Source organism: Perissodus microlepis, chromosome 2, assembly GCF_051167445.1.
Source record: "Perissodus microlepis isolate ML-2025 ecotype Zambia chromosome 2, ASM5116744v1, whole genome shotgun sequence".
Lineage (NCBI taxonomy): Eukaryota > Metazoa > Chordata > Actinopteri > Cichliformes > Cichlidae > Perissodus > Perissodus microlepis.
Genome location: NC_140462.1, coordinates 6,428,118 through 6,571,998, shown reverse-complemented (window position 1 = coordinate 6,571,998; position 143,881 = coordinate 6,428,118). Strand labels below are relative to the sequence as shown.

The following is a 143,881-nucleotide window of genomic DNA, read 5'->3' as shown; positions in this document are numbered from 1 at the left end:
TTTATTATTATTATTATTATTATTATTATTATTATTATTATAAAATAAAATACTATATACAATAGAATAAAATAGAATACAAATGCTATATACAACTGAGTATAATACAACGATTTCAGAAAGAGTATTTCCTGCACTTAGTGTTATTGCTATTGCACATGTGTGGATATGTGTGTTTGGTCAGTTGCAAAGTCTTTGTTGTGGAGTCTGACAGCAGTGGTGGTGCCTTTCTGTATATTTTCTAATCAATAAAATGTTGTATGGTGTCTGTATCTGTGGCATTTGTTACTTATCACTAATTAATATAAATGTGTGTTGGCTGCAGCCTGCTAACTAAGCACTCTACCCTTAGCTGATAACTTAGCACTGCAGCCTGTCATTCATATATGGTAACTAACATGGTGATGACCAAAACACTAACATCGATGCTTCCAAAAGTAATGGATGACATTACAGAGGCTATGTCAGTGTTTATTATGGTCTAAAGAAAAAACACAGCTCAGAAAAATGTTAGCATATTGACTACTCATGCGCAACACTTATCTATATCTCCTTATTCATAAATATACATCCAGAACACATTACCATCCCATTTGAGTTATATTTATGTTTCTGCAATTTACTGACCTAAAATCTCTGGGGATAGGTTCATAAATAATGTCACATACAAAAAAACCCACCTATAGCCTATAATCAGACATTTGTTATGAAAGAATGTGTGGTAAATTATTTTTAAAGCACACTAATCATAATAAGATGAAGAGGTCATGAAAACAATGACACAAAACAAAGTTTTTTTACATAAATGTAGTAATATGGCTTCTTATTAATGTTTCTGTATTATTGTTAGCACTTGTGTGTGTGGTATAAATAGGTATTGCCATGCCCAGATTTCCAGCTTTTTTGCCTCTTGTTTGTAGATTTTTATTTACCCCTGTCAAGGTCTTTTCCTCTGACTTTCACAGTTGATTGCTTTTGTTCTTCCCCCTCCCCAAAACTGAGACCAACAAACACATATTTCCTTTTCTCCAATTCTACAGAGAGTATCTTGGTTTGTGGAAATATAGCTTCTGCTGTTGTCTAAACTGTCAAATAATAGCGGAATTTAATATGCAAATGACTTAATAAGGAAGACTCTGTCCATTCATGGATAGGAGTGGAAACACGGCTCTGCATAAAACTTCACTCTGAGTAAGACTTACAAACACAAACCCTGCATATGCATGGTTTTATAAATCTGCCAAAAATAATGTGTGAGTATGTATGCATGCAAACAGTTTTATGTGCAAACTTTCATGCATTGCTCAATAACTTGTGAAAAAAATGTATTATTATTCATGACTTCAGCTGGCCACACGCTTGACTTTTAGTACCGGCCGCTTTTTGTTTTATCTCTTTGCCCTTTTGTGCCGAACACGTAACAGCTTTAGTGAGAAAACAGCTGATTGATTATTTTATATGACGAGGCTAATATGACTCAATCGTCCTGTTTATGTGGAGGTCAGAGAACCAACACAAGGAGCTTAAAACTGAGAGAACTTCACGGTCACAACAAATGGATTTAGGGCAGAATAATTTAGACATGACGTGCTGTAATTCTGAGCTGCTACTATTTGGGTTAAACTAAATATTTGAATAAGAATTTAAAAACTCTCCCAGCGCACCCTTTACAGCTGGCCTGTTTTGAATTCATGGCCATCAATAGGATGCTCCTTAATTTACATATCAGACTGTACCATATTAATTAACATCACCAAGTGTGCACACTTCATGGTGACAGAGACACATCGCCTGCTGGCTCCGTTATTGGGATCCAAGCCCTCTTCTTTTTTTTTTCCTCGCACCCAGCAATCAATATTAAAGCAACTTAAAGATTTGCTTAGACTCTGCCAATGTGTCATCGTGCCACAGTCACACTGGGGAAAACAGTGGTTGGAATTTGGTGATTAAACTAAATTATTCCTTTAGAAATGGCCGTTTCAAAAGTTGGACCAAGCACACTCAGTTGGCATCTTCAAAGCAACTTCATTGCATGATGACAGCAATAAAAAGACAATAAGATGAAGTCAGTCTGCTATCAGTATGTAATTGAATAGGGTCAGGTTGGCAATTACAGGTAATCGGTTTGTGATGACATAGTAATTACAGTAAATGTGATAAATTGGTGAGAGACTCAAATCTGTTGCTGTCTGCAAAGACGGAAATTCTAATAAACAGAAATTCAGATTAACTACTTTTACATTTAGACTCCAGCCAGAATTACAGACCTGAAATTAAAAATTCCTTCACAAATAGTGACATTGCTGCAGAATGGCAATTTAACCACAATGTAGGCACTTGGTAACCTTGCTTTTATATAGGAATGTAACCAGGTGCCTACCAGCTGAGTTAAGTCCCCTTTTACAAAGACAGATGTCGCAAATGAGTTACGCACATCATCACAGACCGACTCAGATTGATTGAACACATTGGTAGTCACTTATGAATTAGACAGCAGTTATTTGCAAATCTTTGCCACTCTGCCTGAGAACGATGACACTGTGATTGTTTGAAGACACGTTGCGTCCGACCAAGCAGCCTGTGCAATCACCTGTGATCAAAAGTAGTTGGATGCCAGTTGGCTGCAATCAGTTACCAAATGCAAAAATAAATAAAAATAAAAAATCAATACAATAACAGGCAACGACTGAATTTTCCCAGTTGCAAGGATGTTGCTCTGGAATGGCTGCAGTGTGACTGAGAGAGCAGGTCATCTACTAAGTAGAAGGTTGGTGGTTTGAGCCTTGGCTGCTCTAGTGAGCATGCCAAAGTATCCTTGGGCAAGATAGTGAAACCCAGGTTGCACTCTGGTGCATACATCAGAGTATGAATGTTAGATAGAGCGCTTAGACATAGAAAAAAGTGCTTGTATGAATGGGTGAATGAGGCATATTGTAAAAACCACATAGAGTGCTAAAGTGCAGTAGAAAAGCGCTATATAAAAACCAGTCCATTTACTAGTCACACAAATATTTTTCAGTAGTTTTCACACAAAGCCTTCCCACTATCACAAAGTCCTTGTTCTTTGGGGGCATTATAGTATTACTGGGTCTGATGCCTAAAATATAAATGGCCTTGAGGTAACAGTTGTTATAAACTGATATATATTGATTGGTATATAAATTGAATTGAACTGGATTGAATTAAACTAAAAATATGTTATCAGAAAAACATGAGACACAGAACATGTGGAAAGGTGCAGTACATAGACTAGCTTTTAAAATCATGTTCTGTATTGTGTCTTACCAGCCTTATTAAGGTTCATAAGTAAAATAAAATTAAATGATATGTCATGTGCATTAAACCGAAAGCAGTGCATTTTCATACAACTCATTTGCAAGAACTGCTACTCCAAACATTTTTATCGTTGATGAAGATAAGGGATAAATGAGGGACAGCATTCTAGGCCAGAGGGTGTATTTTGTAGAAGCTCTTATCACTGTGGCTCACAGGGCTGGAAGATACCTGTGATATCTATGTGTGAAGATGATGAAGAGAGGCAGGCAAGCATTTATATGGTTACAAAGGGGGAATGTGCCCACGCCTGAATTTCCCCAATAAGTAATAATACTGTTATACACACAGCCTTATGCATAATGTACACAAAAACTAGTGTTTTTAAGTATGCCATGTACTTAATGTTGTTTTTGAACGTGACCCCAGTCAAAAGAGACATTTCTGGATTATATATTAATACCTTGAATCCTCTGTGAAAATGGCTAATATCCACCAGCGTGCCAAAAGCCATCTTACAGTTTTACAAGATTCTCACTTTCAAAACCGTGACTTTATTTATAAAGCGTTAAAGGAAATGTAACTCACATAACAAAGGAGATGTTTGTTTATAAAGCATCCTTTGTTGGAGATAAATTTCCCTAACTTGTTACAGTCTGTAGCACTAAAAGGACCACTGGCTGCTCATCTACTCATCTATACACCATCTGTTGATTCTGGGGACACAGCTAGCAGGTTATCGCTCTCTTTTGGGCCGGGGCATTTGTGGATCTTTACTGACTGTAGGTTTTGACAGTTTGTATAGCTTTATGGTTTGTGTATTCATTTTTGGTGAGTGAAGAGATACATGTTAGCTCACACTAGCGGCAAGCTGTAGCTTGTTTGCAGAGATCAGTGTCAACACACAGCCACATTCATACTGTACATATATACACACAGCCTCAAGTCTAGTAGCAGATTATGTGATCCTACTCAGTGCATAAGCCCCCAAGTGGCACCTTGTATTAAAAGCATTCCTGGCACTGCCAGTGAGCATTATCAGATGTTCCATAAACTGGAAAAGTTAATGTTCCCCAAAGACACATCAGAACAGCTTCACGAGGTAACAGAAAACCGCTTTCCTGGGATCTTAACAGTGTGAATAGAAGCAGGATATGAAGTATGGAGATGGTACCTTTTATCTCCATCGGCAGGAGCAGAGTTATTAGGTAAAATGATGAGCATGGTGAAACAAAATTGCTGGTCACAGTGCATACGCTGTGCACTCTCTGTTCACTTCAAAAGGGCCATTGAACCTTAACAAACATGGACAGTGGATGTTGGCTCAAAACCTCTCCCCACCACAAAATCCCTTAAGCATATACTGTTTGCAGTGTGTGTGTGTGTGTGTGTGTGTGTGTGTGTGTGTGTGTGTGTGTGTGTGTGTGTGTGTGTCTGTCTCTACAGTGGGCTCAGATGTTGAACTATAAGTGCGCACAGATTTTCCAGCGACCCCAAACAAATCCCAGTACTAAACAAAAATCATACCAGGCCTGCTGCCCTATCTTCTATTCATGGTCTTTAAACATCAGATTGAAATGTTGTCACTAGTCAGACTAAAAGAAGCCCGTGTTCTTGTATAATCACCTCATCAGCAAGAATTTCACAAACATTGCGATAGAAAGTAGCAAAAGCTGGAGGCAGTGTACTGTTTCCAGATCCATGTCTCTACTCCTTTTAGCTCGCCTCCACAGGGAGTGGAAGTGTGACAACATTGTGTTTGTTGTTCCTCCCCACCTTACAGCCTACACAAGCTTCCTATGTTACTTTTGGGAGGTTCGCTAGGCTCTTTTAACTTTACCAGACTTTATTTTACTTTAATTGTCCTGTCCCTGAGCACAGAAAATGTTCCCTTTCTTCTCCCAGATGCAATCTCAGTTGGTTTTATAGTTTTCATTGTGCAGGCTACAGTGGCTTCCACTCCAGAGGATGATTAAAGAAAACACTGTCTTTAATAACGTTTGAAACTACTTCTGACACAGCATCTTTTTGAGGAGAGCAGCCAAATATCAGTAATTTAAGCTGCCTCGCTAATATATAGAACGTTGGAAATATACACAGAGGGAACAAAACGTCTAAAACGAAAAGTTTTATTAACCTTTTGTGTGTTTTAATTTAACACTTACAAGATGTACTAGTCTTAAACCGGAGTCCCTCTAATGGGATGGAGTTTCTACAGTCCAATCATGAAATCTTTGCATGATTACATACTTTAGTACGCCCAGGAAATAAAACTGATAGTCGTTTACCCGTTTACGGTCTGCCTCCTATACATCCTGAGAGCTTGAATTGCACAGGTAAAATGCCAATTGTCTCTTTCCGCCTCCTGCCTCAGAACACAGTTAAAGTTTAGCCATCTGTTTCCACACATGACCTTTCTTTTTAATTGGCTAAATTAGAGGAGAATGAGGAAGACTGGCTGGATGCTCGCTCCTGTCCAATTCTAATATTGAAGAAACAAATGTTATTTACAGTGACAAATAGCACTGGGGAGCTATGTCTGTGTCAGCTGCTTTCCACCTGGCCATGTTGAACACCTGCCCAGAACCAGTTTGGTTCACTGCAGATGGCTAAGGTGAGCGTCCCACCTTCAACAACCTTTCCTGCAGGCAGGATTAATTCCTGCTCTCTGATAATAACTTCCTGGAATAATCAGATATGAGTATCTTCAGAGTTTAAAGAGAAACAGAGTTGATGACGATAAACAGAGAACATTAGATTCATCAGCAACACTCTTATGTGCTTGCATGGCTAAAACACAGGATTTGTTGCCTGATGTTGCTTATTTGTTGTTTCAAATAATAGCTTATTTCTTGCAGTAATAATAAAAACAAACACATGGTCTGTATGGAACCTATATAATCCTACTTCATTCAGGCTTCTGTGCTGTTTCCACAGAGGTGCTGTGCTTGCTGTGGCAGCTAATCATGCGGCTTTGTATTCACTGCTAAATCACTCTGGAGTTGTCAATGCGACTTTTGTGATTTAAAAAGAATCAAGGATAATGCTCTCACACTGAAACTCATTTGGTGTCTTTCAGTCCTCTAATTAAGGCACTGTTAGGGTAGCATTAATGCACAAACAGATAGGCAGTTATTTATTATAAACTATTCATCTGATAAGCTTGTTACTGTACACAGGAGATTACATCACAGCGATCATGCTTTGTAACCAAAAATGTGTGTTTAAATGGTTCTCAGCAAAACACAGACACATTTACAAAATGCAGCAATTACATATCATGGGAATTGGTCCTATTATTGACCCCCCACAAAAAGAAAAAAAACAGCATGGGCTTAAAAATTAAAGGTTGCTGTCTGTGGTTGACCTACTGATTAATCCATTTGTATGTAATATATGTAATCGTCTATTACAGTAAATTATCTATTTTTATATTAAATTAGTTAATCGCAGGTCAAAAATTCTCAAAGCAAACCTGGTTAGAAAAGTTTGTAAGCATTTATAACCTCAGACTTCACTCCATATGGCTTGCCATTTATAGTTTAAATTCTGATGTATTTTCATCATGTTTGAAGGAAGAGAAATCCGGGGAAATGCCAGGAGCCACTGTTCTTTTGATAACCAGACAGCAACAAAGCTAAGACAAACTCGGTAACAAAGCAGAGCATCTCCTGTGTGCCTTCTTGTTGTTCTCCTTTCACTGGAAACAAGCTGAACCTTATGAAAAAACATGGGGCTTGTAAAATAACTGTGACACCTTCGAGTAAGCTTCATGAAATACTCAAAGACAAAAAGCTGGTGCCAAAATCCGATCTCATTATTTTATTGCCAACAACTGTACTTGGCTCAGAAGAGGTTGTACCGTTGTTATGACTGTGCTCGGGACTTAGCTACTATGTGTTGCTAGTGGGCAGAGGTTTCAGGGTCACGCATGGACATGCCTCAAGGAAGGTGCGCACTGAAGCATTAGACACAGCTGGTGCTTGCCAGGGCACGCCTCAAGTTACAAGCAGGAATGAGAGGTCATTTTTGGACTAAAACTGTTGGAGATTAAATGTGTTTTCCGGTGCTTTGGAGGAGGTGCGTGCGCTAGCGACTGGTAAGTATACTGTAGATTAACCTTGGTTAAGACTAAGAAAGGATGACAAATGACTTTGAAAGACTGCTCTTGACCACCAAACCCTCTGTCAATGTATCCCCTCAGAGCACCAACGAGAAATACAGTGGAAAGCACGGCAAAGCAGATCTCATCAAGTAATGTATAGCAGCAATACAATGAACGATGAAGGGTAGCCCAGGGGTAATCGATAATTTGAGCCACCAATCTGTTCCAGGTGCTTTATGATGTGACTGAGGTAATTATCACCAGATCAATGAAAGAGTTTGTTGTACACACGAGCTGGAGAGGAAGGCATAATTGCTTTCTGCTACTGAACTGATTTTATTTATGTATTTTTCCAACCTGGGGAAAGGGGTTAAAAATGATTCTCTCTAGAAGCAGGAAGATAGTGTTTGCCCCTTGCTATTTGTTCCCTCAGGGTTCAGGAGCAATATTCTGCGATATCTATGGTTTTATTTGCATTTGCATGCATCATTAAGCACTCACAAAGTGGCCTTTGGTGATTCTTGGAGCAAAGAAAAATGCCCACAGTAAAAAAGCGAAGGAAAAAGAGAAAAGGGAGTGAAAGGAGAGGATGTCCGAAGAATAGGCAGTTCATTTGAGAGAGGGAGAGTGAAGCTCGTTCTTTCAACTTGTATGTCTTTAAAAGAAAGAAACATTTCCAGCCAAACTATACAGGGTTTAAGAAAATGAACAATTTGTGAATTGTGAAAAAAAAACACAATGTAGAGAGACTGGATCAGCTAAGGGATTGTTTTATTGTGACTGACTGTTTCTCTGTAAGGCAACTGATGACTCTGGGCATTTGAAAAGGTCATGCAGCAGCTTAATGGGTCAGTTGTGAACTTGCTGTTTGTTGTTTAGCAGGCTGGGGATCAGTAAATCCCAATCAAGGGGTCCAAGAACCAACACAGGAGCTCCTTTTGCATATGCCAGAGGGAACGTGAAAAGATTAGCTCAACTGGAAAAAAAAAAAAAAAAGAAGAAGAACAGAAGAACAGAAAAACGGAAAAACGGAAATTTTCAGTGAACTTTCAGCAGAAAGGTTAATTAGGGGTAATGGATAACTAGCAGAAACAGACAGCCTGAAGATATGCATAAATGATTAAAATAGATAAGCTGAATGTGGTCCAGAAATGGTTAAATAGCAGTTTAGAAGGTGGCTAGAAGTAATTTAATGGACATTTTTAAACCTACGTTAACAAATAAATAGCTCAGCTCAATGCAGCCTAAACAATTCAAGGAGTTAGGGGTTTTAGCGATGTCTGCTTTTATAGAGGAAAGCGTTAAATAGGGACTATTTTAGTTCAAAAGAACATTAGAGTTGGTGTTAATGGAGGGCCCATCTGACAGGCCTGTGGGAGCACATAAAAATGAAAAAGGTTTGGTGCCACTGTGTTAGACGGTTGGGTGAGCAATTTCAGATGCTCCTAATAACTTAATAACGAATCATAGTAAACAGTCTTTCAGCCCAGCCAATCTTGTGCTCATCACGCAACAAGCTGTAAACACAATACTGACATAAAATCACCTCAGTGACACTGCTGATTAAGTGAAAGTGTTAGCAAAAAAAAAATACAGAGTTTGTCTATGACGCCCACATCCTGGAGAAATATCTGGCTCATGAGTAGTTAAATGTTCCATTATGTTCATCATCTAGTGACAAACTGTCCGTGCAGATTGTGATTTTTTTCTACTTTTTTCTCTCTCCTTCTCTATTTTTTTTTTAACCTTTTTTAAACAGCTCCCTGTTGTGGAAGGAAATTAGGTTAATGAGAGCAGTGAGAGTGAACCAAATCATCCCATTCAAAACAATGAGGTGAAAAAAGTAAAATGGTTCATATAGCTGAGAGGAACTCTAGTCTTTCATGTGGTCCAGTCTCCACAAAAGACCTGTTTCATGTCGTATTGACACTGAATCAGTTGTTTATGTAAAATACAGATTACTGCAGCATTGAAGCACTGAAACTCTCGACTTCACTGGAGAAATTAAAGTTGGCTACTGTGTGGACTTAATTTAAGGTTATGTGCAGGCTAGATATTTAAAAAAAAAAATTTCTGAAAGGAAGGATGAAAGATGACAGGAGCCATGATGAGCTCAGAAGGCGTTGACTTAGAGGTGAGAGATTGGTAATAGAGGTATTTGGGTGGTGGATGACCCTGAATGGGTGAAAACATCTGAGTTTTTTTTCTGTCAGACTTCCTCTAGATCAGGGTTTTCATCAGGTAAAAACATTCACTTTGATGTGCATTTCTAATGCTGACTGGCCTTTTATACCTTTACCTAATAATGTTCTGTGACACCACAGCTCCCCAGCATCATACTGCTTTGTTGCAGATGATTCTCTCTGCAACTTACCCTCCTGTCTGTCCTCAACACTAATTCTTCTGTTGTTAATATTGATAAGAGCTTTAATGTCTTGCCTGAGCCAGAGTTCTCTAATATATATCATTCATTATTGGGTCCTGCCAGTGCTCACATTAATATTTAAATAAGCTTATTATACACCAGGTGGCATCTAAAGTATGCTTATGATGTAACCTATGGAACACATCTGCTTACCTGAGCAGAGCCATGTGAAGGTGAGTGACCATATATATATATATACATATATATAATTTAACCTGTTAATATCCAGCAGGTCAGTGGGAGTGTAGGGTTTGCTTTATGCCAAGCACTAAATAGGTAAATTTTCAGAAACTGGAAGATGTTACTTTTCAAATGATGTTTTAAATGTTCCTTTTGATCTTGAAGTTTTTATTTTTTTTTATTTGCAAAATAGCAAACACTCTGTAATTATAGGATCGTTAACCTCAAAGGTCAGCAGTTGCCTGGTAGATGTTAACAGGTTAAAGCACTTAACCTAACTCAAATCCATAAAACCTAAAAAGACGTTAAACAATATCCTGGTGGGCCAATATTACTGGGCCCTATTACCTTTTCGCCCATTAATCCGTATCTGCATTTATAACAGCCAGTAGGGGAGGACTCTGCAACCTCCCTTTTTGCAGCACACCTGTATGCCACAAAAAAAGGTGTCTATTTAAAGTGCATTGTTATATTAGTGAGGACTCAAAAATAACTACACCTAACAAATGTATCTAACAGAAAAAATAGATATTGACCAACATATCTGATTTTGAAATCACCAAACAATTCACACACGTGTCCCAAATGCAAAAAACCTGAGAAATCTTCATATATATGCTTGTTAATTTCAAAGGGTGCAGAAGTCCAAGCATTAACTAGTGCGCATATGTCCCCACAAACCATCAACATCCACATCCCCCAGTGATGGTGACATTGTGTAATTGTTTTGGTGAACATGGAAAAACAGTTTAATAATTTTACTCCAAAATATTTGAGTTTTATGAAGCAAATATGCCAGAATAGAATAACTAATGTTAGCTTAGAGTTTAAGTCATCAACAACAAGATGGAACCACAACACAAACTCCAACAAACCCCATGTAAGCACAGGAAATACAGAAAAGTGTATTTAGTTTAACAGCCACAGGTTGCAGAACAAATCCACTGTGACTATGCGAATTAAATGTGTTTTCATTTCTCACAGTATGGTGTAAGACTTGTAATGTTTATGTAATAGCGCTCTTTTATTTACTTTTTTTGTAGCACATAAGAACACTAACACTGACTGACACTTTTGCAACATATCTGCCCAATCTGATGATTTTCATTTTATTCCTCACATTTTTTTTTAAATATGAAATTGATGAACAGTCCTTATGTTGTTTACCTTAACTGTCCCAAACACAACAATATAATTTCAGTTGTTGTGATGAGTCCATCTCTGTCTGCTCTGTGTGGTAGAAATTTGCAGCAGTCCCTGTAATACATTGTAAATGTGATTGATGCTCACAAAAGCCTTCTAAGACAGTAGTGCAATCAAATATGCTTGATTTATTGTCTTTGAAGTTTCAGTACGCATTGTGTAGCATTTGTAACAACAAAAACTTTCTGTGCAGACTTACATACAGAAACATAATCATTCTTCAGCCATACACCCCCCAACACACACACACACAGTAGAATCAACGCTCCCAAGCTGCACTCATCATATTTCATTACTATAATTCACAATGAAGTCATTCTTTTGAATTAAGTGAGGAAAGGCCGGTTTTTGTCCTAACTTAATTAAAATATTAAATATCTTTCTGGGCAAGGCCTTTTTTTTCTTCCTCCATGACTCAATAATCAACAGAAGTAAATCATCTACAGTCTATTGCATCAGTCGCCAGCAGGCTGGAACAAATGCAAAAAATAAATAGACCTACTCTGGCATGCCCTGAGTTACTGGCAGGAGCTGCAAGGTTACTCTGTGACACATTCAGAGGCACCTTTAGACTACACGGCTAAAATTATCAGAGAGAAAGTCTGTTTAAAGCGCTATGATCTATGGCGGGCTGGTCAGATGTTGATGCTAGCTGGTATATATTATTGTGATGGCAACAGCTGTGGCCAGAGAAATTATGTTTTTGATTTTTCCTTCTGTCAGCTGGTCCCATTCTCCTGATCGTCGTATCACTTTAATGTCTTGTGGGACTTTCTTCTAATCTGGCACTAAAATTCACTTGGACTCAAGGATGAAGTGATTGCATTTTGCTAGTCAAAGGCCAGTATTACCACACATAGCCCCCAAAAATTTGACCATGACTCAAAACCTCGCTCTATAATTATGGCAAATTTTCATATAAATTACTAAAAAAATTATTTGAAAACATCTGAGCTGATGAAAGTGTAATGGAAGTGTGCACATTACAGGTGAGGTAATATGAGAATTATATGCCAAAAATGGCAATTTCATAAAATGAATATGTAATATGTAAAATATACATGAGATCTTAAACTTTGTATCCAGCCGTTATAGCTATTACTCAGTGCTATAACTCAGGAAAACAAGGAGAGACAGACGACATTTCACATTCTTTTGGGTGAATTGCCGACACTAATCTGAGTTACCCATCAATTAAATTGATTCAAAGTCTTCCCCAAACATATTATAGGAGTCTGGACAGACATGAATGTAAATTGCAACTTAATATGTTGGCAAAGGCAAGCAAACATGAGGCAGTATTTGTAGTTTCTTCCTATGTCCTCCTATGATTATATATACAATGTCCTCCGTGCTGCCAGCTACAGTAATTGCTGAAGGTGATTTAATGGAACAATGTGACCATTTCCTCTCCTGTGCAGGTCCCATTCCTACAATGTTGTCCTTGTAAATAAGGTGTGCACCCGAGATTAATGGTTAACAGCAACTATTCCAAGCGAAGCATCATCAGTAAAGCATGTAATTAAATGGTTGTCTCATTTACTTAGCAAACTAATGTAGCTGAAACACAAGCTAACTTCATTAAACCATACGAAATGTCAGCCCCTCTGATTTTACAGAGGTTTTTCACCAATATTCAGATACTAATGTGTGCAGGTGTAAAGTCACATTAATTCCAGATGTGAAAGGTGTTGTTAGGCAATCCAGACTTATTTTACATATAGATATATATTTCCTCTAAAGTAGCACGTACTGTACAGTTTGATGGCAAAACAATCTTGGATATTTTTAGAACCTGTTTTTTCTGAAATAAAAAATAAAAAAAAAACAATCCTCAAATTAATTGCTTCTATCAGCTGGTTCAATTCCTGAGCTGCACTGCAAAAGACAAAGTGCCGAGCCAAACACAGTGCCCTGTTCCATCAATCATCGCTCTGTATTAACTACCCCACCTCCCATTGCAAAGAAAACAATTAAAGTTAAACTTGTTGATTTGTTATGGAAGGCCATAAATCACGCTGGTCTGTGGAACCCACCATCTCCTGGGGCCCCTTTTCAAGTTCCTCGATCAGCGAGCCGAGGTTATAAAGCAACGCTTTGAACTAGTCTGATGGCGTTTGGTTATTTATTTATTTCCTTGTTTGTTTTGAATAAAACTATTGTCGCTTCAGTCACCTTAAAATATGCTGAATTAAAGCTCCTTACGTGAGCTCATAAGTACTGTACGTGCACATATAGATAAAAAGCTTACATTTTGAGGGGGTGGGGGGGCAAAAAAAGACACTTTTCAGAGAGACAGTGAAGTCTTGAAGATTATGGCATCTCTATAGCTTTCTGCTTCTCCTAACTAAAGCACAGTGACAGGGGAGAAATGTCTGTTTGTCTCAGCAGGTTGTCATTTTGAGAAGTATAGTGACACATTGTTTTGAAGAACCAAAACTACTGCGGCTAATGAGCTGTTCTCTTTTCATAATGTTTGATCTTTTCATGGCTGGCTATTGTTGTTTTTTTGCCCCTGTATTTAATCGTTTTTTATGTACAAACACACTGTTCATGTGAGATTTTTCCATCAATTTTGGACATTTATCAATGAGCTATTCTGGTCGTATTGGTGCCTTTGTCTGCCAGGATAAAAGTGGTGAGCACTGTGATAACGTCTGTATATCAGATGCATGACTTGAAGTGAGTCACAATTTCCAGCGCTTTGTCTTGAAAACGTTTACTCTTTGGCTACTACGACTCGCTGCATGCATTATTAAGAAAGGAAATGAGAGGGATCCTTTACCTCTTAGAAAAAGTGGCAGGCTTGAATCACAGAGCCTGTGCCATTCAGTGATCCTGCAGGGAGCAGAGAAACTCTCTGTAATTTTAGAAAAAGAGCAAGAAAAGCCAGTTTGATAATGAGATACAGGACAGAGGTTGTCCGTGGGTACTCAGCTTCGGCTGCACAGGAGACCTTGTTATTGTCCGGGGCAGGCAAGGGGTCAGACAGTCTCTGTTGGAATTTTTTATGGATGGAAATTTGTCTGAATAATATCAAGTGCAGTGAGTCTGCACAAGTAATGAGGCTTTACACGTGTTTTGTCATCTTAAAATACATCAGAATCAAAGTCTGACCTTGTTGAATTGTCAACAAATTAAGTGGATTCAGTAAATTCCAAGACCCCAGTAGCTTTATGAATTACCGTATCATTTTAAAATCAGTCCATGATGCTGTATGCTTCTTCTGGTGTTAAATCTGCTGTCTTATGGAGCTCCTTTTCAACTCTTAATTGAATAAAAACATTAAGCTCATTACTGTTTTGGTCTCCAAAACTAATCTAACACTGACACGTTTAGGACTCTGTGGATAAAAAAACAAATTAAGTCGCTGATGCTGTATATTCATTACAGCCAGCCATTAAAAAAAAAAAAAGTCACTGGTGTGGATTATAATTGTTTTGCTTCTAACTATTAATCGTAAGGTTAACTTTTGAAATAAATTAAGTTCTGTGCAACGAATCTCTTTGCGCTGAGAAGAAACAAGATAGGGAAATCACGTCCATTAAAAAGTCATTCATTCTGCTGTTCCACCTAATTAAGGAAGCACTGCTATTTTCTGTTTACATAACTTTACAGTGGGTACAATCACTACAGAATGAGTGCTGGCAAACTGACCAAAGAGACATGTACTGTATCTAAAAAAAGTTCCCAGTGTTAAGAAAACCAGAGTGAACGAAAGACAGAGAGGTCACAGAGGTGGTCAGAAGTCCTTGCTGTCATCAGTCAAACTGCTGGTTGAGGTACTGACGTGTTGGATACATTAAAAAATAATCTGAACCTGGAAATTATGCCCACAGGAAATGAACACAAATGAGCACAATGTATTTTCGGTTATCCTTTTAAAGTAAATCATTTAGCCTGAAGGAGATTCATCTAGTGGTTGAACACAAACACAGCTTCCACATCTAAGCCAACTACCATGGTGTGAACACACATACTGAATAGCCTGTTGCCAATAAAGTCACTTTAGCTGGTCCTGACTTTGATTTTTGGCATGTTTTCAGAGCTCTTGCTCTGTCTGGCAGAAGCATCTTAGCTAATGAGCTAACCATGAGAAGTGTAAAAGCCTACCTGCTGGCTTCAGAGCCCAGACTTTCAACTAAAAGGCAGAAGAGCTAAGAGCCCCGCTGAAATGCATTTCTTTCAATTAGACTTTGAAGACGCCCCAACTCTCTTTCACTCAGCCTCGCTGTTCATATGGCTCAGTGCGACGTGCATTAATATCAAGAATAAGCCCAGGTTTGTTATTTCGGAGATGACAAATCAAACATGACTAGACTTTTGTTTCAGGACTTTGATTTATTTCGCACCTACTCACTGTTCAGAATGATTAGCAGTTAATCGCATTTGTGTGCCAACATTGCTGTGGTTTTATCAGTTGTACATCAACTGAAGTGCTTTGTTTGCTCCGGATTTTACACAAAGTAAAATCCAAGCGACTAACTTCTGAAAGTTTAAGTGCTCCACAAACAGTTGAGATGAGAAAATTTGTTGATGTAAAGCCATAAAAGCTTTGATTTGTGGTGAGACATTGGCACAATCTTTATGTACTTTTGCCTCATTGATTCACTGTGCTGCAGGGGTCTACAGAGAATGTTGATTATTTGGAGCTGCGCAGCACTCCACAATAATAGGGACTGACTACGAGATTTTGTGCGAGTACTTCTGTTGGTTCTGAGAGTGTATTTGAGATGGCCACATTCAAACAATGTTACCCAGAAGGCTTTTTTGTCTCGGTACAAAAAACAAATAACAGTATAGTATGGCTGCTCCAATTTTAGTAAAGAGATGAGGCGGAGGATGGGGGGGAAGGCTGGTCAGCCTTTTATGGTGGAGCAGTGATTATAGCATCTTATGACAGACATGGGGTGAACTCAAAGAGGGCCATTACACTGCGCGGGGAGAAACATGCCACATAAGTATGATGAGCTTGAAACGTGTGTGTTTTTTTCTTTTTTCTTGCACGATTTTGGGACTGCAGCACAGAAATGTGAAGCCGTGTGCCTCCGTGCAGCACAAATATCTCTACTCTCTCTCTCCTCTCTGTGCTGTAGCTTTCCCTGTTCTATTGGTATTCCACCAGATTCATCACCAGCAGGATGGCATTCTGCCATCTCTTTTCAAAAATAGCTGACAGATAATTCTAAATCACCTCCTGCTTTAGGGACTGCTGGGTGCTGGATTGTTTTAATCACAGATAATTGATTTTATTTTAACAAAGCATATGAGAGAAGAAATCCTAACGCTAATAGATGAAACTGGGAGCGCTGAACAAGAAGACAATTAGTTAAATGTTGTGCTACAGTGTTCTGAAGAATCTACAGTGCTGTGAACATGTGTCGGCTCCCTTCTTGATTTCTTGTGTTTTCTTTTTTTGCATATTTGTCACACTCATATAATTCAGATGATCAAGCTAACCTGAGTATATACAAATGCAATGCAGTTTTTTTAAATGGTGACTTAATTTATTAAGAGAAAAAAAATGAAAAAAGGCCATCTAAACTTACCTGGCCCCACCTGGGAAAAAGTAACTGCCCCCTAAAATCTAAAAACTGTCTGTGCCACCATTGGCAGCACAAACTGCAATCAACCATTTGCAATAACTGGCAATGTGTCTTTCACATCGCTGTGGAGGAATTTTGGCCCGCTCTTCATTGCAGGATTATTTTAATTCAGCCACACTGGAGGCTTTTCACTGGTCTGTTTAAGGTCAATGCCTAACATCTCAATTAAACTTAAGTCCAGACTTTTACTTGGCCATTCGAGAACCTTCATTTTGGGGATTTTTAACCATTCAGAGAAGGTCCTGCTGGTGTCTTATTGTTAAATCATGAACACTGACTTTAACTGAGGCAAGTGAGGCATGCAGTTCTTTAGATGTTGTTCTTGGTTCTTTTGTGATCTCCTGGTTGAGTCATAAATGCACTCATGGAATACTTTTGGTTCTCCAGCCCCTCCTGGGAAGGTTCACCACTGTTCCAGACTTCCACCATATGTGGATAATAGCTCTCAAATAGCTCCCAAAACCTTAGAAATAGTTTTGTAACCCTTTCGAGACTAATAAATGTCAGTGACTTTGTATCTTATCTGTTCTTGAGTTTCTTTAGATCATGACACGATGCTTTGCTAGTTAAGTGATTTCTTGATTTAAGACATTTGGGGTGTGGATAACTCAGCTTTCCAAAACTGCTTAATCAGAGTTATTTCATGGTTTAACAAGGGAGGGGGGCAGTTACTTTTCACAGTGGGCCAGGTCGATTTTTTCCCTTTATAAAAGAAATCATCTTTTAAAAACGTCTACTTACTTGGGTTATCGTTGTCTAATTTTAAAACTTGTTTGATTATCAGAAACACCTACGTCTGACTAATATGTAAAAAACTATGAGGAGGATATCAGGAAGGGGGCAAATACTTTTTATAGCACTGTGTATTCAAAGGCATGTGACTTCCTTTTTCTGTGTATGCTGCCCTTATGCTCTGTGAAGGAATGAAGGATTTTAAAAAGTTAGTGAAGATTAAATCAAAATGAATAGACACATTGAACATGGGCTTAAAAAGACTTGGAAATTCCATTTAAAGTGACAGAAAAACCGTTTCATTACCCTCCATGTGGTTCAATTTATAAGAAAAACGCTTTAAATATCCCCAAGAGGGTTATTTGAACAAATGGCCTCCCAGGAGCTAGGGTCCCCTGCTTTTATCATTCATTTTGTCATTCATTTAATGGGAGGTTCTGCTGACCTTGGTCACCTCAGTAATTTCTACTCCCACTTGAACTGCATATAATTGCCGCAAATGCTACACATGACAAAAAGCTGCGTTTTGCTAAATGTAATGTTTGCTTTGTGGCATGTTGTTTGTACAATATCCTCCTACTCACGAGGCTGGTCTCTGGATAAGCTCCTCAGAGCAGAATGGCTGTGCTACAGATTTACAGAAAAGATTTTCCAGCACCTCTTACCCGTCCGCTCAAAATATGTGTGCATTTGGTGTTTTATATTCTCTTTACAATGCCTGCACATTCAATAACACAAATTCTTATGTGAGTGGATGAAATAAATGCATTTAACTAATTGCTGCATTATTGGGAAAATATTGATAAAGAGCCTGAAATAAAGCAGATTGATAACCTGTCTCTGTGCTTTTGTTAAGCCTTGCACCATGTGGGCACAGGCCTGTGTATTGGCAGGCAGTCCATGCTTTGACAAGATAATCCCTCACTGCATAGCGGACATTATCCACCTCTGATGCTTTCACCAGTTGATCCGTATTCTGGGACTGGGCCATGTTAACCACCATGGAGGATTGCCCCTCTCCCCATTTTTCTAGATCTGCTTTATTCTGCAATTTGAGCATTGCATGTGGTTAATGATCATTTATATATTAGCCTATAAATGATGAATATTCCTTTTCTTTTCTGTTTTTCTTTAGGGAATAGATTGATGATAGATGACTGTGTATCAAATCAGCAGATACAGATTTGTGAAATCTCATTAATTAAATGACAGGCCCATTGTGAGTTTGTCTAAATTAGCAGAGGAGTAAAGTCTCCAAATTACTTATGTTGTCTTGTTCTTAATTGCATGAACTACTGTGTACATTATGAATTATCCTCATAACTAGACCCCAAAGTGCTGATATTACAGAACCGCCTCTGATGAAACTCTAAACTCTAATCCAATATTGGGATTGTCAGTTTATCCTAGCAGATCTTATCTTATAATAATACTGACTAAGGATGCAAATTCAGTGAATTAACTAGTCAGTGATTAAACAGACTGAAGTACTGTTTATCCAATTGTGCTTGAACTAATGTCTGTTACCCCAAATCACCTCAAATTCCAAATACATTAGGTATTTCAGCGATATAATGTATAAAAATCTTGAGAAAATTGAACAAAATTTTGTCGCTATTTGCCAGACAGGTTCAATATTTTAATGTATCTCTGTAGGGCTATTGTTGTTTCATGAAGTCAAAGGGCTTTAGCTATAAATAGCTGCAACAAATCTAAAAAGAATGTAAAAAGAAAAAAAAATATAAATGTATTGTATATGACAGCCACTGGGTAACATTGCTTTTAACCCGACCTGTTGCACTCACGTACTGCTACTACAATGTACTGCCCCAGACCACTCCATTGCCTGCTTAGAAAAGCAAGCTGTTAGAGAACTTTTTTGCTTTCCAGTATAAATGCCACTTTGCAGTTTCTTCCACATGTCAGTTATAACTTCCAGAGAGTTTGGAGGCGATTATACATCAACCTTTGAATGCATTGATTCACCCTGACTACACAGTGGTTTGGTGTTCTTAGCTTCTCTTCCACCATATAACCAACAGCAAGCTGGTTAATTTCCCACTGAGTGACAGCTATCCAAGCTAAAAGAACTCATGCCATAACAGCTTAACTACCCAGGATTTAGTCCTATCCCAGCTTACACTCGGCAAGTGACAGGGTACACTCTGAACAGGCTTTTGCTCCATTACAAGGCTGGTAAATGTCCACTCAGTGTATACAGGCTATTATTACTGGACTGTGTTCATTGGGGGGGGGGGGGGGGGGGGGGGGTTGTATTGTAGTTTAAGGTTAAAACCCTTCCCCTTTGCCATTTCTATGAAGGCAATTCAAAACATCTCCATGTGTCTGTTGCTGCACACTGTGATGGGTTTGTTCAATTCCACCTGGGATTGGATCCTGTCCTGCTGGCCTTATTTAATCAGCATATTTGCCAGATTGTTGATTTTGGTCATCTGGGTGCAGGGTTCTGGGACTGAACCTCCAGAGTCTTAAGAAGTTGCAGAGAGCACATTTTGTCCCACTTAAAACGCTACGTCCAGACGAACAGAATCAAACTTTCTGGGATTTTCTTACTTGTAAGGCTGAGCATTCACCAAGACAAAGGTATATTTATTTGCTGTCCAAAGAGTTTTCACTCTAAAGAAGCTGCTCAGGAATACTAATACTATTAAATCTTGATAGAAAGTGTTTCTTGGCCAAACTATTTCAGCACTATAATGCAAGTGTTCTAGTTTTCTGACTGACATGCAGCTATTAAAAGGTTTTTCCACTGAAGCATGAAGTTTATTATTATATTGCATTATGCCATTTGAAGCTGCTGTTGCTGTATATCATTCATGTAAACACATACATTATAATTACATTTGACAAGCTCATTAAAGAAGTAAATGTGAATGTTTTACTTCGGCTGAATACTGTCATTCAGTGTCATTAAAAACCTGCGTTCCCATGTGTGAACGCAGCCTGAGCACATTCAACACCTAAATAAACCAGACCAGCTGTAAGACAACAACTTAATGATGTTTTCATCATGCTGCTTTATGTTCAAGGTGCCAGTGGAACATACCAGCTGTTACCTAGTTAGTTTGGTTAGCTAGCTCTCAGAACAGCCACTGAAAACACCAAAGTGATTAAATTTAGCTTTAAAATAGGGCCACTCATTTATTTAAAGTGCGCAGCCCCCACAAGTGGTTATAATACAATTACCTACACCTCCATGTCACTAAACGGATAGATGCCACTTTTCAATTTACCATGAATGCCAATGAAGTCATTAACAGCAAATGAATTATCCCTCAAATCCTTAATATTACCTCATCCACAGAGAGTTGTAAGAAAAAAAATCCACTAGTCTATGGATTCAGCTAAAAAAAAGAAATGAATAAACCTAAAAAAGTGGCTGAAAATGTTCTGTGTTCTTGCAGCTTGAAGCCATGAACCATGAATGGACTATAACTCAATCATTAAGAAATGGCTGCTTCATGCACCCTATTTCCTTGGTCTGCCCCTTCACTGGCAATTATCCCTGTCAAGGTCATGGCCATCAGCCTTCAAGCAGCTATCAGTCATTTCCAGACAGAGTTAAAGATATAATAGCTAATCATTGATTATCGTCTCTTGACACTGCTTCTTTTTATTATAATTTGTGACAAAGGAGAAATGGATACTGTTTTAATGGAATACACTGAATTCTCGATGTATGGCTGACAGTCCGTTTGCACTAAGGAGAGACTTTAAAATGGCTCGTTATCCACAGGCAGTGAGGTTCACTATGTTTTGCCCAATCCATCCCATCGTTTTTGCTGTTCTTTCACTTAATCCGCAGGTGCAGATACTGTCAACACGATTGTAACTCCTGGCACGAGCGAATACTCTTGACACTATGACATTTTTTAGATAAATATCTGTCTACTTGAGAAAACACTTTTAAGCCTGAAGCTCCGGCAAGATTAAATGGCCGGGCAATTGTTTGTGAATCTGCAAATGATCTGAAATAAAAGAGCAAAAGATCAAATATTTATATATTTGCCTCTTCCTCGCAAAGAGAGAGGTGGATTTACTCGAGGAAAAGATCGAAACATGGGCTTCTGCTTTAACAAGTCTCAGAACATCTAGCACATTTCATGCCTCTGCCAGTTTGACATACCTGTTCCCTTAATTTGATGGCCAGTTATCTTTCCAATGCAGCCAGATGAATTAACACGTTGAATGAAGGAGAATCTGTGGCGTGACTGATGAGCTGACTATTTCGTGCCAGAAAAAATGAACGTCCCGTGTCATCACACTACTGTCATTATTTCCCCCCCTTTTCCCCATTATCAAGATGCTTTAACAGCATCTTGATAATACTCTTGTATGGCAGGCCATACCAATTAGGCCCAACCTGTTCTCATTTCCAGAGTGTCAAACACTGCCATTTTGTCAAACTGCCGGTGTCTCAAACATGCATTGAGGTGTCTCTTTGGTGTTGGTGACATCATGTGCTGCCATGGCAATACCAGACGCAGAGGAGTAAATCACAACAACATCCCTCAGCAGACTGCAGCTCATGTCATATTAGAGATTATTTTCTTCAAGTTCTTTAACTAAAAAGCTTCAATTTAAAATGATCACCCTGCATATTTGGGAAAAAAACTGACATAAAAGGTAACCTAGTGTGTGATATGCTGTGCACTTATACCCTGCCGCATTTTGTAAGTGCAGAGAAATAGGTGCGACAGAAAGAAGGTCAGCCTGCCTTATGCCTCATTGCCAATGTGCGTACATTTTATTTCATTTGGACGAGACGGAAGAGGAGGGAGTGAAGGATTTGGTATCGATTAAAAAAATCCACAACAAAAAGTGGCAGACGGGCGATAGAAATGAGCATGAGGGATTGGAGAAGAAAGAGGGAGTGAACTAGAGAAAATGGGTGCCCACCAAAAGTGAAAGAGTGGAGCGGGAGGAGGGCGAACTCGAGAGAGGGTGTGTGTGCGTTAGAGGGAGCGAGCAAAGAGGAGAAGCAGTGATGAGAGAGCACATTAGTACAAGAAAGAGAGAGAGGAAGACTGAGGAGTGATAGAGTCGCAGAACAAAAGGAAGACAGAAAATGGGGATGGAGAGCTGGGAAAAAAGTGGAGATGGAGGGAAAGAGAGCGACAGATGATGGGTGAAAGTGCTGGAGTGCCCCCCACAGGCCTGCTGACACAGCAGCAGTGCAGCACCCACTGATCTATGTATCATTGTAATGCATTGCATGTGTAAATTGAAACATTACACAATGATCACCTGAATGGCTGCAGTCATTTCCTAATAAGATAAGTGCAGTGAGTGAAATGAATGCAATTTATTTTTCTGACAGACTTGTTTTCTCATTACATAAACTATTAGAATTCTTCAGAGTCATATGCAGGCAGAGAAAATGAACTAACAAAAATGGCATTTGATGGTCTGTGTTCCCAAACGGCAAGACCGTTTCCTTGCAGACGCCCAGAACCTCTCACCTTGCAGCCAGATTCACGTAGGAAAAGGAAACTCCACACACCCAAGGTCAATCAGCACATCACATTCTGCTAGTGTTACCATGAGAACAAGAGGCCTAGCAGACTCATTTATATTCACAGTCACACAGATGTACATTTGCAATAGCAATTAAATGCCATTTTGCCTTTGTTGGCAGAAAAAAAAAAACAGCGGTGTGATTACAAAAACCACTGCAATGCATCTGCAGCAAATTGTGATTTCATTTTAAGTAACTCTGCTTTTCATAGATTTTTCATGCAACCCTCAGAAAAGCACATTTGAGTTGCTGTGATAATATGCAAGTTTTATTATTGCCATTCATTTACACCGAAAAGTGTAGTCGAATTCAAATTGAAAGTGGGTGTTAAAATGCCAGGAGCACATTTTAAATAATTTTATGAGTGAGCACGAGTTGAATCAAGCTAAAAGCAAAGAAGGCTCTCTTTTGAGTGTGCAGACAGTAAGTGCCCTCCGTCTCTGTCCCCTGTCTGTGAAGTTTGCTCAGCACCGTGGGGTTATTGGTAAACCTGAATATACTGGGGAGTGAGGTCTAAACCTAAGGTTCAGACAAAGGCAGTAATACAAACACATGCCTCAGTGGGTGTTGCAGTTTCCAGTGAACAAGCTCTGCCAGGAGTTGGTGGACCTTCAGGGAGAAAAAAAGGTATTGTTGAACGAGTGAGAATGTTATAAAAAGACTGACAAAGAAAAGGGAAAGGTGAAGGACACTTTTGCCCTCTTAAAATGTACATTTTACTCACCTTATCTGTATGAATTTTACTGGCCTAATGCTGCTGCTGTTTCAGAGATAAGATACCAGCAAATTTTCCATCCTCAACTCAGTAGGCTATGATTTGAAGGGTCAGGTTCTTCATGACTAAACATGCTGGGACTCTTTATAAATAGTGCAGAGCAAATGTTCATAATGGCCTTGGAGAGCTGGGGAAGCATGACTGACATTTAGCATGTCCATATATAACAGAAAATCCCCAGACCTGGCCATAAGTTGGTTGTGCGGCAGGGTACTTATTGATCTGGAATTGCAAACGCTTTTCTCAGCAAATAACGAGCGCAGCATAAACGCCTGTGCATTTATTCATGCCGCTCGTGACCTGGCTCACCCAGAGCGCAGCGAAAACAGGGCTTTTGACCCAGTGATCAGACAGATCTCTGTAATGCATACTAAGCACACCTTGTGCGTTGATCTTGACTTGTGCTAAAACATTTTCTATAATCTAGCTAGCTTCATCTGTAATTGAGCCACACTCTTGCTATTCAGAGTGAATTTTCAAGGAGACTCAACAAACTGCTACCATCTGCAAGGTGAGGGTTACACATCGGCGTGGGTTTGGTTTGAGCACTGGGGGAACACATTAAGCGGGGTTGTTTGGGTCTTCTTTCAGGACATTTTGACACTTTATTTCCTGAATTTTATGGTTGGTTTTATGCATCAGTTTGTGGTAGAAATGGCTTTATTTATGTAAAGGAAACACAAATTCAAACACGCCTGATTAAGAGGCACTGGAATATAATGCAATGAGACAGTCGGACATTCTGTACTGTTTTCCAAATGATTATTTTCAGTTTTTCTTATTCAATACTGAGTCAACACAAATATTGACATTATGTACGCTCCTGTTAGTTTTTGTCTGGGTGAAGACAACTGGAAATTCTGTCTGATATCTACTTTTCTACTGGCTACTTTTGGGTCTTTCGATTGGGGAAGTTGGTACTCTAAAAGCTCAGACTTGTGCTCATATCCTACCACATCGTGTCTAACTGTGTTTTGGGATGATTTTTAGAAATCATATATCTCAGCTGTATTACAGAGGCTAAAAATAATAAAGGCAGGCAACATGTTCTTGAGATTAGTTAGCAAACTAGAGTTCCAAATTTCTTTGAACAAAAGCTATTTCCAGAAACTTCCTTTTCAAGCTTTTAACCAAAAAAAGTTAGATATCAGACTTCAAATCAAAACTACACAAATATTTGGATTAGAGGGTGGAATGCTGTGTTCTTATTTATTGAGGTTTTGCATGTGACATCAGGCTGACGTGGCTTCAAGAGTAGTTTGCCATATTGAACTTGACAGAAACACCAGTCATAAGGAGAAATGATTATTACCTGACTGGTTGGTGAGTATTTCTTGATGGCTGTCACTGGATAAAATGGATTGCAAAGCTTAGTTTGGGGTGGCTGTAACTCAGAAGGTAGAGCTCATCAACTAGTAATCGGAAGGTTGGTGGTTTGATTCCAGTCTGGTTGCCAAATATCCTTGAGCAAGATATTAACCCGAAGTCTGAATATGTGTGAATGTTAGATAGAAAACACTTAAAAACATAGGGAAAAGTGCTTGTATGAATGAGGCATGTTATATACAGGGAGTGCAGAATTATTAGGCAAATGAGTATTTTGTCCACATCATCCTCTTCATGCATGTTGTCTTACTCCAAGCTGTATAGGCTCGAAAGCCTACTACCAATTAAGCATATTAGGTGATGTGCATCTCTGTAATCAGAAGGGGTGTGGTCTAATGACATCAACGCCCTATATCAGGTGTGCATAATTATTAGGCAACTTCCTGTCCTTTGGCAAAATGGGTCAAAAGAAGGACTTGACAGGCTCAGAAAAGTCAAAAATAGTGAGATATCTTGCAGAGGGATGCAGCAGTCTCAAAATTGCAAAGCTTCTGAAGCGTGATCATCGAACAATCAAGCGTTTCATTCATAATAGTCAACAGGGTCGCAAGAAGCGTGTGGAAAAACCAAGGCGCAAAATAACTGCCCATGAACTGAGAAAAGTCAAGCGTGCAGCTGCCAAGATGCCACTTGCCACCAGTTTGGCCATATTTCAGAGCTGCAACATCACTGGAGTGCCCAAAAGCACAAGGTGTGCAATACTCAGAGACATGGCCAAGGTAAGAAAGGCTGAAAGACGACCACCACTGAACAAGACACACAAGCTGAAACGTCAAGACTGGGCCAAGAAATATCTCAAGACTGATTTTTCTAAGGTTTTATGGACTGATGAAATGAGAGTGAGTCTTGATGGGCCAGATGGATGGGCCCGTGGCTGGATTGGTAAAGGGCAGAGAGCTCCAGTCCGACTCAGACGCCAGCAAGGTGGAGGTGGAGTACTGGTTTGGGCTGGTATCATCAAAGATGAGCTTGTGGGGCCTTTTCGGGTTGAGGATGGAGTCAAGCTCAACTCCCAGTCCTACTGCCAGTTTCTGGAAGACACCTTCTTCAAGCAGTGGTACAGGAAGAAGTCTGCATCCTTCAAGAAAAACATGATTTTCATGCAGGACAATGCTCCATCACACGCGTCCAAGTACTCCACAGCGTGGCTGGCAAGAAAGGGTATAAAAGAAGAAAAACTAATGACATGGCCCCCTTGTTCACCTGATCTGAACCCCATTGAGAACCTGTGGTCCATCATCAAATGTGAGATTTACAAGGAGGGAAAACAGTACACCTCTCTGAACAGTGTCTGGGAGGCTGTGGTTGCTGCTGCACGCAATGTTGATGGTGAACAGATCAAAACACTGACAGAATCCATGGATGGCAGGCTTTTGAGTGTCCTTGCAAAGAAAGGTGGCTATATTGGTCGCTGATTTGTTTTTGTTTTGTTTTTGAATGTCAGAAATGTATATTTGTGAATGTGGAGATGTTATATTGGTGTCACTGGTAAAAATAAATAATTGAAATGGGTATATATTTGTTTTTTGTTAAGTTGCCTAATAATTATGCACAGTAATAGTCACCTGCACACACAGATACCCCCCTAAAATAGCTAAAACTGAAAACAAACTAAAAACTACTTCCAAAAACATTCAGCTTTGATATTAATGAGTTTTTTGGGTTCATTGAGAACATGGTTGTTGTTCAATAATAAAATTATTCCTCAAAAATACAACTTGCCTAATAATTCTGCACTCCCTGTAAAGTGCTTTGAGTGCTCTGGGAGAGTAGAAAAGTACTATATAGGAATCAGTCCATATGCCATTTACCAAGAGGGCGCTGCACCAAAATAGGGCTGCCACGATTAGTCGACTAGTCACGATTACGTCGACTATCAGAATCGTCGACGACTGATTTAATAGTCGACGCGTCGTTTGAAGCTTTGTAAGATCACAAAAGACGCAGGACTAAGTAGTAGGATTTAAGAGTGTAATAACGGACTGAAACAGAAGATGGCAGCACTGCATGTACAAGGATGCCAGCTGCCGTTAAACCCCGAAGAAGAAGAAGTAGCTCTGTCCCAGAATTCATAGCGCAGCCCAGCTCAGTTTCCAACAATGGCGGCAGCTAGTTAGTTTTAATATTACTCTTATTATTCTTTCTGGGTCACAAAATAAACGTTTAACATATTTTCAGGCGAGAATGTAGCTGTGTAAACCTCAAATATCTGCTCATTTTATCAAGACACCACATGTTTTCAAAAGCGCTCCGACGTTTTCGGAGACGTCTGTTACCTACTAGCTCGATAGCTAGCCGGGGGCAAGGCTCACTAGAGTCCGGTGAGAACACCGGACTCCCGGCAAATCGTTTTCAAACCCACCGCTGTCTTTCGCTACTCAGGTTAAACATATATAAGTCACTTAGATAACTTAAAAATGTTATCGTTTGGCTTTTTTTTTTAGTATTTTATTTGTTCCTGAGTAAATCGGTTTGGCTGAGATTAAAGTTATAGTTTTTACACAGCTGAATAAGCAGACAGCTGATTATCAGAAGTGTGAGATGCTCGAGAATATACTCCGTTGTCCCGTTATATTTTAGATAGCAAGGAGTTTATTAAATTTCACAGAAACAATGCAGATTTCAGTAAACTTTAATAAACTATCATCTTGTCTTTATTTTTAGTTAGCACATACCTTAAACACTTAAAGCTGTAAGCTAATGATAGTTATATAAGAGCAGATGCTGCTGGTGCAATAAGCTGTACATTACGTCCAATGGATGATGATCTGATTAGTCAACTAATCGCAAAAATAATCGGTGACTAGTCGACTATCAAAATAATCGTTTGTGGCAGCCCTACACCAAAAGTTTCCTTATGATTGCATTTGTATAGAGGATTCTGACATGTCTGCAGACACTCACTAACAATTCTCTAAACTGGAGATGTAGCTGAAGCCAAAATGTTTTAAAAAACATATTTACTTGGACAATAACAGCCCTCAAAATAACTCAGTTAGCAGTTTCTGTTGCTCTTTTCTAGGGCTGCCACAAACGATTATTTTGATAGTCGACTAGTCATCTATTATTTTTGCGATTAGTCGACTAATCAGATCATGCATCCATTGGACGTAAAACGTACAGCTTATTGCACCAGCATGCGTCTGCTCTTATATAACCATCATTAGCTTACAGCTTTAAGTGTTTAAGGTATGTGCTAAAGAAAAATAAAGACAAGATGATAGTTTATTAAATTTTAATGAAATTTGCAGATTGTTTTGGTGGAGTTTAATAAACTCAGTCGTCTGCTCCTTGCTATCTAAAATATAACAGGACACCGGAGTATAGTCTCGAGCATCTCACACTTCTGATAATCAGTTGTCTGCTTGACGTTTATTCAGTTGTGTAAAAACTATAACTTTAATCTCAGCCAAACCGATTTACTCAGTAACAAATAAAATACTGAAAAAATTTCAAGTTATCTAAGTGACTTATATATCATGTTTAACCTGAGTAGCGAAAGACGGCAGTGGGTTTGAAAACGATTTGCCCGGAGTCCGGTGTTCTCACGGGCTCTAGTGAGCGTTGAACCCCGGTTAGCTAACGAGCTAGTGGGTAACAGACGTCTCCGAAAACGTCGGAGCGCTTTTGAAAATATGAGGTGTCACACTGTGCGCGGTCGATCTCACGTACTGCACAATAATGTTTAATATTTAGTATTTACTGTTATATTCCCATATATCATCGTGATGTTGTTTATTGTATTGCTCTCGTTTTCTTCTGCTTGTTTTCTTTTTCAACAGGTGATTGACATATGTATTTTCTTTGTCTGCTTATTTAGTTGTTTTTTTTTTTGTTTTTTTTTTTACCTTTATCCCCGTCCCTCTTCTCCGCTGTTTTTTCCCCCTCTTCCTTTCTCCCTTTTCTTTTCCTCATTCAAGTCTGTCCCGTATCTAGCAAGTGAAAACAAATAAAATAAATAAAATAAACAATAAAAGGTGAATCAAATAGACCATTACGGCAAGGCTGGGATGGTCAATTTGGTAAAGTAAATCCGTTGGGCATCTTTCCTCGCCTTTAGACAATAATTCTGATGGCAAAAGAACCAAACGGGACAGGCAAAAAAAAAAAAAAAAAAAAAAAAAAAAAGAAAGATAAACTTGTCTTGATAAACTGAGCAGATATTTGAGGTTTACACAGCTACATTCTTGCCTGAAAATATGTTAAACGTTTATTTTGTGACCCAGAAAGAATAATAAGAGTAATATTCAAACTAATTTGCCACCGCCATTGTTGGAAACTGAGCAGGGCTGCGCTATGAATTCTGGGACACAGTTTCTTCTTCTTCGGCGTTTAACGGCAGCTGGCATCCTTACACATGCAGTGCTGCCATCTTCTGTTTCAGTCCATTATTACATGCTTAAATCCTACTACTTATTCCTGCTTCTTTTGGGATCTTACAAAGCTTCAAACAACGCGTTGACTATTAAATTAGTCCTCGGCGATTTTGATAGTCGACATAATCGTGACTAGTCGACTAATTGTGGCAGCCCTACTCATTTCACAGTTCCACTTTCGCACAGACAGTAGTTGCCGAGTGTTTGCAGATTTGGAGGTTTTTGCCATCTGGTAAGGGAATACACATCTTCTTTCATTGTGACACATGGTTACAAAACATTATCAAACTGTTTTGTTGCATTGCAGAGACAGATACCTGCTAACAGTGCTAACATATACATTGTAATAGAATTTCACTAAAACTAAAGCACAATTGTCTGAATTCGTAAAGCAGTTTTATTGTATGAAGCCTGACTGGCTGTTTGAGCCAGTCTCAAGTGGCTATTCACGGAACTGCAGTTTTAATTGTAGCACTAGCATTAGCTCTAATGAACTAATAACTACTATTAGCTATGCTATCTAACAACACTACCTGTTGTTTTGAAAGGTTTGCTGTTTTTTAAATTGGAAAAATTAGTAATTTGTAACAGATTCTTAAATATGGCTTTAAAAACATGCGTGAGCAGCAGCATTGTGGCAAGGTGGTTAGCACTGTTGCTGCATAACAAGAAGGTCCTGAGTTCAATTCTGCCATCAGGCTGGGGTCTTTCTGTGTGGAGTTTGCATGCTCTCCCCGTGTTTGCGTGGGTTCTCCGGCTTCCTCCCACAGTCCAAAGACATGCACTTACTGGGGATAGGTTAATTGATCAATCTAAATTGCCCATAGGTGTGAATGTGGGAGTGAATGTGAGAGTGAATGGTTGTGTGTGTCTCTATGTGTAAGCCCTGTGACAGACTGGTGACCTGTCCAGGGTGTACCCCGCCTCTCACCCTATGACAGCTGGGATAGGCTCCAGCACCCCCCACGACCCTGAAAAGGATAAGCGAATTGATGGATGGTTTTAAAAACGTATTAACTTGTGCATTTTAACGTTGTTTATGGTCCCATATTCTATTGTGTAAGTATTTTGAAGGAAGGTTAGCTTTCTAGAATATATGCATTTCTCATGAAGAACCTTCCATATGCAGTTGTTCTTCTACAAACTACAAACAGACAAGGTTAATGTTTCATTATGAAACATATACACACACCAAAAATTCAATACTGTTTGTCACTTAAATGTTACTAATAAGTGTCTACAAGCATTGTTTAATGTAAAGCATTAATGCATTAAAAAGGTGCTGCCACACATCAGTAATAATACGTAGAAAAATAAATCGTTTCAAAGTAGCTGCTGCTTCCACCCAAATGATTAAGTCTGCAAAAATGGCACATCCATGACTCTATATCAGTTGCCCCAGCAAGGACTTGACAACAATAGCCCACCTGGACTCTGCCATTCCAGCTCAATGTAATCAAACGCTGTATGCTCAGAAAATGCAGACATGTTAAAATCTGAAAGGATGACATTAAGGATGAGAGATGAACAGGATGACAGAGGGCTGTGTGAGACAATAAAATCAAGGCCATCCAAGAACCAAGATGGATTGATGAGTCCATTGAGTGAAGATGGCAGTCAGCCAGCTAGCACAGAGGTCAGTGCAGAAGGATATCTCTTGGAAGAAATGATGCATTTAAGAGGGCCAAGGCTGCCAGGGTGGGCTCACTGGTGGGGAGAGAGGAAGGAGATATGAAGTGAGCGATGGATGGGGAGGCGGGCAGAGGAGGTTGGTATGTAGATGAAGTGGGGACGTGAGAAATATTTAAAATGAGAACGAAAAATGATGGAGGGCGAGATCGATTAGAGAGAATACGGAAGCAGTAACTATAGAAGCAGCAGTGAAAGAGAATAATGAGGGGTTAAGTTGAAGACAAAAGGCGAAAGGTGGAGAAAACATCGTGTGGGGAGCCAAGTTAATCTGAATTAAAGCTCTGAGCATTAATGATGAATTTGTCACATTATTCGTAGCGGTGTTAGAGAGCCGGAAAAACACAAAGAATTCATCCAGCACATGAACACATAGTATACCACAGAGGCTCCCCCCTTACTACAGAAACACTCATGTGAGCCAAATACATTATGCCTACGGTGACTGGTTTTATTAATCAAACTGATTATTCAATGAGTCAGGCACTCACAAACAAGGAAAAATAATGGGTTTGAGCCTTAGCCACCAAAAATGAAAAATATCACCCTTCTGCCTATTGTGATTTGCTGCAATGGATCCGACTAAGTGTCTGCTAACACCCCGGCTGGCTAATTGAGTTAGGTTTATAACGGTGAGTTCCGCGATGAAATTTATGCAACCCATCTGCCACATAAATAAACAATGTCGATCGAGATGAAGTGAATCAGTCAGAAGTTAACTGTCTGACTTTTCAAAAGGTCTCAACTCTATTCACTATTTGGCATGCCGTCTCAAGACCCTGCCTTTATTCCTTTCACTCTCTGCTCCTTTCAAAGTCTCCCCCTCCTCGACACCCCCCCCCCTCCTTCTTAGCCTGAGGGCTGCGGAAATCCATGGTGTAATGTGAGCAGCTCTACAGGTTGTCGGCCTTCATCATTTCTCTCCTCACTTTCCTGACACGGAGATAAATGCTTCTCAAGTTATTAGTCGACTATGGCATTTTAGAGTCGCCTCTGTGGAGATCCTGAAATGTTACTCTTTGCTTCCTGTCACAATTCAAGGTTACCAGGCTAATAAACAGCGCTATTTTCATAGTGTTGTCACACATAAAGCTTTCATACGCATGCAATAATAGTGAATAAAAAGACTTGTGTATATTAAACTTGATATTTAAAGGCGCAAGAAAGGGAGTCTCATTTGATGGGGAACAGGAGATCAACATGTGCTACAGTATGAATGGCTTCACTGAAAAGGGTTCAGCTACACTTCAAACCATAGAGGTAAACATAAAGAGCTTAACTCTGCTTTTAGCCCTCCATGATAATGTTTGATGTGTCAGCTCATTGCATTTCTCTCTATTTAGAAATGCAGTCATAGAATAAAATGGATTCCCTTAAGATGTCCCCGAGGGAAGTTCCTCTTTTTTTTTTTCTTCCTCCTCCATCTGTCAAACTCATAATCTCACTCCAATACACAGCCTGCGGAGTATATGAAGCAAGAAGGTTGTCATAATTGTATATCGAGCTTTTTAGAAGAACAGTTGACAACTACCAAGGGCTAAATTGCTCAGCTGAAGCAGAACCTGTTCTCAAGCAGGACGCAACATCCTCATAATCCAGGTCATGGACAGGAACAAATTCTGATCCACGGGGGCCGCAGATACAAATGCATGCATACAATGGAAAAAAGAGAAAAATAAGATTTTGCAAAAGTAATTACTTTCCCTTGCAATCAAGGTATCCTACAGGCATATTGCTAGAAAGAAAAAAGAAATTTACATGGTTAAAACACAAACTGATTACATGTGGACTAATTGCTGACTAATGCAAACATATTTACCACCTACTAATATAAAAAATAGACAAAATTCTATTTTGGTCTGTTTTTGCTGATGTAAGACTTTTCTGTTGTTCAAGTTTTAGCATCATAAGCTTATAATCTCTGTTGAGTTTTTGCACATTTATAAGAAAATCTGAAGACATCACCTTTACTTGTGGGAAGCTATAGCTTTGATACTTATTTTGGAAAACTTTAATGACCAAATGAAAAATAACTAATCATGAAAGTGATTAAATTATACAACTGGGCATTCAGTGCAAGCCTTATTTAAAGATTAAGCTTTTTATTGTGAGCTAAACTGTTGGTGTACTTTGGGAGAGTTACTAGGCCTAGACTTACTAGAGAGAGTTGTTTTTTTTTTTAGCTGACCTTTTGTTTCTCTGCTGTGCTTAGATGTTTGCTGCCAGCCAGCAATGTCATTTTCGATGACTTGCCGGGTAGGCATTGCTAGTAAGTTTTGGCAGGTTGTGTTTTGGTTGTTACTTCAACCTCTCTTCATTGGGTGCACGCTCAATCTGCCTCGTCTATCAGCTTGGCAAATGTCCAACAAACCGTGGGTAAACACTGCTTTCGCTGCCGCTGCATCCATGTGGGAAAGACATACCTACAGCTGTGCTTTGATATTTTCCTTAAAGCACTACATCGACTTTCTTTGGATGTGAAGTATGATAGAGATGATGCACAAAGAGCTAGCTTCCCTTGTAGTAAATGCTGGACAAGGTATACTCACCTCGTTTGACCACACTATCCTCTGTGCAGTCCTCAGCCTCCTTTCACTGTGACAGTCTCATCCCAGTTCAGCTGACAGGCCTGTTTGCATCAGGTTGCGATCTATTCGAGGAGAGAGCTTTAACCTATCTCGCTCAAAGAAACGTCAAACTCCAGCTCTGCCCCCATCTTTCTCACTGAGTTGTAGAGGTGTGAATTCCCTTAAGGTAGCTTGGCCTGCTGCCCCATCCAGGGCGCAGTGCTTTCTTCCTTCCATTGTAGCTCAACTCTTTGTTGAACCCTTCTAAGATCCAACTATTACAGACAAGCAGATTTTACTATTACGCTGAATTCTTCCAATATTCCATGTCCTGATTCAGTCAGGTGTATTGATTAATGATCATATAGTTATCAGCTGAATCTGTCAGCTTTTATAACCCAGGTAAGCTTGTCAACATCAGAGGCCCACATTATTCATACAAACACTGCAACAGCTTAAAAGGATTCCTGCTCACAGCACCATGGAGACAACATCCCTTATTATCACCTGCAGTGGAAGTAGTTTAGATGCCTGTACTCTAATAAAAATATCTAAACACCAATGCAAAATCCTTCACTTTTAATGCTCTTTCCATCAAAACCATAAAAACAGTATAACTAGATTGTTAAACATATAAATACTGATGTATCAGTGTGTAAGCAGCATCCTCCCTATGTTTTGGATCGTGGCTAATTAACTTTTTTTGTTAAATGTTTCATAATTTTACCTCTCTGGCTACACACAGTTTAAATATAAATGTTCTGATGGTGTGAGTTGGATTTATTTACAAGTCTCACAGGACAATATGTACTAAATTAGTCTTTGAACAATGAATTGTGCTTTAGAGAATCTATTTTAAAATGAAATTATGGTCTGTAAAGTGCTGTAACTAGTCACAGATACAATTTATTAGGTTAAGGTACTACAATATTTCCCTCTGTAATGTGGATCAGAGGCAGAGAATAGTAAACATGAGCATGCTGAATCAGTAGGGGAAGGATGCGATTTGTGATATTAGAACCTTTCTGTGAAGTACTGATCAATCACATTTGCACAGGATTTACTGTAGCTGTATGCAGGGACAGTCAGAGAGTAGGAGGGGAGGAAAGACATTAGCCAAAAAGCAATCTTGAAGTCTTCAGTTACTGCCTTACCACAATTTAGCTTTTTATGAGCTTTTTTGTTTCTTTAAAAATTATTTGCCTTTAGAGTCAGATTATGAGCAATGACCAGGACTCTGAGTCTTGGCCTAGATATCTGTCTACTCTCTGGACATCAACTGGCTGAAAGCCTGCAAAACATTAGCCACTGGCCTCAGAGGCTAAGTCATTTGATGATAGCCAATCTTAATTCCCATGCTGACAGTATCTTAAAATAAAAATTTACAAGTGCAATATAGGAACCCAAGTAATTTTCTGCCACAGTATTACATGTGTACTGCACAGAAACACATAGTATGAACATCCATCCATCCATTTTCTTAACAGTCTGTCCAGTTCAGCACCACAGCCAAACTGGGGCCCATTCCAGCTATCATAGCCCATGACCCAACCATAGCTGTCACAGGTTGGGTCAATCATGGAAAACTTGGCAACAATGGTGACAATGGTGAAAGTCCCCCTTTAACAAGAAGAAACCACCAGCAGAACCAGGCTCAGGGAGAGGCAGCCATCTGCTGTGAAAAAATAGCCCACTTTGACATTATGCTACAACAAATCTACAACAAATTTATTATATCTATTCTTAAATTATCTTTGTAATTACTGATTTAAAATAAACTTGAAACTCCACAGTGATTTAACTTGAAATGTCATTAGTAACTTAATATTAGGAAATCAATGATCTAAAAACCATATTATAAAATTAGGTTTCCTAGCCATCTTCACAGTTTAGTTGGCAGCTATCTATGTTTACCTCATCATGTTTTATCGGTGATCCCAGCTGAGTGTCTCCAGACTCTCTGGGGGTCTGTCCTTATTGAGTCACAATATGAACCCCCTTTTGAACCACTGGATGCGGCAGGTCTGCTTGAAGTATCTTAAAAACGCCCTGTTCTTGGCTCTCTGCTTTGCCAAGACAATATTTAACTTTCATGCACTGTCAGTTCATACTTTCTCTACCAGTTCCCAGCTGGGGTATATGTTGTGTTATACCCTAAATTGAGTGTATGAGTGTACTCATAAGGCTCTTAACCTGTCTCTTGCTTTTGATGTAGATGCTTTTTTCTCTCTTGTGTCTTTAAAGAGCCAAGGAAACTGACTGCATGGTGCACGGATTACATGTGAGGCACATATCAAGGCCCTCAACCCATGCAATCAGCTGTTTACTTGCTTTGTAAATCCGGCTCAAGGCAGCACACGGCTGAAACAGTCTTTGTCCCTTTGGATCATGCATACTATTACCCCAGCCTTCAGTGCTAGGAGGGCTGATTGCCTGGCAACTCACACTCACATTTGCTCTTTTGGGAGGAAAACGACATCTCGGAATTATTTAAATGACTTTCATTGAGAGATGCCACTGATAAACTAATAACTGTGTTTCTGTCTAACACATTTATTAGATACTGGCATATGAATGTGAGGGGTCCCATTAACCTCTTTTTTCCCTGCTAAGCTGCTGTCAGCATTTGTCAGGGTATTACTTAATATCCTGCACGCACTCTGTGCTATACTGAACTGACCAAAATGGAGCATGAGCTTATCTGCATAACCCCACTTTGCAGAGGCAAAGAAGTTAAGATACAACAAGTGTTGGCCTTCCACCATCCCAGAGGACTTGTAGCACTGAATTAAATTAAGAAATAGGCCTGAAGTAAGTATGCAGTGCAAAAAGACATTGCTTATGCCAGATGTATTCATCAATTCAGGAAAAATCCCAAAGGATTTAACTTGCAAGTGAGCAGATATTGTATACCGTGTAAATTACTTCATGGTATTTACGGGGTTACAGCAAGAGGATCTTGCACATGAAATAATCTGAGAAGATTAATGTATAGCCTAATGCTAACCCTGTAAAATGAAATTGGTTTAAGTGCGCTTGTCAGGTTGTCCTAGGTTTCAAGGATTATTAAGTGAATTTGCACTGTCGGGGCCATGCTGTACTGAGGCTGTTATAAATGGTGTGTTTCACTCACACCCCAAGTATCCTATCAATCTAACACTATAGACTATCATCAGTACAGCAGACCTTGGTGTGTTCATCAGCGCAAAAGAATTGAGTGTCTTCCCTGCTGTTGGATCATAACGGTGCTTCTTTTCTTAGCCATCCATTCATTATATTTCTTTAGAAGTGCTGTGCTGTTTTGTCATGTGTTTTCCCATCCCAGAATAGCTATTGTTGAATTACTCATGTAATTTTCCACCACGGCAATCCATTGACTAATGTCTTAATGTATAATACGTGATTTCTATGCTGCTGTTCAGAAAGGCGAAATACTTGTGTTTACTGCTGTAGAATCGGTTTAGTGTTGGATCTCAAAATAGATATTTCCTTTGAAATCCAACAGCAGTGCCGTCTGCAACTGTCCTCTGGTGAGGAGGAACACGTAGTGTGTATCCTGAGCTTAAACATGGCCTTGTGAAGATTTACAGTGACGTCAAGGTTGTTTTAATTCGCTGACCACTGCTGCATAAAATGGCCATTTGCATCATTACTGCAAGAATAATGAATTAAATATGCAATAACTTAAACAAATACAAATTACAAATGTAAAACAGGAAAACTGGTCTAAATAGAGGATTCCTGCATGGAATTATCTGACTGAGACATTTGATCTTCCAGCTGAGCTTTGAGCTGGTATCTCTTTGTACAATGACACTTAAGAGCGTATTCGTCTCTAGTGCCAGCACTTCCTGATACTGTTTTTTTTTTTTTTTTGTATTAGCGATGTCCTCTGAGTGTTAATTAGATGAGCTCCTGATCAATTGTGAGTGAATTGTAATAAAATATGTGAGTGGTGAGCGTGCCCACACACTGGCTACCGCACTTTGTATCTCCCTTTAGATTGATTTCTGTTCTGTGCAGCAGCAGCAGAGGCAGCTAAATCTCACTGTAATGATCATAGTGTATGAATGTATGTCTCTTCCCTAACTCCTACTAGACATGTTAATCAATCTACATGAAACTTACCATATAAACTGCCTAGAGTACCAAGATTATCAGCATCTATATAGCTTTTGGGAATTGTTTTTATGACACTCAAATCCTTATAAATTATATGTATTGTGTGTAGTGGCTGATATCAAATCAAAAAGTGATGTTACGTGTATGTTACATGAACTTTGTGACATTACATGTTTTGTACATGTGCGTCGCTGTTCGTAAATACGTTTTGCTCAACAGTTTTTAGTGAAATGTTGTCATGCATGCCTGTAGTGTAGTTATAAGTGCAAATAGTACCTGTAATTGATCATTTTGTCTTGTCACAATAAACATATAGCTTATAAAGTCAAATCATGAAAATCAAAAGAATAACATGTTAAATTAACAAACAAGTCAGTTGTTCAGTGAAGCGAATAAGTGCCGCAGGCCTGATAAAAACCACCAGAACTGTAGATATCTGCACAAGTACGGGAAATCATGAATGGATATGTGATGAGAAGACTGGATTTCAAGCTGTCACTGCAGGACGCGCACATCTGTGCAATCAAGAAATTACCTAAAGAAATTTTAGCCAAAAGTGAAAGACAAAAGGTTAGTAATTACTACAAAGGAGAAGTTAGAGTAATTTTGTACATACTCAGATACAAAGGTGGAACCTTACCGAGAGAACTCTGAGGACAATGGTTGTGTTGCTGACAACACTTTTATCTCATAATGAAACAAAAACACAATCTGTGTTGTACTTGTTAGTGTGTTTCTTTTAATTCCTCTGTGATGTGACATATTAGCACCACAAGGTTTCAGTTCCCATGAGTTCACGATCAGATCGCTGCTGTTCATTAATGATAATTAACTGTTTGAGTTGGTATTCATGACACTTCTATGTGAAGCTGCATTACTGTAGTTGTTGCATGGATGGTAGCACAGCTGTGCGGGGGGGGGGGGATGGCATCAAACTCTATGTCAGTGAAAGAAAGAAAAAAAACTATGGCTTTGCTGCACTATGTGCACATAGTGTGATGTACATAACTTGGCAGTGAAGTGCAGAACTTGGAAAAACGCGGCCCTGCTTTACGACAGACCTTATTGATGCAACGTTATGAATATCGATTTTTTTGACTCCCTAAAGATGCAGTTCTTTGTTACACGCTTGAGAAACATGGAGTCTGTTCCTTAACTGGCAAAGGTCCGAAAGAAAGCTGCAATATCAAAGGCAGACCGAGGCGTTTTGCAAATTCCTCCTCCACACTCAAGTGCTTTCCCTTGTTGCTGAATAGAAATGCTTTTGATCTAAAACTTGAGGCTGCAGTGTTCTCAGATGACAATGAATATTACATGGAAACAGCCTTGAGATGCAATCCGGCTTCCTGTCCTCTACAGTGATGTAGCATTTGTCAACAGGAGCCTAGACCACAAGCAGGTCTGCAAAAAAAAAAAAAAAAAAAAAAAAAAAAAGAGATTGCAAGACACAAGATTAGCACTGCTAATGGTTTAACTAGCCTCAGTGACAGCTGCTGTCATCTAATTGAATTCTGTAATTCATCATTCATTCTTGTTTACTGTTGGCACAACAGGTGACAGGCTGGTGAGACATCTCCAAAGAATTAAATGATAAATGAAACCTGAAAATCTCAGTGTGTGTATAGGCCCCCTGCCTACCAAAAGACAGGATGTCTGTGGAGTCGCTTACATCAAAGTCACACTGGAAGTAACAGGTGAAATTACACAAATCTTTTGAAGCTGCTAAACACCTTATACATCCCTTTCTGCACAGTTCTCCATTAGGTCCCATGCCGACACAAAAAAGGAGTAAGGGGGAAGAAAAAAACCATTGTGAAATGCAATTGCAAGGTGCTCAGGGGTCCAAACACAAACAAATCGCGTAGCATTAGGGTAAATTTTATTTTGCCACGGTAAGTGGTTGCTTATACATATTGCACTAAAGAGATAATATGTCGATACATTTCCTACAGGCTTTGACATCAGTTCACAGCAAGTGATAATGCTCAGAATCATTCATGCACTTGGACTCAGCCAAATCTAACACCAAAGACCTCCGTATGAACTTTCTCATAGTGTCAAAATTTAACTTGGAGTTCAAGTTAAAGATTAAAAAGAAGCATTATACATGAGCAACAGCGCTGCACCATCTACACACTAAACCTATGGGAGCTGCTCAGCCATTGGAAACCCATGCCATGAAGCTAACGGTGCTGATGTTAATGCCAGGAGTTATTTACTCAGCAGACCACAGGCAGTTCTTACACACCAGTGTTAATTTCTTTAACCCATATAGACATCATTTTCGTCAGTGACCTTTTTTTCTGACAAAAACAAAAAGATAATTATATCAAAAATGATGCACAAGGACAAATGTTCATGATCTTATTAAAGTCAGATAATAATATTCTGGAGAGACAAGAGCCAATTAGAAATAATTAAGTATAGAAACAGTAGGGGGTGTAACAGCAGAAGTAGCTTCCATGCTCTCTGAAAACTCAACAAACTGTCAACGCTTGGTATAAAGAGTAGTAGAGGAGATGGGTGCATTTCACTGTTGATGTCAAGGAAAATAATGTAAACTTATGTGTGGATCAACTCTCACAAGTAAAAAGCAACAAGCTTTAACGCTTTACATTTTAGACACTGTCTTGTTGCAATGGTGACATCTTTTAATGAATGTTTGCAAAGGCAAACTGAATAGCTAGGCCAGGAAAAAGGCCTGAAAACACCTGAATTCAAAGAATTCAGTGGGAAGAAGTGGTATTTCCCTATATTTTTGTCTATATAGTATACACAGAGACATGGATTACAAAGTTCACACAGAGATGTACAGAGCAGTGACTGACTGCTCTGTGTCCCAGCTAGCTATAGATGTATATTAATAAATAAAGAGATGTGATATTTGTATAATAGTATATGAAGCATGCTGGCACTTATTTAAATAGCTGCTCAGATTAGCTCACTGTGCTGTAATTCGCCTTTAATGTTGAAATGACTATTTGAAGAGCTTGTAAGGAATGCATTCAGTGCCTGAGCTCCACCTTAAATTCTAAATATAGACTCATTAATAGCACGCCTCCTCTTAGGCTTTATTCGTCTCTCTAAAGCTGTGAAGATACAGTTCCAGCATCTTGAAAGCATCTGCAAATGCAGTGGCACCTGATTACTTTCATCAACTCTTCATTAGTTATGCCTTAATCAGAGATCATAGCAGCTGATGCACCTGGGAGTGGAATGGTTCTAATATGGCTGCTGGCAGAGACGAGCTCTCCAGCTGTTTGCTGCCCTCCAAAGCTGTCAGCCCTCATTTGAGCCAATTGCCCTGTGGAACTCAATAATCAAACCTGTAATAACCTCACACAACCTGAAATGCACTCGTGTGCAGGGCCAGCCAGAGCACATTCCCTTCCCCCCCGCCCTCTTTCTCCCTCTCGCTCGCTCTGTCTCACTTTGTCCAAATGTACGTGTGCATACTGAGCGTGATTAATTTCAGCCTCAGTTATTTGACTTCAAAGTGTGCACACCTGCAACTATAATTTTCAAGTTAGTTCACATGGCAGTTCAATGCAGCAAGGTATATTGCCAAGTCATTAAAAGTAAGCTATTATGTAAAATGGAGTTCATTTGTGTCATTGGAGGCCAAAAGATACCTTTCAGCTTGCCCACTTTGGTGTACAGTAAAGAAACAGTTTTACACAAAAACGTCTTTGTGAAAACCAACACTGTACATAATCTCAGTAAGACACGGGTAACTTTTTATGAACCTGTTTGTGTACCTACCCTGAATAAACATCTGTTGTAAATCATGCACTAAAAGGATTTGTTTATCTCCAGAATGGTTTCCAGTAAAAATTTTATCATCAGCCTCAAAGCAGATGCTATAATGTGTATGAATGTGCTTTTAAGCACTAAATTTGACTGATTTCGCTGTCTGTAACTTTTCAGTGCTTCGGATAGAGAGAGAATTTATTGCTGCGAAGAAATAAAATGTCATAGTGTAAAAGTAAAATCATGCGCAACAACTGCTGTGGGGGAGATAACTTTGAAGATTCCGCATCGTGCTCCTTTTTAAGGAGCGTCTCATTATGGTGATTTTGATGCTTTATGCAGCCATTACAGTATATACGTGTAGGGATGCTGTAATTCACATAGGAATTCTTGTAAAAGTTGAATGAAAAAAAGAATAACGAATAACCAGAGGTGGAAAGAGTACTAAAATATTTTACTCAAGTAAAAGTACTATTACTTTGCTGAAATTTTACTCAAGTACAAGTAAAAATACCTGTCTAAAAATGTACTCAAGTAAAAGTAAAAAGTAGCTCATTTAAAATGTACTCAGAGTAAAAGTTACATAGTTACTTTTCTGTCAGCAGGAGGACAGCCGCTTCTGAGTAGTGCAAAAAAAGACAGTGGGATATAAATCTCAAAGTAGTTCTTTTTTAGTGAAAAGAAAAACTTTACAAATTAAAGTGCAGTGGCAGTTAAACTGCAAGTATATACATGAAAATGGATAATGGTCACCAAACCAATCAACCAAACTGTCAGGTATCACAGTGTTTTAAATACAAAACCATATCATTCTTTCACATGAGAATGTGTTCTAAACTGTCAAATAAGAGAACAAGTACTGAACTGAACGGCATCTGCTTTAAAAATGTTTTTTAATTTTTTAAAACTTGGTCCTGCCCTACTGTACCTCTAGATTAAAGTTACTTTGTATCCATCCTAGAGTGTTACTCTCTGAACTTCCTGTTAATTTTGAGGAGCAGTTGATTTTCAAAGTTAGTAGAGTTCATCCTTGCTCACTTTGCAGTGAACAGTAGTCCAGCACAGCTAAAGAGACGCTCGAAGGCAGCTGAGGCAGGCCAGTGTTAAGTTTGAGAGAAAGTTTTTTGACGTCCCTAATAAGACATCAATGCATTACATAGCTACCGCTGGTAAATTATACCAATATACCTCGTTTTTTTTTTTTTTTTTTAATTGGACAGTAACAGGCTAGTTAACGGGAGGTTGCAAGTGCTAATTAACAAGTAACAGAAGTCAGCTGTCTTTGACTAATCTAAGGTAAGTGAGCGCTCTGTTATTCTTTTGCCTGCAGTGTGAACATATGTGGGTTAAGTAAGAAAGTAGCCGCTTCTGTCTTTAATTTAACAATTTTTTTAAATAAATTATTATTATTAACAAACAGGAAAAACGTAGGTAAACACATTTTCTTTTGGCAATTTACCAACCCAGTAAAAAAAAATGTAAGTTGCGTGGACAACAACGTGCCCGATTACAGCAAGTTGCTAGTACCAACCAAAGTTATCTGTGTTCTTCACAGATGTCTTAACTTAATGTGATTAATTTGAACACAGCCTTTTTGCTACCATAACGGTACGAGTTGTATTTAACTTACCTCTACATGCTTGCGCAGGTTTGATGTGGAATTTTTAAAAGCTGCTAATTCGGTCTCTCTGGGCAAACACAGCTTACACTGCATAATAAAGCTGTTGCCTTTCTTGCACTTGAAGCCGAAATGGTCCCTTAAATACGGCCAGGGGTTCACATCGGTTTCAGGGTCAGCAGAATTCGACGGGGCTTCTTTTTTCGCTGGATCCGTAACACCGACGTCAGACTCCATCTTTAACGTGACCTTAGCGCCAATTTGTTCTACTACCCATCATTCCCTGCAGTATTTCCGAAGCGCAATGTTTTTTTTTTTAATTTTAATTTACTCAGTAACGGGTGTGATTGAAAACGTAGCGAACTACAATACTTTTTAAAAAATATACTTAAGTAAAAGTAAAATTACAGACTTGAAAAATGACTTTAAAAAGTACAAATACACAAAAAAAACTACTCAGTTACAGTAACGCAAGTAAATGTAATTCGTTACTTTCCACCTCTGTGAATAACTTGGTGCTGTTTTCTTTCTCTGTCCATTTCCCGCGTGGCTCCATGACTCGGAGGCTCCCTGCCTTGTCCTGCAGAATTCTTAATGAAAAGAGTTTAAAGCTAAAACTTTTCTGGACAGCTTCCCTTTTCTACTTTGCTTAACAAGCTAGGTATTCCATTTCACCTGGGAGCTTTCAGATACATTTTAGTCTCCGCAGTGTGATGAGGTGCCAAAACTACCAGGGGAAGGTAACTCTGTGGAGAGTCTGTCAGTATGCTGAGGATCAAAGCCATTTGCAAAGAGCACACACACATCAAACACTGCCATGCAACGTGTTACCTAGCAACCCAAACCAGGTGTTGCAGAGAGTAGGAAATATTAAAGCCTACATTCTTCCTGTTTACTGCAAATACAATTTTAAAGGAAATCGATAATGCTGTGAATGTGTACTGCATGCAAGAGGAGTGGGGAGGCTTTCCTTTTTTCTGCTTCTTCTTTTTTTCCCCTGAACTACGGCAGACAACAGGCGCGAGGAGAAGATAAGAGTGTAATATCAAAACCTGAGAGGGTTGGAAAGAAGATATGAAGTAGTGACGCATATCCTCTGATGGATCACACTAATAATGCCCAGTCTGTCCATTTAAGGACATATTCTTCAAGCACACTGAAGTGAATACTGTAAAATTGTGAGAGACACACACCACGCCAAGAAGAGGAAGGTGATACGTGAAGCTAGAAAGGTCTAATTCCACTGAATGGCCATGTCAGAATAGAGTAAGGTAATTATGTGTGATGCAGCATAGCTGAAAAAGGAAAGAGTGCTTTAAACGCTAAGGTAAGACCAGTGGGTCTTCACACACCTAAGCCAGCTCTTTATCATGATTAGAACACATCTGTCATATTAGCAGGGAATTAAGCAGTGCTATAGCCTACTGTACAAGACTGAGCTGAAGGCATCCATGCCTGCTGCTGCTGCTGGCATCGACTTTATGAAACCGCTGGCAGTGTGTGAGGTCACACCCTCCCTCTCCACAGCACAAGTCAACTATAACAACATCATGCTATAATGTTGTTCTGGACCACATCATCGCTGCAGGTGCGGCTGAATTTATGATATAAGGACATTAAAAACAACAGTGTCCTCGTTTACTCGCTCCACTGTCACACCGAGTCAAGTTAGCTTTATTTACCCATAAGAGGCGATGGTCATTGCAGGGTGCTAATGTGAAAAACATCAGGAACAATATGTGTGGGTAGCCCACACAGGAACACTTGAGAGAGAGAGCGCAGAGAGTGATGTGGCACAACAGCCGTCCCAGCTTGCCTGTCTTAGCCAGCAGAAACAGGTGTAAGCTGCGAAAGTGCTTGATGAATGTTCTCTTTAGTGCCGGTGACTGACTGCCCTTATTCAAACGGCAGACAGCTCCTCTGGCTAAGTACTCCGGGAGCAGATACTGTACATGGCTCACACAGGCATATCGTGCAACCGGGCAGATGCACTCACAGATACACGAACACGTGTGCGAACAGACACATAAATACATTTTTGGAGCGCTGCTGTGTCAGGCTGTTTAGGCTGCTTCGATAAGAGAGACGCGTGATCATTAATTGATTTTTGTTTGTTGATGATAAGTGGCAAGAACGACCCACCTGTAGCCCCGTGTGTATGCATGTGTCCTGATAATTATTGCTCTGCAAGGTTGAATACGCCGTGAGAGACTACATGCCCCTTCACATGACAACTTAATAAAGCCTCAGAAGGACAAAAATAGGTTTAAAGAAGGCAAAAGACAAGCGCACAACGTCTCTCTTTTCATGATCTATGAATAGAGTCTGAAACAAAAGGACAGCAGTAGATGGAAGGCTTGGATGATGAAGACAGACTGTTCCCCTCTGGGCTGAAGAGATGACTGACAGAAGCACGGGGTCGCGATCTGACTCCCCCTTGACAAAGGAAATCAAGAATTACATTTAAACAAAGAGCACATCCAAACACGGCTTTCATCTCGTTCACTCTGACTATGAGATGCATGAAAGGAAAACGTGAACACACACTTGCATCCACTCCAAAAGCACAGGCAAACAAGTCAGTAAACACCCTCCTTTAGAGCTGTGCATCCTTTATTATTTTTGCATTATTGCTGGCTTCTGAATCCATCTGCTCCGAACTTTTATCCTGTTTCCTTTTGATCTTTTTGATGCCACACGCAATTATTTCAGATGTAAGAGCTAAAAGTGAACTGGCTGCAAAGTTGCCGCAGCAAAGGAAAGTTTCCGCACGGAGGGCATCTGAAGGCATTGGCTTCTCTCGAGTCACCTGTGGTGATATTGATGAAGTGATCAACATGATGTGAATGGGAGATGATGAGGGCTTCTTAAAAACTGTCACTCGTGTGCTGGTCTGGGGAGTTGCATGTCTGATGGCCGCTTTTAACCTTTCAGTTGACACCCTGCCACATGTCCCAAAGAAACCAATTAGTCCCTTGTCTGAAGCTTCTCCCCAGCTCGATATGCCAACTCTCATCCAAGCACGCTTTGGTCCGAGCCAGTAGTTATTCACTATTAAACTATTTATTTCTGATTTCTCCACTTTATTTCTGACACTTTTTCTGGATTGTACTGTACATAACAAAATGAAGCTTGCTTTCATTTTCCCTTATGTGCTAACAAATATAAAATCTTTCAAGACAAGAAAAAAGACATTAAAAATAATAAGCAAAACACAGAATAACCGTTGAGTGCTTTACAATAAAAATAACTAACTGTGGGACAACTGAAGCACAGATAATCTACTAGCACTGATATATATAACTGGTTCACTTGGCCCAGCAGGACTGACATCGTGCACAACAAACCAGAGACTATGTTGTCATCGTACATATGGTGTATACGTTCAGCATTCTTACGCTATGTGCATCCATGCAGCACTTCAAATAACAGGGTGGTGAGTATGCAGAAGCACAACTACGCACCATTAATCACACTTATGTCAAACTCATTCCTGACACAAAAAAGTGTTTTCCCTGTGGGGTAGCATGAAAAATACTATAACAGTAGTTTTTGCAGCAAATAAAGAGCTGCACATCACAAACAGAACACGATACACTCGCTAAATTTCATTGCAGTCAAACGCTTCTTGAGGCTGCAACACTAAGCCCTTTTTGAGGAAAGAAATCTTCTTGATCTGTCTTCATTCAGTTAGCGTTGCACTGGGGAAAGCTCTGTATGCAAATTTAGCTTCGATTGTCACAGATTTAAGAATTTTCAACCAACTGGCAGCATGCTGTTTGGCAGGATGGTCTCAGTGGGTGTATGTGGGTGACTTTGATTGTAAGCAATCTTTATAACTTAAAGAGGAACTGATACAGGTGGAGCTCAGGAAGCTAGGTATAAAATGAACACAAGCTGAGTGAATATTTGCTGATGTTACTGCTGCAGCTTTGAAGGAAGAGTCAACCGGAGTCCTTTTTTGTTGTTTGGTGTGTGGTTTGTGAACCTATTCAGCTTCTAAAGTAGTAGTAGTTTCAGGAATTCCAGAAAGAAAAAAATGGGAACTACTAATATATATGCATACTTGTATTTTTCATGATGTCATTACATAATTAACACATCATGGACAAAGCAGTAAAACAGTTTTTTGTTTAGTTCTAATGTTTGTTTGTTTTTTATCTAGTAAGTTTGCATATGTGTATGTCTCACTTTAAACCTGTTACAGCAGACCTGGACATCATACTGTCCGCAGGCCACATCCAGCCCATTGGTTTTTACTGATTAGCCTGTGTGTGATCAATACAAAATTAGGATTTGACAATAAATAATTATACATCATTCAGTTTGTCCCATTTCAGTCTTCAGACAAACTCTATCAGAGAATGGCTTAATGGGTTTCTTTGCTGTTTTGTGGGAATTCACAATACAAGATTTTTGCGTTTACTTTGAAGAGGACTGCTATTTTTTGTTAAATGTACAAATGCTCTTGTGTGCACCTGAATGCAGCTTCCCATGCAGTGCAGCCAACATTTTTGAGAAATGTGAGGTTGCTAGACCTGATAGATGTCAGCTCACATTCAAAACAGAAAGACTGATACAGAATGTGGAGTTTCTAGCAGGACATGGTTTTCTATGTATTTATTTGCTGAGGTCAGAGGTAAAGCTGTGTGCTTAGTTTGTGGAGAGCAGTTTGGTGTGTTTGGGGATTACAATTTGAATCCTTTGAATCCTCACCTTTATAAGACTAAACACGCAGAGAAATACAAGAACCTGACTGTTGCAGAGCGGGAGTATCTGAACCTTTGCTAGGAAAGCTTCAAAAGCAGCAGGACTTTTTACCAAGCTTTACACATCCAAGCAGTCAGGACCAGCTTTGTAATTTCCCACAAAATCACAAACAAACAGTAAGCCATTCTCTGATGGGGAGTTTTGGTGGACACTGCTATGCTAATATTCCCGGAGAAGAAAGAAACGTTTGAGAATATGCCCCTCTCTAGGCTAACCATGATGGATCAAGGACATTGTGGGAAATCTGCAACTTAAGTTGAAACAAAGTGGAAATTTTGTATTTTTTTCTTCTTGACTTTCAACAAGAGCTATGATGTCCACAGCACAGCCCCGTTTTGTTTGTATGTGGGATAGCGAAAGAGTTTGAGATGACAGAGGAGCTGGCAGCAATGAAAGGGACTACGACAGGGAGAATTTTGTTCACAAGGGTAACAAACCACTCCCTGTTGCCCCATTTTACCCCCATTTATCCCTATAGGTTGGGCCGAAATGGGGGAAACTGGCAGGTGGTGCAACCGATGGCCATCCAAATCTGCCAGAGAAATATAGGATTTTTCAAGCAGCTGCAAAATAAAGTGACTGAAATGAACCCAGAACTGTAATTGGTATTTTTCCAATGTATCATACACCAAGGGAGTGTGGTGTAAGTCACTTCTAAAAATGAACCCTTTTGTTGTTGCTAAAATGGATAACTTCATCAGGGAAAGAGCACTGAATCACAAACAGTTTGTTGCACTTTTAATTCACTAAGCAGAGCACTTCAAATCAGCTTCACTGCTAGATTTTTATTCTTTTCTCAAAGAGGAGAACTTTCCACTCGTATGAGACATACAGCCTAGATTTCTCCCTGAATAAGAAAAATGAATAAAAAAAACTGCAGATGAGTTACACTACAAGCAATATAGCGACAGCACTTTGTTAAAAGTTAAAAGTCTTTGAAATTTTGCAAATAGTTATACAATATTCAAAATTTTACTTCCCGCTTTAGATTTGCTTGTCTAACTGTAACATCTACTCATACCAGAAAGAGTTTTTAAACTGTATTTGGTATGAGTTTATAGGACAAAATAAGTGAGCCAATATTACACTGTGAAACCAAAATGTTGATATAAAATCAAAAATATATTTCAGGTAAACAGATTTTTGTTTTTTTCTGGGGTTTTTTTACTTGTTGACCTTTCAAACATCACAATTGTTCATTATTTCAGTCTTGCTGAAATCTGTGAGGCTTCAAAAGAAGAACATCACTCCTGTCTGTGCCGTCACAGGAATTGACCTGCACTCCTGGTGTCACAGATTCACTGATTTAATATGAAGCAAACTCTGAAACAAGAAGACTTTGGCTGCATCTGAAACTCATGATCATCCGCCAAACATGTCATATATAGCTGTTTTTTATGGAGGACCAGAAGTCTTTATGTATATTTTATGTACGCTTAATCCAATTACTTTTTTCAAGTATCGAGTAAAGTAAGGGATTACTATTGCAAAAAAGGTCATTAGATTACTGTTATTTTCTCGTAAGCTCACTGGGTTACTGCATTACTAAACCGTGATTTTGTTTGCGAGAGTGTCTCATGACAATGACGCAAGCGTGTGCAACGTTCGTGGTAACAGACGTGTGCAGATCAACAATGGATGATATATCGAGTGTGGGAGAGAGCATCACCGTGCAGCATTTAAAGCATGGAAGTACTGACCTTACTTTGAGTTTGATTCTGTAAAAAGTGACAAAAACATTAGCGTCCCCTGTACACTGCAAGAGATAAAACTTATTTTTACAGTGAAAAAAAACCCTAAACGTCTAAGCGAGTACCTAGCACGCTGTCACGGGAATGTGAAATTCACAGACACCCCCGGATCCCGGACACTGACAGATCAGATCAGATCAGATGAGAAATCTTATCTTTTCCATACCACAGGTGAAAACACCTCAGTAGTGCATACAGGTAGTTAAATGTAAAAAAAAAAAAAAAAAAAAAAAAAAGCATGGTCACACTGACTCCCTATGGATCCATTTTTAGTGCTATAAGTTTTATTGTACATATTCTCATGGGGGCCTGATTTAGAGATGGTAGCTTAGGATCTTATTAGCTGCATATTGTGAAATTGCTTGTCTTCTTCTTTTTTGTGTCTTACCAAAATACTTAATGATAATTTTATGTGTAGAATGACAATAAATTTAATGAAGAAAAAATGTACTCCTTTAATATGAACAGTATTACAAACTGACAGACAAATTCATATCTTCCAACCATAGATTTATATCTTCTACACCAAGGCTGCAGTATAATGTAAAACATAATCTGAACAAAAAAAGCACACTTGACCTCTTAAAAGAAAAATGGCAAGTATTCACCTTGAATTTGGTACTACTCACACTAAATAGACATTTCTGTTGTATGAATAAAGATTTTTGCCAATGCAAGTATTGCATTTCTGCATTTCTGTGTCACTTGGGCAGAAGCACCAGTGCAACAACCCCAAAACAACATTTTTGTCTGTGAGCAGATGCATGCTTCATCACTCCCAAGTGCTGCGCTCTTTTAATCGAATACACTCAAGCCAAATGTCCTATTTGTCACTGAGGAAGTGGATAAAGTATAAGTGTGATGTTTGACCCTCGTGGAATGAATTGTTCCTATATACTGCAAGCAATTTACAATTGATTTAATCAGTAATGTCTCTCATGACTCCTTTGTCATACTCTCTGTTTTCCATGATAAGCTCTCACCAGCATTTGACTCAAAAGCGAACACAGCTTATGCTACAAAAGCACACTGGAAACCAGAGGGATTTTATTTCTTCTGAGTGACCATGTGATTTATTGTCCAACACAGAAGCCAACTGGCAACTTCATTACAAGCTAAGCTTTTCAGCTGGGTGAGACACAAAGCAACAAAATGCAGATGTGCACAATTTTTCGTATTTTATTGTACAAAAGCTTGACTTTTTTCACATTTCTGCAATATCCGAGCCTATAATGTACATTTAACATTACACCTTCATCTCACACTGCAAGGAGAAATGTTTGGTTTTTTTTTTTTTACCTTTTTTTAAATTTATCATGATTTGTACAGGATGTACTATGCCTACAGGCAACGATTTCAGAAACTCTGGTAGCGGAATTATATAGAAGAAGGAAGGATGTTAGAAATCCATGTGCATTAATTTGATATGTATCAGTCACATCTTAAAAGCAGTCATACCTGATGGAGACAAAATCATTCATTGATCAGTTTTAAGTAATGTTACATTATTCAGTTACTCTCCAGAGAAAGTAATTTGCGGCACTATTTGTTTTGTCACTTTTGCATTACTCTATAACATGCCCCCGAAAGACACTGTCATGTAATTACCACTTTACAATATAAGCCTTAGGTTACACACTGACAAATCCCTAATGAAGGTTCTAATGAGGACATGCATACAATCTTTCTAATGTTCAAACAACACAAAGCAAAGTTAAAAAAACAAGCCTATAAAAGCCCACGAAGCAATCACCACCGCAATTCTTTGTAGAAAGACAGGTAGAAACCAGTTATAGATCAGACTGCTGGGATGGGGTCAGCATAGACTCAGCTTTAACATCACCCTGGGCTCTTGGCTAGCTTTGTATTAGCATGCTAGTATATGCACATGCTTATAAAGAGCAGTATAATGCAGTTATTTCAATCCTGGAAGCACTCTGCACTTTACTGTCGCACTGCAATAAAAATAAAGGTGAAAAATAACAAAAATAAAAGTCATTTGTTCAATGCAAATAAAAAAGATGTAGACCACATCACCATTTTCCTCCTTCCTGTACATAAACTGATTGTAGTGCAGGTTTTTCTTTCAGTCCACCCAGCCGGCAGATAACTGAATACAAGTAATTGCATATTTGTAACTGTAACCAAATTTTTACTGAATTACCAATTTTGGCACAATAATATGTTACATAACTGTGTTACAAAAAAATCTAGCGTGACTGCTCTGCATCTTCCTTAGTTTCAACATCATAAGAGGTAAGTCTGTTAACTTTGCTAATACTTCGAAAGAACCGATGCTGTTGGGGCCCGTTTGCGTTTTACCTTCTTGTCCTTTTGTGCGATAAAAAATAAAAAATGTGCAATGTTCATGTCTTCATATCTGCTCAAAAGTTTTAAAACACTTTATATTTTATTAAGTGATGTGATTATAGTACAGGAAAAGGGAACATTTGATGAGATTTTTTTTGCCCATCAGGGAGATAACTGAAGAGCTCATGTAACACAAGGAATGAATCAAACAGTCGTTTGATTAGTAGATTTATGTGTGATTACTGAACTTAGTAGAGTGATGTGTTAGATTGCTGCATTGGAGAAAAACTCACTTTGGAAAGTGTTACACACAATATCAGTCCAGTGAAAACTTTGTATTAAATGTATTTATTTGTAAACAGTAAATCTAATTTTGATGAAACACAAAGATATTGCCATGACAATATTATCAGACCAAATATTCCCATATATTATCATAAATTCCTTTCTTTTCTATTTAAGCAGTTATAGAACTGAAAAAATGTCCAGAAATCGTGGCCAGAAAGTGTTTTTGTGAGGTCACAGTGACCTTTGGCCTCTGATCACCAAAATGTTATCAGCTTTTCATTAGGTCAAAGTCAACATTTAGCCCCAAAACACAAAGCCTTTCACCGTGGTCCTCAAAAGTGGCAGATGTTACTGACCCCCAAAACTAATTGTTGTCAGTCTTCATTGCAACCTTCTCTGAAAATATTGAGGAGGAAATAGGAGCCACTTGCAACTGTAGAGCGGTGAGTGGGCTTCATGTGGCTAGTTGATTAAGAAGGGTATTGTAATCTCTTTTGATGGTGGTTAATTGTGCATCGGTGCTAACTGTAAATAGATGAGCCACTCAGGACACAAAGACACACAATGGACATATGTGTGCCTCCCCAAGCCAAAAAAAAGCCCAGCTTCTTGACACTCGGGCTACACGAAGGAAAATAACCCAAATGGCCACTTGTGACCGTGCAGCGACACCGTACAATGTCAACAATCACGTCTGCATTATGCAAAAAGTGGGTAAACAACAGACTGAGGGACACAAATTGGCTCAGCACCAGCTGTCTAATTATCTTTGTGCTGCTCTTGAAAAGCAAACAAACAGTGAAAGCGGGACGGTCTGAAAGCCAGCCAGGCATCGGTTCTAAGTGCTCTGTTTCCCCCAAATCAGATGGGGCGCTCCAATTCTGCTTGCATAGAGAAAGAAGGAGGTTTCAGATAAGACATACAGATTAGATCATAAGTTAAGTCCCCAGAAGGCCTTCGCACAGTTATTTTGGAAGCACTGTAAAGACTCACAAGAGGCCTAGATAGAATTTACATTTTAATGAATCCTTAGCTGATTGCTGTTATGCAGAGTATCTTGTAAGCGCCTTGTTTAGGCTAACATACATGCATGCACATATACACAAAAAAACCTGCCTGATGCTCTAGCACAGGCCTGCAGATACAGGTTTGTATCCTTGTGCCCACTAATTTCCTGCTGAGAGGCTGATGCAGAAACACACTGTCCTGTACACATAGCAAGGGAGCAGAGGGGACACAGGGGTGCATTACATGACAAAAACACATTCTCACTCATGTGAGAATGTGTTTTTGTGGCTGAAAAATAATACAAAAATTGCAATATTCTTACCTGCTTTAGAAAATGTACAAAGCAGAGGCCTGAAGCATCATGTTTTTCAATGTTGCCTGTTCATTGTGGTGTATTTTCATGAACAGGATATCTACTGAAAGCCTCGAGGGATTTATTTAAATTCGACACAAAAATGTCCAGTTGGACTCGAGAATGAACTGCTTAGATTTTGGTGAAATGGAACAATGATAAATGATCTGCATTTATACTGCTCCTTCTAATTTCTGCTAGGTCCCACAGAGGGCTTTTAAACATTCGACCATTCAGGATTTAGGACTGCGTAATTAGAGGACACCCCACTCGACCACACGAGCCCATCAAGGTCAAAGGTTAAGGTCACAGGAACTTTATGTCTTCACCTCAAATCCACATTCATGTGAACATAAAATCTCTGTAGCACCTTTAGGGAAATTCTTAAAATATGAAGACTTTATTAGATGTTAGTTTCACAGGTCACTGTTATGTGTGACACCTATAAAATTGTTGGCTATGCATAATAGCCTATATGTATGGCATGTGCTGCCTGACTGGTTCATGCAGGTATGTCAGAATGGTACAACATTTTTGTATATTACACAGAACATTAGGTGATACAGTTAACTATATATACGTGGAGCAGGGAATGGGGTCGTCTTTTTATGTTGCAACATCACAGTGACAGGCACAGCACTGAGTAGCAGGAGCACAGTGACAAGTGGCACTGTGATGGGTGTTACTGACGAATTTGGCTCGGTGAAAGACGACATGTATCATGTCAGAATCGTCAGGACTCGTCACTTCACTGTCATTTAGCACCAGCCTGTGTGGGAGTGAAGACAAATCCACATTCCTGCGTCGTTATCAGGCACACTGCAGTCGGAGGCGTGAGTAACGATTAGTCACGTACAGTGGTGGCTGCTATTCACTAGTCAATACTAAAAAAGATGCCAGCAATGGCAGCTCCTGCCGTTAATGACATTTTTGGTGAGTGACATCAAACGCGCTACAAAAGGCTGATCCCGGCTGTGAAAAACAAATCCAGCTTGTGCCGTGGGACCCGGAGTGAAACAGAGTCCTGGCAGTCCTTACACTGCTTTAAAAATGATCAGTTCCCTCCCTTGTAAATGGCAGGGGCTCCTGGCATATCCAGAATAGGAAGCATCTTATCTGCAGCACCCCTCTTATCGCTCAGCCCCAGTGGAAACTATTGCCAGGTAGCGGGTTGTCATATGACACACAGCTCTGTGACAAGCCACAGCTCAACATAGTTTGCCACACCACTGGCAGCACCCATGTGATAAAACACAACACAACAGTACTGCAGGGTCTTGATAGCACTGAGGGGAAATATGAACTCAGTGATGATTTATATCTGTCTTATTAAAGAGCTGACCTTGACCATGGGGAAAACTGGATTAGTTGGATTTATTTTTAACAAAGAGATGGGATGGTGTTATGCAGAGCCTCTTCTTTTTCACGCTCTCTATTATTTGCCTCACTCTTTCCCTGTCTTGTTTTTACTAGCATCCAAAAGCATGTTCATTGTCCTGTTAAACAAAAGGAAAGGCTGATGCAACAGTCCGTGGCCAGGCGTCTCTCCCTGGCACAACATTAACACAGCAGACACTGACTCGGCACTCGCTGTGGGGTAACACTGCTTGAGCAAACAGCACACATAATGCCAGCACGCTGCTTCATAGACACAGCCTGTTGAAAGGATCCTGGAGGTGATTGAAAGGATGAGTGCACGCTCCACCTGCAACTGCAGGTATACATCCTGCTTTTTTCTTTCTTTGACAGAAATGCAAAAGCAGGTCATTTCTTATACTGCTATGCATGGCTTTTATTAGCTGAGACTATAATCATTTAGATGCACCCGAAGAGGCATTTTACAAACATAAAGTAAACTTTAAATGCCACTTGCGACACCTTTTGGTGTTCCTGAGCTCACAGAAACAAGCCCTTGCTAACATTAACCTTGGCGGTGGTGACCGGGTACAGTTAAAATCCATTTGGAACACTAGTAAGTCCGAAATGAGAAATGATAGTCTCTGAGGATGAAGACCAGTTCTTGAATAAATGAACCGCAAGGTATTTACATCGCTGAATTGGCTGGGGGACATTGAACTGACCTTACATTATAAGGTCACTTCTCCCCTCTCACTTTTCCCACACTCAACATTAGTGCTCCTTAATCTCCTCCTTCCTTTTCATTCCCATTTTCTCCTTCGCCGTCTACACAGCTCACTCCTTTTCCCTTACCGTTAGACGTTATCTCAAAGACCAGATCACCATGGCAACAATTAGTCACATCGTCATCGCCCACACTTGCGTTTGATGGCTGTTTTTATTTTTGAGGTTTCGTCGATGCACCCCTACCTCACTGGCAGATCGCCAAGTAACCTGTTCTGGTGAAGAAGGAACAATGTTGCCATCTGTTGGATCCGTGTGTTTGCACACAGTCAGTGACACTGAAAAACACCCAGCATTTCCCGTGATGACTCATGACAGGCAATCACATGCCAATTAAGACCTTCGGCTCCAACCAGGAGCTGTGTGGCTCAACCGTATTTAACAAGTGTGAAACACATCTAGTTCCTCTTCGAAAAGGTCAGCAGACGTTGTAGTATTTTTTTTCTGCCTTAAAAATAAGAGAAAAGAAAAACAAAAGCGCTATCTCTCTGGAGTTCTGTTATATATTCTGCAGGCAGCCACACGTAATGGTGTTATGATACAAGTCTGACTCAGGTAAAAGTAGAGCATGAGTAGCCTGATGATAGCTTGGTTAATTAAACACAGAAGATATTCAGGCTTACGACCAGGACTCATATTTATTTGTCAGGGCCTGCCATATTGTATATCTCTAAAAGAGCGCTCTCCTGCAGCAGGGTACCAGCTAATGTGAGAGATAATGTATTGGCTGAGATTTTGGCTGAGTGTTACCCTTGAAATCTTGGATCTGTTTCTGCTCTCTGGAGGCGCTAATTAAGATTTTTTTTCTTCTTCTTCCTCTTTTTTCCCCGAGTCTCACCGTTAAGTGATGTAATACTTCATAGTCACAAATAATTTTCCATGTGGGACAGATCATTGCTCTTGTTATTTATTCTGCTTTCTCAAATCCTTGCCAGGGAAATCTTTACCTCCATATCACGATTTCTTCAGCAGACAGTGCTAAGGAACACGCTTCTGAGAGCTAAAGAAAGAGGAAAGAGCTGATTGTTCGGGTTGTAGATCACCCAATATTGGAGGTGGCTGAACTTGTGTCTGCTGGGGGCATTTCTACACTCACACAATAGGTGGGGACCCCTGCTGAGACACGAGCCCAGAGCTACATTTTAATTATTATCCAGCAGAGCTATTTGGCAAAAAGATATAATTTGCTGTCTTTGCAGCGAGTTAGAATAGTGTTTGTGCACCAAAGATGAATTTTTGCGTCTCTCTCTGACCAGTCACTGGCACACAAGTCTCTCTGTTTTCAAGTTTGCATCAAGAAAAGACAACAGCTTTCCTGTTCTTGGACCGTAAAGCTCTGATATGGCATGCCAGACTCTAGACGATAAAAGAGACAATTGGTGTGCAGATGCTCAGTGATATTCTGTAAAATGACTCACTATTGTCTTAAGCAGATCTGCTCAGTGAATTTTTAGCAAAGTTGGCAAACAGCTCTACATCCATCAGCCACAACATTAAAACCACCGACAGGTGAAGTGCAGAGCGTTTGTCATCTCGTTACAGTTTTAGTGTTCTGCTGGGAAAGCCTCAGGTCCCGGCATTTATGTGGATGTTACACTGACATGAGCCACCCACAAGAACATTGCTGTAGGCCGAGAACACTCCAACATACTGTTGAACAGTGGCACGAGGAACACAACACAGACCCCAGTGCCTCCAAACGCCCTTAGATTCCAATGCAGTCGTGCAGCCAAAAAAGGTGTGCCGGAACAAACTCGATTGACCCTGCAAGCTATAAGATTCACTTGCCAACCCCCTGCTGCTAGGCCCCCCTGACAAGTTCTGGTGACACAGGGGGCACCTACACAAAATTAGGCAAGTTGTTTTGATGTCGCAGCTTTGAAGTTCAAATTTTTTGAGAATGAATACTCAGAAAATGGATATTGGAAGGACAGATGAAAAAATAAAATGTGTACATTTCCAAAAACCTTTTTACTCGCACTTTAGATTCTGCATCCTTCAACTCAAAGCACACTCAGCTATTCATCTTAGTTTACATTTAGATTCAGCACTGCTCCTTTTAAAATAAAAAGGTTGTAGAATGCTTTCCATTTCATTTAATGTCAAAGTACGCTGCATTTTTAAAGTTTCCAAAGTGCTGCTATTTTTGGCTGCATATTGTAACACCCCGCTGCGAGGATAATGATCCCACCCAAAAACCTTGGCTTAAAAACTGTGTGAAATATTTTCGCATTTTATGCTTTGCAAATTAATGCAAGCACCTCATTTCCTTTCATTATTTATTCATTGGGTGCAAATGTTTTCCTCTGTATCCATGCGGATGCTTTTTTTTCCCCTTCAGAGGGCAAAGATACAGTAACCTAGGTAGCATTTCACAAAATTTAAAAAGAAAAATTCTAAAGAAAGACTTTTTCATGTTTCCTGTCCACATAACCTTCTTTTAAATACCAAACTGAAAGAATTATCTTGACAGAGAGGGATAAAAAATTGTTTCTGACTTGTTTTTCAATTATTGCTGAGTTTTCCATGTGAGGCTTCTTTTTTCTCCAAAGAGATTTGCATAAAGTTTTATGGAGATTACAAGTACAAACACACTTCAGCTGTTGATCTCTTGCCAGCCTTGCCAGATATCTTCAAACATCCTGAATATCACTGTGACATTATATAACTGATAGAAATCCACATCAAGACAGCTTTGAGTTAAACCTTATTTCGGTCCCCGAAGGTTGCAAACATTCATTACTGTGCCTGTTTTTTGGGGGAGGGGGGGTTCAAAGTATTGAACTGAAGCTGATCTGAAGAATGAGTTTCCAAAACAAACATGTAGAAAATGTTTATGTGATTTTAATGAGCTTCCGGTCAAATTTGCATTCTCTGGAATTGCTGTTCTTGCCAATTATCTACAGTAGCTCGTCACACCAGTCACCAGACCTCACACAACTCCATTTAATTAAGTTGTATTCAGATCCTAACATAGCCAGACTGCGCTCATTGTTAAGCCTTTGCCAAACCTTTGAATGTCTGTTGTACTAGACGTCCTCAAGACTGCATTGATCCTCTCGGGTACATTAACCTATCAATGCAGTAGGCACTGTGCATTATGATTAAGCACATGGAAAGGATCCACGTTCCTCACTCAGAGGTCACAGAGAGGCAGGTGCCACAATGTCCTGGCAGCAATATCGATGTGATGGAGTTCATGCTATGCCATATCTATCATGGAGTAAGTATACTGTGATTAACTGTGGCCAGCAGTATCGTGGGGGCTGTTAAACCTATATGGCAAATATGGTAAGTGGGTCTGAGGTATTGATAGGAACACATGGTTATATAAGGGGGGGCGAGAGGACAAGGAAATGGCCATCCATCGAGATGCAGCATAATTAAAGTGCAGGGAGGTGCTTGTGGTTATGACGGGCTCCTTGCCACGTTTCCCACTGACTTTCAACTGGATGAGGAAGGTCAGCACTAAGGTGTTTAGAGCGGTCCCCACAAATTGTTGGACTGAGGCTTGATAATCTCCAAGGCTTTAATGGATTTGAGATCTGTTTACCAAGTGAGTGCACCTTACAAAGTCGTTTGGCAATTGTTTTACCCTCTAACACAATAATAGAACTGGAATTGGCTTCTTGATCAATGACATCAGTGGTTAAGTTGATATATTCAATAAGCGCAACAACCTTGAGCTGCATAGAATCGCCACCCATGTGTGTGTGCGTGCGTGTGCTTGTCTCTGTGTGTGAATGAATCCATCGCGCGCCTGATCTGTGCAGAAGAATTTTGAGGGTGCCTCTCTTCAGTAGATTGACCCGTAGGATATTATATTTGTGAATGAGCATTTATTTGCATTCACAACAAAGTGCATAGTGCTGAGTAACTACTGTGTGTTTATCTAACGCCCCCCCAACAGCTGTTTATTTCATCAAAAAAATCTGAATTTCTGTGGGTGCAGGAGATTCCTGTAGTGAATCTACTGTAAAAAGAGGATATGAAAAATGTTCTGCACTGTTTTTTTTACTACTAAAGCTGGGAAAAGGAAGCGGTTAGCATGAGGAGAAGGAACCCTGGCCTATCTGCCTGAGAGTGGATCTAAGGGCTGTAATGTTTCCTCCGGTCTACTCTTGGGCATTAATGGTTGAATGGATAGGATTGGACATGCCTGAAGACTCAACCAGCCTCTAGTTCCGCTCCCAGTAAATCTCAACAGCCCCCATCTTAAGCTCAGATAAGCACTGTGGTCACTGCCCTCCGTAGACTTTGAACAACTCCCAAGTGTAAAAGCCCTTTCTAATTTGTAGCTCATTTAGAAGATACAGCAGTTATGTGGTTTGCTAAGGCACCAAGAGACCAAAACGTGAGAGGAGGGAGGGAGCGAGGGAGAGTTTTTATGACAATGATTTTGTTACTGATATACGCAATATTAGAGCAAACTAATAACTAATAGTTATAGGTAATTATTGTGTATAAGACTGTATGTTTTCAGGCTCTCTGGCTAACATAAAGTGAGAACAAAGGTGAAATGTCTATATGGTTTTATTAGTCTTTAACAAGAGCTACTTGTCACTTGTTATGCCACATTGCAGCTCAGATGCAGTCGCAAAGTGTCCACTCTTTAGAGCCGTTAAGACATATTCTTTTTTTTGCATGCCATTTCTTTGTCATCTTAATTTCACTGCAGTAATATCCATAATTCACAGAGAATGTCTCCTTGTCTTTCCCATAAGAAATGAAAAAAAAAGTTCAGAGATGGATTCCCCCTAAGTTTCATGAAAAAAGTGTCAGATTCTCAGGCGAACAATGAGAACACTATTACAAGACTTGGCACAGAAAAGCCTCAAAGGCCTTGGCACAAAAGCCTGTACAAATTGAGAAGATAGAAGTGCAAACTCATTAGCTTACCAGGTTTCCAATCACAGCATTTTTTATATGCTGTATGGCTCTGTCTGCAGAGCTCTCATCTGATGAGAGCCACTTTGCATGACTTCAAAGGACACAGTTATGCCTCAGAACTTAAAGGCTGATGTTTCTGTATTGTGTCAGAACATACAGGGCAAGGTATGTTTCACCTTAATGAAAACTTCCATCAACAGACCTTGACATCTTATTTCCATTTATGTGTGGGGTGGAGGGGAGCACAGAAAATGTCTCATTGTCATGTACGAGCACTCCTTGCTTTGAGTCGAGTTTTTTTTCCTTTCTTTCTTTTTTGTGCTTCTGCTACAGTGTGATAAACTTCCTTCACCACACTTTCTTCAAGCACCTATGAGAGGGTGAATCTATCTGCTCCTATTTGATATTTCCCAAATGGAATACAATACAGCGCAGAAACAATACTTGACTTTGTGTTTAGGGGAAGAGACAATCGGAATCTCAGATGAATCAGGCAGGTTGATCTCACTTCTGCATGCACTTACGGTGTGACAATTTTGAAAAGGCCAACTCGGAAATAGTAATGCGCTTCAGTCTTACTTTATATTTGACTACATAATGCTTGTAATACCACAAGCAATACTCCAGCAAAGCAAAGTGTTTGATGACACAGAAGTCGCAGTTGCAACAAAAAAAAAACCTCTTTGTTATGCAAATGAAGCCATTATGGAGATTTTTTTTTGGGGGGGGGGGGGGGGGGGGGGTCATCACGTCTGAGCATATTTGATATTTGCTCTGGTCCTAGTTTGCTTTTGGGTTTACTTTCTGCTCCTGCCGAATCAAGTATTTTATCTGCTGTTTGAATATTTTGCTTGCACTCAGTCAGAGATTCATTTGCGTAAGTGAGCGGATACAAAGCTGCAGCAGCACACACACCCTGTGCTCCACTTTTAACCTTTACATACAGGGAGTGCAGAATTATTAGGCAAGTTGTATTTTTGAGGAATAATTTTATTATTGAACAACAACCATGTTCTCAATGAACCCAAAAAACTCATTAATATCAAAGCTGAATGTTTTTGGAAGTAGTTTTTAGTTTGTTTTTAGTTTTAGCTATTTTAGGGGGATATCTGTGTGTGCAGGTGACTATTACTGTGCATAATTATTAGGCAACTCAACAAAAAACAAACATATACCCATTTCAATTATTTATTTTTACCAGTAAAACCAATATAACATCTCCACATTCACAAATATACATTTCTGACATTCAAAAACAAAACAAAAACAAATCAGCGACCAATATAGCCACCTTTCTTTGCAAGGACACTCAAAAGCCTGCCATCCATGGATTCTGTCAGTGTTTTGATCTGTTCACCATCAACATTGCGTGCAGCAGCAACCACAGCCTCCCAGACACTGTTCAGAGAGGTGTACTGTTTTCCCTCCTTGTAAATCTCACATTTGATGATGGACCACAGGTTCTCAATGGGGTTCAGATCAGGTGAACAAGGGGGCCATGTCATTAGTTTTTCTTCTTTTATACCCTTTCTTGCCAGCCACGCTGTGGAGTACTTGGACGCGTGTGATGGAGCATTGTCCTGCATGAAAATCATGTTTTTCTTGAAGGATGCAGACTTCTTCCTGTACCACTGCTTGAAGAAGGTGTCTTCCAGAAACTGGCAGTAGGACTGGGAGTTGAGCTTGACTCCATCCTCAACCCGAAAAGGCCCCACAAGCTCATCTTTGATGATACCAGCCCAAACCAGTACTCCACCTCCACCTTGCTGGCGTCTGAGTCGGACTGGAGCTCTCTGCCCTTTACCAATCCAGCCACGGGCCCATCCATCTGGCCCATCAAGACTCACTCTCATTTCATCAGTCCATAAAACCTTAGAAAAATCAGTCTTGAGATATTTCTTGGCCCAGTCTTGACGTTTCAGCTTGTGTGTCTTGTTCAGTGGTGGTCGTCTTTCAGCCTTTCTGACCTTGGCCATGTCTCTGAGTATTGCACACCTTGTGCTTTTGGGCACTCCAGTGATGTTGCAGCTCTGAAATATGGCCAAACTGGTGGCAAGTGGCATCTTGGCAACTGCACGCTTGACTTTTCTCAGTTCATGGGCAGTTATTTTGCACCTTGGTTTTTCCACACGCTTCTTGCGACCCTGTTGACTATTTTGAATGAAACGCTTGATTGTTCGATGATCACGCTTCAGAAGCTTTGCAATTTTGAGACTGCTGCATCCCTCTGCAATATATCTCACTATTTTTGACTTTTCTGAGCCTGTCAAGTCCTTCTTTTGACCCATTTTGCTAAAGGAAAGGACGTTGCCTAATAATTATGCACACCTGATATAGGGTGTTGATGTCATTAGACCACACCCCTTCTCATTACAGAGATGCACATCACCTAATATGCTTAATTGGTAGTAGGCTTTCGAGCCTATACAGCTTGGAGTAAGACAACATGCATGAAGAGGATGATGTGGACAAAATACTCATTTGCCTAATAATTCTGCACTCCCTGTACTGTTGACACTAAATTAATTTTTGCCACAAATAAATCTATTATCACCCACTATCATGTCCCATTATGTCTAAGACATGAAAATATATCAGCCACATTGATTTAACTACATTTTATAGAAACTAAAAAAGAAAATCACATTCTGGAACTTCTAGCATCCATTATGTAACCATGTGTAAACACTACAGCTGTTATCAACACTGTGCTCTCTGATGTGTGATTAAAAAAAACCCTTCTCATATCTAACATGTAAAACACAAAACATAAGAATCTGGTTATTGCAAACAAGGCTGTGTGTTCACAGTGCATGCGTGTGTGGGACTTGTGCATGTATTTTTCTCACTCACTGAAAAGGCAGCTTAGGTGGTTTTATAATCTTATGACCCGCACAACCCCTCTTTTGATCTCTGCTTTAATCTCAGTTAGCGCTCAGTGAGTTTAATCTCAATTAGCTTAAAATAAATCTCAGTTACATCAGAATAAATGGATTTGGTTTGTTTGGGGGCGGGTTTTCCATGTCAGATCGACAGGGCTTCAGCTTCCTGATCCACAAAAGCACAGAACCACTACAACTCCTCCTGGGAGTGTTGGTCCATCTTGTAGCTTTTATGGTTGGGCCCAGTCAAGCTCCACTGGCTAAAGCATGGCCACCAGGTGCTGTCCCTTGAGCACCCCACCAAGGCATACCATAAGAGGGAGGCCCTGGTTACCCTGACCAGGGTAACCATGCCCAGTAATCTTCTCTTCTTCATATGTTTTGTGAATACAAGTTAATACAAGCAAGATATGGACATTCAGGAGGATCTCAGAGATGGGACTCCTGCACATTATAAGGAGCTGGTTGAGGTGGTTCAGGCTTTTGACCAGGACACTGGACCCCACCTTGGTTAAGGTTTTCAAATATGTCCTACTGGCAGGAGACACCAGAGCAGACACTGAGCAAGCTGGAGACATTATATATCTTGGCTAGGTTGGGAACAACTCAGTGTCTCCCTCGATGGATGGATGGAAGGATGGATGGATGGAGGGATGGATGGATGGATGGATGGATGAAATTTGTTTATTTTTAGGTTATTTAACGACATTGTCGGTGCTTGTGCTTGCAGGTACAGATGCTGTGTCTGTGTTGAGTCACCTACTGACCTCCGTGTGACCTCTGTTCCTCATGTGCACCATAAATGATCACTCCTGAGCTGTGGTACTGTCTCTTTCGGGATACCCAATGACCCCGCAAAGGCCATTCTCTGCAAACACCTGGACAAACACAGAGGGAACACAAACACTTCTTATGTCAAGGTTCCCCATGACCTCTGCCACCACTGTCTCACAAAAAATGCACACAAACCCATAAAACCACCATTTTCCTTTATTTGACTTCAAACTGGTGGATTTAAAATCCATATCAAAAGATGCAAATGATCAAATTCAGTCCAGAACAGCCTCGGTGTACAAAAATCTGTAGCATCTAGACAAAAGTATACAATCTTTAATTATTTTCATTTTTGTGAAATTTGAGTGACTTTGGGAAAAAGCCAAAAAAAAGAAGAGATTTAAGATATTTTTGCTGCCATCAAATATCAAAACATGTCAAATATGACCTGAACAATATGTAAGGGTTAATCTTCCCCTTGGGTACACCATATGGGAGATACTGAAAGATACGCTGCTGTCACTCGTGAGTCTGTCTATTTTTGTACAAATATGCCATCTTGCAGGGTGTGTGGGTAAGACATGATCCTATTATCCCATTAATGTCCATGCCTCAGAATCTTTAGCATTCATTTGCAGACTGCTCATCTCCCTACACCACTTTCATGCTGTTCTGAGAGCAGCTCCTCCATGATGCTGCACTACCATCTGCTGGGGGAACCTACAGGCAGAGTCGATCGCCGCTCACTGTCCCTCTTCCACATCTCTCTCTCTCTCTTTCTATAACAGAGATTGATTTCTCTGTCTGTCACTGATGACATTGTACGACTGCTGTGTTTAAATTAGCGGCAGTCTGATAAGAGAATGTAAATGAATCAAATCTCCCCGGACTCAAAATCTTACAATTCATTGACATAATATATTGAAGTGCTGTAGGAGTTACAAAAGACCTATTGATATGGTTTGAGACTGACAATGACCTGTGACAGCTTCCATTTATGATCAGACTGTTGTCTGGGACTATATTCAAGGAGAGAGCTTGACTCTATGCACAGCAGAGACAGCCAATAGCCACAGCTGTTCGACTCTTTTTAAAAGGCAGCATAACACATTATGTAATGCAATTATGCATCACAATTAATAGCAGGCAATTGTGCAAGCAACCAGCCAGCTGTGATGGGTTTATATAACTGCCCAAAATTGACAAGTCAAAAAAGGAAAGTGAGCAATGTTTTTCCAGTCAGGAGGAAAATTCACTCCTTACTGGAGGCAGTAAGGCACGCACGAGACACAAGTTCTCCTTTGCCGCTCATGTGGTCAGCCTGGAGACAGTTTAATAAATTGCTATGACATAATATTGCTTCCAGTATGTCACATTGTTAATCTGTATAGCTTGGCTTACGTTCAGGTGCTGTATATGGAGTTCAATCATTGGTGAAAGTGCTCTCACACAGATTCATCGAGCCCGGGCGCATAAAGAAGATGGAGAATTTCTTTGAGCACTTTGTATGTATAATTTGCATAATGCCTTTAATTTTAGCACGCCTGCTATTACACCCAAAGGATCAGAGTCAGAGTCAGAGAACTTTTATTCGCCACATGCAGTAAACTGCAGTGAAATGAATCCGCCCCCCGACCTTACACACACAGCACAGACATCACATGGGGATACAAGTCAGAGAACGGTTGCATTAGAAAAAACACTGAAATGTACACTACAATGGGAAAAGTACAAGAGGAAAAAAAGAGACCTCTACTCATGCTGGGCTACAGGAGGACAGCATGAGAACAGGAAACAAAAAAACTCCTCTGTACAAAAAAGCACATAAATGTCCACAGCACAACATTAGAGCACGTGACCAGCAACAGGGTTGGGTAGGGAAAAGGAGTAATCCCAGGCAACACAGCAGCCATCCTGCCACTGCGCCGACTCGCCAGCGCGGGCTCAGACCCGCCTCGTGTTCCCAGGAGGCAACAAGCATCGAAGGCGTTGGAAAGGGAGGGGGGATGAGTGAGTGCTTATCAGTGTAAGTGTATGTGTGTGCGTGTCCATAGTTCAGCTGAGACAGTGTCCTTCGCCCTATCAGGCTAAGTAAACAGCCGCGAGCCTCCCCATGATGGTATCAAACTTCTGTTCCGTGGTGTTGTCATTCTTTTGATTCTGAGACCTCACAGCTGCAGTGATCCGTTCCGCGATGTTCAATCAGCTGACTATAGGCAGCGTGTGTGTAATGTACATAATGAATGGAGGCTCGTCAATACAAATATATCATGTTACATAAATTAACACACATTATCAAAAGTATGGGTGTATTCTTAAGAGATATGGACAGCTATAGGTGATTACTGGCACAGTTTTTGTATAACAAATACAAACCTGTGTGATAAAAACAAATAGAACATAAACCCTATCCAAGAGCTGTAAACACGCCACAGTGTTACACTATGTGTGATATAAACAAAGCCATTCGAGCCGAAGGATGTGCTTTCCTCCTTCCTTCCATCTTGACTGTGAGGCAAGAGTTTATCTTGTGCCATTTTGGATGTTGACGCTAAACTTGCTGCTCTTACACATGCAGATGTGAGACACAGAGAGCCAAGGCTTTTCAAGGTGATGTCAGCAGCATCCCTGCCACATCTAACAGCTGCGCACCCTGGCTGCCGAGGACGAGTGGCAGATACAAGGAAATATTTAATTCCTTGCAACGGCGCATATACATTAGAATGAATCGATTCATGCATGTCCTGAGCTGATATGCTCCCTGGTTAGTGCCGGGAATAGTAATCACAGCCCTTGAGAAGACAAACAGTCTCTGCTGCCACCTAGAGGTGTTGCCACTCTTCTTCGTGGATTTATTCATCATTCTTAAAAACATCAAGCTTTTTTTTCTCAACTCAGAGACCCACAGCAAACACTCCTACTTTTTTTTTACTGACAGTTTGTGGCAGACTACAAAATATCCAATGCAGTAAATGTACACAGTCATTCACAGCTGCTTCAAAGAAGGAGTAAAACTCAGAATTGAAGACTTTCACATGCAGTCTTTTATTTTCACTCAGCTTGAGAAGGCGGATGCAGCATGTAGGCGCATGCCATAGGGAAATGACTTGCAGTCTAAACAGCTGTAAATTTCAACTGCATGGTGGCCTCAGTCTATGTCAACATTTTATTACTTAGATTGATTAGAATTATATAATGCTTGCTGTGACTGACTGACTCTACTCAATGGCTCTGTAAAAGGAAAAGCATCGTGCAGGAGCCGGGGTCGTAAAGAAGCCGGGTTCACTGGGGGCTGAAAGGCCCGCTGCCCACTGAGGCCGAGAAATCTGACTGTGCTAGCAATTTTGGAGCTGCACACAGAGAACATTTTATGTCACAATTTATTTCCCAGGATATAACGCATGGTGAGTCACCTTTATTTTTGGCCTGCTGGGTCTGTAGAGCTTGCACAGTCTACTTCAAACACGGCCTGCTACTCATTCACATAAACTTGTGGGCACTAAAGCTGTACAAACACAATGTTCTGTGAGCAGTGAGCATGTCTTCTGCAACATTTACAGGCTAAGGAGCAGATATTATTCAATTTCCACAATTCTGAATTCAGATAAACTGCAGCGAAGGATGAGAGCTGTTTTCTTGAAAGTGTCGTGCGAGGTAATGTGGTGTAGTAAAGGGGCATTTGTTAAATGGATTGGAAAAAAACATGTTCGCAAAAGCTGAACACTGGACCCTTATTAGCAACAAACAGCAAGCTCCTCCTATTTAAATAAGGTAAACCTACCGAGAGGAGACGTTACATGCTGCTGTTCATTAAAGTGCTGTTAACTGGAAGGGTTTTCAGAAGTTTTCACTGAGGGGAGCCAATCAGGGGTATATCCAACCGTGATGTGTTTACTGGGATAACTGAGCAAAGCTGGATTAACGAAAAAGCAAAACAGACAGCTTCCCAGGGAACCCAGATCTTCAGGTTTCACTCCAGATCACAGATGTACAACCCCTCATACTCAGTCTTTAATTGGTTCAATTTGCAGAAATCTAATATTAATTAATACATTCGTCATTTAGGAAGTTGCATCAGTTTTGCTATCAAGTAATCAAAACACGGAAAAACTCAGGTAAGGTCCTACGTCGGGTAATTATTTTCTTTTTATATGTTCTATTGTTTTGTCTTGTTTGTTTGTTGTTTGGTTGATTGGGGTTTTCGTGTGTGTGTGTGTGGGAGGGAGGGGGGGGTGCCTTTTCGGGATGAAAATCAGTCCATAACAAAACAAGTAAAAAATGTGGAAGAAAAACATGTAATGTAAAAAAAAAAAAAGTTAATATTTTAATTTAAAAAAAGAAATTAACTGAAATTAACAAGTTCTTAATGTCATTGTGCCTACCTTATTGTGAGCTTAAACGACAGGGGCATCTGTGTCTTTTCCTGTATGGTTGAGTGGCAGGTCTTACATCTCAGCATCCGTTTTAACAGCACGCCTACAGTCATTAGTCACCACGACCACAGATGTGAAATCTGTTCACAGTCCCAGTCTGACTGTATCTGTTAGCATCACAGCTCAAGCGGCACTGATTAGCTTTTGTATTTAAAAATAATTAATTATTGCAACAACAGACCAAATCTGTCAAGTCAGCATGAAATAACAGTTGCTGGATGCTAATACCCATGAACCAAACATGTTAGATTGATGATGAGTCATTTTAGAAGGTATATGAGTGTATATGAATCACTAAATGATCAGTACTGACATACATAGTTAGTAATGATCACCTCCATTGTTATAAGAAACATGTATCAGCCATATGACCTGACTTAAATCCTCTCTGTGCATTTTATTGACTGTGTCAGTTGATTTGGTAACTTTTATAAAGCCTTCGGGGACTTTTAAAAAGGAGCCTTGCCTCAAATCTGCCAACTCCAACAAGGCCGTCTTCTCTTTGAAGAGATGAATCTCAAGTTGTGCTGCTCTCTGTGTTTGGGGCTCAGCTGTGTCCAGTGGCTGTGATGCATGAAGCCAGTCCGATAGAAACAGATGTAACTGCATAAACTGTATTATGAAAACAACATGTTCACTTGTTATAAACACTTAGTGTAAAAAAGAAAAGCCACCTTAATTCTTTGGTTTGATTTACCTGAAAGAACTGGGTTTCTTTCTTTCTTTCTTTCTTTCTTTCTTTCTTTCTTGTTGTGGATATTTGGACATGAACTGCAAAATCTAAGCTTTTATTTTTACACACCACAGAGTGACATCTATTTTACCAGAACATTTTTTTTAAAACTGCCTTCCAGTGATCTGTAACAAAATGTTAATGCTGAATGTAACTTGCTTACATACTTTTATTTTAAGTGTACATGCTAATTATTACTACAGCCTAGATGTTTGCTGCTGAAAATGTCCTTAAGACCACAAGAGGGCAGATGGGGCTTACATTTACAAACAGCCATGTGCTGAAACCAACACGTGAGTTCCTCTGCTCAGCCTCTGAGGCTGAAAGCAAAATGGAGAAAAAGACATCTGGGCTGACTGTATGTAAAAATTATTGAAGTGTGTTTGTGGATGATTGGAAGGGGGTTTATGTCCTCTTTTATGTTGCACCACGTCCTCCGGGGCTGTGTCAATACTGACTGAAGCAGCTCAGCACCATGGACAGAGATTCCCTTCAGCACCACGGACAGCACCATCCCGTGACTCTTGAACATAAGGACAGAATTTTATTTATTTGTTTGTTTTTTTAAAACTGAGGAGTAGATCGCACATTAAATGGTGTAGTTCGTAAGTTGTGGGAGGAGATAACCTTACTGTTTGATTATGCGTTGCGGGCTCTTTATGGGTCACCTTCTCACAGAAGCCACAGCCGAGAACAAACGTGAGAGAGCTGGACGATTCAAAGAGATGCGGCTATGTGGGATTTCCTCAGAATGGGGGTGGGGGGTTCTCGGGATGAAGGAGGGGGGAGGAGGATTTCGCAATCTTTCTCCCATTACAACATGAATCGCGTCAGCGCAAATACGTCAGAAAGGGGGGTAAAAGGGGAGGGGTGGTGTTTAACCCCTTCCCCCCTAAATTGTGCCTGTGAATTGCCTAAATAAAAAGGAAATCCAACGACCACTTATGCAGTTTAGTGCACCATGCTTCATATACTGCTCGAGGAAAATCATGACTCCATCTGAGGTCATCGTGACTCTGATTGGCTGAGGATCTTTTGCTGTAGTCATAAAATCCGAACATCCATGATAAAATAAAAAATAATTGAATTAAATGAAGAAAAAAAAACAGTTATACTAAGACACACGTGATAGTCGTCCTGTTGAGTTACTTTTCACAGTAATTAGTTCCACATTAAAAATGTTTTACTTATGAGAATATAATGAACTTTATTCTTTATGTTTCTGGTAAATAGGGCACGATCTCATTAAGCATCACCATGAATCAGTCCACCCCTACCTCTCGTACGAAGTGGTATCACCCTGACATCACACTCGTGTTGCACATAGCATGCCAATATGCCAAAGAAATGGTTAGATTACAGACAAGAGTCTATTTTATCTATCTGAGATAATCTGAGATTACTGTAAGTGAGCTGAATGCAGAAAACAGTTACAGCTGAAGTTGCAGAAATCCATAAAGCACAATATGTGGTTACATTTGTCACTTAAGGCATTTTAAATGGTTATATGCCAGACTGTGGTGTGCAGTACAGCAAATAAAACACTTCGGGTACATGTTATAGTTTAAACAGTACAAATAAGAGTACAAAGGTATGCAAATTGCATAAAAAATATTTTGACCTATTATATATAAAGCTCATATATTAAAATAGGTCAAACCTGCCATTTTCCGGTAAGATTATGGCAGATTTTTAAATTTGCAGGTTAATTGCATCCAAAATATACAAGCCAATGGTGCCTCTGCTTAACATGTAGAAAAAACAACAGATAAGCAAAGGTTTTATTTTATTTTTTTTACATATAACTAATTTTTAATATTCAAATTGTATTTGATTAGCCGTGTTATTATTTAATCCACTGAAATTTGCATCATATTGTCTTGTTCTTTATGTTAAAGATGTGTAATTTATAGGGAATTAAAAACATATTCTGGCGATTGTTAACTGGGTATTAATACAAGTCAGAATGGCTCTTGGATAAGTGGAAGGTGAGATGTTCCAGCAGTTAAATGAAAAACGGAGACCAGCTATAGAAAAACTGAGTTCTAGCAGTTTTTCATTTAATAAAAGTTCACAAACAGAAAGTGATAGATAGATAGATAGATAGATAGATAGATAGATAGATAGATAGATAGATAGATAGATAGATATGCTCAGCAGAGTATGTAGTATGTCCAGAGAAGAAACGTAGATTTTCATGTATTTATTGTCCTAATGACACATGGTGTAACTATTGCAAAAAAAAAAAAGTGGGCGAGGTGACGTGGAGTGGCCCTTTTTTCCTTGCTGTGACATATGAGGGGATCAATAGGCAATGGTGGAGAGAGGAGGGGGGGGGGGGGGGGGGGGGGGGGCGTGATCGTCTCAGCCGCACTGTGAAGGGGGCCGTCCCTGTTGGTGGAGATCTGCCCGAGGAAGGCCCACCTAGTGATCATTTGAAGATATCTCCCATTTAGACGGTAGTTTGACTCGACTGTGGCGACTGTATCAGAAGGGGACAAGTCGAAGGCTATTTGTAAATAGGTAAGAACACGTTCTTCTACTGCTTAATCCAGTATTATTATTATTCCTGAACATATAGAGGTCACCTCCGTTTGAGAGCCATGTATGTGAGCGTCGTCACTGGAATGTTTGCACCCTGCTTGAAATACTATTAAATGCATTAAAAAAAATAATACTAGTAATGATCGTCATATGTTTTTTTCTGTGTACTGTTTGTTTGTACGTGGAAGATAATGCACGTACAAAAGACACAAAAGCCAGGGGCGGAATGTGAACGTGGGATTCGGTCGACGTGAACTGGTGCATATTTTAATCATGGATGTTGCATCCTTGACCTGCAGCATCCAGGATGGGACTCGGAGGGACGTGTTTAACGCCAGAATGAAGAATGCCAGCTGTTAGTCTGCTTCATCGCGATGTGCCCCCCGCGTGTAATCGGGCAGCCTCGTATCGCTTCCACACCACACAATTCGTCGCTAAAAACGTTATTCGTGCAGAAATCCTAGCTTACACCGCGTTTCCCTTCCCCCAGCAACGCCATGTAGCTCTTGGAAATAGATGCCACCTTCTATCGTAATACGCCGTGCAGTCCTTTAAAAAAAGGGGGCCTGGCGCAGTCATCCTGTCATCTTTCTGCCACTAAGAGTAGCGTTACAGACGAGCAATAATTAATGAGTTGCCTGCTGGGTTAACCATTTCATTGAAATATTTTTACCTCTGAATATTTCATGCATCGAGGAGGGTGTGAGGGGGAGAAAAATGGGGTTGAATGCATGAGTGAACAGAAGGTTTTTACTACAGCCTGATGGCTGGAGTGTGGCTGTCACGATCCACCACAGGAGGCGGTACTGCCTTCTCTTCTCATAATGTATGCTCTATTATTAGACTGGAATATATAAAGGTTCATAAAAAATGGATGGGAATAAAATAATTACCCTCCCGTATTAATAATGAGGCTTTAAATGTATATAAATAAGACAAAGGCTGCACATTGACTGACATCAGCTAATGGTGCTTCTCTCCACAGTAGCTTGGCCAAGATGGATGTGTTTATGAAGGGTTTGTCTAAAGCGAAAGAGGGGATGGCTGTGGCTGCAGAGAAGACCAAGGAAGGAGTTGCAGTTGCTGCTGAAAAGACAAAGGAAGGAGTCATGTTTGTAGGTAAGATGATCACAAATGTATGCTTGCAGATTATTTGCATGCAAATTGTACACACGCCCGTTATCGTCCCGCTACATGCAGGAGCAGCTGTAGAAAAGCTCAAGGAATATTTTATGACTTAGGTTCTGCAGTATACATCCTGAAACAAATGGTTGAATTATACAGTAGCTCTTCTTACTAGCTGTGTAAATCTCTCATACAGGAAACAAACAAGCAGGAGGCTGAACGCATTGTTCGCCTATATATGTTTGTCTTTGTTTGTTCTCAGTTCACAGTTAGGGGACAATATTACAGCTATTCATAGCTCACTGTGTGCAGAAAGTGCATCCAAGTGCCTTCCTTTGATAAATCCAGTGTCGTTCACTTGAGTGGCGGCAGTATCATGAACCAGCCAGCCTCTGAGCTGATCAATATTTTTGTTCTAATGTTGCAAGCCGATTTGGTGTAAAATACCACAGCGTATCAAAAATGAGTAATCCAGCCCTGACTCTCAATTTCAGCAGAATAATAGTAGTGAACTCGGTTTCAAAGTATTTCGTTGTGATGTAGAAGTGTGTGATACAAGGAATCTGGGTGTCCTTGTGTCCTGTCTAGGTTATGGGAAGGAGATGGAAATAGGAGTGGGGGTGGGGCAGCTGATGGTGGGAGCAGCTCCTGCAACATGCCTGTGGATTGGATAGCAGCAGATTGTAAAACAGTGTCAGCAGTCTCCTCCTAGGGACAAACAGACCAAAGGCCTCTGCTTTTTGTGCTTTTCAGTGCTGGCTAACTTGTCATTGACAGCCTGCAACTAACAAGCAAATCTGTCTGCTGATTTAAAGTGTAGTTGTCAGATATGCAGCTTGCATCATTAACCCAATCTATATCACTTGGTTTCGATCATTAATTAAATAGATGTAGCAATGGAGGATGATAATACGGTATTTCTCAACATTTAAACATTTAAATCATTTTCTGTTATGCTGTAAAGGTAGTGCTAATAAATTACTCAAGTAATCAGTGTAATTCATTATGTACTGGTGTCAGTTAAGATTTAATATCCCAGCATTTTTGCTGATTATCTGATGATTTAATGTCTCAAAAAAAATTAATCAAAAGTCACATTTTCAGCTGTTGTTCTTATTTTACTCATTTGAGTTGTACAGTTTCCATGATCTTTTATTCTAAAATTTACATTGGTGTCTTCAGATTGGCTGCTTTCTTTTAATCAACATACCAAAAACCAGAAAGTGTTCTCTGTGTGAATACATAAGATGAGAAGAGCAGCAAATCCTCACGACTGGTAGAGGATGCCACAAGTGACTCGCGCTGTTAATCAAAAGAGTTGCTGATGAGTTTCCATTGATCGACAAACTGATTTATCAGGTGCACTTCAGCAGTCTTCATTTGCAACTTTCCCCGTCTTGTTTGTGATGACAAATAGTTACTTACGTATTAGTCGGGAGATCAGTGTGACTCAGGAGACCTGGAGCAGGCCTGCTTGGAATTTATTTTGTCAGCTGCTGAGTTGTTGTGAGAGGAACCAAATTTCCAGTGACAGGCCTGCTGCTTGTTTTACAGTCACCAGCTTGTATAATTGATTCCGCAACAATATGATGGGTTACAACATCCAGCACAGGTTGTCAAATGTGTTCGCATTTCGGTGGAATCTCATTATCTTACACATTTAGCATAGTGTCCCTGTCACTGATCAGCACCACCAAACGTATCAGACTGTAGTCAAAACATGTGCAGAACCAATTTCATCATGTCCTTGTTAACGCAATGGCAGGAAAGGCTCACTTCTGTGGTGCCTCTGTGGTTCTACATGCTGCTGTTGAATATGGTGGTGCCCTAGAAAGCTGTATGTGATATGCTTGACAGTCCCTCATGGAGGAGGGGTAAGAGTGATCTAATAGGACTGTGGCCCACCTTTTGACAGCTGCTACTGCTGCTGCTGCAGCTGCAAACCACCCAACCACCTGAACTGAGCAGTCAGGCTGAGAAAGGCAAGCAGAGGTGGGAAAGAGAAACCCCTATAGTATAGGATGCTATTCATAAAGCATCTGTTTCCTATTTTTTATGACAAAGGAGTATTTTTTTACAGCATCACATTAAAAACTGTTTTTATTTTGCAGACCCTTGCAGTCACACAGCATCAGTCCAACCATATGGAAATTTAGTTTACACAGTTATCGCTTTTGCTAACATTTGCAGTTCAAAAAAATAGCGTTTATCTGTAATCGGTTTCAATTATATCATTTCGTTAGTGCTAATTTGTTCCGTCCTTCTTTTCTTTTTTTTTACTTAAACACTACAAGAAATCATTATCAACCCTTTTTTTCTGATGATGGAAAATGTTGCAGATGTTTTGTTGAATCCGTAGTCTAAAAATATCCAAAGTCAGTTTGTGAAGAATAATAATTCTAATATCATTTGGCAATCACACCTGCAGCTATCTTCCATTTGTGCTCCATTGCGCAATAGCTGCAATTTACCAAAGCCAAACTTAAATGGAGGCATCACTCAGATGTACTGTATGCTTTGCTTTGAGGCTCGCCTTTTGAAGAGTGGTTTCTGTACTTCATTATTTCTTCTCTTTTTTGTTGGTTTTTAAAGGCCCTCGGGGACCAATAAGTCCACTGACTGTTGCACAATAAAGAGGATGACAGGGCTTGAGTGATCAGAACTGGATGGGGCCTGCAGTAGATTGCCCCAATAGCATGATGGAGTACAGTGTGTAGATGGATGACAACTGCCAAAGAATATGGATCAGAGGACTGAACAGTGGCTTGGTTGTGGTTTAATAAGTCCTTACAATAAACCAAGAAGCCCGACTACTGTATCCACCACTGTTTTCCAGGACCTGAGGCAAACAGTGAAAGATAAACAAAAATGATATTACAGTATTTATGAAAAGTAATTGGTTGGCGGTGATGGTCCAAATGTAATCATGTTAATTCAATTTCAGTTTATCACAAGAGGTTTTCTGGACTCTGGAACTTACTGCAGCTTTTTGTCATGTCGACATATAGCACTGGAACAACAGTATATTAGGAACTGTGCTATCAGGTGGATAATGCTACAGTCACAGTAGGAAAACAGTGGCTGGAGACTGCAGTGTGACCAAATTAGTGCAAGCATGTGCAGTGAACCTGTGATCTCATTGCCTTTGCAACAGTTGCGTCGACGACCAGGGGCGGGTCTGCGACCAGCTGCAGTCAGTTGCTGTCTTCAAAGGGATCTTGGTGCATCAAGATGCAATAAAAAGGGAACAGGATGGAGTCAGTGTGCTGTTAGTTCGCAAATGTGGTCAAGTTAGCAACTGTGTGCAATTTATTTGTTATAATATGACAATTAAATCAAATAAACAATCAAAAATCACACCTCTGTTGCCATGTACAAACGCAGAGACTCAGAATCTTCCACAAATAGTGATGTAATTGCTGTAGAACCATGATTTAATTGCAAAATGATACGAATGATTGCTTCTGTATAGGAATATATACAGAGTACGGTCAGCTGGGTTGAGTGCCCTACTGAAAAGAGATGTGTTGCAGATGAGTTGCACTCATCAGTGCAGACTGATTGCAGCATGTTGCTTATCTGCCTGCTTTTATTAAATAGATAAAAATGATTTGCAAACAATTGCCAATCTGTCTGAGAGTGATTGCAGCCAATCTGAGTCACACCACAACTGTTTGGAGGGAGGTTGTTTACCACCAGCTGATCTGCGCAATCGCTATGTTATCAAAAGTTAAGGGTTTTCACACAACCACAGTTTAACAGTTGGTCACCAGTTTTTTTATTTTGCCAAATGCAAAAAGAAAAAAAAATCAATGCAATCACTGGGCAAACACTGAGCTTACCTAGTTGCAGAGACGTTGCCCTCTTCGTTTTGTTTTTTTTTGTTGTTGTTGTTTTGTTTTGTTTTAACTTTTCAGTAGTAAAGAAAAGTACATCGCTTAAAAATGACAAATTTTAACAAATAATAAGGGCAGCCAGATTCAGACTTGACAATCATTTTGATGATTTCAATTAAAGCCATTTGTTGCATTGCTTTTGTCATTAGCATCAGAGAAGTGTAAAGTTATAGCACTTACACACGCATACGCACACACACATTCACACAAAGAAAACGAATCTCCAAATTTCAAATAGTTAATTATTTGTAAAAGAATCTGTGCCTTTTCTGACTACAGTTTGCTTTTTCTCAATTCAGGTAGCAAGGCCAAAGACAGCGTGGGCACAGGTGAGTTTCCCATCTGCTCGTTACCTCTTTAAATTTCTGTTAACTGGAGTTCGAAGCCTGGTTTCATTACAGTAGTAAAATACTACTGATAACTGGAAAACGGCTAATTTGTCATGTGTAAGTGGTTGTTATGTCCAGTAGTGACATAAGAAGCAATGGAGGACCATGGTCATGCATCTTTTTAATCTATCTGCATTTGTCTCTCTCTCTCTCTCACTATGTGTGTGTGTTTGTGTGTGTGTCTGCAGTGGCTGAAAAGACCACCGGAGCTGTCGGGAACATCGTCGCTGCTACCGGCTTGGTGAAGAAGGACGAGTTCCCAGCTGACATGAACGTATGTGCTGCACGTCCTTACAGTGTCACACGTTGCTTTGTTGCCTGCAGTGAGGCAGAATAGCAGCACTGCATAGTGTTTAGACACACAGGAAATAAATTACCTGTGAACTTGAATTAGGAGTACAGCATTGTTGCCTTATGTGGGATCAGTATTGCATTAAAACGAGTGCTGTAAAAAAAATTTTTAACTATTATATGAATGTCATAAGTCTTTAAATTCTTTTTTTTTTCATTAAAACAAAAAAAAACTTCAGCTTGCATAATTCCTGCAAAATAAAGCATAAAATTTAAAAAAGAAAATAACATTTGCATTTAGAAGGCATCCATTATAAGATTAATAGGACACACTTAAAACATTTATTTATGATATACCTTACTTTTTATGTTATTCTTTATCAAGCTTTATTGCTACAATACAGCAGTGCATTTCTACAATATTGGTGGACTTAAGAGACTTGGACTTAAGTGTCCAAAAGTACGGAAGCCTCAATTTTCCTATGATGCATTCTCTTATCCATGTATGTCTGCCAACTTAACTTTGCTTTGAAAAACTGGCTTTTTATGGAAATTTGACCTTTGAGCACAAGCTGAGATTGGATATCTTTAGAAGGAATTCTGTACAGTTTTTACAGGTTGTTTGGCATTCAATGAGTAAATCAAACTGAACGTGCATTACTAGTGGGGTGTACCCTTAAAGATATTCATATTATGACAAACTACCCAGTGTGCGCTAACAATGCAGCAACTTACTCTTATAAGTGACCGGGCTTTATTTAGGTCTGCACATGTGCCGGAAAACAAGTGGAAAACAAAAATCTGTTCCAAACGTATGCCTCAATTAGAGCTGGCAACTTGCGCCAAGTTGCACTCATAAAAGCCTGGATAGGATCGTGATGACAGCAGAGCCAGATTTAGACAGCAGGGTCAAATCTGATGAATCTGCATGTCACTTCCAAACAGAATTACTAGTGTGCATTTGGACTGTTTCATTCTGCCACTGTCAGCAAAAGCATGCACTGTACTAAATTTATGTTTCCTGTCTGCACGAGTTTGCTCATGTCTTTGGTTTAGAGGAATAGTTTTCCATCTGCTGAGGATGAATACTACACTGGCAATTGCTTTTATACAGTTATTATAAAAGAAAAAATTGGAGATGACTGAAATAGACTTGGGCTTTGTTGCTATATACTCATTTCATTGAAGAGGACTTCTGCAGTCTGCTCTGCACACAGAGCTGCATTCAATGATTATTAAGGATGCAGATCACTGTTCAGGTGTCTTATGACAGAAACAATCTCTCTGTGGGACTATCACCTCTCTTAAAGCAAACACTGCTTTTCCATTAATGCCCTACCCCCACTAACATCACCGAATGCTCTTGCCCATTGACCTCAGTGTCACCCCTTCTATCCCCTGTTTTTATCATTTTTTTAGGCACTCTGATATTATTATGCAGGGAAAGGCACAAAATCAAGCTGACTTGACACAGCAGTGGTGAAACCTGCTTATAGCAAAGTTTGGACATTTGAGTGGCACATGCTGTGTTAAGATGCTTCTTTTCTATTGTTTTCCTTCCCTTTTAATGACCTGGAGATGCGCTGTCAGTATGTTGACATTTTGTCTATCTCTGTCAGACTGTCAGTGACACAGTGAGGTCCTCATCCGGTCCTAAGCCTTCATCACTCAGAGCTGGACCCTCTCCACTGACTCGCTAATCTAGTAAATCTGACAGCCTGCTCTAATAGGCTTCTCGAAGGCGTTATCTGAGTGATAAAGCTCCTCATTTCAGCACCCTCACAACAGACTGCTAAACTGTTGACACTGTGATCAAATGCACACAGCTACTTTTTGAGTTCAGTTTTAGCTCTGTTGGCCTCTAATCACAAAATTTCCCTTGCACAACCCATTCAGGTGTCACATTTTATAACATTTTATAACATTTTATAAAAGCCTTGCCTTGTCTTATCCTTGACTGAATTAAAATTCGTGACCAATCAGAAATACAGATGCAAACAGTCTATTTCATGTTCACTTTTTCTCAGGCAATGATCCATCTGATTAGGGCTGTCCTAGCGATAGTTTTCCCATTGTGCAACCTCGACCATGCTAATCGTGTTGGTGGGCATACAGCAATAACAAGCCTGATACAGCACACAGGATTACAGGCTGTTCTTTCCTGACCTAATTGACTTGATTAGTGCTGGGTTTAAAAATAAATGTGTGGTGCTGACCCACTAGCTTTGTTTCAGTGGAGCTTTATCTGTTTAAGAAAGCTCTTAGAAGCACTCATCACATGTCGTATGTCCACACAAACCATAGTGTTACACCTGTGTTATACAGATTTCTTTTCTTATTGCTGGTAAAGCAAAACAGCAGTGATGTGATCTTACAAACAAGTATCGCTCAGGTGTGTGTTCCCCACAGCTGAAAATAGTCCCCATCAAATTTGATATTTTTCTCCTGTTTTGTTCCTGTTTGAGTGAGTTTACTACTACCCACCATCGAGAAGGGCTGTTTTAGAAAGTAATTCTTTTTTGAAATTCACTTTTAAGTGGAAGAAAGAGACAGTTTTGTTTGTGCCGCGGGGTGGTTCCGTAAGAAGGAAGTACTGACAGATTAATGGACTTTTCTGTCTGCACACTGTGCCAGCCTTTTCCTCACACTCCAGTCACACAGCTCAGTGTCTGCAATAGATTTGCAACAAGACCAAGACTTTAAATCCATACTAACAGCTCTGTATGGCCAAAAAGCTACAGTCAGAATCATGCCACAAACTCATATATAGCATATACTCTTTAGAATGTGCTCATTTCAAGCAGTTGATCACCATCTTCGTTTAGGGTTCTTAAATGTTATGCTCACACTGTCAAACAAATCTCGCTCAAAAATAGAGCAAGTCCCTACTTCATGGAAAACGCTGGCTAAATATGTTAACAGGACAAATGTTTTGTTTGTTGCTTCTGGCTGTTTGTTGGAGTCTTTCATATTATATTATATTATATTATATTATATTATATTATATTATATTATATTATATTATATTATATTATATTATATTATGAAGGTTCTGACTTTCCAGAAAGATTTTTTTACCTTCAATACACTGTCACAGGGTTGTTTCATGAAGCACAACATACGACTCAGATTGATGTTTTTTATGGGATTCTGTCAATCTGTAGGGGACAAAATATCTAAAGAAAACTCTATTGCAGTCCATTAAAAAGTTTCAAAGTAGTGAGTCAGGCAGAGCAATTGTATCACCCATAGAGCTCTTCAGCTAAAATCCCACAAGGTTGTCTAATTGTTCAGAAGTGATTTCTAGACTCAGAGAGTTGAGAAATTGGACAAACCAAGAAATTTGGTTTTCTCAGCCTTGTCTTTTGCAGAACAGACAACCAAAATTAAGAAAAAATGGTACTGTACGGCTATACTTACAGTACGTTTTATGATTTAATTATTACCAGTTTAACTGTGCCTTGAAAGAGCATTAAGAAATGTCATTTTTGAGAATTCCCGGATGGTAAAACAAATAGGCTGACAGTGTATAAATGACGACGTATCTGTATGATTGCTTCTGTTTCTGTAAATCTTTCCTTCTCTGTATCTCTTTATGTTTGTCTCATTTTCTAGCCTGAGGAGTATGGGCAGGAGGCCATGGAGGGCCAGGGAGAGGCAATGCTGGAGCCAGAAGGGGAGACATATGATGAGTCCCAGCAGGTAATCAGCCTACAATACGCAAAGTGCACGCATGGCTCTGCTCTGGCATCAAAGTATCACAAGAATCAGCTTTTGAATTGGACTATAATTACATTACAGATCATTTTTGTGTAAAACCCTTTAAAAAAAACTGTGGAGTAGTGGACATCAGGCAGAGATGAGTCCATTCACTTACAGTAGATTGAGGTTCATCAGTATTCACGAGCTCTGCATGGATACACATTTTAGCTGTATTGGATTTCAATGGCACTCCACTTTTGCCCTCCACTTGTGTCCCACACAAACACTACAGCTCACGCTGAGGTAATTTTTCCTTTCTGTGGAAATGATAACGGAGGACTTAACAAGCCAATTGCCACGCAGCTAGTACAGTGAATATAGCACCACCTACTTTCACTGAGCGTTGGGTGTGTGTCCGTGTGCACGAAGGAGGTATGTGAGTCTGACACAGATGGTTATTTTTGGAATTTGGCTGTCAGGGGTGAGACAAACTGTGCAGCACTGATGGCTTTGAGTACAGATTTTAAATAGCGATGGTAGCATATAAAAATATCATACAGTGTACATAATGTCAAAGGGCTGATTGTGCTAGTATGAGAGCACTGATCCTGTGTTATTGCCACTGAGTATATACATTTTCTGAAGCGGGTGAAATAAGACTTATTTTGAGATTTTATGTGATTTCCAATGATAATATATTCTGTGCGTTTACTTTGATAGTCCTTTGCATCAGTGGAGTCTTGCACTAGTTGGGAAAAGGAGTAAACCCGAGGCGTTCCCTGAGATCCAAATTCAAAGTGAATTTCTCCACGGATGTGTATCATCCTTGTCCTCCTCTCTCCTCCCATCTCTCTCCTACTCCTCCGTGTCTCTTTCCCCTCCCCCATCTTTTGCTACACCAGCGGTGTGCAAGCTCGGTCTGAATGGGTGTGGTGATGACGCTCTCTGCCTTCATGCATTGTGGGTAATGTCAGGGTCTCCCTGCATTGCTGTAAATATGGAGTCTGAGTGCTGCAAAGTGAACGAAGCCATCACTGGGAGGATCTGAAAAAAAATCTGTGTCATCCAGTATCACTCAAGGCTTTGTGAATACATTAGATGACATAAGACTGTTGGAGGCTGTGTTATTTATTTATTTTTTTATGATCATGTGTGGTGGAGGCGTGTGCAGGCTTGCAAGGATATGGAGAGTGTGCTCACGATGCGCGTCCTCGATGTAAGTGCAGTCTTGTGCTGCCCTCTGCAGGCTTGAGAGAAGCACTGAAGGAACAGATGAGCTCAGCTTCAACAAAGTGACGTCATTACCGTCTGCTGAGACTAATAACCTCTGTATCATATATTCTTTTAAATCACATTAAAGCTGAATATTATTTTAGATGTAGATTTACCTTTAGAGCTTCTGTGTGCTGCAAATTTTACTGGCCATCCTCATAAAAAACTTGTTCTTCTTTTCCCCAGGAGAGCCAGGACTACGAGCCAGAAGCATAAGAGCATCAGTCGAAGCCACCGTCCAACCAGCAGCACAATAATATTTCTAATAATAAAAAGGACAAATGCGGAAACTATTACAATTATATTCCTGTTGCAAAAAAAAAAAGAAAAAACAATAAAAAAGACAAGCATTCCCACTGAAAAATGTTCTTCCTTCGAGACAAATCTTTTATTATTATATATTGTAAATGTCATGTTCTTAATGTAATGTGTTGGGTGTAGGTATTTATTGAGATGTAGGATTTGTCCTCACGGTCTCATTTCCTTGATTCCCTCCCAATGAAATGAGACCAGAACCAGGGCTTGTGACTTTGTACTTGTGTGTATCTGTATTTAGAAATGTGCAATAGATGTTCATCATCTTCCAATGAGACATTGGGAGTGGTAAAAAATAAATATGACCGGTTGCAAGCAGATATGAATACAATAATATCCTCCTAAGTGTCGACAATGCCTGTTTGTGGAATTCTATTTTTCTTTTTGCATTTCTTTGGAAGTTTAATTTGAACGTTTCTTGAAGTAAGAGTTTTTTACATTGTATCTTTATGATTGCTTGTGAAATCATTCCAGTAAACTATCTGTTAGAAACTGACAGAGTGTACACGTTTGTTTGTTTGTGTGGGTGTGTGTATGTGTGTGTGTGTGTTTGTTTGTGTGTACTGAAGATTTTATCAAGTTAAAGTCAATATATTACGTCTTGGAGTCATAATGGTTGTCATATCAATATGTGCTTTAAATTGCAGGACTTGTCAATATAAAGGGTTACATGTTAAGCCAGACATACAAATCCTCTGTAAATAAAAGGTTAAAAAAAACACACATTTGTTAGCGTTGTTTAATAATGTGCAAACTCATTTACTGCGCTGATCGCTCATCGCATTTTAAATCTTTTCTAAAGTTGACCTCAATAAGAATCTATTATGCGTTGCCCTCGCATGTTTATCTTTTTTGCTCACTCTTGTCTGGGGTTTGATTAAAGGATGTGTAAAATCTGCTGAGTAGGCTCTGGCCATTGGCACAATGGTGCCATATTTGGGATTCCAGTCTGATCGTGCCTCTTTGGGTGGGTTTTGTTTTGGTTAATCCAGCTGGAACGTGCAGGCTCGGTGGTGCTGGGCTCAAGCCGAGGGTATTAAACAGCTGCTCCTGCCGCTCTCAGGCCAGAAGGGTGTGTGGAAGCTGCAGGGACAAAGACAGGAGCCATGGCATCATTCAAGAAGTCCTTTGAGGGCCTGAAAAGCACGAGCCACTCAGCCGCTAAAGGAGTCACAGACACTGCAGGTACAGACCAGTGGCTACAAGGTGATGCGATCGACATCAGACCTGGAATCAAGAGAGTTGTACTGCAATTAATACAGCATTTTATTTTTCTTTCTAAGAGGTTTTGCAGTAAAATGAAGTTTAAAAACTGTCAGTCACTTTAAAAACCTGTGATGCGTTTCCAGTGCAGGCAGCTGAGGAAGCCGTGCAGCAGGTGGCAGACTCCTCCAAAGAAACAGTCAACACAGGTAAGGCGCACATTCCTTCTTTCTAGCATCATATACTGTAATGCAAACATTAGTTGGTGTTTATTGAGGCATGGATTGCAGACACAAGCTGTCAGTCATATTACTGCCAAATCAGATGTTTAATTGCTAATAAAAGCAGAGCAGTTAGAAGGAAACATGAATTGTAAAAATGAATGCAGTCAAAATAGAAATATTGGAATTATTATAACAGTATGAATAAAATGCAAATTTTATATTGTTTAAAATTAGTTTTAGAACTAAATCCTCAGGTAATTAGAAAATTTGAAATGTGGAGAAATATCATATTTGACAATCACACAAATGAATGCACTGTGAAAATATTAGTTGAATATCTTTTATTCAACTCTATCCAATTGAATATTAGCTGAATATTAGAGGATTTGTTGCTTAACTTACTTCTCTTCTGTTCTGCTCTGATTTATCAAAGCTGCTGAAGAAACCAGCAGGCAGACTCAAGCAGCCATAGGAAAAGCTGCGGGCAAGGCCACGGACACCATCAAGGAGTTTGGGCAGAAAATGGAATCTAAATGATCCCTAAAGAATGGACACTTGTAGCTGAAAGTTAAGCCAACTTGTCTGATCATCCCCTTCAGGCAGGGGAAACTGTTGGGATGGAAGAATGCAAACCATATAAACTATTTTTAAAAAGATATAAACTATATGTATCTATATATATCTATATCTATCTATATATATCTATATATATCTATATATAACTATATATAGATACATATATAGAGAGAAAGAGACATATGGCTTTACGTAGCTAACATTCCAAAAGAAATGTTTATAAACTGTCTTTTCTAATTTTCCATTTGTGCTTTTTTTCTTCTTTTTCTTTTTTGCTTTCTGCCTGTTTTTGCGAAATAAATGAATTCCAACACCTCTTACGGGTTCGTAAAATGTGATATCCTGCCACACTCAGGAGACTTAACACTGTTAGTTGCTCTGCAGGCACGGTATCTATGATGCATCCTGTTTTTTTGCTCTGTGGAGCGCACTCATCAGTGAATCACCACGGTCATCATTATTACCAACACATTGCTGAGAAGATGGCCTTTGGCAGGCTGATGGCCCCTGATGAGAGTGTGATCAGAGCCCGTCTACCTTGGTCCTCAGCAGCACACCTCCCCTGCATCCCACTACGTGGTTGCTAGGCAACAGAACTCTGTGGCAGCCTTCGAATTAACGGCGAGAATACTTATGTCAGTACACGGTGTTCTGGCCAAGCCGCAGCAGCCCACTGCCATGCTACAAGCAAGTCGGTTAGAGATTTTCAAAAAAAAAAAAAAAATGAAAGAAATGTAATCGTCCTCAGTCCCACTCAATCACTAGAGGCGAGCAGAATTAGAGAGGCTCTAGAGAAATATGTGTCGCAAAGCAGGGAGGTTGGAGGGGAATGACGAATGAGTATAAAAGACTTGGTGATTTACAAGTGTTTGTTTGTGTGGGAGGCGAAGCTGCTGCTTCCAGGCTCCTTCAGCTTAAATTCTCTGTTGTGTCTTTCATGTACAGATGCTGCAGAACAACCACTGTTACTAATATCTCTCTGATGTCCTCCACAAGCTTTGAGTTTGCATAGACTTTTTGGAAGTCCTGTAATGAGCCTGTGATCATCTGTCTTCCTGAAGTAGGACATGTTTTAAGCATTTATCTATTTATTTTTTTATTTTTTTACTAAGCTTAAGATTCTGTTAAACAAACAAACGGGCAAATGTGGCCTTGACGCACACATGTACATGCACACATATACACGCACGCACACACACAGAGACACTGCTGTTTTAGTTCAAAACACTGCTTCATTATTGCTAAGAGAAATCCCACTTCTGCATACTTCACCCTCCCTCCCTCATGATCATTTGTAATGACTTGAGAGGTTTTATCACCAATTTATGCCTCCTTTAAAATTTCTCCAGATTAGCCAGTTCACAGGTTTATCTCTGTGCACGTAGCTGCCATTGTGTTTCTATGAGAACCTGAAGTTAATTACTATGATTTACTGCTGATTAGAGAGCTGTAGAGAGATTTTGCCATTACATTACCACTCACTGCCAGAAACCCGACCGTGGTTTCCAGGGAAACTGGAAATGTGAAGCTTTTCAATAGACACAGCCACAGCCTAAAGAGCGAGGATTGCCTAAGATAGATTCTTCTAGAGACAAACCTGTAGCCACTGCAATCAGCATCAATCACCGGGGGGGAGATGCACGGACAGATGTTTGTCGCAATCGGTGCTGAGATTTGCAATGTTTGACCCAAATCTGAAGAAGAGTTGTGGAGTGGCTTCAGCCTGACTTTACACTGCTGAGGTATGTCCTAATTTTCTGAGATCTCCTTTTGTAATCATGCTTGTTTTATAGTTACATTTTGAAAACAACTCTGAATTCATGTGCACACTGTTTGTGTTATGTAATTATGGACTAGAATAGAATTCAGACAGGAGCTGATAATGAGATATTTTTGGGCATGAAGATTTGACTTTGTCTCTTTTTAAAGTATTTAAAAAGATAGTCCTGTGATATTAAAGTAAGTGTGCAAACAATTCTGATCAAGTAGTAGCAGTGATGCTCCTGTGTCTATTTGAATAACTGAATAATATCAATTTCGTTTCATATCGCATGACAGAATATTTTTATCTTCCGCTTGTGCTTGGGCATGTTCCCGATTATTAACTGCACGGACACTTTCACACTGCTGTGTTATTCCTGCAGGTAATTCTAGCCCTTTAATGCGGAGACAGAATGGGAAGCCTTAAGGATGAGATGAGAGGTGTCACGGAGGACCACCAGCCTTGCGAGAAGACGGATAATGGGGGGCATCCAGGAGGCTCAGATAGCACTGCTGCGCCTGAAGGACCTCAACTGTACAGGAGTCAAGAGTCAACCACTCAAGGGGACTATCAGCCGGCACTACAGGGGAATGTTAGCTCTGTTGAGGAGAAAGAGAAAAACCTAATATCTAAAGATCAAGTGCTTTCAGGGGGGGATTATGGCAATGCTGACCTAACAGACACTGAACGAGTTAAAAACTGCACACAGATCGATGCCATGCCTGCAACGGAAGAGCACAATAAAACAACGACAGCAGCTACAAATAACGATGCAATGGTGTCGATCACGTTTCTGAGTGATGGAGATGGAAAACCTGAAATTCAAGAGGAAAACTTTGAAGATCAAAATCTCAACAGAGGAAAAGATGCAGGAATTAAGAAAATCTCAGTTGCTGTCCCATCAACTCCAGACCCTTGTGACCCACGCTCCCCGGCCCCTTTTGGGCAGCACCACATGCGCACACAGGTGAGCCTCGAGGTGGTGCAGTGCTGCTCGGCAGCAACCAGCCCCATGACTCCTCCAGAGGGCAGCCATTCCTTCTTCTTCCCAAGTTCTTTTGGGAAACCTCAAGCCGTGGGCACTGACACTAAAGATGCGGAGTTGCAGGTGGGTCAGCAAGTGGAGTTCTGCTCTGTCGCCACATCCCCCATGACCCCAAAATCCCCATATAGCATAGCTTTCCCAGAGGTTATCGGGAGAGAGCCAGTGCAAAGGGACGAGAAAGTGAAAAAGAATGAGGAGCAGAGGGAGACTGGTCAGCAGGAGACAAAAGTTTCAGCAGATGCTGCGTCAGAAACAACTGAAACTTTAAAATTTACTACATCAAAGGAGATGACTGAGAGTTCCACCAATAAAGTGGATGCTGAGTTAATAGGCACACATGTAAGTGTGGAGGATAGCAATCAGCAGTGTAAGCAGCAGAGGATGGGAAGTATGGATCAAGACATTACAATCTTGGTGACCCAGTATGGCAACAATGAGGAGGAAGAAACGGACGAGGCTGAGTCGTTTTTTTATTCTGTTGAACCGGAGATGGTCAAAATAGATGAAGATGAGGTTGGAGAAAGCTGCAGTGATATAAAGAGGAAGGAAGGAAAGGGAAAGTCCTTCAGTGAAAGTGTTCACGGGAGCACAAACGATCCACAAACGAAAGTACCTTCTGCTGCTGTCAGCCAACATTCGAAAACATGCACAGGATCCGAGCAGTCAGAGGTCAAAGACAAAGATGCACGTGAAGAAGAGAGAGTTGTTTCTGCAAAAAAATCCCCCATCCCTGAATCACCGGCTCCCTTTGGCTGCCACAACATCCGCACACAGGTGAGCCTGGAGGTAGTACAGTGTCAGTCTGTGGCCACCAGCCCCATGACCCCTCCTGAGGGGGACCAGGCCTTCTATTTCCCCACCTCTTTTGGAAAATGTGGGGCTGTGGGCACAGAGACTAAAGATGCTGAGCTGCAGGTGGGTCAGCAGGTGGAATTTCGCTCTGTCGCTACCGCACCCATGACCCCGAGAACTCCCACGATTATGACTTTCCCTCAGGTCATGAAGGAGCCTAGCATAGAGGAGAAGATAGTGGAGGAGGAAGAGGAAAAGAAAGAAGAGGCAACAGAGGAGAAAGAGGAAAAGAAAGACGAGGCAAAGAAGGAGAAAGAGGAAAAGAAAGAGGAGGCGATGGAGGAGAAAGAGGAAAAGAAAGAGGAGGCAAAGAAGGAGAAAGAGGAAAAGAAAGAGGAGGCGACGGAGGAGAAAGAGGAAAAGAAAGAGGAGGCAATGGAGGAGAAAGAGGTAAAGAAAGAGGAGGCAATAGAGGAGAAAGAGGAAAAGAAAAAGGAGGTGATGGAGGAGAAAGAGGAGAAAGTAACCCAAGAGAAAAAGGTGGAGGGAGTTGAAGAGAACACAAAGGAGGAAATAAACTGTAAGGAGAAAGATGAGGAGAAATGCGAGGAGCCAGTGCAGGAGGTGAGCTGGGATGAGAAGGGGATGACGTGGGAGGTGTACGGAGCTGTGGTGGAAGTAGCCGTGCTGGGCTCTGCCATCCAGAAACATCTGGAGAAGCAGGTGAAGAAGCAGAAGAGGCAATCCTCCATGCCACCGCCTCCTCCGCTCAACCCCTCAGCTACACCCCTGACCTCAGAGATAGCCCAGGGGGGTTCAGGTAAGGGTCGTGCAGGGAGAAGAGGGGAGCATGATGGGAAAGCGGGCCGACGCAGAAGAAACCCCTTCCGCCTGCTGATGGAGAACATGCAGCAGCCACACTGTTGCTCCAGAGCTCATACCACTGAGTGACAGGAGAGAAAGTTTACATGGGATCTGATACACGTGGTTGTTATCCAGTGCATCCACTGAATGACGTCGTCTCGATGGTGTGAGAAAAAGAAGGACAAAATTCACGCCTTCACTCAAGACAAGCAAGCACAAAAGCATTTAATATGAAGTTTGCACCGAGAAGCATTAACCGCTGAGAAAGCAGCCATAAATTATGATTTCTCTTTTTATCCCCCACACCCCCCACCCTCGCTGATTGGTATCTTATTCACAAATCTCTCTGCACACACCGACAGAGTGATGATGGACGTTTGGGGAAATGAGAGCGATGCGTCAGCATCATCATCAGCCTGGCTCTCCTCCTTTAGTGTTTTTCGCTGAAACCATCCACTGACTCATTTTAGCTGTTGGTGCTTTTTTTGTTGTTGTTTTTTCCACTCACCTCACACAATGTGAAGCCATGGCAACCAGCTTTTCTCCTGGTTGCTAAAAAGCTTGTTAAGCTTCGACAGAGAGAGAGAGAGAGAGAGAGAGAGAGATGATAGTGTAATGACAGGTTTTGAGTGTGATTTGTGACCTGGTGGTCTGGGGGATATTTAAATCGATTAAGTGTTGCCTTGATCTCTTTGTAAGAGGAGTCTCTACTGTCAGTGCAGGCTTTTGTATGTCTTATATATCGCTTTAGATTTGGCACAGTGTTTTGACTTGTTTGTATTGTGAAAAGTGTAAAAAAAAAAAAAAAAAGACAAAAAGAAAAAAAACTGATGACGCGTACAATCACCTTTCGAGGAAAGTAATGACTCCTGATATCAGGGTATTTTTAGTCATGAGTGCTCACAGTATTTTGATGCCATAATCTGTGATCCTGTTGTAAATTACGCGAAGGCAATGATTTTAAATGTGTTTTAAACAAGCGGTTGTTACAGTGTCAGTGAATGTCCGTGTTCACCAGCATTAACTTCAGATCCACATTCAAAGGATCAGAATTTATTCATGGATTGCACTTGTGTTACATTCATTTAGGTGTCAGTAAACAGTGAATAATCTTTTCAATCTGCTGCTTGTTGGAAGTCACTCTGCATGAGTTTTTTTTTTCTCTTCATCAAGAATTTCATAGCAAACACTGACAAATGAAACAGGGAAAGAGAGAGCGAGATTTTGTCAGACACACAGTTATAAATAAGGGTTTCATTCATACACCGACATTTTGAAACCTTTTTTTTTAAATTTATCTGTTTTTCTTGATTTCTGTGTTGGCATAACTTTAAGAAACAATTTCTTTCAAAAGCAATTCAAGCCCTTTTTAAACCACTGCTTATTATAATAATAAAAATAAAGTGATTCACATGTGCATCGAGCAAGAAGTTTGTGTGTTTAACCACTGCTGCTATTCATTTTTTTATACTGCATGGATTGAAACTGTCTCTACAGAAAGATAAAGGAAGAGTTTGATATTTTTAGGCCATCGATATTGATTTCACTTTCATACCTATGTACAAACTATGAGGCTACAGCAAACAAGCAATTCGCATACTTCAGCTCTCTGACTGGATTAGAATAAGGTCTTTGAAATCATTACACTTTTATACAATTAGATCTTTTTCACAAAATAGGATCCCCCTTTTGGTTCAGTTTTATGCTTGTAAAGGGTGTTTAGGCTTCAAAGTTAAATCTGTAATACAGAGAAGGCTATTTGAAGATGAAGTCTTCATCAAGAACTATATAATAAGTTTGATTTGGTATGCCTGATTACAAAGAAGCTACATTTGTTTAGCTGAGGCATCTGGCCTTCACTATTTACATTACAAATCTGTGGTGTCAAATACAGGGTTGCTGTACCCCATGAGGGGGTTGTCAGTGCTTTGGTTTTGGTCAGACAGGGTCAGTGCTTCATGCAAAGACTCAGTGTACCCTGGTGGATCCTCTTCCTGATGTCGAGCACTTTCCGAGTCAGATTTTGAGTCGTCGGAGTTGAAGCTTAGATGGCTTTGGTGGAAAAACAAAGAGAAAGAGGGAGACAATATGAACAAATGATCATTTCAAGGTTTTTGATTTAAAAACAACAATCACATGGCATTGCTGGAAGCACAGAGCCAGCTCTGTCACAACATGCTGTAGTGGGCACTCTGTGGCAAAATGTTCACCTGGAAATCATCCCGGTTTATTAACCAGCACAGCTACAGAGTGGTGAGCGCAGCTGCGTTTCACCGTGAGCCACCTTATCAAACTGTGTTGATCAAGCTAGTAACTGCTCTCTGTAGGCAGTGGATTGATTTACAGACAGGGTTCTTTGTTTCCTTGTTGTTTTTGTTTTACCTGTGTTTGTCATCATCAGAGCTGCTCTCTTCTAACTCGATGGTTGTGTCGATGTTCAGGTTGAGCACAGGATTAGCACTATCAGAGAGAAGTGACACATGTTAGAAGGCAAACTTATACATTAGGTTTCATACCATTGCCTATTTCATTTATCTGAATAAGATTTTGTCTCCTCACCCTTCCATAGTGTACTTGTTGGTTCCAGGTAGCATAAGACCATTTTTCTGGTTGTCATAATTCATACTGGATGCAGATTGTGCAGCTTTAGCAGCCTTAAGCTTCCTTCTGTAGCTGTAAGGTGGAATGATGAGTGGTCAGTACACAGACTCCCTGCTGGTCATAGTTGTTTGAAATAGTAGGCATCACATTTTCTTACTTTCTGCGAGTGCAGAGGAGTGAAGTGGTGAGGACAAGAAGTACAATGACAAGGCCTGCCACAATCCCCAGCAGGACATATTTTACTGTGTCCACCGTTTTTTCTTCCTCGGGAGCAGTCCCCTAAAAACAGAGGTTACAGGTTTCGAGTTTCATATGTAGATTATATTTACACTAACTTCACAATTTTTACATGTCCTTTAGAGGACTTATCAGACCTCTTACTAATCTGGAGTTAATTGTTTTGTAAAATGAACCAACGGGATTGCTACTGCTGTCTCCTTTAACCAGATTTTAAATGTCTTTATCTCTGTAAAATATATTTTATTTTACTTTTCTAAATCTACACTCAAAAATAGTTTTTTCACCCTCAATATACACAAAGCAATAATTTTGAGTGAAATACAACTGTAATATATAAAATTTATAAAAAGGATTATTTATTCAAATAATTAAAAAATGTGACTTCATTTGGCAAGATTCCATTAAATGTAGCATTTTACATTGTACTTACGTAATAAAATTCCATGAAAAAATGTACATATAAAAAATCAGTTACATTTTTTTTTTTAATTGTTGTTTTTTTGGGGTTTTTTGTTTTTTTTGTGGGGGGCTGTTCAACATTTATATTAAAGTAATTTAATATAAGTAATTTTTCCATATAGCCAATATCATTCAAATGCACCATACCTTACATACACTGTAATGTTACATACACTGAGTCATTAATCTCAACGTAGTTACGGCTGTTCCTGAAGATCACATGATCCATCTTTATGGGAAATCAAATGCCTTTTAACATTTAATAAATATAAATCCTAAATTATTGAAAATTATGCATGTTTGTTAAAAGTGATACGCATGAAACAATTCTGAATTTAACCTGCTGGTGGAGCCAGAGTGCTTGTTGGAGCACACATTGAACTTGGTGAAAAGAATCAGTGAACTATCCCCTACCCCTGTGCTGACTCTGAAATACTTTTTATTAGACTGCCACCAGCAATTTATCAAAAAAGAAGAATAAAAAAAAATGATGACGAAATGACCAAGAAGATATAAAGAAGAGGCAGAAAAATAGGGTTTCTTTGCAGTGTTTAAAAAATAAAACCGTACTTACAATGTTATCTAGCCCAAGCTCTATCAGCTTAGGAAAGTGTTCCGCATCAGAGAGCATTATTTCCACTTGAACAGAGGTAAGGGCCGTTCCATTGGCATAGACAAAATAAGCTACCACAATAGTTTTCTCTGTAGCCCTGAGAGAACCATTAAAACACACACACATACACATAAATTAAATCAACACATTTCAGCTTTTTAAAACCTAAAACCTGGAGTTGCTGCCATTGTCATTTTGTCTACATGTGCAATTGCACCACCTAGTGAGGAAAAACAAAGCATAGGAGCAAGCAAGGAGATGTGAAAGGGAACTTACCTGGATGTCTCACTGTTGTAAGGCCTAAGAGCAACAATTTCAACGGCAGCCTTAGTGGCAGTCATAAGTGCTCTAAGAGTCCCAGAAGATGACGGGGGGAAGAAAATGGGTAGATTTAAGTGATGACTGAATGAAATTAGCAGATTAGATCAGATATAGTCTTTACTAATGATTCAGACATTACCTCCTGATCTCAGTGAGCTTTTTTTCAACCTCAATCTGATTATTTGCAAACCTGAGTTCGACTTTGTAGGATTCATCGACTGTGAAAATCTGCAGTTATAAAAAGAATGTAAACATTGGTGTGTGTGCTGCAAGTTTTATAGCCTGTTTTCAATATACAACACAGGGTAAGCAAATCCCACATCACTCACATCCAGCTCGGTGCTAGAGGACAGGCCGCCGGGATCAGTCGCAGAGACTGTTACCAAATACTTCCCCTTCAGTGTCAAATCAAGTGTCTGTGTAGATCTGTGGATAGTTGAAGGGAAGCACACCCATAAGAACCATAAAAATACACCCATGACAATATCATTTTGGAAAAAACAACATGTGCATGGGCTCCTATTATCCCTGCTCAAGTATAAATCTAAATATATAAGTAAAAGTAAAAACACAGACACTTGTGAGAAAAACCAGAGCAGACCGAGTTGTGACTGCAGGAGATGACTTTGTACTCACTGAATAATCCCAACGTAGCGGTCATTTTGCTGTGTGGTGACAGCCTCAAACAGTGCCCCCTTGTCACTTATTTCATTGTTGGTGTTTTGGAATTTGACGTCTGTCACTTTAAACTCGATCTGACTGTTTATGCCACTGTCACGATCTGTAGCCTATGAAAGACATGAAGTAGAGCATCATGCTTCATGCATCGTTAACATGCCGAAATGAGGTCAGGTGTTTTTGCTTTTCAGTCGTACTCACAGTGACCCCTGCAACTGATGTCCCTTTGCTTGCACTTTCTGACACCACAACTATAGAAGAAGAAGAAAAATCAGCATTGGATTCATATAATTTTTTTTAAAAATTTAGGGTGATATGTGAAAGAACGTGGCCCTGTTGGTAAGTACTGCAGACGAGTGGTTATTCTGAGAGGACTCACCAAACACCTGACTGTCTGAGAAAATGAATTCTGGGGCATTGTCATTGATGTCTTCAATGTTGATCACCATTAGGCCTGAAGAGAAATGACAGTGAACCAGTTTTTATGTAAGCTGTTTGTTTTAATGGCTTACTCTTATTATCAGCAAACAACCCATTACTGACCTGTCGTGGCGCTGTTGTTATATCCCTTCTCTGTGTTAATGTCCACCACCTGAGCCTCTACAATCGCCTGGTCGCATTTTTCATAATCCACCGTGACCTTAGGGTTGACCCTGACCTCTCCGTTTGGATCCAGGACAAACCAGTCGCAGAAATCCAGGCTGTTATTGCATCTGCATTTGACGGATTCCAGCTCAAAGACCAGAGAATGACTCCCGTCTTTATCTTCCGCTTTAAAACTCCCAACAGCTTCCACTACTGTGGTGTTCTCCTTCACTGTCATAGATGCTATTGGCGTGAACTCAGGTCGCTCATCATTTACATCAAGCACATCTACGTCCACCATCACTGTAGCTTTCTTCTGCTCCAGATCTGCTGCCTCTACCCTCATATTAAACTTTTTGGGGCCTTTCTCATAGTCCAGCTCAATGTCCGGGTCCACAGTGATGTTTCCCATGAAACCTCTTGTGGCAGCGGAGGTTCGAATGATGAAGTTCCCAAAGCTCCCATCGACAATGGTGAAAGAGATGCGATTAAACTCTGCTGTTTGGTCCAAATCCTCAGCTTCAACAGAGCCAACAAATGCACCTGAATGAATGATAAATATGAATTAAAACCCTGACATGCAGTTGTAAACACTTAAAACATTTTGCGGTGTGAAATACTTGCCTTTTTCTCCTTCTTTAACAGAGAATTTGTAAGATGGGGCAAAAATTGTTGGCATGTTATCATTGATGTCCTGAAATGGATCATAAAGAAGAAGAAACACTGGCAGTCATCAGCTGTACCAGCCTTTACACCATCTCTTGTAACTTGGTACTGTCAACTTGCTAAAATACCTACCTGTACATTGATGGTAACTGTGACATTGGTGGATAGCGGGGATTCACCCTGGTCTGTAGCAGTCACTACAAGTTTAATCTCCCCTTCCAGCACTGGATCCATGGCCTCACGATCCAGTTCAACATTGTTTGTCAAAACACCGGTTTCAGGGTCTATAGTGAAGTTCTTACTGTATGCGCTTGACACGATACCATACACAATTTGGCTGTTTGGAGTATTGGGCTCATCTCCATCAGTAGCCTGTCCAAAGCAGAGAAACATCAGAAGAGACACTTTTAGAAAGATGATTTTCTTTGCTGATACTGCAAAAATGCAATAAAAGCCTGAAAACAAATATTTATGGCCAAAATGCTGAATTTAATCCAGTAATGCCATGTATCGTATAAACTTTTAAGGCTACAAAAGTACAATATTGACCAAAACCTCATATATGTAACCTGAAATGTAATTTCTTTTTTAATATAATTTGTCAGAAGGTCTAACAAATACTCCAGTTTCAAAAAAATACAATTTTCTGGAAATGATTTCATGGATCAGCCTTGACAGGGTTAAGTCATTTGATTAAATGTACATTTTTGATGTAATGTTGTTACATTGTGTAAAACATTTATTGGAATCTGGTCTAATGAAATGTACCTGATTGGTATACATCTAGTTTATACCAAGCATATTTTCCTTAATAATTAATAATTTATATAAATAAATTTTAGGCCTGGCTACACACTTCATTCATGTCACATGACAGGCCATGATATTGGGTGATGCAAATTTCCCCAGAAATGTATGTTTGGATCAGATTTCACTAGCTCTTATACATGTTCTAAATCCATATTTCTTAATTTTAATGGAATTTAGCAGATTTTAAAAATATATATATTATTAAAAATGCTCTGAACTAAGAGTTTAAGGTCAGATACAATGCACTGTAAAAAAAATCCTAATATAAAAATATTTTACTGTGTATTTTACAGTTTTGTACTGTTCTTCTAGAATATCATTAAATCTATATCAATAGACTGTGATTTCACATTTCAAATTGAAAGATTGGACCAATAAATTCAAATGTAATGCTATGGAAAAATATATAAAATGATTCTTATAAACTTTTTTTACATCAAATAATTATTATTATTATTGCTATTTAGGGCGATTGTGGCTCAAGAGTTGGCAGTTCGCCTTGTAATCAGAAGGTTGCCGGTTCGAGCCCCGGCTCGGACACTCTCGGTCGTTGTGTCCTTGGGCAAGACACTTCACCTGCTGGTGATGGCCAGAGGGGAGTTTTAACTCTTAACTGTATATTTCTGTACATTTAAGTATTATTATTCATATTGCCGCATTCATTGACCTTGTTTATAGGTAATTTCATTGTTTAATCACATTAAATTGTTCCTAATTTAATGTTTAAAAGCACTTGAAAAAGGCAAAATCCCATGTAAAATTAGGGCAACAAATTGTATTTTCATTACTGGAAATAACCGTATTTTTATGAGTAAGTTATTTTCTGTTATTTTACAGTATTATTTTGGCGCCCAGCTGCCGGAATATTACTGTTTTTTTAAGATGTTTTTTCTAACAGTGTGACTGTTGTTCTATATAAACCCTTCACTTTAAAAATTATGACCATAGCTGCAGCCCAAAGTTATAGTCATGAACTTTTTGCTGTCTCTGCCTACCAACATTAACATGCACAATAAAGCGCTTTTCATTTTTCAGCAACATGAAACCTGTTATTTGTGTTCATGTCTTCTAGGCTCTTCAAAGTAGAAGTGATAAGTAAATGTATGTATGAGAAGTCTTGAGGCGACTGTTGTTGTGATTTGGCGCTATATAAACAAAATTGAATGGAATGGAATTGAAGTCATTGCCTTTAAGCAGTTAATTCCTGCCAGCCAATGGGGATGCCTTTATTAACGCATATACAGACTATACTACACTATTATTTGATAGCCCCACCACCACCACCTGCTGCTGTTTTTCCCCCCAAAATGAAAAAAATAAATTAATCAAAATTAATTTGACAGCTATTGTCCTTAGTGCTCACCCTGCCAAACTTACCTCTATTTTGACTTCAAGCTCTTGGCCCTCTTTAACAAAAGCCACGTAAGAATCTCTGTTCATGACTGGAGGCTTGTCATTAATGTCAGTCAGTGTGATCTCCAGTACTGTAGAGCCAGGCTTGCCATCTGTGTCTCTGGCCTGTAGAGTCGCTGTATACAGAGATCTGAGCTCACGATCCAGGAGCGCTTGGCTTTTCACATAAACTTTGCCTGTGTGTGACTCCACGTCAAAGTAGGGTAATCTGAAACATAGCGCAGACTGTTGGTGAGGTGTTGTGTGAATGACATAGACAGCAGCTGCACAAAAAAGAAGAATTACTGCAGCAGGCCACAAGTGAAGACGTACATGCTGTCGGGAAAAAGTTTGTATGTCAGGTTTCCTTTATCCATTGTGTCTGGATCATCTGCCTAAAAGAGAGAAAACAAAACAACATGTGAGAGTTTCTGAAATAAAAGAATAAGAGCTCCAGATGTCTGAGAGAGAATTCAGACTGCAAGGAACTTACGGTAATTGTGGCCAATTCTGTCCCAATGGGTGAATGCTCTGACACATTTAACCTGTACGTGTCCTGTTTGAAGGTTGGACTGTTGTCATTGGCATCCTTGATGTTTATAGTGACTTGAGCAGTGGAGCTGAAGGTGGGTTTATATTGATCTACAGCAGTCACCTGCACCATGATATGAGCAACTCATTGGAATTGTAAAGAGTCACAAACATGAGTGGTATTGGCACATGCAATGGTTTGTATGTATATATATGGCTTATTTTAATTACATTTTTACCTGTAAACTCATTTGCCGTTTTTTTTCAAAATCCAGATTTTCGGGTTGCCTGATCATGATCTGAACGATGCTGTCTACAGTGGTAAATTGAGGTTCCACAGAAAACACGGCTTTGTCCTCTCCATCCAGGATTAGCTGAGTGTTGGAAATCTGTAAAATCCCGGGACCCAAAAGTTTTATATTTGATCCATAATGTTACACAGAGCTGATATTGGGGGGGGGGGGACTGGAGACCTCATCCTATAGATGATGAATGGTCTGTTTCCTTACCTTGTCGGGATCTTTGACAGTCATGCCGATGTTAATAAATCCCAGTGAGTGCTCCAAGATCTCACCAGTGAATTCAGTTGCTGTTACACAGCCGTCCCCTGAGTCTCCACACTTGTAAAACTCTGGCTTATTGTCATTGTCATCAAGGATGTTGATCTGCACAGTTGTTGTGACGTTGGCACGGACCCCGTGGATGTTTTCTTTAGACTCAGTGGCCTTAAATAGGCCAAAATGAATTTTATTTTTTCAATATTCAAGATATTGTTAAAAAGATTAAATATATTTAATATTTCTTTTTTATGGTTCATTATAATAATAATATTAAATTAAATGGTCTAAAGAAGAAGATCATAAATGTTTTTGTGGGGGGTTTTCTTGCATCATTGAGAAGTTGCTCCTGTGTAATGGTGGGTTCCACCATGACACCATCTGCTCTTTGTTTTCAGCGACCCTGTGCTCAGCCTCCCATTTTGCTCACACCAGTTCCCATCTGTATTTTGAATCTGCTCTCTAAGGTCACTGTAAACACCTTCAAAAACTGCTACTAGTGCAACTTAGGTGTAAAACTGTTATGCAAAGTAAAAAAAAAATAAAAAATCCCCCCAAAACAATAGGAAAATTAAACCATTTTGGAACATCATCACTATTAGTTTCATGAGTTTTGTGAAGATTTGTCTTCCTCAACCTTCAAAATGGTCTTATCACAGTTTATGTCATGTTTGCTTGAGTTGTAAAAACAACCTTTGATTTGGGTTCTAAAAGAAGCTCCGTCTTTAAGGAAGTTTCTGGTGCTACACGGGGAGGTTCAACCTGCCTTTTAATTGCTGCTAGGTCTTATTAAGATAAGAGAATTTTATACTTGCTGGTCAATAAGTCATAATGATTCTAGGGAGTGGTATTGTTCTGTGTTCAGTCTTGATAAAATGTTGAGCTATTCCTTTAAATCTTAATACGTAAAACTAAAAATTAAAACTGTAATGTGCTGTAATCTGTATGAACTTCATGGAATAACTTTAGTTAGTACTAATGGACAAGCTTACTGTAGTAACATACACAGAGAGAAGGAAATTGACAATGAAATAAAAATGTACCTTCACAGTCAGAGTTACAGTGTCACCAATAACTTCTCTGTCAATTTCTGACAGTACATATATGACACCATCACTGGTTGAGATTTTAAACAGGCCAGCTTCTGATGACCCTGTAAAATAATGTGGAAATAATATATTATACTACCACTCACAAGCTAAAAGCAACAACATACTGTAGCTTACCTTCAATGCTATAGCTGATTGCATCACTGACTCCTATGTCTGGGTCCACAGCAGTCACTTTAAGCACAGATGTGTCCTATCAAAGGAAAGAAAATGTTTATGAAATGTGAAGCATTTGAAAGTCTTTTTAAATGCATAAAAAATATGTCAACTCAAAGCAGGCTCAGTGCCTTTAATTCTGTGTGGTAATAGTAACAAACAAACAGTAACAAAAAGTTGTCAAAGTCTTTGTATACACTGGGTCATATATTGTACTATCAGAAAAAGCTTTGTTTGCCTTACAATAATTCTTTGAAATCATTGGTCAGGTTTAGCAGCACTCACCACAGGTGAATGCTCTCTAACACTTCCAACATAGGGAACGCCGATGAACTGAGGGTCAAGATCTGGGACATCCTCAACAGTAACGAAGGAATAAACAGTGCTCGACAAGTATTCTGTATCAGATTTATGACACTTGCCTCCACCATCCTGTTAGAAAACATTTTTAAAAATCTCTTAGTTTTTTTGATGATCAGATAAATCTAGAATACATTAAAACAGATTATATAACAGATAAACATGACACCTAAACTCAAAGATGCTGAAAATGTGTTATTCACTTTTGACAGTGCTTTCAAATTATAAAAACAAACAAAGTAAATAGTATGACCACTGTTACAACAAGCAAAGGCTTGTGACTGTGACTTTCACAGAATTAAATTAATAGTGAATATTCATCACTTCTCTTTATCAAACTGGCAAAGCAACATAATTTTTTATGCCTGAATGCTCTAGCTTCACTTACACGTTCTTATTAGGAGTAAATAACAGGGCAATTCACTGCTTAACAAACAAAAATCTGACTCTGGATGTTACAATATGCCCCCGTGTGTTATGTTACGTTAGCAGTTAGTTGTTTTAGTGTTCTTAACTGCAGGTTTATTTAGGAGAACACATATAAAGTTATGTTTCAATTGTTTTGGAAACATCTCCAATCGATTTCTTATCAAACAGTTATATAAGAAAAATGGCACCACTCTTATATCTGTTTATTATTAAGTTTCAACAGCACCAGAGTGGGTCAAAGAACCAAAGCAGAAGGAAACAGCTAGCGTGCTTCTCGTTAAACCAGTAGCGGTCTAAAGGTCACAAAACCGCCAACCCATCACACTAAAGGTCACTTAAATTGTGTATTTATTTAATTATTATTATTTAATAATTTACAATGTATTTATTTATATTTATTTATCTACTATCTACAATCTAAAATGTAAAAATAAAAAGCTGCATTTGTACAGGGGCGTAGGGCTATTTTCTTGGCCAACAGTGATAACTTTGGGAACTCTTGTAGAAACCAACAAAAGACTGGCTGATACAGATACAAGGAAGGGAAATTCACAACATGCCAAACTTTTCCTTTAAGAAATTAGGAACCACAAGAATATACAAAGCTGCTTTAACGTTAGGGCAACCTTTGCTATTTACACTTTTCTTTAACCAATATTAGTATCACAAGGTGACGCATGTTTAAACTTGAACAATCATACTTACACTGGCATTAATCTTCAGCCGATAGTAAGTACTCAGTGAGGTATAATTCAGGGGCTTGATCAGTTTGACCTCACCACTTTCTCTTACAATGCTGAACAGACTAAATCCATCATTTGGGATTACCTGGAAAAAACAGGTAAACAGTGCTTTACAGGTTCATGGAACACCTCTATTGAATATCATTACATTTTATGTTTTCCTAAAGGAAACTTACTTCATCAATGGCGTATGTAACAATGCCAGCAGTTCCTGTATCAGTATCAGTGGCTGATGCTTTAAACAAAGTTGTGCCTACAGGAGTATTCTGTTGATAAAACAGAAAAAACAAAACAGAATTATAAAAACAGAAATTATTCACTTCGTAAACAAATGATTGTGTTTATTTTTTCCTTGATGATGAGCCAGTGGTAAATGGACTGCTTCTTTCATAGCACTTTTCTACTCTATCTGAGCACTCAAAACACTTTATAAAACAAGCAACCCATTCATACAAATACTTTTTTCCTATGCTGCAGTGCAGTCACACTCAAACGAATGAATCAGAGAGCTACTTGGGGTTAGCATATTTGGCATGCAGCCTGAAGCAGCCAAGGATCAGACAAGTAAGCTTCCAATTAGGAGATGACCTGCTCTCCCTCCTGAGCTAGAACAACCCCAAAGAATGCTTTTCTCTCACAGCAACATGAAATGGTTAAATGGACATTATTTACTAACAAGTAAGATGCTGTGACAGAAAAAAAAATCACAAAACCATTTGTAGAGTAATTCATTTAAATATATTTGCCTTACTTCTGGAACACTTGTGTCATAAGAAGGCCTCTGAAAGATGGGTGCGTTGTCATTGGCATCAAGTAATATTATGGTTAAGTCTCCAGGTCTCTGTAACACATGATGCACTCTGTGAATATAATGGACAAACTGGCATTAAAGAAATAACTTTTACTAAGTTAGATGTCACTTACATAATTAATGCCATCGGAAACACCAGCTCCAAGTATCAAATACCCCTCAGAACTCTAGAAGAGAGAATTGATCAAATGTATAAGTGCACATGCTTAACCGAAATTGTGTTTTTTCCAATAAAGGGTCTCTGCTCTATGTCTGCCACACCTCTCTATCAAGAGGCCTTGCAACAGATACAACTCCTGTAGATTCTTCAACTCTGAAGTTTGGAGCATTGGTCCCACTGAGTGTGTAAGTCAGTGTGTCAAAATCTGGATCTGATGCAGTTATAGTAAATCCCGGTTGACCTGAAGAACAACAACATGGAAACATATATTTACAAAAATGGGCAAAAGAGCCATATTACAAACATGTTAAAAAAAAAAAAAAGTTAAAAAAATTTTTAACATACCAACAGGGGTGTCTTCACACACTTCATAAACAAGTTCAGTGAATTCAGGACTGCTATTTGCTGCATAAGATTTGAAGATTAAATGTTGACATGAAGATAAGAAAAGCAAAAATGAATCATCAAACATCAAATGAACACACACCATTAGTTAGGGTGATCAGGCATAATAACAGTATGCTTCCTGCAATCCGCTCCATGCCTGAAAATCAAAAGAGACAATTTCATAAAAGTAGCAAATATTTGATTTTTGTTCTTAGTGTCACCATGAAATGGTAAAACCTTAAAGACAATTGCTCAGTACACTTCATCATTAGCATCAGTATGCTAACAGGTTCATAATGACAATGTTCAGTTATTGGTTTTTACACTGACCACCTTACTAGTTATTAGTCCTAATCGCAAATTCTAGCTGAGGCAAAAAAAAATTTAATCTTTATAAAAACAACAAAATCATTAAATGTCATGATGCAAACAGAAATATAAGAAGGTGAATCACGTACTGGACAACGCTGGTAGTACGCAGCTCTTGTCCTGATTTTTGTAGGCTGAAATTCAGAAGCCAATTGTTATTACAGCCACACCCAAACTGTTCACGGCATAGCAGGTGGTGAAAACACCTGGAAATCTTTGTTTACAGAGAGAACACAGCAGAACCTTTTTATAATATGAAACCTCATACATTTACATTTTTGCTGTCCCCTTATATTAACTAAAAAAGTGGACACCGTATTTTGATTATTTTTTAAAAACCTACTTTGGAACTTTGCATTACGCTTTAAGTAATTTTACATACATTTAAAAAAGATGTAAAGACAGTTTAGTTCATTTTCAACTGTTAAAAAATTTGGTTGGCAGTTTTACACTTTGATCATATATATATATATATATATAACCTTGAATAATTAAGATATAAAAATGAAGAATGACCTCATATAAACAAGTCTTTACTTGAATATGTAAGCCCTTTGTTTTAAAGGGCTTTACCACTTTTTTCACTACTGTTCTAGGAAAGAAAAAGCACCAAAAAAACTGATCAGCTTATTTCAGGTTTCAGGTGTTCGAAGCAACATACTGTGCATTGTATTGTTCGTTATTATCTTCTTCTTTTCTTAATTATCTAAACATTATATAGTAATTACATAGTAACTAAATCCATATACTAATGCTCTAAAAAATAAATCCAAATGCATAAGACAAACTTACCAGCCAACATTCACAGAGGGCTTCTTCTTTACTGATGTCTGGATGAGACCTTTGACTCTTGTTCCTCTTAGTGATTGTCGTCTCGCAGCAGTAAATATAAATGATTAACATGCACCAGTGACGTCCAGCAAATATGATAGCATTTTACTCCACTTCCTTGTTTGCTTGTTAAAAAAGAAAAAGAATGTTTTAACTGTTTTCTAATAAGTAAAACAGAAAAACTTCACACAGTTGAAGCTGGTCTCAACTATGACTTCACGCTAGCTGTTTAAGCGTAGAAACAAGCTCCTCACCAGTAACAAATGGCACTGAGCCATACTGGGCCACAAGTGTCCAAACGAGAACCCAACAAGGATCTGAAATGCCCTTTTGTCTAAATGAGTGGTGCTGCTGTCATGGCAACAATACTCTTCTGATTGCTTAGGTTTGGAAACCCAGGGCTTTCTAATGCCCATGCCTTCAGAACCAATCAGAGATTCAGTCCCTTATCCAGAAACCACAGTTCCAGGCCCTAATGAGCTCTTCCCAGTGAAGCTCCACAACCCATCCAGTCTACTCTACTCATTAAAGGGTATCACACAAAGGATTATGCTCTCTTGTATCCACTGGCTTCATTCATAATGAGGCAATATACTGAAAACAACATCTTCACTGTGACTGAAACAAATGCCAGTAAATTAACTGTTGAGAATGGGGCTATTAATAAAAATACATTTGAAAAACACTAGCATGAACAAATGTGCAGAATGCTCAAAAGAAAATTCCTGATATACATGTTATATATATCAGACAAGTTTCTTATTTGTTTCTGTCAAAAACAAATTAAATTTAAAGAAAAAAAAAAAACACACAGCCTAAAGATATATGTTACTTGTGGTAATATCTAATGTAACACTGACTGAATTGCTTATTCAGTGGTTTACTGAATAAGCAAAAAAAATAAATATTTGCATATTAGTACAAAAGAAGTTTGCTACAGCTTTCCAAGAGTCATTTGAAAAGTAACATTTTAAAATAAACAGCAACTGAAAATTTTTAAGATATATAAAGGAGAAAAGCTTTCCACCAAGTACTGATTGCATGTTTTTTCAAGAAGCTTACCACGGCCACCATATTGATTTGGCATGTTATCATGCTAGTACTGTCCCTAAACTCACTGTCTGTGTTTACTATTAATCCACTGGATCCACCGAATTACTGATGCTTACCAGTAACTATAAAAACACTGATGAAAAATTATTCCAAAATACTTGGTTTGCTTTGAGCTAAATGATAATGCCAGTGACAATAGTGATGCTAAAAATGCTAATGCTAAGCAGGTATTGTCTTTGTCATATTATTACGTGTTAGTTTTGTGGTAGCTTAAAGGTTCACAAAGTGTATCCTGTATGCCACTAGAATGGCTAAGCCAAATCTGGTAGAAAAGAAACACTTTGCATTTTTATTTTTTTTACAGAAAACATAAATGTCAGCCTCTTGATAGTGTTACAGGAAGTCAGTGGACAGTCACCAGAGGCTGAAAAAGAATCAGTCCTCCAGAAGCTGTTCTCAATAGATATAAATGTAAAGATTTATTTTATGATGAAGAAAAATGTGTGGAACTCTTCATTTAAGCAAACGTGTAGTCAAACGATGATATGCAGAAAAAAAATAGAGCAATATTATAATTCACAGGCTGACGTTAAGTGATTAAGACAAGATACTGGCGACAAAGAATTTGTTCCAAGACTCTTATCCAGTTCGACTTTGGTTTATGACTTACAGCATTTAACACAGCACTGCCACTCCCTGAGCAGCAATAGAAATATATGAATGGGCTGTAACAGAATAAAACTCTTCCTTAGCAATTCCAGTAAACAGAAACATAATTTTTTTTAAAGAAAAAAAGAGGAAGATCTCAGGGTTACGCAAACTGTTGAACCCACACAGTCCAATACTGATAAGATAAATGTTGCCAACTAGATCATGATTTAAGGCATATGATTGTGTAACAAAATGGACAAGAGAATGACTGAATTCCAAAACAAAAAAAATCGATCTCACCTACTTTGATACCTTCCCTGTTGGATGAATGGTGTCCTATTTTTTCCCACACATTTTTCTGACTTCTCGTTTCCTCGTTTCCTCAAGAAACAAGACCAATGTACCACAGTTTGTTTTATTTGATTTTATTGTGTATGTTTTTAATAATTTTACTTTTTAAAAATGGAATAAGACAAATTGTGATTTCAGGGTACTTGGACAAAAAAACACTTGGGGACAAACAAAAAAACAAGACATGATGAAATTGGTATGGAGATTAGAATAGGTACAGATGTGTGTGTGTTTTTAAGGATTTTTATTGTAATTGCAACATATTTTCACATCTGGTGCAACCAAATTTTACATTCAGGTCCCGGGAAAATATTGTCTGGGGGGAGTCTGAGAATACTTTGAGAATTGCTGGAATTAATGCAATAGGGAGGGAAAGAAAAAATGTGAATGGAAAATTCAACTTCAAAAAGACACTGGGAAAAGACATATGAGTTATCTGGAAGTCCAGCCCAGGTTGGCAGGTTGTTGTGATAAAAAAATAGCCAGAGCACTGGACGTCAAGGTCAGCCAGCAGTGTTGTTCTGTGGTTAATAGGTGGGATTTCTCCCCTGTTTTGTCTTTTTAAACCATTGATTAAGAGCTCTGAGTCACAAAAACATGATCAGAGGCAGCCAAACCAAACGGGAACAACAGGCTACACAAGCCTCATGCTCAGTGTAAAATAGTCCCTCTAGTGGCTCATAGTTTCAAAGTGAAAGGGTTCCTCTTTCCACAGATGGAGTCATAAATTGAGTAAATATTAATACAACTTTTGATCCCTGTGCAATACTTGGCAGTTCTGAATCATATATGTATGTCTGCTTTCATAACGACCCTGCACATGCTTTAAAACATAGTACTAGTAAAAAAAATATGTATATATCTGATTTCATGCTATTTAGTTCCTACATCAAGCCACCCTTCATTTATTTATATTTTCCTTCCCAGAAGCCAGACATTTTTGATAGTTGTTTAAAATGGTCTTGAGCAATAAGTTCCCAAAGGTTTATGAAGGTCTTTCAAACATTTCCATGGGCATTGGCTGATTTTCACTTAGTCCAGTCCTTCTTTTTGACAATTTTCAATAATTTTGTTTTTGTTTGTTTGTTTGTTAAGCCAATTTATACTATAAAATAGTCAAAGAACTCAAAGAATGAACTAGTGTTGTGCCTACATGTGTAGACATATTTCTTCCCTAGTTCAGTAACAGCACTAGGGAAGAACTAGGTGTCTGTTATGCATTGCAGACAATGTGTACAGAGGTCAGGAGATAGGTATTTTCACCTTGTTGGTACAAGCATTTGGAAGATTCCCAAAGACCTATTAGCTTCGGGTCATCTCCTAACTTCAGCAGGACATGAAAGTCATGTCCTTGAAAAATTGGGGGAAAATCCAGCAGAGAACTGATACAGAACCTCAGAGATGGATTTGAACCCTCTGTTGATCCATCTACTGTTCACTGAAGCCTCATCAGAAATACTGTCAGTAGAAGGGTGGCTGTCAAGAAGCCATTCTTAAGGGAGGGAAGCAAAGGGGAAAAAAGAGAATGTATGCCTTCTTACACAAGAACTGGACTGAAATAGGTGCTAACAGGTCTTATGGACTGATGAATCCTAATTTGTATTTTATTTATTCAAATCATCATTAATATGTACAAAGGAGATCAGGAGAGTGTCTACAGCCACTTTTAAAACACAGATCATGGTTCAATATTGTCAGATTGAGAGCAGCCTTATTTGTCAGCATGACAATGATCCCAAACACACTCTCACTGCACTAAAAGCATAGCTGGATAGAAAAACACACAGTGAACCACTGTCAGTCATGGATTAGCCTCCTCAGAGCCCAGATCTCAACATTATTCAAGTAGTGCAGGATCATCTTGAAAGAAATTGCGCAAAAAGTAGTCAACATCCAAACACCAGGTATAAATGTCTTTCAAGATGCCTGTAGAACTATTCCTGAAGACTACTAAAGGATATTACTATTAAGACAGTTCAGGCTGCATTGAAGCATAAAGATGGTTAAACTAAATACTAACTCTCAAAAGTGTTAGAATTGTACAAACTCTGTTTTTGCCTTATAACCTGTATTTTCATGTGTGTTTGCACCAGTGGGGGGTGGCTTACTGGGCTTAAGCCCGGGTTGTTTTTTCAGAAGCCCGGGGTCTTTTGGAGTGTAATTTTTTCATAGTTAGATGCCTGGCTGACAACTGTATAAAGCAAAAAACTACACACAATATTCGAAGCACATAGTGCACACTGTGGGAATTTACGACTGTGCGTAAATCCCCCCTAATATTGGTATGATCTGAGCTCAGACACTAAGCGGGGCGGGGCAGCTGCTGCCTACGAGTGCGCTGTTGGAGAAACGGAGCCAGGCAGACAGAGGAGAACTGAAGTTTGACCAGGTACCAAAGCAAATCATTCGTACTGTACAAATAATGTAAATATGACAGTGTATCACGAAAGATTGATGTCAAACTGATCACTTGACCCATATTACGTTACTTGCTCTTCAAGTGAATCAACAAATGGCGAAATGAAAAGCCGAACAACAACAATGCTGTTTCTTTAGAGAGTCTTAGCTTACATGTGTGTTTCTTTCATATTTTCAGTTGTTACCCTCCACGGCTAAATAAATCGGTTTCAGTAATGCACTGATATACAAGAATGGACACAAGAATGTTGTTCAGTATATTTCTATGCAAAACAAGAGGAACTTCAATACACAGCAGTATATTCACAGTTGAAACCAGATATTTACATACACTTTATGGAAAACACAAGAACATTTTTTTACTGTACAACATCAATTTAGCGTAAACTTGTTTTGTTTTGGATAAATAAATATTGAAATATCTTTTGAATTAGTTAAATGTCAGAATAAAGAGAGACAGAGCTGTCTATTTTTTATCACTTTCATCAAATTTAGGAGTACATATACACTAAGTTTATTGTTAATTAATAAGAAAACTCCAGACGATTCCATTCTGAGCTGAAGAAGCTTCTGATTGGTTAGTAGAGTCCATGTGAGTAAATTGGTGGCACACCTGTGGATGCATATAAGGCAAAACACAGAGCCTGTTTCTTTAACATTGGAAAATCAAGAGATGTCAACCAAAACACCCGGAAAAGAACTGTGGCGCTCCATAAGTGTGGCTCAATTTTGAATACAATTTGGTGCCATTTACAATTAAGAAATACAGATAGTTTCTCTCTTTACTCTTAAAGTTAACAAATATGTTTTTATATTTGTCAATCTAAAAAATAAACATTTAGTCTGATTTGATGTTACAATTAAAAAAGTGTTTGTGTTTTGATCTGAAGAGTGTGTAAATATCTGGTTTCAACTGTATATTTGATGATTGTCAGCACAAAGAGGGAGAGAGAGGAACAGAGAGGGAGATGGAGAATGAGGACAGAACAGAGATGGAACAAGAGCAGGTGAGACACACATGTTAGTCAAATGGTTGTTTACCAAAAGTATCACCGTATCATAGGTCCTCATGTATCTCGTACCTAGTGTTTCTTTTTAGGTTTGCTATTTTTCAAATTCTACATTTATTAAGTTCTGCAGGCTTGTTTGCACAACAAGGCTAAATAATTATATAAACTTTTCTCAGTCTAAATAGTGTACTTTGGTAGAATTAAAAAATAAGTGTAGTGCAGGTCTATGATGATTTTTAGTGCTACTATCATCTAGTTCTGATTCTGGTTCTGTCTTGGTTAAGTCCTAAGTAGTCCTGATTTTGAACTGTTGTAGTCCTGTTTTAATTCTGGATCAGTTCTGGGTCTGGTTGAATTGGGGTTTAGTCCTCGTGTCTTGATACAGCCCTGACTTTGTTCTGCCTTGCTGCTTAATTAAAAAAACTAGTTTAAAGTGTCCTGCATATGTGATATATAGTTTTCCCTATATGAAGTCATTCTTTTTTGAACAAAACTCAAAACAGAGCCAATTAATCTTTCAGTCATTTCTACCCCCCCAAAAAAAAATAAAAAAAAAAATAAAAAATCCTACATGCATACTACCCTTTAGGGCTAAGCCCCGGGTGTTTCAAATGTCTGGCTCCGCCTCTGGTTTGCACGTTTCGATAAATCGCTGCACCTATTTTCATTTTGCTAGAAAAATATAAGATGGGTGAGTCAAGACTTTTGCAAAATGCTGTACATAATGAACAACTTTTTGTACATTACATACAAAAAGTTATTCTATACTACTTCTCTAGGCAATTTTGCTTGCCCCAGGCTAGGATTTCTCAGGTTATGTAAAAACTGAAGGATAGAGTTAATTAGTTATCTTAAGTAACTAATTAACCTTTTTCAGTAAGATGGTGAAGATGTCTTTCCCCCTTTTTCGCACAAATCCCAGAAGGCAAATAAAACACTTTATGTAGGGAAACTATGAACTTCCTAGTCAGACTGGCACACTTTTTTCTGTCCATTACGGTAAAAATGGCAGCGCGCCGTGTGCTCTCTGCTCTTGAAATACGCAAAAATGGGGGTGTAACAGGGAACTGCAGAAAGTCAAAACAGACACGGGGCTGGACTGCCACTTCCAAAACGAAAAGGTGGCTCCAACGGAATCAGTCTCGACGGCTGAGAAGCCACAAATGCGCACAAGATATACACAGAACTTGCCGATAATGTGAGAGTGTAATGTTTAGCACCTTTTTTTTACAGCAGTGGTGAAATCCACGGAATGTTCCACACGGGAACAGCTGACCACAGGATGCCGCACTTAGCCTAACGAGATGTGAACATTACAAGGGAAATATCAGTCATAACTAGATGGTTGCATATTAACAATCAGGTAACGACACATCTCCTCTTCTTATTGCTTTCAAATTTGAAGATTTGCGCTGCTTTTTTTTAACAGGAGATGGTTAGACGGCTTATTAGGGCTGTCATCCTGCTCAACCTCCAGCCCCTCCTTGTTTTGCTGCTACCGAGTGCGATGTTGTAATGTTTACATTTAGTCTATGTTGCATACGGCCACTGCACTCTCCAGTCAGCTTTGCATGAGGTGCACCCTTCGAATGCATGCAAAATGTCAGAAATGCTCCGGTACTGTGCCTTGAAGCACCCAAAACGCCCTGTATTATTTATTAAGTCTTACAGGACAAACTGGGCCTAATAGGTAGCCTGTGAGTCCATTTAAGCTTGGTAATCTTAAAGTGCAGCATCACGTTAAATGTTTTGCAGCTGCATTCAGTGGCCAACAGAAACATAAAATCCCTTATTATGTCTGACTTGATCATGCAAGTGCAATATTACATAACCGGCTGGGTAGTCTACAGTAGGACATGGTGGCCTCCAATGAGAATCAAAACAGACTGTGTGCAACAGTGCTGTCGTTGAGTTCAAAAAGTGTGCTCTACAAACAAAAACAAAAACAACACAAACAAAAAAACTATTAGTAGACTAAGTTTGATTGTAATTTGATTCTAAATATTCAATCATTTTTAAGTGAGGAAAAGTGAGAAAAGTGGAAAACTGACGTATGGAAATTAGTGTTTCCTACTACTTGAGTAAAATAAATAAATAAAAATAAGAATAAAAGTCAGCAAAACGCACTGACAAATAATAGCAGGTCGATGCATGTACCGAATATTGCTGAATTATTGCGAATGCATTATTGAATGAGCAACATGTGGAGGTCGAGATGGGGTTGCTGTATTTACTGGTGGGTAGTTTAACAAATAGAAATGAATACATCATAGTTTTTAGTCAATCTATATGTAAAAATCTTTGAAAGTATAGTGTAAAACCTCAAAATTGCACTTAATTGTAACACTTAATTGAATGTTTCCGGTCATCTGCACTACTTTCCCTGCGACCCCTCCGGCGGCGTTTTGTTTATAAGCTACAAGTAAGAAGCGCAGCTGCTTGTTTTGATACATCGTAGCTAAGACTGTCAGGATGTCTGCCGTCTGTGTTTGTTGTATGCTGATTGGCCGCTCGGCGAAGGAGGCGTGGTTTCGCCATAACAATGCATTTCAAGGAACATACACGCGCCAAGGAATGTTTTCTGTCTTATGGTAGCTAACGTTGTCTTTGTAACACAATTAACGGTATTCCCTGCTCAGGTAAACGCTGCCGTTAACCGACGGGCCATTTTAGCTTCTGGGGAGAGACGGACTCCTTATGCAGTTGTTAAAAGCGTGTGCTAGCTGGCTAACTTTAGCAAGCTAATAGCAGCTTCGTCGGGCTCAGTGTCAAAAAAGCTGTCGGACAGAGAAGATTGAAAGTCCGTTAACGTTGGGTTTTGTTTTTGTTTTGTTTTTTTTTTTGCCGATGGTGGTGGTCGTTTAGAGGCAGTTACGTGCAAGGATAACTTGATGGGACACGACATTTCGAAGGCTGAAACACCTGACATCTCCCTTTCTCGTCGAACAAGCAGACTAGCTAAAAAAAAGTAAGATATGAGCAGTGTGTTGTGACCAAACTCATTGCTGAATAATACTTGTGTCTGTCTGTGGTGTAGAATTGTTATGTGGGTTTAGATGTGCAGTTGTAATAATATCTATCCAAATCTTGTAATAGCATGCTAGCTAACAACCCTTATTTGCAGCAGCTGCTGTATTGGACAAAGCATTAGCCTAGCTCGTCTAAAGTTAGCTGTTCTCCTTCAGCAGGGGACATCTGATTTGCCCTGGTTATAAGGAACTGGTGGATGCCCCGATATCATTGTTTCTCATCTTGCAGCAATGCGTGTAGGGCTTTTACCTAATGTCGTTCTGAAATTATGTTGTGGTGCAGTGGCCTCAGAAGCTGCACATTAGCGAGCTTACCCGCTTACCTACCACATCTTTTGTTGTTGCTTTGTCTTATGAGCACATGGCTTTCCATGTTTTTGTTCATGCACGCTGCAGCGACCCCTGTTTATCAGCACCCACAATGTAATCGCATCAATTACACCGCCGCTTGCACATTCCTTAGCTGTTGATATTGCATTATTGTAGTTTAACTCAAGTCATGTCCACGTATAATACAGACAATGCAGTAAAGTCGGAATAAAGTAGTGTATATTATCGACCTGGCTTTTTAAACAATTTATTATTAGTGGCAATACCGCTGGATGTAATTATCCAGTTCCTGTTAGTCCAGTTAGGCACCTGTAACTAGCAACATAATGTGTTTGTTACATTTTCATATCTCGGAGTAGGCAACAGTAAGTGAAACACACAGGAGGCCTTTCAGAGAAGAGGTGTAGTTTAGAATTTACTATTTTGTACAGATTTCTTTCTTTTTTTTTTCAAATTAAAGGGGAAAAGGAAAGGAACCTTGAGCCTTACTTTAAATTAAGGGGATCTGAGCATTCTGATGGTAGGATTTTTTTTTTCTTTGGCTCTGATTGTTCACTTGGAAGGTAGGGCTGCTGAAAATCAATATAAAGTTGTTCAGAATAATATCTTTTATTCTGGGATGAAACCTTGTTGATCAGATGGCAGTGCCTGCGAAAGCATAGGACAGTTCTAGGTATTTTTTTTAAAAGTGGCTAACAATCCAAGTTTAAAGTCATACATTGATGTCATTAAGTTGGAAATTAATGAGGAAAAATAATTTGGTGTGTGTGAGGACAACATACTGATTTATTTAGCATCAAGAATGACTGTGTAGGAAAGTGTCAGTGAAATTGCTGATTACTTTTGCACCTCCTCACACAACACTGTGTTTGTGTGTGTTACATTTGCTATTAACTGGTGGAATCTGTTGTGTAGGTTTATCTGGCCTTGCAAATTAAAGATGAATTTTCTTGACAAAAAGAGGGTAAAATACTTTTTTTGTGGGTTATATCTTATTTTATTAAATCTGAAAGTGAACTTTTTTTCTCAGAATATCAGCCATGTGTTTATGTTTTGTTATTGCCCACCTCCAACGACTGTAATATAAATGTGTTGTACCCCTCTAGAGTTTTTTGTCTCCTTACCACAAAAAAGATCATCAGATCTGTTATAAAATTATCTTTTTGAATTTACTCATTTCAATTTGCATTTTTGTTTATCGAATAGCTATGAAAGCAATCAAAATGCATAAAACTCAGTTAATTAAGGTAACAGAGACTTGTTGCCTTAGTTGTATGAGGACCAATCTTTCTCATCTACCAAAGGCCCATTTTGAGTCTGGAAAAGCACTGTTCTGTTGTGCTGCCAACCTGACAATGGCCACATCCAATAGGCACAAGGATCACTGAATGGTTTGAGTATGAAAATGATATGACTCATAAGCTTTGGCCTTTGCAAACACTAGATCTCGACAGAGTGAATGCGTGTTACACAGCTCTCTCACTAAAATCATCAAAACACCAGATGAGGGAAAATCTTTTGGAGGAATGGTTTTCCATTAATCTATTTGTTTCAGGGACTTGTAGAATGGTCACCAAAGGTGCACGTGGTGGCCCAACGCCCTGCTATGTTAGCTTTCCCTTTAAATTTAGCACTTAAATAAAGGGAGCTGCGGTGAATGTACTTTAGCTCCTTTTTCATAAATTCTGAGTCCTGAATGAGGTCATTAAAACAAAGCAGTGAGATATGGGCCTAGGAGCAAATAAATCCTCTTGTGCCTTAGTAAAACATGAAGTTACAGACACTTTCTTAAGTCATATATCTTGTTATGTTACTTGTATTATGAAATTTACAGGGTAGTTCATAAAAATGCTCTTGTTTCATATTTAATCTAACCAAAACAGTGTGCAGATAGTGTCAGTGATCCTGTTATCAGCCTTCTTTTTTGATCCAATTTGGGTTAAGATCCTGGAAATCTTTGTGAATCTTACATAGAGGGTCCTCTTAAAAAGGTTAATATTCGTTTTATTTTCTACCCATAAACTTCACTTATCATTGGTGCATGCTCAGTTAATAGACACAGCAATAAGCACTGCAGCATAATCATGATTATTAATGTGTCAGTTGGCATTTTTGTTGTTGTTGGTGTTTGTTGTTTTTTTGCAGGGTTAAGACAATCAGAGGCAACATACAAGTGCCTCCACTGTACGATTTCCTTTCCCAGAGCGTGACTCGTCTGCACGACGTCACCAATGCGACCATGGGAAATAGCAGTAAATAGGCTGCCACCAACAGCCCCCTTAAACCCGAGGAGGTTCCTTGGAGAGCCCTGCAACGCCCCAGTGCACCTCAGGAGAAGGTAAACTCTCAGCCCTGTCTTTCCTTCCAGGATTGTTGTTTTGAGTTATTTTGAAGTATGGTTTTGCATCAAGCATGTCAGATGGTTTCTAGAACAATTCCAGACCATATACCTTCATACAATGTACTCAATGTTTGTAGCAATCACTTGTTGTTGTTTTGTTTTTTTCCTATATGGACATATAGCCCACCAATAAGACGCCAGTGGGGGAGACGAGACAGACCTGTACTGCACACTTCGCCGGTCCAGGATGAGAACTTCCATCATCTGCTTTTCTCCCAACACCACCAACAGGTTCCTTTAGATGAGTCCAGACAGTACAGCCACACCAGCACAGCACCACGCATGCTTCACCCTGCTGCTCACCTGCCCCAGCAGAGCCCCATCATGGTGGATCTACATGACCAGGTAACAGTGAGAGTAACTTGTTTCTACCATTTGTTAAATGTGTTAAGCTGTGCTATCTAACCGGATGTATTCACAGTAATATATTATTTTAAGTCTCTTGTGGGTTAATATGTAATAAACGTTTTTTAACAGACAGACATCTGTGGTTTGTTTTTTTTTTGCCTCATCTTGCCCCCTTACTTTGTTCCCTTAAAAGATGCACCAGGGATCGGTTCCTATATCATACACTGTTACGACGGTGACGACCCACGGATTTCCCATGCACACCGGGCAGCCCCTTCCAGGGTGCAACACTCAGCAGCTCCCAGCATGCTCGGTAATGTTCAGCGGACAGCTCTCTCTGCTCTGCTGCCTTCCTCCTCCTGTGAGTTTGAAAAGGAAGAGCCCAAATGTCAGTGGCATCCATGTAGCATGCCATAACAGCCATGCAATCTGTCACTGTTCATGATTAGCAAACAAGCTTCTTGGATTTGTAATTTAGTGTTCATGTTAGCATAAATATGAGTCAGGCAGCGTGAAATAAGATTTTTGGCATATTTAAGTATTTTTTTTGTTTGTTTGTTTTTTTTTTTTTAACTGTTATTAAGCAGACTGGTGTTGTGTTAGTAATGTCAGTGGTGTGGCTTTATGCAGCACATTGCTTCTATTCACTACACACTTTCATTATAGCTGCATTATTGTGAATATAAGGAGCAAATTTGCTTTGGTTAAGTGGAGGCTTATTCAAAATACTGGGTTTGATTCTAAATTGACTTAAATGTTTGTTCTTGTGGTGTTTTCTCTCCTCAGCTCATACAGGCATGTACCATGCAGCATATACCGGTGTCTTATCAAGCCTTCCCACCCCTGATCTCCAGCGAACATTTTGTATTGCACCCAACCCCATCTGTACCACCCCACCAACCACCGCACCTTACTCCTTTGAGCCAGTTTGTCCCTTTACAGCCTCAGCACCCACGCATGGTGAGTACTGCACTGTATATATTTGTTCTATAATAAAAATTTAGAAAAAGAAAGAATATTGTCGCTTGTTGGTCAGTCTGCGTGTTTGACCCGATGCTGACCTTTTCTGTCTCCTGGCAGCCTCTACAGAGGGTAGACAATGAAGTTGACCTAAGAGGGGACCAGCACCCATTAGGCACCTTTTCCTACCCTCCCTCTCATCACCCACCAGCGCTGCCTCCTTCTTTGCCCCTTCAGTATCTTCCTCAAGAGCCTCTGCATCAGGAGCTTCCCTTTGGAGTGGTAAGACAGCCTGTGACTCACACAGCCAAACAGATTAACAACTGGAGCTCTATTTTTCAGGGAACTAACATTAATGTTAGCTTTACTGCTGCAAAAAGTTGGATGAGTCCTTCCAATGTTACAGTTACATTCTCTTGATTGAACGTTATGTACTTTTTGCCTTTACCAGCTATATTTATATTTATAAGTCAAGATAAAGTCAGTAGTTGGTAAATGCGTGTATTCCAATTGAGTTAGAACAAACTTGTCTGTTTAGAAAAACCTTTTTCCCACTTTGAAAATATGAATCCACTGAATGATCTCCCAGTTTTTGGCATACCCTGATGGTTTTGGGTTGAGCAGAGAGCATGGAAAGCGTCTCAAATTCACACGCCAGTGTGCTCTAATCTGAGTAGGCGCATACACACTGATGCATTTAAGTATGCCTGAAGCTTTACGGAAAATTAAGATTTTTGAGGTGTGAAATTGAAGTTAGAAATCTAAAGTAGTAATACTTATTTTGGTTACAATGTGTTCATGTATATATGAAAAAACAGACACATTGTGTTCATATTTACAGAGTAAGAGTCTGAACTGAAACAATCCTTTTTGAGTTTTTGAAATACTGAACACATTTTTGCACACATTTGTAAATTGTATTTTCTTGTTTCTCCTCCTCCTACTGTGCAATGTCTTGAGTCAACTCTCAGGAGCCAAACTTTCTGTAGGTCTTTCAAAGCTGCTCCTTTTTCACTTGTTTTCAGTCCATTCCTTGTACCTGACCATTTTCAGATGAGTTTGTTTTTTTTTGACCTATGAAACATTAAAGCATAAGGAAAATACCTAACATAATAGAAAACTTGGCAAAGATCCAATTTTAAATTTTATCTTTAGCTATTTTGTTACTAGCAGCCTGTCGCAGAATGAAAACACAGTTTGATAGGCATAAAATAGCACTTGTGCCAACAAGATGCAAAGAGCTATTAGTTGAACATTTGGCATTTCTTGACATGTTGTCCAGTGTGTCCTTAAAAATTAAGGGCAATTGGAGGACAAAAAAAGTGTCATGCCTAAAAAACTATCTGCAGCAGATGAACAGGACAAGTTGTGTCCTTAAGAAATAGGGAAAAGCAAAGAACAGACACCCGAGAGACGTATCTAGCCCTTCAGTTGATCCATCTACATAAGCGTCATCAGAAGTGGTGTCAGTGGAAGGATGGCTGTCAAGAAGCCATTCTTAAGGAAGTGAAATGGGGAGAAAAAACAGAGGTATGCCAAATTAAACAAGAACTGGACTGAAAATCAGTGGCAACAGGTCTTATGGAGTGATGAACCCAAATTTGAAAGATTTGGTATAATACGTACACGGAGGTCAGAAGAGTAGCAGTACAGTGAGTGTCTACATCAATCTGTAGAACACAGTGGAAGCCCTGTTGTGATTTGGGGCAGCATTTGAGCCTGTGATGTTGGTAATCTTGTTAACTGATGGAATTATGAACAGAGAAAAGTACTGTCAGATATTAACTCACCATATGCACTGTAAGTACAAACAAATATTGACCTTCAAGCCTGTTAGATTGTACAAACTGTTTTTTTTTTTTCAGCATATGTTTGCGCATTTTAATAAATCACTGTATCTATTTCCCATTTTCCTAGTGAAATATAAAGAAATGGGGTGTAGCTCAAGCATTTTGCACTGTACAGTAATTCATGTGATTCATGTGATTCATGTTTGCGACTGGTATGAGAATAATTTCTCTGAATAATCAGCAGTTTTAGGCACATTATTTGCAAATTTTAATAATTGGCTCCCTATTTATTTGACACAGAAAATGTCATATTATTACTGTGCTTAAAAGTAGCTGGTCACATTCTGTTCCAGCTGTTTCAAATGTTGCTTTACATCAACTTCAAAGCATATAAATTAATTTCCGTAAAATATTAATACTGAATTTACTGTCATTTGAAGGTAAAATGGAAGAAAAGGTACAACTTTAAACACTGAATTGTTTGACACTGTGTGTCTTTCTGCAGCCATATCCACACATGCTGCCCCGGCGAATGAGTGGACAGAGATACCGGTTGCAGCAGCCTCTCCCCCCACCTCCCCCTCCCCCATCTTACTACCCAGGCTTCCTCCCTTACTTCCTGTGAGTATCTGCAGGAAAAGCACACCTCTTGATGAAATATAGCCGTTTTAATCATATACTTTTTTCAATAAAAACTGCCTGATTACACTGATTTTAGTGCATGGGCTTGATGATTGACTGCAGCTACATCAGGGTTAAAGGGGACATGAAATACTACACATATAAAGGAGCCCTGCTCTCAAAAACTAGCATAGATGCAACTCTGTGAAGCTGGATTTCAGAAACAAGTACTTAAAGTTATAAAAACATGTTTAGCGCCATCTTCTGTCAGTTCGGAGTGTGACGTCATGTGGTTGGTTGGTTGTGGCTTAATAGACTTAAATTCGTTTATATTAGCTAACTAGTGACAGATTTGATAACTCAGAGAAAACTAGCGACACTAAAAGTAAAAGTCAGCTGGCTCTGGCTGCAACAATGTGTTTTATGTTGAGAAACTGAGGACATACTGTCCATGTTCACAAACTTACTCTTTAGCTGTAAGTGGCTCTACATTGTTTGGCTAGCTGCACTCAAATGGGAATATGTTTAGTGTTTCATATCCTTTTTAAATTTATGCGGATATTGATGATGATAATGACTTTTGAATCTCTGCTGTCTAAAAATAAATGGAGGTTCAATATAGCTGCCACTCAGTGCTAGTATTTGCATGTGCTGCCTTTTGTCAAGGAGAAATTATGTATTTGGGTTCAGTTCTTTCTTACACCTGTTGTCTCTGTGTGTTTGCATGCTCAGGTCAATGCTTCCTGTGCCTCCAACAGCAGTGGGCCCAGCCATCAGTTTAGACCTGGATGTGGATGATGTGGAGATGGAGAACTATGAAGTTAGTGAATTTGTTAATCGCTGTCACATGTAAACTTGTTTCCACGCTGAATTGACGGTACATACCAAAGGGTTGCAGTAATACAAATGCATCATAGCGCTCATTGTTCTTGAATTCTGACTTCATGTACAAGTGCTGAAAAACACCTATAAAATACAATTCTCATTTCTATATGTGGATCAAAAACCTAGAAGGAACACCAAAAACATCAACATAATTTCCCTCTCTCTCTCTTCTTAGGCATTACTGAATCTGGCAGAGAGGTTGGGTGAAGCAAAACCACGAGGACTCACAAAAGCAGATATAGAGCAACTTCCGTCCTATAGATTCAACTCAGAGAATCATCTATCTGAACAAACGCTGTAAGATCATCTCTCACTTTTCAGTAGGATTCAGTAAGTGTAGATTGGCTTAATGATACTAACCAGTCCCTTCCATCCCTTCAGGTGTGTTGTGTGCTTTAGTGACTTTGAGTGTAGGCAGCTACTTCGTGTATTACCGTGTAACCACGAATTCCACGCCAAGTGTGTGGACAAGTGGTTAAAGGTAAGCGGATGTCAGCTTAAACCTTTAAAAAGCATATTTTTAGCACTTTGTTTAGAAGACTTTGTCTTTACATTGAGTGTTGTTTGGCTTTCAGACCAATCGCACTTGTCCTATTTGCCGAGCCGATGCCTCGGACGTACACCGGGAGGTGGAGTGAGAACTGTCTCTGAGTGCTGAACTGGAAAGCTGCACACACCAGAGTCTGCCCCAAAGCTGGGGACACCTGCCCTGCGTCCTCCAGTAATTATAGCTTACCAACCCACTACTCCTGCTCCTTCCTAAATAAAAAGCAATCCAGGACTGTTTCTGGAGCCTGTTGTACCTCTGCTGTGCTTCATCGCCCGAGTCACATGAAACCCACTGCCTATCGCAGCCTATAGCCAGAGTTCTGGGATCGCCAGCCAGTTCTTTCTCTGCCCCCTCGTTGCAGATTCCAAAGATTTTTCCCTACAATGCATTATTTGCTGCTTTTGTTTACAGGGTTTCTTTTAAATTTGGTGGATTTGGTTGGGGCGTTTGTGAAAAGTGGGGGTCCTGCTTTGGAAGAGGTGAGTCGGAAGCCTGGATAATGATGGCTGGACACCTTGTGCAATTAGCAGAAAAATAATAGGAGTACTTCAACATGGGTATCTGTGTTTGGAGGCGACACCTAACCATCATAGATGCATGTTTGTGTAGGTGTTGGGCAAAGTGACTTGTTAATAATGTATGTTCTGCAATAATGTATTGATCCTTTTAACGGTTTTATCCATTATTTGTTTTTAGGGTTGTTTTTTTGTTTGTTTGTTTTTATTTTAGTTTTTTTGCCGATGCTATTGTGAAAGTGTGACTTGCTGTGGTTCAGTGCAGATTCTGTTAAGCCTGAGGTTTATGGACTGCAACCATGGGGTATCCTCTACCCCAGATAATCCACTCTGGAACACGGATCTGTACAAAAAGCAGTCGTAGATTAATGGACTGCGTCTTTTCGAGGTCATCCGGCATAACTGCACAAGTGCTTCATCCACCCTACACGTCAGCATTGTTCCTCTGGCAAAGTGTGTACGCGCGTGTGCATATTGTGCGTGTATGTTTGTCCTGTTCACAGAGCCAATGCATTGTGTAACCACTGGATACAGGGCAGCATGCTAGGATTTGCATGAACTGTTGATTCAGACTAGCAATATTTTAATCAAGCATTGCCACCAAAATTATCAAATTTTAAAGAAATAGAAGAGACAAAGAAGCATACTAAATGAATTGCTTGCTTGTTCAGAAAGCGCCATGAGAGAAGACTTAGCATGTGATTACACCATGACTGTGTATTTAATGTATGGGAGCACTCTTCTGAGGGGTATGCTGATGCCATAGTGCTCTGGAGGCCTGTGCAGAAAGCAATATGTGCATTGAGTGGCGAGTTTTAAATGAACATTTTTCTTCCCCTTTTAGGAAGACTGGGCTTTTTATTTCATTGTTTGTGAGCCAAATCCTATATACATATATAGCCTACTGTTGAAGATTTCAGATCTGCCTTTTTATGACCTTGACAAGCACAAACCTGTTACTAATCCTGAAAATACTATGTCATTTCCACTTGTTTTGAAAGTATGCTGTTTTATTTCCTTTTTTTAAGGTTTATTTATTGGTTTTACGTTCTAGAGAAAATGCATTGAAGAAAACAGTTAGAGCACTAACAATGTTTGTGTAAGTGTTATAATCTGGTAACTCGGTCAGGTCATTGTCTTAGGCCATGGTAACGGTGTTGTAAAAGAGCCAACTGTATGTATAGCTTCAGTGTGAATGCTTTTAGATAAACGTTTGAAGACAGAAGAATGTTGACAAAACCTTGTAGAAGTCACTGATGACACTCCACCAGCTCTACAGTGATCAGAGCGGGCTTCAAATGACACAGAGCTGGAGTGTTCAGTAGTGTAGAAACACTGTTTGACTTCTAGTTCCCTGCTTGCGTTGATGCTAAAAAAAGAAAACAGGATCTATTAGGGGTGGGAGGGAAAAGAGCAACAAATGAACTTTTGCTTTTAATTCTCTCTTGCCTCCTAACTGCCCCACTAAGCACTAACAGGCGTTTGTAACCTTTGCTTTTATGTGTAAAGGGATCTTGCCTTTTTTTTCCTTTTAATTTTGTTTCTTACGTGAATGTGAGTCGTTGATGTGTGCCACCTTCAAGAGAAAAAAAGCCATTTAATGAGTTAAACCCACAGCTTTGAGAATTAACCTATGTGTACATATCTATTCGCTGGCATATATTGTAAGTTTAAAAAAAAAAAAAAATCACTCAGGGCCTCTCGGTATATAAAAATAAAGGAGAACAGTCCATTTCAGATGGAAAGGATGCCATGAAAAGGGTATATCTGAATTTAGTTTGGTCATTTTCCTCAGACCATAAATAATTTAATGTAATCAATTATAATATTCAGTTATGTCTGAAATAGTAGATATTACATCATTTAAAGACAGGCATGCAAGAAAAAAAGATCAGTAAATATGTTAATAATATTCACTGAAAAGAGGCAATGTACACTGCAACTCATTTACAAGTGTATTATTCAAACCTGTTTGACTTTTGTTCTTGTACTCAAACCATATGTTCAGACATAGCGGTTGTGATCCCATTTCTAAACGTGCCACAGTGCACACTATCCTACCTAATTCACTCCCAGATCTATTTCAGAGGTGTTTTGCATGACTTTAAAAAAAAAAACAAGAAGAAGAAGAAGAAGAAGAAAAAAAAAGTAAAAACAAGTGTTATAGTGGAGGATCTCTCAAAATCTGGTCGGGACCTATTTAATGGTGCACAATATGCATGCTTGTCAACCAGATCCCAACTGATTTTTAGCTCTAGTTGGCTTCGGGTTCTGGGGGTTTGGATCTTAACGCTCAGCTGATAACTGCCATGCATTGTACTGCACACATTTGTAATAGAACTGAATGACTACAAGATTTTATTGCGCTAACTTCATTTTATAGAAAAGAAGAAGAAGAAAAAAAAAGACTGGTCTTGAATCCAGAAATTCTTACATACATCATGTTACTGTTCTTGCCCTGACGACTGAAAATTACATGCTCTGAAACTACTGTAGTTTATCAAAAGCCATAGTGAAAAGGTGCTAGATGTTCTGCTTTTAGGTATGAAAACTCACTTGCGTGAATGCAATAGTTTGTCATGGATCCCATGTATTCTTAAAGCATGTTATACCAATACCCCTAAACAATGTAAGTGAAAACCAATATAGTTTAAGGGATTTAAAAAAAAAAAGAAAAAAGGAAAAAAAGAAAGTGTTGTCATACTTATTTCAGTGTAGTACTGTACCTGCCTATCAGGCTCTTGCTCTCAGTGTATCAATATCTTAAAAATATATTGTTCACATATAGATTACCTTAATTCATGTTAATGTTAGCACTGTTCTTTTTGGAGTAAATATTTAATTGACAATATCCAGTTACCCTATTAATTAAAAAGAACCTCCCATTAAGGCCTAGGTAATGAAGTAATTTTTAACGACAATTGAGAATAGAGTCTTGTAGTCTTTCTGTTAAGAGTTATTGAATAATCTCACAGCTTGTGTGGTGGAAAACTGTGTTCCAATAAGCAGCTAAAATTTATTTAGGATTTGTGATCGATTGCTCCGTAGATGCCATTTATTGTTTACCAATGATTTTTCTTCTTTTTTTGCTGTGGTGGGATAGTGGTTTACTGTTCTTACTCTCCTTGGCCTCTAGGGGCCCTCGCCTGAACACCAGACTACCCACCCACCAACAGAGCCAGGGGCATGTGTTCTGTGTTAGGCAGATATTTTGCTTTGGTACTTGCACATTTACAGTTACCTCATTTTTTCCATGTTTGTATTGGGGCGGGTGGGAGGGGGAGAAAACAACTAATATATATTATATATAGGAAATGGTTCTTATTAATGTTATAATTTTTCATTCCATTGGAATCATATTGTTTGTAGCATTTAACATAACTAGTTAGTGTATTATATATATACATCTGTATACTGTTTGAAATTTTTAAGATTTGTACTTTTTTTAAATGAAAGTTGCTAGTTATGCTTTACCAAGTAGTGCAATCATATTTTTTTTTAATTGTTGTGGCTGATTTGAGAGGGTTGTTCACTAATAAATGTATGATGTATACCAATATCACAACTGTCATCTGACTCGCTATTCAAAGTTTGGGGGGGGGCTCATTGTACTTTAAATAACATCAGGTTATTCTTAAAAAAAAAAAGAAAGAAGAAGAGAGAAATAAGATCTCATCACTGCATGCAAGTGTTGTTCATTCTCAATAAACCCACGTTTTTAAAATGTTTTTAATTTATAGTTGGAAAATTACATCTTTACATGAGCCCATTTAGATGTTACAGGCGAACAGGCATCTATGAGTAACCACAGGCACACTATGAGCAGACTCGCACTATACTAGATAAAGCCACATGTAAAAGCTGTGGCTTCTTGTTAAATAATGTATCTTTGAACTTCATGAGCTTGCGGCAGTCTGCTTTACATAGTAACCAATCTGCATTTGGTCATTTCATGACACAAAGGAGTCAAACAAAACATATGGTAAATTTAGGGATTTTAAATAGCTAACTTATGTACAGGTCATGGCTCATTTATAACAGGGTTCCCATTTATCCTCAAAGTCCAAAACCACTAACCTGCTCCCTGAAGTAGGTACATTTGTTCTTCAAACCACATGGATTAACAATCACAGCCGTAACAAACCCAACTCAGACCGATTTTGTTGTGCTCATTAGTCAGTGTGAGGGAAACATAAACTCAAGGCGAAAGGATGTTGGATGGGGACAAGGATCAAACATCAAAACTTTGACCAAAATTACAAAAGAAAAAAAAGTTAGCTAAGGAAACACACCATCATAGAAATCTCCATTCTGCATCCTCAATGTAACTATTAACACATTCTGGTGGGTCAAATGCCCACAAAAGAACAACTCTGGGTTATGATTCTGGTGTTGCACAAAGCTATTGTGCTGTTTCAGAACATTTCAGTAGATGATTAATCTGGTGCTGCAGCAAATACTGGTGTGAAAGAACACCAATTAACCGGGGGCAAGTACAAGTGATGGAAATCAAACTCTGTCCACACATAGATGAGTTCAAGGAAGGACTTCAAGAAATATTTATTTGATAAAATTCAAGACTTTCCAGGCTATTGGGAACCCTGTAAACACAACCAAACAAGGACTAGAGATGTAGGGTGGTTTAATTTTTTTTCCAGGTTAGGGTTTTATCTCAATGATCCCTTATGCATAATGGCCATTGAACAAAATATGAAAAAAGAAAAAAAGGATGGGTTGGTGTCAGAGGAAAATGTTTCCTCGCTGTAGAAGAGGTATGTTATCTATTAATCGTCCGTAAGGTCCTGAACAAAAAGCACCTCGGAGCGGCTGAGTCCTGCCTCTTTCAGCGTGGGTGGGTTGGGCTGCTCTTCAGTGGGAAGGCAGGGCAAGACGCGGCGAGGGAAGTTTGTAACTATCTGAAACTTCTCTGGAGTTTCTTTCAAAGAGAATAGGAAATCGTGTATTACCTGTGAAAGAAAAATAACAAAGTGATGCTTTCATAATGAAACAAGAGAAGAAACTTTTTTCTAATAACATGAAATTATGTAAAAATAATTTGTGGACTACTGAATCAAGACTGCAATTAGATGAGAAAACCAAATAAGGAAGCTAAACCATGTGGCTACACAACATCATTTACTAGAAACCTGACACTTTGCCAAAACAATTATTAAAAGTAGATAAATTAAGCAAGGGCAAATGGGAGTGTACAACCGAGTGATGCTCACCGTCAGAGACTGGCCAAACAGGAATCGCCTCTCTACTCGTGTATCGTTGGGCAGCTTGAACACTATTTTGACACTTTCAGGATCATCTGCAGGAGGCTCTGGAGGAAGACATTCCGACTTCCTCTCCTTCTCCTCTTCAAGTGTCTGGAAAAGTGACAACATTAATCAGAAACTCAGAATGCAAACACGAAAAAAAATCTCTTATTTCCATCAATGCAAAACAGGACTCACTCGTCGTCTCCGCTCTTCAGCAAGAGCACTCTGTCGGACCTTCTCCTCCTCTTGCCTCTTCTGCTCCTGCTCCTCCCTTTTCTTTCGTTCCTTCTCCTGGTCGGCACGGAGCGAAGCCAGATAGGCCTCATCCTGCTGCTGCCTTAGCACTTGGGTCTGGTTCCTCTCCTCGCTGAAACAAAAAGGTGACGTCTTTATCCAACACAAAGTGTGGCATTAAGCAGTGAATGACATACTATTGTTTTTGTGTACATCCGCAAATGCCGGCCATGTCTATATCTCTGACTACCACATCTACACATCACTGTCCATGCCATAATAAGCTGTGGTCATTAAATTAGCCTTGTGTCCTGTCCTTGCACTTCAATTAAATTAAACAATATGGGCCTCCTACCAAAACAAACATGGGTGTTTTTCAGAAATTGAACTTTTCCATTTTCATTCATCTACTAACAAAACTGACCTTTGGAAATCCTTCTTAGGCAAAAATATGTGCACACTTCTCTGTATTAACATTATTTTTGGGGTTATATCACCTCCTACTGGTTGGGCATGCTCTGAACAACATCTAAGTTGTGTTTTTGGATTCTCATGTGCACACTTATTTGAGAAAGGGGAAACAGTTTTTAAAAAAAAATACTAGTGTATGTGTGGACTAGGTCTAAGGCAGAAGTACTTCACACACCAGTGACTGACAGCTAGCAAACAACCAATCAGCACTCAAAAGGCGAGCCCACAGGGCTTCGATTAGCTTTTACGATGAGCTTAACTAGTTGCCTGTTATCTTTTTTCACAAACATCACAATGGTCAGTTTTGCTTTCAGTAATCAGGGGAAAGAATGTGATGAAATAATTTGTGATGGTCACACTTCAATCAAAACTATCACACAATTAAAGTTAAACAGAGAACAGAGAGCAGAAAGCAGTTTTGCTCACGGGGTGAATGGACAACCATATGTCACAAGGCTGAATACAGTGGCTTAGGTTTGAGTCCAACCCAGAGCCCTTTACTCTTTCTCTCATTTCCTGTCTACTCTCCACTACTACACTGTCTAATGAAGGCAAAGACCCCAAAATATAATGGGTTTTTTTTAAGTGTCGAGAAGATCTTTTAAAGTCATGCAAGTCAGTGTTAGTTAATCAATTTTCTGTACCGTTCAAGGCGCTCTGACATTAGATATGTTTGGTTAGCATCCATGATGAACGTCAGCTGGTTGATAAGGTCCTCTGGCTGAATGAGACCCTCGAGCCTGCCGACCACTGTCATCTTGCGATCCTTCAGCATTATCATGGCCAGGAATGGGTAAGTGTTCTCTCGCAACGCTTGGGACACTTAAAAAGAAATTACACTGTCAAATCTCCTGTAATAACAGTGACACTACATTTTAATTAAAAGTCAGTTCACACCAAGCACAAATGGACAAACAAATCCTACCTCGTTGAACATGTGGCAGCTCACAGGCAAATCATTTCTATTCAAATTAGGTTTTAAACCCTCCACTGCCAGCTCAAAGCAATAAAAGGGATTTTGTTGCTTCTCAAAGCATCAAAAATGACATTACAGACTCAGCATGTGACCGTTTCTAGAAACAACGTCTCCATTAATGATGATAAACCACATAACTGCCTCCTGTCTGTCTGATACATTTATGCTTTTCAGACCAAAATTCCATTACACTTGGATTAGGGTAAGAACAGTCTTAAAGGAGAACACAAACTTGTACAAAACCCAAACTATCTGCATGTCTGAAAGCCACGAGTGGCTTGTTATGATTTGCTATATGCTCTACCCACCTATAAAACATCCATGTGCAATAAAACTGCACATGGATGTTCAAACTGAGCGTGTTTTTATTACAACTAGACCGCCTCCACACAACAAAGATGCTGCTCTCTTTTCTTATCATTCTTTAAGTTAAAAAAAAGAAGGTCACTTCCTCACTTCAACCTGTTTTATACTTTATTTCCCATTTATCACAGCAACTCAGTAATAAGTAACAAACATGCATACCTCTGTAGCCCTCAGGCTTGCTTGTTGAACATGCCCAAAAGAGCATTCGTGTGTTGAGGAAGGTAATGACCTCTTCAGTACATAATGTGGAGCTGGAATGTAACAAATCAGGACCATAAAAACATGTTTTTCATGTGTATATGCTTAGAACAAATAAATTGTTAATTGATTGTTAATAAAGAAAGGATGTGTCTTTACATCATGCAGCAAAAAGCAAGCAGATGTACCTGTACACCAGCAACTGTACAACACATGCATCAGGCAGTATGGGACCTATAGTGGCTACAGGTGATGTGGGCATAAAAAAAAAAATCATACCGGCAAAACTCGTCAGTGTCTTGATGATCGTCTCCGTGAAGGTACACTAATAGGTAGCGGAGCTCCCTTTTGGCATCGTTCAGTGCCTACAAGTATCACAATAAGCAAAGGCAGTTTTATCTTTTTTGCTGTCTTAACATTAGGGCTGCACGATTAATCGTTAGAAAATCGCGATCTCAATTCATACTTATGTGCGATCTCATTTCCAAATGACAACGATTTAAAAAAAAAGAAAGAAAAAAAAAGACGACGATTGTACCGCATTTTGATCCGGGACGTAATCTGCATGAAAACAAGCGCTCACTCTTCCTGCTCAACAAATGACAAGGGCGGAGCCTTATACCACGTGATACAGAAGCTGGCTGCTAAAATTGGCAGGGAAAAAACAACGGAGAGCACGTCAGGGATGATGAGAAAGAGACTGGAGAAAATCCGTCCCGGTCAACCACCTAAACATCAATAACGGGAACCTTATACAGCGCTTCCCTATACCCGTCGAACTCCCGCAGGCACAAAGAAATTACGGAGGCTATTACTTATCACCTGACCAAAGATATGGCTCCCATCAACACTGTGCAAAACGAGGGATTTAGGAAAATGATCAACACCCTAGACAAACGCTACACAGTGCCGTCCCGCAACTATTTTTCTATTGTTGCACTACCTGCTCTATACACGCAGTGTCGAGCAACGGTGGAGATGGAATTTCAAGCAGTACAACATTTTGCGGCAACGACAAAATGTGAGACATTTGTTGTTTTTATGTTTATTTATTGTTTTTATGTTCAGTCTCAACTGTTACGAAGTTGATGTGCAGTTAATTTAGCGCAATAAATATTTATATTGGAAAAGAAAATCGTGAGAATCGTGATCTCAATTCTAAGCAAAAAAATCGTGATTCTCATTTTATGCAAAATCGTGCAGCCCTACTTAACATCACTTCAGAAACGAAAATATACTTTTATCATCCATATCCATGTTCTCACCTGGCTGTATGTTCCCTGGTAAAAGACAGGGTGTGCCTGCCCATACTTCTCCTCAAAACTATGAATGAAAGACACAACGTCTCCAACGGGGTCTGTCACACGACCACGAGGATCAGGCCTGATGAACCGCAGGGCAAGCCTTGGAACAAAAAACATTTTATATAATAGTTGCAATCAGGAATTTTGCTTTATGCAGCAACTGTGAGTTAAAAACCTAAAGGCTCTAATTACCTGAATATGTCCAGAAGTGTGTAATATGTAAATCTGAATGGTAGCATTATCAAATAGTAACTCCATCCTAGCAACCCCTGAAAAGAAACACCAGTGCAATCCATCACACCTTAAACATTGCCAAAATGAGAGATTCTCTATCTTTTTAACTATAAAACACAACTAAAAACTACAAAATCACTTAGACTGAACATTTGTTCAAAGACACTTAAAGGTTACACACGTATTATTACACACAGCATATAAGTAGCACTATTTCCAAGAGAAACAGGTGAGGCATGTGCAAGAGTTCCAAAGAATCTAGTATTCCATTTTTGTATAGTGAAACAATAGATATGAGTCTCCAGACCTACCCTGGGTTGTGGCCTTGACACGATGTAACTATATACTCTATGATCTGCTGTATTGACCTGAAGTGGTCTGGATGGTGGAGGGTTAAACACACTGGGCACTCCTTCCTGCTCGTTAAGCCTGTCTTGTACTGCAGCCTGAAATAAACAAATGTTTAAGCCAGTTGTTCTTATTTCAGTAGTCATATGTATATTAAGTTAATAGAAAATCATTAAAAAAAGCATGTCTCCTGTACCTCTATGTTCCAATTGTGTTGCTCTAATGTTCGACGACATTGGTCCATTGATTCCAAACCGGTTAAATCCTATTAAAAAACAACAACAAACAAACAAACAAACAAACAAACAAACAGGGGAAAAAAAACCCCGAAAGATTAAAAAGACCGTAGGTTGACTATAGGTGGACTATAAAAGAAGAAAATTGTCGTCTCTAAGCTTGGATTGTCTCTCACAAATTCTTCATTAAGAATGAGCAACAATGACACAATAGTCTGAATCGCCTATCTTATTTAGTGTCCTTTAACGGGGTTTGAGGAGGAATTTGACCTCGAAAACAAGATAAATCATCTAGAGAACAAAGCACGATGGTATGTAATGTTAATTCAAGTGGTTCCAACAGTTAGCTTACCAACGGCCAAAGAAAGGTAGAGCAGGCTACAAATGGAGATGGAGCAATATCGCATGTATTGGGTTTATTATCATATAATGACAGAGTGACTTCGCGTAGCTACAACTATTGTGTGGCTCAGAAACTTCAGTGGCAGCTGTGCTAATGTTAACTCAGCAAGTGTTATGTAGGGAGCGTCAATGAAAAGCTAGCCTCAGCCCAAGTTGACGTTGAGTCAAAATTGACATTAAACACCAGGTAATGGTGGAACGGACTGACCTAGCTGGAGTGTTTATACCCGCGTGAGAGCCGCGCGACAAACATATAAACGTTTAAAGTCTGCTAACTTGTTAGCCAGCCTAGCTAGTGTTCGCTAGCTTCGCTAACGTTAGCTCTGACTCAAGTTGACGGGTGAGGGCTGGGGGTAACGTTATCGAAGTTGACTGTGCAAAAAAGCGTTGAAACATGCGGGCCACACTACGTTCACACCCTGTTACTATCGACGACAGAGCATCGCCACGCGAGGTCTCAAACGGACACGAGTTGAGGCGGAATATCAGCTGTCTACCTGAAATTGGAGGAGTTTTTCAGTCTGCGCCTGGGATAATTCTGGCTCCTCTGGCGCCGCCATCTTACCTCGCCAATCATCTAGCAAGGCCTAACAACGTCAACTGTCTTTTCCTGATTCCAGCTGTGCAGGCGCGAGCTGCGCGGGCTGCTGCCGCCTAGCGGTTTGGATGTATTTGAGCCCCTCATTATGGCACCCATGAAAGAAGTTTTTGTTTTCCATTAAAAGGAAAAGCAAAAAAACAATCAAAAGTACAAAAATGTTCATTTACTCAAGCTTTATTCCATTTATTTGTTTATAAAATACAAAAATTCACTGACTTCTTCATCAACATACACCACTGATGTGCAGTACAGTAATAACTCAGCCAATTCCATATGCACTAATGCACAATAACAAGTCAGATGGTCGCTCTTCTCCTTAGTCTGGAGGATGCCAGATCCATGTTTTCCAAAAGAAACTTGAAATTTCAATTCATCACAGAACAGCTTTCTGCTTTGCCATTTAAAATGTAATTTGGCACAATGAAGAATGTGCTGTCTCTGGATCATGTTCACATATGGTTCTTCTTTGATGATTGAGCTTTAACCTTCATTTGTGCATGGCACAGTGAACTGTGTTCAGAGACAGTGATTTCTGAAAGTGTTCTTGAGGTCATGCAGTAATTTCCATCTAATGATCATGCTTGTTTATAATGTAGTGTCGATGCAGAGCTTAAAGATAATGGCTATCCCATACTGATTTTCAACCTTGTTCTTTGCACAGAGATTTTCCAGATTCTTTGATTTTTAAGACCTTATTATGCACGGCAGATGATAAAATATTCAAAGTCTTTACAATTTTACAATGAGGAATTTTTTTGCTGAAACTGTTCAATGATTTGTAAAGTCTTTTGAAGATTGGTGAACCTCTGCCCCCTATCCTTCTGAAAAACCCAAGAAAATTTACAGCCTGTTTTGAGCCAAGAAACACCCTGGACTGTATATCATATATTTACAGTCTGTTCACTTGAGATTTAGCATGCAGTCCAATTCTTGATGATAAGGTGGGAGTCTACAAGACTGTCCATCCATATACACTACTGATGTGCAGTACAGTAATAACTCTGCTTAAAGGGTTCGTGTTTTAGCATGCATCTTTTATACATTTTTACACAATTCTGATGATTTCTAATTCATGTGACGTTCTCTATAATTAAAATGTTCTCTATAATGAAACTCTTCTTCAGGATACACAATAATAGAAACTCCTACATTAACACTCAATCATCCAATATTCACACCCATTGAAGAATTTCCTTTTTTACTATGGTAATTTTATTTATGGAAGCGAAGAATTAAAAGACATCACGTTAAAGAAAAAAATCCCCTTTTCTAAAAGATAATAAGGCATTAGATCTTTTTCAATAATGAGTCTAACTTCTAGCAGTCTTGTTATACCCTCTCAGTCATACCAGTAAACTTCTTTATTACATAAATGCATATCTTCTCCCTCAAGTTAAATTTTCAGTATGGCAAGAACATTTATCACAGACAAATCTGACAGAATTCTACATCAATGTTTTTTTTATTCTCATGTGTTTTGAAAAATATAAGAAAATCATCAGAAGTTTAACAATATAACATATTGGGCAATTTACATGTCTTGATTTCAAGTGTTGAACTGGCCCAAGTTACTTTTTCCCCTCTATCATAATGATGTGGTACCCAAATTTTGTCTTGACAGGAGGGTCTGTGTAGACTGGTTTATCCATGGAGCTGACAGGGAGGGCGAATGCTGCATCCTGGAAAGGTCCGACCATCGATCCTCGTGTCATCCACCCCAGATCACCCTGTCACAAACATAAAATGTCATGAAGAGATCACATGATATGCATCTGGGGAAAAGTGTAAATAAAGACCATGCTGATGCTGTACTGAAGAGGCAAACTGATATTTTGACAAACAAAAATAAACATTTTTTTTAAAAAGGGGTGTGAAGCAAATGCTTGTTTGCAGCAACTCTTCACAGATTTCTGTGGTGACCTGAGTAATAGCCTAATCTGGACTGGAGTTTCCCAGCAGCTCAAAATACATCAGTGTAGATGTTGTGGTGGGATGGTCAGCCATTGAAACTCATTATCTGTGATGCTAAACATTACACATCCTATGAAACAGTCAGGTTTTCCCTCACAGGACTTTGTGACACACAGAAAGATAAACAACAGTGTAATAAAGCAATCTGTAAACATTTCTATTAGTTTGGATTTCGTTTGCTCTAATATAATCCAAATGTCAATTATCAAATGGTTAAAAGAAAGGACTAAAATGGATAGATTTCTGCCAGAGCCAAGAAAAACTCTCAACAATGACATCTAGGCCACGTACTGTGTAATATGATAACTAAGGAATCATATGACAAATTTTCCATGGTTGCGTTACTTCTGACTGGGATGATTTCAGTTAAACATTATAAACAAACTGAGACTGTCAATAAAGGGAAACTAACACCACACATCTGATTACGAGTGCAGGCGCTTACTCCTTGTCTGGCTTTGTCTTCACTATACTGTGTAGCTACTTCACTGAAACGAACTCCAGCCTTCAGTTTCTCCATTGCTTCCATGCATTTTCCATGTTTTTCACACAGGATATGCCGGACCTGCAGAAAAAAAAAAAAAAAACAGATGATTCTGCTTGACTTGTGGGAGAGAAATGATGTCCCACTCTTGTCTGATATAGGATTCTAGCTGCCCGATAGCCCTGAGTCTTTTTTATTTTTCATTTGACAATGTGTTAAATGTTTTGCAGTTTACAGTAGTATGCAGTTTAGCATTCTCTTACAAGCCTTTCCCTCAAAAACACATTGTCGAGATGGAAGCACACTTTGGTCTAAAAGCCTGTATATACCTTTCAGCATTGATGGTGCCTTTCCAGATGTGCGAGCTCCCAAGGAGTGCACTGTTGTATCCCCAAGCCATCATAGAAGCTAGTGTTAGAGATGAGTGATGATATAACAAGCTGGATGGTTGCTCTTTGTCTTTAGTTCAGCATCCATGTTTTCCAAAAATAAAAAAAATATTCATGTTTCTATTCGTCTCAACCCAGAACGGTTTTCCACTTTCCCTCGGTCCATTTTAAATGAGCGAGGGAGGTTCTGGATCATGTTCACATGACTTCTTCTTTACATGACAGAGCCAGTGCTTTCTGGTGGAGTTCCTGAGCCCATTCAGTCATTTCCATGACAGAATCAAGCCTTTTTTTAACGTTATGCCCCCTGAGGGCTTGAAGATCGCAGCCCTTGTGCACAGAGATTTCTCCACATCAAAAGATTCAGATTTTGATATTATTGGTACTAAATTTTGATGTTTAGTTAAGTTTATGAAGTGCTTTTTCACAGAATATTTTTTAACAGAAAACCTTTTTTTAACAAAAACGTTTAACAACAGTCTCTCTGAATGTACCTAAATAAGGCGGGAATGATATACTGTGCAAAGGATAATTATTAAAAAGACAAGAAAAGGCAACAATTGTTCAGACATTTCTGTTAAAGCAGAAAGGTTTGGATTATTCTATTATTAAAATAGCATCGTACGGGACACTGCACGCGACATGGACTCGTTCATCTGTGCTCTCCTTTCAACTCCCCCAAAAGTCACATTTTTGTTGGGAAGGGAATGAAATCTGTCATTAATGTTGCAGTTTAGCTTTGTCTTCAATGTAACGTTACCTTGACAGCGGTCCCTCCCTTTGGGCCTTTTTCTTTCTTGTCGGTGTCTGCACTCCCTGAAGCAGCTCCTACATAGTGACAAGGTGGGAGATGAACACACCACAGCACCCGTTAAACCCATTAAAACTGCACTGTAGTAGTAACCGTTGTGATAAAGGCGCTTCTGGGATCACATGGAAAAGTTATTAGCTGACTTTAATTATAGAATACATATGCAGTTAGTAAGTTATAGGACACTAACCTTTACCACCCTTTCCCCCTTTTCCCTTTGGTGGCATTTCAGGCTAACGTGCACTTATAACTCAACAATAATCAATGAGAAATAACAGTTATAGATCAAACACTTGCTATGTTGTGATTAGCATGCGCATAAACCTGCGCAGAGAGCCCAAACTCTTCTTCTTTCGCCGGTCGTTGGTAGATCAAAGATTCTTGACACAATATACCGCCATCTACTGTATAGAACCATAAACGCGGTTCATTCATGTACACGCTAATGAGATGTTTCTTCCTTTTCTTATGAGACAGTACCAATGACTGTTTTTTACAGTCATTCGACGGCACTCAATGTTATCCCCTTTGCTGGCAACATAAAGGCTCACGCATGCACAGCGAGCTTTAATATTTAGATTTATTAATAAATTCATATTGTCGAACCATAGTTTAAAATAGTTTTAACATTTAAAAAGGGGGTTTTAAAAGGTTTGTGCAGGGCAGAGGTAATGAAACAGGTGCTAAAGAAAGAAAACAGTGTGTCCATTTAGAAACCCCACTAATGCTTGGACTCGCATGTGTAACTCTCACACCCCGACGCCGCTGACTGGCCCCATACCCATTCTCACAGCGTCATGGGTCACTATGGAAACGTAATGAACACAAACGGCTCGTGACGTGCGGGCTACAGTCTGGGTGTTGCCTATGTGTTTTTGTTTCTATGACACAAATATGGAGAAGTACGAGAGGGTCTTGCGGTTGGGCAGCGGAGGAGCGGCAGACGTGTTTCTCATGAGGCACGTGGAGCGGAAGTGCCTGTACGCGGTGAAGAGGATAAAGGCGGAGACCACGAGGAGGGCAAAAACGCAGAGGGCCATTCTCCAGGAAGCTGAAATTATCAAAAGGCTGGTACATCCTCACATTGTGAAATGCAGCGAGGCCTTTGTGAACTCCGACGATGGGTTCGTTTACATTGTGATGAGCTACTGCGATGGAGGGACTTTGGATGACAGAGTAAAGGAGAGGAAGCCAGGGGAGTTCTTCACAGAGCACACTGTGATGGGCTGGTTTGTCCAGGTCGCTATGGCTGTAAATTACATACACACAGCCAAAATACTTCACAGGGACATCAAACCCTCTAATGTGCTGCTGACAAAGCAAGGTGTGGTAAAGTTAGGGGATTTTGGCATATCCAGAATAATGACTAATACAGCCGATATGGCTTCCACATGTGTTGGGACACCCAGCTACCTAAGTCCCGAGCTTTGCCAGGACATCCCGTACAGCTGCAAGTCTGACATCTGGGCTCTTGGTTGTCTCCTGTATGAGCTCTGTGCTCTCAGGCCTGCTTTTGCAGCCAGAAATCTCCTGAGTCTGTTCAATAAGATCACCAAAGGAGAGTACCACCCTGTGCCTGACTTGTTCTCAGATAGTATTTCCTCATTAATCCAGAGCATGCTCAACCTCAATCCGGACAACAGGCCCAGTGCTGCTTGTATACTTAGCAGTGCCTATATGCGAGATCACCTGCAATCTATCAAAGACACACAGACAGACTGCTCCACGCCTGTGGCTCACATTAATGTGGAATTTAAAAAAGAAGACATCAACAAAACGCTTCAACCCTGTTTCGCCAGTCAGTCCTACTCTTGGGAAGAGAAAGAACAAAGTATGGATGTCAGTTTCTCCTCTGCAGATGTAGAGGAGGAAGATGAACAGAACCAATCCCACTATCCTGAGGATTTTGATGATGATGGAAGCTTGTCTTCTCCGGAGGGACAAAGTAAACAGTCTGGGTTGGCAATGAGGAGCGATTCTGCTGAGTCCATTGGTAATGCGTCCCTCCAATGTCCATAAGTATTCAGACATTGGGCATATAACATTTAAAAAAAACATTAAAACACCACAGTGGATTTTATATCCAGCAATCATGATGTGACTGACGGGCCAACTTTAGGTTTAAATCAGAGTTTAACAAAAAACATTAACTCTTTAGGAATTAGAAACATTTTTATAAACAGTCTTCCATTTTCAGAGGCTTGAAAGTAACTGGAAAATTCACCGATGAGTAATTTAATAGCCCAGTGAGGCTTTGTGTTATTCTATGACTAATAAATGACGTACAAGATTCATAGGCTGTCATTAGGTTTTAAAAAAAACAAAATATGTCTATAAACAAAAATTTGGGAATTGCCAGATCAGTTATGTAGTACTGTCCTAACAAGAATTAATGTACTGGCCAGCTCAGCATGAGAAAAAGCCTGAGCGAGCACAAAGAAAACTAAAGTGGATGATCACACAGGTCTTTCTGAGGTTGAGAAAAACTACTTCACAACATTGAATGACGTTAAGAATACTCTTGAGAGGGCAGGTGTGTCACTGCCAAAATCTACAATTAAGAAATGGCTTTGTAAATGGAAACACTGCAGGTGTAAAACAAGCTGAAAACCTCTGGTTACACTCAAAGACAGGAATGCCAGATTAGAGTCTGTCAAAAAAAAACATCTAAACGAGTCTGCACAATTCTGTAAAAGGAATCTGTGGATCAATTACGGAGAAGGAGAGAAAAAGCTCATGATCCAAAGCATACCGCATCATCTGTCAAGCACGGCGGAGGCAGCGTTATGGCATCGACACATGTGGCTGCCGGTGGAATCGGGTCTCAGGGGTTTATTGATGCTGTGACTGCTAATGGAAATAGCAGGATGAACTGTGAGGTGTTCAAATCAAACCAAAGCAAAGTACAAAAGCAACCCAAGAGTTCAGTCACCTGATTTCAACTCAGTAGAGCAGCTTTTCAGTTAATGAAGACAAAGCTGAATGCAGATAAACCCACAAAAAGCAGGCCTGGCAGAGCATCTTATCATCTCAATGATGATATTCACAGGTTATGGACTTCATGTAAAAATTACCAAACAATACAGTGATTATTGTTTAAGGCCAGAAAAATGTGAAATTCCATTTTTAGTTATTTAGTTATTATTACAGATCTTTTACAGCAGCAGCATCAAAGTGCAACATATCTACCCTTATCTGTTCCAACTTAATAATGTCAGAGGTGGTACAGTGGTTAGCAGTGTGGCCATGCACCAAAAAGGTCTTTGTGACAGCTGGGATAAGAAAAATATGGATGGATGGATTAATAATGTAGACAGTTTGGGGGAAAATGAAAACATGTTCTGAGAAACATGCTAGACTTTTTTCAGCTACTTAGCATTATTGTGTTAAATAGCTAATTCCTCTGCTAAAGGGATAGATGAACAGAGTGATAAACTGAGGGAAAACCTGCTTTTCCAGTGGGACCTTCTGTTGATCTGTGATGTGTGAAAACAAAGGAATCCACTACTGGTGATCAAAACAATGTGTGAAAGATGTTAACAGCTCTCTTATATCAGGTCTGTTAAGAATAAACTGACTTACAATGCCATTATTAAAACCAAACGTGTGTCATCCCTTGAATCATGTTTTTTTTCCCAGAGATCCCTGATACTTCAGAACAAGTTGACTATCCAGATGACTTCGAGGAAATTGAGGACAAGGACGATGATGAAGGAGACTGCGTGCACGCTGATGCTGCTCAGCAGCCACACGATGAAGCTCTGGTGGAAGAGTTTCAGCTATGCGATGCTGGAGGTTTGACCATTACACTGAAAGTGCTGAAGGAGAAGGGGTAAAGAGACAATGCATTGTTAAAATGAAACACAGTGTTAAATAACGGGACCTTTGATGCTGAACGTATTTTAAAAGTGCCTGGCTTGATAAAAGCTTTATACGCCTCAGTTTGAAAAGGACGTGAAGCCTCCTGTCAGCGGTCTTATAGCACATTTCCCCTCCATAAGAGACCCTTTGGGGATAAATAAGTTCCTTTTACTGCTGGATGATGTTCAAAACACTTGGTGGGGCTAAAGAGAACAAATAGTTGCGTTGTGGCTGCTCAGCTGTGTGATAAATGCTGAATGAATGTGATGCATTATGGCCACAGAAGTGAAGGTGAAGTTTTATAATTTTATACATTTTGTAGATGCAGTTTGATATTGTTTTCTTATGGAGGATGAAACACCAGCAATGACTTTTGAATGCTTTCCAAAAGCAGCAGTGGACGTTTGGAAGTGGATGTTAAACCTTAATACACAACTTCCAATATCAGGCTTCTATCTGTGTGTGTATTTGTGTCTTTATCCTATTACTTTCAATGCTTTGTCTTTTGTGTTATTACATAATATATGTGAAATGACACGGCCTTTCTACCAGCTATTTCTTAACCTCTGCTTCATTATATGGCACGCATTTGTTCAGAGGAAGTATGTGGTGCACGATGCTGGTCATAAAGTTAACCATGATAACATATGAGCACAGAAAATATTGCAGAAATTGCAAAGAGATATAATGGGTAAACTGCTTAGAAGTCAAAGGTCTGCAAATAACGAAAGACCTGCCAGGAAACATTATTATCATCACTCGGTGCGTGACTTTAAACTTGATAGATTGCAGTCAGGATTCAAAAGGCCCCACAGTGAACGTTAGAGTTCCAAATCTTTCTGTGTTCAACTCAATGAGCTCATTGTTTTTGCTAAAACTGACTATGCAGCAAACCAGTAACTGACATTAAAAATTATTATTATTATGGTATTTTTTTTTTCCATCTCCGAATCCACGCAAACTCCTGTGACGCACGCCATTTATGTTATATCAAGATTTTAAGGCGTCTTTTTCCTGTCAGTCACAATTCTTAAGCAATCATGTTTACATGCAAATGCTCATCACTCATCTTACATGTCATTCGTAGCTTAGTCATACTGGCAGCGAAAAGAAAAACAAAGTGTGAGCCAAATATGGCAGCATGAAAAATTGGTGGAAAAAAGGGCAACGCAAGTGTGGTGTTTATATTTGCTGAAAAAGCTAGGATCTACCTAAAGCATTTGCTCGCTGTGGGTAAAAGCTGTAATCTGGGACGGCACTGATTCAGCTTTCTGTTACTTTTTAATTTGAACGTTTTAACCAAACGTTCAAATTAAAAAGTAACAGAAAGCCCAGTGCTGACTGGCAGAGCGCACACATAGCAACACCCTCCTTCATTGTCTCAGCATTATACCGAGCAGGCACTACTGAACGCTGTATTTCCTGTGATCGTGTCTGTTAAGAAAGAAAAAAAATAAAGTGAAACCGCATATCTAAGATTCGATATATTAAAAAAAAATCATAATAAGGAGCTTCATAATGCTCGCACTTTATTTAACGCTTTCAAAGTCATGTTATTTTGTGTTATTTTGTGTTATTACGGTGTGCGCAACATTATTACATCAACTTAGAATTGAACCTGGTGTCATGTGCTCACTAGCCACTTCATTAGGTACACATCACTAGAAGTGGGTGATTCTTCGTGCAGCAGATTCAGCAAGGTGCTGAATGCATTCTTCAGCTGTTGCAAATTTGATGATTAGACATGCATCCTGTGAAATTCCTGTTCCATCACATCCCAAAGGTACTCAACTGGATTGAGATCTGTTGCCCGTTAAGGCCACTTGAGTACACTGGACTCATTGTCACATTTAACAAACCAGTTTGTGACGATTTAAGCTTTGTGACATGGCAAGTTATCTGCTGGACGCAGCTTTCAGGCGATGGGTACACTGTGGTCATACAGTAGCAGTAACAATACTCAAGTATGCTTCTTCTTCTTCTTTTAGCTGCTCCCTTTAGAGGTTGCCGCAGTCGATTATCTGCCTCCATCTCATCCTAGCCTTAGCATCCTCTTCTGTCACACCAACCCTCTGCATGCCCTCCTTCACTAGATACATGGATTTTCTCAGTGTTTTTTTGCTCCTGCCTGGCAGCTCCATATTCAACAACCTTTGTCAAAAATATCCACTATCCCTCCTTTGCACATGCCCAAATCATCTCAGTCTCAAATCTCTAACTTTGTCTCCAGTCTGCTCAACCGGAGCTGTACCACTGATGTACTCATCATTAAAATCTAAATACCTTCTACTGCGCAACCAAATTCCATCTTTTTGTTTGTGCAACAGTCTCCAGACCATACATAATAGCAGGTGTCACTACCATCTTGTAAACCTTCCCTTTCATACTTGCTGTCCCCTATATGACAAATCACCCCAAAGACTCGTCTCCACCCATTCAATCCCACCTGCACTCTCTTCTTTACCTCTCTTGTTCCTTTGAATAGTTGAACCCAGGTATTTGAACTCAAATATTCAAGCTGTGAAGTTTGTTTAAATGATGCTCAGTTAGCCGTAAGGGGCCCAAAGTGGGCCAAGAAAATATCTCCCACACCATTACACTACCACCACCAGCCTCAACCATTGATACAAGACAGGATGGATCCATGCTTTCATGTTGTTTAAGCGTAATTTGGATCCTACCATCTGAAAGTTGGATTTTTCCAATGGTCTACTGTCCACCACTGGGAATTGTGGGTGAACTGTAACCTCGGTTTTCTGTTCTTAGCTAGAAGCAGTGGCACCCAGTCTTCTGTTTATGTAGCCCATGTGCTTCCCATCAAGGTGGGAAGCAGATGGGCTACAACAGAAGGCATGCAACTAAGTTGTCACTACAGAGTTGTGCAGAGGAAAATCTCGGCATAACTGTGCTGTAACAACTGGGTGTTGATGTTGCTGTTGCTTTCATATCAGCTCAAAGCAGTCTGCAACTCCTTAACTGTTAAGGAGTTACCACCATGTTTATACATAGTCCCCTCTTCTGTAGGCTGAAAGAGTGGAATAATTCTAATCCACAGTCGGATTATTATAGTGTGTTTTTTTATAACAATTTCCTCAACAATTAAGCTGGTTTGGTATTTGCATATGGAAGCAGTTGCGGTATCGATGCAAGTGAAACAGACTATACGTGAGCTCCAAAATAATAAGAGTGGCCAAGTCAATCATTCGGTACTTTCTAAGGAAGTCTGAAAAAGACAGCAGGGACTGATGATCACATTTCCATGGTAAAGAAAGAAAAAAAAACACTTCTCACCATCCAGTGAAGTGAATCACAATCTCCAAAAGAATCATCATTTAAGAAATTAATATGGAAAGATTCAACAAAAAAAAGCACAATCAGCTTCAAAAACAGGACAGGCAGATTTGTCACAGCCAGAAAAATCTTTAGACAGATAATGAGGTCAACCTCCTTTTGTTGTTGAAGGAAAAGAAATGTACTATTCTGCAGTAGCCAAGTCAATTATCTGATTCAAGCTGAGCAAGTTACCTTTTTATTTGTTGAGGACAAAACCGAAGACAGAAAGACGGCTGACGACAACTGCAGTATAGGTCTGGTAAAACACTACAAAGCAGGATGTCCAAATGTATTCATACTTTAGAGTCGGTCATTGTCTAAGAAATAAACTATTAACTTCTGATTAAGTTAATTTGAGCCCTAAGCTAAGTGACGAATTCTTGACATTTCCTACCAGGAGGAGGAGGCATCAGGACAAACCCAGCACAAGCTGGAAATATTACAGTTGGGGTCAGAAGTTTAGATTCTCTTGTCACAGGCATGAATGTAATGGGAATTTAGGGATTTTATTTTAGTAATTTCTTTGAACTGTTCTTTTTTCGGGTTGGAATGATTACACAGTGTATATATTTAGTGACTTTTAAAAAAGCACTGTGTGAACAACTTTGAATTTATTTTGGATTTTCTCTCATACCAGGGTTAAAAGTACAGATACACGCCTAAATACACAGTCAGCTGCCTTCATGAGTCAGACCCAGATAAGCAGCAGAAAATAGATATGGATAGAGCTCATGAAACCTTGAATGACTATTGCAATCTTTCGTGGATCAAACCATATATTGAACAGAAGAATTAGCTGAATTGTCATAGCAGCCTGCGATTTGTGATTATTTCAGACAGGTTCAGTTTTGTTGCAAGTAGAAATGAGGGACAAAAAACTGCCTTATTATGATGTTATTTTATCATAAGGGGACAAATCAACTGTCATGCCACAATAATTCATCAATTATAGCATTAGCATTCAACATGTACGTTTTTACATTGCATTTGTCACCTCTG

At 39.4% G+C, this 143,881-nt stretch overlaps 8 protein-coding genes across 13 annotated transcripts; 5 read left to right on the top strand and 3 right to left on the bottom strand.

Annotated features, from left to right (window-relative positions):
• Positions 1 to 72,045: 72,045 nt before the first annotated feature.
• sncb (synuclein, beta) lies at positions 72,046 to 83,709 on the top strand. Of its 2 annotated transcripts, none has more exons than XM_084942371.1 (6): positions 72,046 to 72,202; positions 73,212 to 73,342; positions 77,544 to 77,573; positions 77,822 to 77,907; positions 81,540 to 81,626; positions 83,085 to 83,709. In XM_084942371.1, the coding sequence occupies exons 2-6, from the start codon at positions 73,222 to 73,224 to the stop codon at positions 83,112 to 83,114; spliced, it is 354 nt and encodes a 117-aa protein (XP_084798497.1). In that variant the 5' UTR covers positions 72,046 to 72,202; positions 73,212 to 73,221; the 3' UTR covers positions 83,115 to 83,709. The 2 variants fall into 2 exon arrangements, with proteins under 2 accessions (XP_084798497.1, XP_084798489.1); XM_084942363.1 differs by having other exon boundaries at positions 72,048 to 72,202; positions 73,209 to 73,342.
• Positions 83,710 to 83,828: 119 nt separating this feature from the next.
• On the top strand, positions 83,829 to 85,496 carry adirf (adipogenesis regulatory factor). Its single transcript, XM_084942383.1, has 3 exons — positions 83,829 to 84,398; positions 84,563 to 84,625; positions 85,074 to 85,496. Exons 1-3 carry the CDS (start codon positions 84,320 to 84,322, stop codon positions 85,175 to 85,177), a joined length of 246 nt encoding a protein of 81 aa, XP_084798509.1. The 5' UTR covers positions 83,829 to 84,319; the 3' UTR covers positions 85,178 to 85,496.
• Positions 85,497 to 86,570: 1,074 nt separating this feature from the next.
• On the top strand, positions 86,571 to 91,096 carry gprin1 (G protein regulated inducer of neurite outgrowth 1). Its single transcript, XM_084942350.1, has 2 exons — positions 86,571 to 86,958; positions 87,361 to 91,096. The coding sequence occupies exon 2, from the start codon at positions 87,391 to 87,393 to the stop codon at positions 89,764 to 89,766; it is 2,376 nt and encodes a 791-aa protein (XP_084798476.1). The 5' UTR covers positions 86,571 to 86,958; positions 87,361 to 87,390; the 3' UTR covers positions 89,767 to 91,096.
• On the bottom strand, positions 90,444 to 104,763 carry cdhr2 (cadherin related family member 2). 2 transcript variants are annotated; one of them, XM_084942328.1, is made up of 31 exons: positions 104,449 to 104,763; positions 103,746 to 103,790; positions 103,388 to 103,444; positions 103,246 to 103,305; positions 103,002 to 103,141; positions 102,854 to 102,907; positions 102,681 to 102,770; positions 102,106 to 102,195; positions 101,892 to 102,014; positions 100,683 to 100,829; positions 100,359 to 100,434; positions 100,176 to 100,285; positions 99,085 to 99,300; positions 98,815 to 98,964; positions 98,538 to 98,699; positions 98,378 to 98,439; positions 98,030 to 98,273; positions 95,975 to 96,214; positions 95,801 to 95,870; positions 95,135 to 95,719; positions 94,971 to 95,045; positions 94,793 to 94,842; positions 94,550 to 94,701; positions 94,243 to 94,339; positions 94,053 to 94,141; positions 93,869 to 93,940; positions 93,554 to 93,689; positions 92,438 to 92,559; positions 92,239 to 92,352; positions 92,062 to 92,139; positions 90,444 to 91,731 (listed from the first exon to the last, which is right to left on the bottom strand). In XM_084942328.1, the coding sequence occupies exons 1-31, from the start codon at positions 104,456 to 104,458 to the stop codon at positions 91,548 to 91,550; spliced, it is 3,900 nt and encodes a 1,299-aa protein (XP_084798454.1). In that variant the 5' UTR covers positions 104,459 to 104,763; the 3' UTR covers positions 90,444 to 91,547. The 2 variants fall into 2 exon arrangements, with proteins under 2 accessions (XP_084798454.1, XP_084798463.1); XM_084942337.1 differs by lacking the exon at positions 103,746 to 103,790.
• A 6,251-nt stretch (positions 104,764 to 111,014) lies between these two features.
• On the top strand, positions 111,015 to 123,832 carry rnf44 (ring finger protein 44). 4 transcript variants are annotated; one of them, XM_084942285.1, is made up of 12 exons: positions 111,015 to 111,333; positions 112,836 to 112,938; positions 115,475 to 115,667; positions 115,853 to 116,075; positions 116,272 to 116,439; positions 116,865 to 117,038; positions 117,159 to 117,320; positions 119,334 to 119,449; positions 120,182 to 120,269; positions 120,510 to 120,631; positions 120,716 to 120,815; positions 120,910 to 123,832. In XM_084942285.1, exons 3-12 carry the CDS (start codon positions 115,561 to 115,563, stop codon positions 120,970 to 120,972), a joined length of 1,323 nt encoding a protein of 440 aa, XP_084798411.1. In that variant the 5' UTR covers positions 111,015 to 111,333; positions 112,836 to 112,938; positions 115,475 to 115,560; the 3' UTR covers positions 120,973 to 123,832. The 4 variants fall into 4 exon arrangements, with proteins under 4 accessions (XP_084798411.1, XP_084798402.1, XP_084798429.1 ...); XM_084942276.1 differs by lacking the exon at positions 112,836 to 112,938; XM_084942303.1 differs by lacking the exon at positions 112,836 to 112,938 and having other exon boundaries at positions 111,016 to 111,333; positions 116,272 to 116,391.
• Positions 123,833 to 125,930: 2,098 nt separating this feature from the next.
• Positions 125,931 to 132,057, bottom strand: faf2 (Fas associated factor family member 2). The gene is made up of 11 exons (XM_084942263.1): positions 131,930 to 132,057; positions 130,991 to 131,059; positions 130,758 to 130,892; positions 130,405 to 130,481; positions 130,174 to 130,312; positions 129,188 to 129,273; positions 128,870 to 128,961; positions 128,013 to 128,190; positions 126,859 to 127,030; positions 126,628 to 126,771; positions 125,931 to 126,366 (listed from the first exon to the last, which is right to left on the bottom strand). Exons 1-11 carry the CDS (start codon positions 131,990 to 131,992, stop codon positions 126,184 to 126,186), a joined length of 1,338 nt encoding a protein of 445 aa, XP_084798389.1. The 5' UTR covers positions 131,993 to 132,057; the 3' UTR covers positions 125,931 to 126,183.
• A 134-nt stretch (positions 132,058 to 132,191) lies between these two features.
• Positions 132,192 to 136,049, bottom strand: pin4 (protein (peptidylprolyl cis/trans isomerase) NIMA-interacting, 4 (parvulin)). Its single transcript, XM_084942315.1, has 4 exons — positions 135,879 to 136,049; positions 135,638 to 135,705; positions 134,450 to 134,569; positions 132,192 to 133,760 (listed from the first exon to the last, which is right to left on the bottom strand). Exons 1-4 carry the CDS (start codon positions 135,913 to 135,915, stop codon positions 133,602 to 133,604), a joined length of 384 nt encoding a protein of 127 aa, XP_084798441.1. The 5' UTR covers positions 135,916 to 136,049; the 3' UTR covers positions 132,192 to 133,601.
• A 486-nt stretch (positions 136,050 to 136,535) lies between these two features.
• Positions 136,536 to 140,800, top strand: nek12 (NIMA-related kinase 12). Its single transcript, XM_084938662.1, has 2 exons — positions 136,536 to 137,681; positions 139,328 to 140,800. The coding sequence occupies exons 1-2, from the start codon at positions 136,556 to 136,558 to the stop codon at positions 139,522 to 139,524; spliced, it is 1,323 nt and encodes a 440-aa protein (XP_084794788.1). The 5' UTR covers positions 136,536 to 136,555; the 3' UTR covers positions 139,525 to 140,800.
• Positions 140,801 to 143,881: the final 3,081 nt, after the last annotated feature.

Bases quoted from the DNA above. Each gene is read 5' to 3' on its own strand.
- sncb (XM_084942371.1), top strand. From the start codon at position 73,222: ATGGATGTGTTTATGAAGGGTTTGTCTAAAGCGAAAGAGGGGATGGCT. The intron at 77,908-81,539 runs GTATGTGCTGCA...CTCATTTTCTAG, and splicing joins AGTTCCCAGCTGACATGAAC to CCTGAGGAGTATGGGCAGGA. The intron at 81,627-83,084 runs GTAATCAGCCTA...TCTTTTCCCCAG, and splicing joins CATATGATGAGTCCCAGCAG to GAGAGCCAGGACTACGAGCC.
- adirf (XM_084942383.1), top strand. From the start codon at position 84,320: ATGGCATCATTCAAGAAGTCCTTTGAGGGCCTGAAAAGCACGAGCCAC. The intron at 84,399-84,562 runs GTACAGACCAGT...ATGCGTTTCCAG, and splicing joins AGGAGTCACAGACACTGCAG to TGCAGGCAGCTGAGGAAGCC. The intron at 84,626-85,073 runs GTAAGGCGCACA...GATTTATCAAAG, and splicing joins CAAAGAAACAGTCAACACAG to CTGCTGAAGAAACCAGCAGG.
- gprin1 (XM_084942350.1), top strand. From the start codon at position 87,391: ATGGGAAGCCTTAAGGATGAGATGAGAGGTGTCACGGAGGACCACCAG.
- cdhr2 (XM_084942328.1), bottom strand. The intron at 102,771-102,853 runs GTAAGTGACATC...CATGTGTTACAG, and splicing joins TTTCCGATGGCATTAATTAT to AGACCTGGAGACTTAACCAT. The intron at 94,702-94,792 runs GTGAGTACGACT...TGTCTTTCATAG, and splicing joins CATCAGTTGCAGGGGTCACT to GCTACAGATCGTGACAGTGG.
- rnf44 (XM_084942276.1), top strand. From the start codon at position 115,561: ATGCGACCATGGGAAATAGCAGTAAATAGGCTGCCACCAACAGCCCCC. The intron at 117,321-119,333 runs GTAAGACAGCCT...GTCTTTCTGCAG, and splicing joins AGGAGCTTCCCTTTGGAGTG to CCATATCCACACATGCTGCC. The intron at 120,270-120,509 runs GTTAGTGAATTT...CTCTCTTCTTAG, and splicing joins TGGAGATGGAGAACTATGAA to GCATTACTGAATCTGGCAGA.
- faf2 (XM_084942263.1), bottom strand. From the start codon at position 131,992: ATGGCGGCGCCAGAGGAGCCAGAATTATCCCAGGCGCAGACTGAAAAA. The intron at 130,313-130,404 runs GTAATTAGAGCC...TTTTGTTCCAAG, and splicing joins ACACTTCTGGACATATTCAG to GCTTGCCCTGCGGTTCATCA. The intron at 126,367-126,627 runs GTGAGCATCACT...TTTCTTTCACAG, and splicing joins TGTTTGGCCAGTCTCTGACG to GTAATACACGATTTCCTATT.
- pin4 (XM_084942315.1), bottom strand. From the start codon at position 135,915: ATGCCACCAAAGGGAAAAGGGGGAAAGGGTGGTAAAG. The intron at 135,706-135,878 runs GTTAGTGTCCTA...GTCACTATGTAG, and splicing joins AGGGGGAAAGGGTGGTAAAG to GAGCTGCTTCAGGGAGTGCA. The intron at 134,570-135,637 runs GTAACGTTACAT...TTTTTTCTGCAG, and splicing joins AGGGAGGGACCGCTGTCAAG to GTCCGGCATATCCTGTGTGA.
- nek12 (XM_084938662.1), top strand. From the start codon at position 136,556: ATGTGTTTTTGTTTCTATGACACAAATATGGAGAAGTACGAGAGGGTC. The intron at 137,682-139,327 runs GTAATGCGTCCC...TTTTTTTCCCAG, and splicing joins CGATTCTGCTGAGTCCATTG to AGATCCCTGATACTTCAGAA.